Below are 121,896 nucleotides of genomic sequence, written 5' to 3'. Positions count from 1 at the left end.
CCTGAACATACTTCTGAAGTGAAAAAATATCGTTAACCGGGGGTCCAATGTACTGTTCACTTATATGTTTCACTGTAAACACCTGGTCCACACACCCCCTACCTTTCCTAAAGCCTCCTTGTTCATCTGCTATCCTATTCTCAGTCTTACTTTTAATTCTTTCAATAATAACTCTACCATACACTTTACCAGGTATACTCAACAGACTTATCCCCCTATAATTTTTGCACTCTCTTTTGTCCCCTTTGCCTTTATACAAAGGAACTATGCATGCTCTCTGCCAATCCCTAGGTACCTTACCCTCTTCCATACATTTATTAAATAATTGCACCAACCACTCCAAAACTATATCCCCACCTGCTTTTAACATTTCTATCTTTATCCCATCAATCCCGGCTGCCTTACCCCCTTTCATTTTACCTACTGCCTCACGAACTTCCCCCACACTCACAACTGGCTCTTCCTCACTCCTACAAGATGTTATTCCTCCTTGTCCTATACACGAAATCACAGCTTCCCTATCTTCATCAACATTTAACAATTCCTCAAAATATTCCCTCCATGTTCCCAATACCTCTAACTCTCCATTTAATAACTCTCCTCTCCTATTTTTAACTGACAAATCCATTTGTTCTCTAGGCTTTCTTAACTTGTTAATCTCACTCCAAAACTTTTTCTTATTTTCAACAAAATTTGTTGATAACATCTCACCCACTCTCTCATTTGCTCTCTTTTTACATTGCTTCACCACTCTCTTAACCTCTCTCTTTTTCTCCATATACTCTTCCCTCCTTGCATCACCTTGCATCACATTATGTAAAAAAGTGTCCTTTTCGTTTAAATTATTTTTTTTCTTTTTTCAAAATATTCGGAGCACTGGGGGAGAGAACGTAGATCTACCTATGGACAGTTAAGGGATTAATTTCTGACCACTTTATTGGGTAGCTGAAATAATTAAACGAAAGAACTATGAGTTTGGTCGACTGGAACAATGGAATGGGACAAAAATAGGTTGCAAAGTGAGTGAAATCGCCGATGCGTAAATATCACGGTTGAGTCAAGTGTATTCTAACCTAACCACTTTGTAATCTGGCAAAATCACTAATTCAGCACCTTACAGGTCCTGATGATGCCGGATTAGTGATGGTCAACCTGTGGCAATAATCCAAAACATTTATTAAATGCATTCACTGAAAAGAAAATCTGCAGATTGAAAAAATGTGGCAGATTGAAATACAGTGGAACCTCAAAAATCGAACTGCTCCCAACACGACCAGTTATGTAAATGTATTTTTGTAAGTGCTATTATAAGTGTATTTTTGAGGGTCTGAAATGGACTAATCTAATTTACATTATTCCTGATGGGAATAAATTCATTCGGTAAAGGCACTCGAACAGCCCTCTGGACCGAAGAAAGTTCAATATTTGAGGTTCCACTGTACAGTACAACTAAATATAAAACAATCAAGGAGAAATATTAAAACAAACACAGACATTTTAAATGGAATATGAAGGGAAAGAACAAAATACACAACAAACTTTTCTCTAAAATCGTCTCTGTGTGCTGAAGAAGTCTTTAGGTTTTGGCGTGTTTTGGTCTGCTTAAGGTCAGCAAATGGCGATACTCCAGGTGGATTGGACAAGTTTAGTTCTGGCCAAACAGTTAACTCTTTGAAGAGTGGCTTGTATTTCCTGAAAAATAAAGAGTATTCAATTAAAAACAAAGTGTATCTCAAAAAAAATTAATAAACATCAATGATTATTCTGAAAATGAATATAATACAGCATCTCCTCATTTAGCAACGTACTCGTTTACCAACAACTCGGACTTACGAAGGGCTCTCTGACAGTATGCATACCTAAATAATGAATATTAGAGCTAATTTCTTCTATTCTGTTTATTACAATATATCTCACACTAATGTTTACACATTTAAAAATATACCAGAAATGTTATAAATAGTACAAAGGTGACATTAAAACAAAATCGAAGATGGTTGACACAAACCCACCACCATTATAGTACAGGTCTCCCTCAACATTCACGTTTTCAGCTTTTGCGGGCTTCACACATTCGCGAATTCCCAAACGCCAAATTCCCAGCCACCAAATTCCCAGCCGCCAAATCATATTCAAGTTTCCCGCCACCTGCGAGTCCCTACTACCCTCCCACCGACCCCCCCAACTGGCAGCCAGCCCTCCCACCACTCAGTGTGGTGAGTGTTTTGTTTGTTCATTATTTGCTATTAAACTGCAGTATAAATAATGTAAACCCATCCATGACTGCATATTGGAATGGCTATTCGGACAGGTATTAGACGGTGACATGTGTTTACTCCTGAACACAGCAAAGAATCAAACATTTCTGCTACTGCTAATAATAACAAATAGTAATAATAATAATAATAATAATAATAATAATAATACGATATAATTGAAGAAGGAAATTGTACAAAAATACGAGGGAGTGGTTGACACATCGTCAGTGTGGCTTTGTTTATGCTGGAGTGAGCATTAGTCTCCCTGCTCTTCTAAACATTTCACAATAATTCATTGTGTTTGGTACTTGTAGATTGAGTGCGACTGGAGTGGTAGAGGCAGTGGTTGAGGCAGCTGTTGAGGCAGCGATTGAGGCAGCTGTTGAGGCAGCGATTGAGGCAGCTGTTGAGGCAGCGATTGTGGCAGTGGGCGAGGCAGCTGTTGAGGCAGCGACTGAGGCAGTGGTTGAGGCAGCTATTGAGGCAGTGGGTGAGGCAGCTGTTGAGGCAGCTGTTGAGGCAGCTGTTGAGGCAGCGATTGAGGCAGCTGTTGAGGCAGCTGTTGAGGCAGCTGTTGAGGCAGCGATTGAGGCAGCAGTTGAGGCAGCTGTTGAGGCAGCTGTTGAGGCAGCTATTGAGGCAGCTATTGAGGCAGCTGTTGAGGCAGCGATTGAGGCAACGATTGAGGCAGCGAATGAGGCAGCGATTGAGGCAGTGGGTGAGGCAGCTGTTGAGGAAGCGATTGAGGCAGCTGTTGAGGCAGCTGTTGAGGTAGCTGTTGAGGCAGTGGGTGAGGCAGCTGGTGAGGAAGCGATTGAGGCAGTGGCATTTAATAACATACATGTTATTAATAATAATAATACATGTTATTAATATGTACTATTATTATTTATAACACATATGTTATTAAATACCACTGCCTCAACCGCTGAATTATTGTGAAATGTTTAGAAGAGCAGGGAGACTAACGCTCACTCCAGCATAAACAAAGCCACACTGACGATGTGTCAACCACTCCCTCGTATTTTTGTACAATTTCCTTCTTCAATTATATCGTATTATTATTATTATTATTATTATTATTATTATTATTACTATTGTTATTATTAGCAGTAGCAGAAAGTTTGATTCTTTGCTGTGTTCAAGACTAAACACATGATGTCACTGTCCAATACCTGTCCGAATAGCCATTCCAATATGCAGTCATGAATGGGTTTACATTATTTATACTGTAGTTTAATAGAAAATAATGAACAAACAAAACACTCACCACACTGAGTGGTGGGAGGGCTGGCTGCCAGTTGCAGGGGTCGGAGGGAGGGTAGTAGGGACCCGCAGTGGTTGGGGAAGTGGTGGAGGCATTGGTGGAGTCTGTGGTATTTAATAACATACATGTTATTAAAGCATAACATGTATATATTTAGTACAATTTACGACGTTTTCATGTATTTTATGATTGTTCATGGTTCAACAAGTTAAGGAGGCAGTATTGTATTATATTTCCCTACAATATATTGGGGCACCAAACATTCACGGTTTTTCAACATTCGCGAGGCTCTTGATCCCCTAACCCTCGCGAATGTTGCGGGAGACCTGTATTCTCCTCACTTAGCGACGAATTTGTTTACCGATGTGGTCTTAGGAACAGAACTCTGTCATTAAGTGAGGAGAGGATGTACAGTGGATCCCCGCCATTCGGCGGCCTGACTTTCATGAAATCCAACTTTCGGCAACTTTTTTCACCAAAATTTAGCGTCGCGGTTCGTGATAGGCATTGTGATTCGACGACCGTCCCGTGTGCGTCCACCGTCAGCATGCACACAAAGCCAGTCTCCCACACCATTGTTTACCAGCGAGTGACCATCACCCCATGGGTTCATACGATAAATTTCATAATAATCCATGTTTTTTTTGTGCTTCCAACTGCTAAATAAGCCACCATGGGCCCAAAGAAAGCTCCTAGTGCCAGCCCTTTGGTAAAGAAGGTGAGAAACACGATAGAATTCAAGAAAAAATTCATAGCAAAGTACCAAAGTAGAGGAGGAAGAGAGAGGGGAGAATGTGCCTTCTTCAGTGATTCTACGATACGTATGATACTAAAGTAGCAGGTATCGATAAAGACTATAGCTCCAGCCAGTGATAAAGTGTAGAATTAATAGTGTATCAAGAAAGTTAAGCAAGCAATAGAAAAATGACATGAGAGTAACTCTCCAATGTTGTTGGAGTATAGGGCCAATGAACATAGGCTGCCCTGCTATCTTCCACCATCCTAAACCTCTGCCACCATCTCCATCAAACTTACTAATTAAACTAACATCTCCAAGGTAAGTGCAAATATTTCTTATTTATAAGTGTCAATAGTGGTGGTGGGTTCTGCTGCTGCCTCCACCACCACTAATATGTAAGGCTTCTCTCAGCAGCCCTTATAAACCCAACAGCAACACTTCGCCACTTACTCCTCATATACATTATGACATATTTTATTCATTCTAGAGTATATATCATGTTTCTATGTTATTAACCCTTTCAGGGTTTTTGACGTACTAGTACGGCTTACGCACCAAGGTTTTTGACATACTAGTACGCCTAAATTCTAGCGCACTCAAATCTAGTGAGAGAAAGCTGGTAGGCCTACATGTGAAAGAATGGGTCTATGTTGTTAGTGTGCGCAGTATTAAAAAAAAATCCTGCAGCACACAGTGTGTAATGAGAAAAAAAAAACTTTGACCGTGTTTTTGGATTAAAACAGCGACTGTGCACTGCATTTTCGTATGGTATTTATTGTTGTATTCTAGTTTTCCTGGTCTCATTTTATAGAATGGAAGACATATTACAGAAATTGAGATGATTTTGACTGGTTTTACAATGAAAAGTACCTTGAAATTGAGCTCAAAGTAGCAGAAATGTTTGATTTTTACCTAAGTTCAAAAGTAAACAAATGCTACGTGTCCAATACACGTCAACTGGCGAATCCAATATTCTTTCACAAGTGTGCTGATATTATTTATACCATTTCTACACTAATGCAGTAGTCTGCATAACAGTAAATCTTCTATTTTTTGTGAGAATAAAAATTCAAAGTGGAAAGCAAAAGAATGTAAGAGGGGCATGGGGACGTGACTAATGAACAGAGGAAATGTTATTTTAGTATACCAGGAATGTCTTTCTTGTTTATTCTGGACCCTATTCAGAAAATGGCATCTTTTGAAATTTGTGTGAAATTGGCAAAATTGCTAAATTCTGACCACTTTATTGGATAGTTGAAATCGGTAAATGGGTGGTTTCTTGTACTCATTCGATAGAAAAAATGGAGTTCTAGAGAAATAGTTATGATTTTTGTCGACCAGTACACTGGAATTGGCCGAAAATAGGGCTCAAAGTGGACAAAATCGCTAATGCGTAAACATCATCGAGACTGCTAACTTCGCGAGAGCATAATTCCATCAAATTTCATACTTTTGGTGTCATTATGATTGGGAAAATATTCTCTAACTTTTCATAAGAAATTTTTTTTTTTTTTTTAAATTTGGCTACCCTGAGAACAAGTCTCAGAGAGGGCCTGGTGACCCTGAAAGGGTTAATATTGTTTATTAAGTGATATTAGATGAATTGTGATAGATAAATAAGCCGTAGAGTTGATATTAACATCATATTGAAGCATAATAAACTCGCCTCCTACCTGTCTGCCATACACCAACAAGAGTCTTCAATAAAGGTTTAGTATGATGTTAAATGCTCATTTACCCATTTTATTAGTGCTTTATATTTATTTGTCGTTGTTTTCTGTATGCAAATCTATATTTAATCTTTTAAAAAATTATTTTTTGTTAATACTTTTGGGTGTCCGAAACAGATTAATTAGATTTCCATTATTCCTTATGGGGAAAATAGATTCGCCAATCGTGAATTTCACCAGTTGGTAGACTCTCTGGAACAGATTAATCATGAAACTCGGGAGGGGGGGGGGGCACTGTAATTATAATTGAGTATTTGAGCACTGTGTTCATTTTTGGATCAGGGGAAAGCAGAACAGGTATCAGTGACATTTTGAAGGAGGTACTTTTCTGTACTTCACATAAATTAATTAATACAGTGGAACCTTGGCTTACGAACTTAATCTGCTCCGTGACCTTGCTGGTATCCTGATTTGTTCGTAAGCTGAGTCAATTTCCTTCATTTAAATTAAGTGAAATGCAATTAATCCGTTCCAGCCTCTCAGGAGGCATGATAAAATAGCGCCATGTTCAACTCTACAGCTTATTTATCTATCATAATTCATCTAATATGAGATAATAAACATGATATATACACAGAAACATGATATATACTCTAGAATGAATAAAATAAGCCATAATATGGCAAGTGATGGCGATGCCGGCAGCATCTGCCATTTACTCTCCCACTGTAGTATCTTCCTAGTCCATAACCCCACACCAAGCTTGTGTTTATCTATGATTAGTGGTGAGGTTGCCACATATGTAACCACAGGTGTGGTCCAGACAGATGTATATACAATGGACCCAAGGGTAAGAACATCATCGGATAACAAAAAAATCGGATAGCAACACGTTTTTGCATCAAAATATTGGCTTGGTTACCGAAAAAGAACTCGGTCAAGGACAGTCGTCCCAAACGTGTCAGCGCGGCATGAATGGCTCGGACACTCCATGTACAGCCAGTGTGCCATTGTTTACAAGAAAGGGAGGACGATTCCACTCATACGTGCGATATATTTTGTATTATTCCATTGCTTTTAGTGCTTGTAACTGCTAGGTAAGCCACCATGGGCCCAAAGAAAGCTTCTAGTGCCAGCTCTGTGGTAAAGAAGGTGAGAAACACAATAGAATTCAAGAAAAACTTGTAGCAAAGTACCAAAGTGGAGGAGGAAGAGAGAGGGGAGATAATGTGCCTTCTTCACTGATTCAGTGATTCTACAATATGTACAATACTAAAGTGACCGTCAATATGGCTTCAGGAAAGGTTACTCTGCTGCTGATCTGTTGTTAAACCTCTCCACTAAGTGGCACCAGTCACTGGATGAATCCAAAGTCAGCTGTGTGGTAGCACTGGACATTGCTGGTGCTTTCAACCGGGTGTGGCACCAGGGACTCTTAGCAAAACTGCAAGCTCTGGGAATTGCAGGCTCTACGCTATGTCTCCTCAGTGATTACCTTCGTGGTAGATCTCTAAGGGTAGTTCTCAATGGAACAGAATCACCAAGACATCCTGGGGCAAGTGTTCCACAAGGAAGCATTCTGAACCATTGTTATGGAATGTCTACTTCAATGACCTTCTTCATCTCATCCCAGAATCCCATGCATATGCAGACGACTGTAAACTGACATTCACTTATCCAAGAGAAGAAATGCCAACTGCTCTAAGCTACATCAATCACCAGCTAAGAGCTATATCAGCTTGGGGAAATAGATGGCAAGCAACATTTGCACCTGAAAAAACACAAATGATGATCTCTAGGCATCATGGTGGTAATGATAGTGCAGTAGTAAGGATGAATGGGAGGGTATTGGCACCAGGGGAAAAAGCTGATATCCTTGGGGTGAAATCTGACTCCAAACTGACCATGAAAAACCACATTGCAAATCTTGCAAACAAGGCAGCCAGGAAGCTTACAGCACTTCGCCGTATCTCGCATCTGCTTGAGAGCAGGGGCTGCAAAATTTTGTACGAGGCACAAGTATGCTCATACCTTGAGCATCCTCCACTTTCTTGGTTCGCCTGCCCCCCTTCTCATCTGCAACCGCTTGACAGAGTAGAGAACAGAGCAAGACGTCTCATCTCTCGCCTGGACCAATCTTGGATAGATCTGTCATTTCACCAGAGCCTTCAACACAGGAGGGATGTGGGTGGCCTTACTGTTATGTACAAGGCCAATATTGTCGAAGTACCATACTTGGATCCACTTCGAGGACAACGTGAAGCAAGCTTCTATACCACAAGATGGGCAGAAAGCAGCAACTTCACTCTGGCTGTACCCTTCTCCAGAACATCACCTCATTTATCCCCAGGATGACTCGAGTTTGGAACACATTCGTACAGCAATATGATGTCAACGAAATAAAATAAGTTGATAAGATGAAAATGCTGGCCCACAGATGGCTCCAACTTCATCCTGTTCCCTACTTGTATGTTTCATAACAATAAAAATGCTTTCCAATGAGCTAATGTAGGTAACAGCTTTTAGCTTGTCAATAAAGTTAGGAATCCTTAGCCTGTAAATAGCTTGTCTTGGCAGGGAGTGACTTCCAGGACTCTGAACTGTGCTTGGAGAAAATTGTGGCCAGAATGTGTCCAAGAGAAGGATTTTGAAGGGTTTCAGGCTGACCCTGAGGACCCTACACCTATTGTGGAATCTACTGGAGAATCATTGGAGAACTCCATGGGGTTGAATGTGAGTGGCCAGGATGTGAAAGAGTTGGTGGAGGACCACAGGGAAGAGCAAACCACTGAAGAGCTGCAACACCTTCAACTGGAACAGCAACAGACCGCAGCTGAGGATATTGCTTCAGAGGAGGAAGAGAGGGGGAAGAATGTGCCTTATTCAGCGATTAAGGACATTTGTGCAAAATAGAGTGAGGTGCAACGTTCTGCGAAGAATTATCACCCTAACATTGTTTAATGACAATGTCTTGTCCCATTTGAAGCAAATCTTACAGAGATGCCAGAAACAGAGCTCTCTGGACAGATTTTCTGTGTAACATGGGTGCAGTGATTCTCAAGCTGGTCCTAGTGGCAGTAAAAGACAAAGAAGGGAAGAAACCCCAGAGAGAGCTTTGATACCTGAAGTCCTTATGGAGTGGGATTCCCCTTCTAAACAATAAACTCTCCTCCCTCTCCCCTCCTCGCCTTCTTCCATATGCTAACAAGAGTCTTCAATAAAGGTATGTAATGTTCATTTATTATTAAATCTAATGCTTTATATTTATTTCTCATTGTGTTCTGTATGTAAAACTGTAGTTATTCTTTAAAAAAAATGTATTTTTTGTTAATATTTTTAGGTGTCTGGAATGGATTAATTGGATTTACATTACTTCTTATGGGAAATATTACTTCAGTTTTAGGCCATTTTGGATTTAGGCCACCCTTCTGGAACGGATTAATTACGAAAACCGGTGGTCCACTGTAATTACACATCTGAAGGGGTTTACACTATACCCTCTGGAGGCTGCGAAAAGATTTATGTTGGTGAAACAGCAAGAAACCTCGACACCTGCCTCAATTAACACATTTATGCCTGTAGGAACGATAACTTGAACAATGTCTGCATACAACACCGGAATTCCACCAATCATCTCATGAAATTCGGGGATGCCAATTAGTGATCAAAGAAACTAATTTCTGCAGACGCAAGTGCCTTGAATCATCACTAATCACCGTTTCCAATACAATTAAACAAAACAAAGGCAGCTTCACCATCTCTGAAGTCTTAGCAAGAATCCTCCTGAAAACAGTAAACCCTGCCATCACATAGTCTTCCCTGTTAATACTACACAAGCACATTACAAAGGATGAACACTGAAACAGGCCTTCTCTAATTCAACCTCTAATAGAAATATTTGTCTAACTTATTTTTATGCTACCCAAGTAATACCTTTAATATTCTTTTACTCATGTGCAAATTAATTGTATTACTACTACTACAACTTATATTACTACTACTATTACCACTGGTATTACACCTCACTCTAAGCCTATATATACCCTCTGTGTCCATATATTGTTTGTAACGGCTTGACAAAGCTCCTGGAGAGCAAAACGTTGCCACAATAAAAATGTCATATTAGTTGCACTTGTGTCCTTTTATTTTACATATTATCGGTAATTCTACCAACATTATTACAACTTTGACAGCAACCTGAAATTCAACACCCATATCCAACACATAACAAAAAACTATCTAAAACACTTGGCATCCTCTCAAAGATACATTACTATGTACCACAAACAGCACTACTTACACTATACTATTCTCTGATCTACCCCTATTTCACCCATGCTATTTGTGCCTGGGGTTCCACAACGACAAATCACCTAACGCCAATAATAACCCAACAAAAAGCAGCAGTGCAAATAATCACACAATCCACTGCTAAACAACCTCATTTAAATTGACATGGTATTAATCCGTTCCAGCGGAATTCCTGCTCCAAGGAGGCAAGAGAAAATACTTCAATATGATGCTAATAATAACTACGTTTATTTATATATCACAATTAATCTAATTTCACCATCACTCAAGGAATGCACAACAGGTGCATCATTGTCAGTGTTCAGCACTTCTTTGATGCCAGCTTCCTGTAACTCCTTTAGCACACAGTCAAGATGAGTAAATATAATTGTCAACGCTTATTGCTTGGGTACGTTTATTCTGTTAGTGGGTTGGATCTGTGAAGGACCTGCCTAGTATGGGCCAATAGGCCTACTGCAGTGTTCCTCCTTTCTAATGTTATTATGTACCCACAACACCAATCGTACCCATCCCCTTCCACTCATATATTTGTCCAATCTCTTTTTAAAGCTACCCAAGGTTCTATCAAAGCTAAAACCAAGGTAGGGGTTGGATTTGAGTGGGACTTGCAAGTGAGTAAATAGGATTTTTAAAGCTTATTGCTTGGGTAGCATTTATTCTGTTAGTAGGCTGGATTTGTGAAGGACCTGCCAAGTATGGGCCAACAGGCCTGCTACAGTGTTCGTCCTTTCTTATTTTCTTATGTTGATGAGTGGAACAATCTGCCTAGTACGGTTATTGAGGCTCAAACCTTGGGTAGCTTCAAATTTGTGCTGGATAATTACATGAGAGAGAGGGGTTGGATGTGAGTGGGACTTGCACATGAGTAAATAGAATTATCAAAGCTTATTTCTTGGGTAGCATTGAAAATTGAGTTGGGCAAATATTCTGTTAGTGAGATGTATTGTGAAGGACCTGCCTAGTGTAATATCATTAGTACGTATGTATTATATCTAGGTAGTAGGATGGTAGACAGCAACCGCCCAGGAAGGTACTACCGTCCTGCCAAGTGAGTGTAAAACGAAAGCCTGTAATTTTTACATGATGATAGGAGTGCTGGTGTCCATTTTTCTGTCTCATAAACATGCAAGGTTTCAGGTAGGTCTTGCTACTTCTACTTACACTTAGGTCACACTACACATACATGTACAAGCATATAGTATATACACACCCATCTGGGTTTTCTTCTATTTTCTTACTAGTTCTTGTTCTTGTTTATTTCCTCTTATCTCCATGGGGAAGTGGAACAGAATTCTTCCTCCGTAAACTATGCGTGCTGTACGAGGCGACTAAAATGTCAGGAGCAAGGGGCTAGTAACCTCTTCTCCTGTATAAATTACTAAATTTAAAAAGAGAAGCTCTCATTTTTCTTTTTGGGCCTCCCTGCTTCGGTGGAATACGGCTGGTTTGTTGACAGAAAGATGTATGTATGTATTATAATAATAATAATTATTATTATTATTAATTTAGGAAAGTGGGGCACAGATCCAATTCCCTTCATCAAGAGACTCTCACCAAGGAACCTCCCTTGAGGGAGAAGTTTGCATCCTGAAATTTCGTTTGTATCCAGAAGCAAAAAATCGATCGAGTGACTGTTCGTATCTTGAAAAATTTGCATAGTGGGGCATTTGTAAGCCGAAGTTCCACTGTACTTCTGTGCAACCTACATTTACAGAACAATTAATTCTAATATAAATGCCATCCTGATGCACTTTCTTGACAGTTACACTAGGACCCATAGGCACAATAATAGGCACAAAAATCTCTATGACATTCCCCATGTCAGGCTAAATCTTTTCAAAAACTTAATGTACATAAAAGGGTCCAAAATCTGGAAAACTGTGCCAGAAATCTCCAGAACCACTGGCTCAGCTAGCATTTTTAAAACTACAGTTAGAAAACACCTTATCTCCTTAATCTATCCCAGCCCATCATAAAATACATACGTAAAACTATACATGCATTTGCTCAATATCATGAACACAGGTAAAACATTATAATCAATTTATACTTTTTTTTTTTTTTTCAACAAGTCGGTCGTCTCCCACCGAGGCAGGGTGACCCAAAAAAAAAAGAAAATCCCCAAAAAGAAAATACTTTCATCATCATTCAACACTTTCACCACACTCACACATTATCACTGCTTTTGCAGAGGTGCTCAGAATACAACAGCTTAGAAGCATATACGTATAAAGATACACAACATATCCCTCCAAACTGCCAACATCCCAAACCCCTCCTTTAAAGTGCAGGCATTGTACTTCCCATTTCCAGGACTCAAGTCCGACTATATGAAAATAACCGGTTTCCCTGAATCCCTTCACTAAATATTACCCTGCCCACACTCCAACAGATCGTCAGGTCCCAAGTATCATTCGTCTCCATTCACTCCTATCTAACACGCTCATGCACGCTTGCTGGAAGTCCAAGCCCCTCGCCCACAAAACCTCCTTTACCCCCTCTTTCCAACCCTTTCGAGGACGATCCCTACCCCTCTTTCCTTCCCCTATAGATTTATATGCTTTCCATGTCATTCTACTTTGATCCATTCTCTCTAAATGACCAAACCACCTCAACAACCCCTCTTCTGCCCTCTGACTAATGCTTTTATTAACTCCACACCTTCTCCTAATTTCCACACTCCGAATTTTCTGCATAATATTTACACCACACATTGCCCTTAGACAGGACATCTCCACTGCCTCCAACCGTCTCCTCGCTGCTGCATTTACCACCCAAGCTTCACATCCATATAAGAGTGTTGGTACTACTATACTTTCATACATTCCCTTCTTTGCCTCCATAGATAACGTTTTTTGACTCCACATATACCTCAACGCACCACTCACCTTTTTTCCCTCATCAATTCTATGATTAACCTCATCCTTCATAAATCCATCCGCCGACACGTCAACTCCCAAGTATCTGAAAACATTCACTTCTTCCATACTCCTCCTCCCCAATTTGATATCCAATTTTTCTTTATCTAAATCATTTGATACCCTCATCACCTTACTCTTTTCTATGTTCACTTTCAACTTTCTACCTTTACACACATTCTCAAACTCATCCACTAACCTTTGCAATTTTTCTTTAGAATCTCCCATAAGCACAGTATCATCAGCAAAAAGTAACTGTGTCAATTCCCATTTTGAATTTGATTCCCCATAATTTAATCCCACCCCTCTCCCGAACACCCTAGCATTTACTTCTTTTACAACCCCATCTATAAATATATTAAACAACCATGGTGACATTACACATCCCTGTCTAAGACCTACTTTTACCGGGAAGTATTCTCCCTCTCTTCTACACACCCTAACCTGAGCCTCACTATCCTCATAAAAGCTCTTTACAGCATTTAGTAACTTACCACCTATTCCATATACTTGCAACATCTGCCACATTGCTTCTCTATCCACTCTATCATATGCCTTTTCTAAATCCATAAATGCAATAAAAACTTCCCTACCTTTATCTAAATACTGTTCACATATATGCTTCAATGTAAATACTTGATCTACACATCCCCTACCCACTCTGAAGCCTCCTTGCTCATCCGCAATTCTACATTCTGTCTTACCTCTAATTCTTTCAATTATAACCCTACCGTATACTTTTCCTGGTATACTCAGTAAACTTATTCCTCTATAATTTTTACAATCTCTTTTGTCCCCTTTCCCTTTATATAAAGGGACTATACATGCTCTCCGCCAATCCCTAGGTACCTTCCCCTCTTTCATACATTTATTAAACAAAAGTACCAACCACTCCAACACTATATCCCCCCCTGCTTTTAACATTTCTGTCATGATCCCATCAGTTCCAGCTGCTTTACCCCCTTTCATTCTACGTAATGCCTCACGTACCTCCACCACACTTACATTCTGCTCTTCTTCACTCCTAAAAGATGGTATACCTCCCTGGCCAGTGCATGAAATTACCGCCTCCCTTTCTTCCTTAACATTTAAAAGTTCCTCAAAATATTCTCGCCATCTACCTAATACCTCCCTCTCCCCATCTACTAACTCCCCTACTCTGTTTTTAACTGAAAAATCCATACTTTCCCTAGGCTTTCTTAACTTGTTTAAATCACTCCAAAATTTTTTCTTATTTTCATTAAAATTTCTTGACAGTGCCTCTCCCACTCTTTCATCTGCTCTCCTTTTGCACTCTCTCACCACTCTCTTCACCTTTCTTTTACTCTCCATATACTCTGCTCTTCTTATAACACTTCTGCTTTGTAAAAACCTCTCGTAAGCTACCTTTTTCTCTTTTATCACACCCTTTACTTCATCATTCCACCAATCACTCCTCTTTCCTCCTGCCCCCACCCTCCTATAACCACAAACTTCTGCCCCACATTCTAATACTGCATTTTTAAAACTATTCCAACCCTCTTCAACCCCCCCACTACTCATCTTTGCACTAGCCCACCTTTCTGCCAATAGTCGCTTATATCTCGCCCGAACTTCCTCCTCCCTTAGTTTATACACTTTCACCTCCCTCTTACTTGTTGTTGCCACCTTCCTCTTTTCCCATCTACCTCTTACTCTAACTGTAGCTACAACTAAATAATGATCCGATATATCAGTTGCCCCTCTATAAACATGTACATCCTGGAGCCTACCCATCAACCTTTTATCCACCAATACATAATCTAACAAACTACTTTCATTACGTGCTACATCATACCTTGTATATTTATTTATCCTCTTTTTCATAAAATATGTATTACTTATTACCAAATTTCTTTCTACACATAGCTCAATTAAAGGCTCCCCATTTACATTTACCCCTGGCACCCCAAATTTACCTACTATTATTTTTTTTATTATCACACTGGCCGATTCCCACCAAGGCAGGGTGGCCCGAAAAAGAAAAACTTTCACCATCATTCGCTCCATCACTGTCTTGCCAGAAGGGTGCTTTACACTACAGTTTTTAAACTGCAACATTAACACCCCTCCTTCAGAGTGCAGGCACTGTACTTCCCATCTCCAGGACTCAAGTCCGGCCTGCCGGTTTCCCTGAATCCCTTCATAAATGTTACTTTGCTCACACTCCAACAGCACGTCAAGTATTAAAAACCATTTGTCTCCATTCACTCCTATCAAACACGCTCACGCATGCCTGCTGGAAGTCCAAGCCCCTCGCACACAAAACCTCCTTTACCCCCCCCCTCCAACCCTTCCTAGGCCGACCCCTACCCCGCCTTCCTTCCACTACAGACTGATACACTCTTGAAGTCATTCTGTTTCGCTCCATTCTCTCTACATGTCCGAACCACCTCAACAACCCTTCCTCAGCCCTCTGGACAACAGTTTTGGTAATCCCGCACCTCCTCCTAACTTCCAAACTACGAATTCTCTGCATTATATTCACACCACACATTGCCCTCAGACATGACATCTCCACTGCCTCCAGCCTTCTCCTCGCTGCAACATTCATCACCCACGCTTCACACCCATATAAGAGCGTTGGTAAAACTATACTCTCATACATTCCCCTCTTTGCCTCCAAGGACAAAGTTCTTTGTCTCCACAGACTCCTAAGTGCACCACTCACTCTTTTTCCCTCATCAATTCTATGATTCACCTCATCTTTCATAGACCCATCCGCTGACACGTCCACTCCCAAATATCTGAATACGTTCACCTCCTCCATACTCTCTCCCTCCAATCTGATATTCAATCTTTCATCACCTAATCTTTTTGTTATCCTCATAACCTTACTCTTTCCTGTATTCACCTTTAATTTTCTTCTTTTGCACACCCTACCAAATTCATCCACCAATCTCTGCAGCTTCTCTTCAGAATCTCCCAAGAGCACAGTGTCATCAGCAAAGAGCAGCTGTGACAACTCCCACTTTGTGTGTGATTCTTTATCTTTTAACTCCACGCCTCTTGCCAAGACCCTCGCATTTACTTCTCTTACAACCCCATCTATAAATATATTAAACAACCACGGTGACATCACACATCCTTGTCTAAGGCCTACTTTTACTGGGAAAAAATTTCCCTCTTTCCTACATACTCTAACTTGAGCCTCACTATCCTCGTAAAAACTCTTCACTGCTTTCAGTAACCTACCTCCTACACCATACACTTGCAACATCTGCCACATTGCCCCCCTATCCACCCTGTCATATGCCTTTTCCAAATCCATAAATGCCACAAAGACCTCTTTAGCCTTATCTAAATACTGTTCACTTATATGTTTCACTGTAAACACCTGGTCCACACACCCCCTACCTTTCCTAAAGCCTCCTTGTTCATCTGCTATCCTATTCTCCGTCTTACTCTTAATTCTTTCAATTATAACTCTACCTACTACTTACCTACTACTCCCTCCATAACATTTTTACCCACTTTAGCATTGAAATCCCCAACCACCATTACTCTCACACTTGATTCAAAACTCCCCATGCATTCACTCAACATTTCCCAGAATCTCTCTCTCTCCTCTACACTTCTCTCTTCTCCAGGTGCATACACGCTTACTATAACCCACTTTTCACATCCAATCTTTATTTTACTCCACATAATCCTTGAATTTATACATTTATAGTCCCTCTTTTCCTGCCATAGCTTACCCTTAAACATTATTGCTACTCCTTCTTTAGCTCTAACTCTATTTGAAACCCCTGACCTAATCCCATTTATTCCTCTCCATTGAAACTCTCCCACCCCCTTCAGCTTTGTTTCACTTAAAGCCAGGACATCCAGTTTCTTCTCATTCATAACATCCACAATCATCTCTTTCTTATCATTTGCACAACATCCACGCACATTCAGACTTCCCACTTTGACAATTTTCTTCTTCTTATTTAATTTATACTTACTTTTAATATTTGTAATCCTCTCAAATGTTAATCATTCCATTGTATCCACCTTAGGTTAATAATCAAAACTGTAATTCTTCTCTACCAAACTTTTTAAAGTCATATAGCATGAACTATTAGAAGATTCAATTCTCTAGTAGTCATTGTAACTCACCTAAGGACCATATGTACAAAATTACTGCACGGTTATTCTCTTATTAATCTTCAGTTAGTCTTAAGTTTGCCAGAAATGCTCTGCATATAAAAGGGCTTTTGTCATGTACACCCAACTGTTATACTCCTTTGTACATACATGTATCATGCTGAAATAAAATTATTATTATTATTATTATTATTATTATTATTATTATTATTATTATTACTGTCCACCACCTAGTCTTGGGACCAGTGTTACTCAGTTTAGCATTATGTCCTCTATAGGGAAGACATAACACACTTTATCTGCAGTTCCAAGACCGCACATTTCCATATTTGAAAATATACAGTGGACCCCTGACCAACAAAGGCATCGTCTAACGATAAATTCGACTAATGAAGCGTTTGAGCATAAAAATTGTGGCCCGACCAACGATGAAAAACTCGACCAACATGATTCGTCATGAACGCGTCCATGTGTCCGGTCTGGCCTGAGCGCGCCTTAGCTGCCCAGTGCAGTCGCATCCACGCATACATTCAGTACATTTTGTATTATTCCAGTGTTTTTAGTGCTTGTAACTGCAAAATAAGCCACCTTGGGCCCCAAGAAAGCTTCTAGGGCCAACCCTGTGGTAAACAGGGTGAGAATTACAATTGAAATGAAGAAGGAGATCATCACAAAGTATGAAACTAGAGTGCGTGTCTCCGAGCTGGCCAGGTTGTATAACAAACCCCAATCAACCATCGCTACTATCTTGGCCAACATAAAGGCAATCAAGGGAGCTGTTGTTGCGAAAGTTGCAAGTATACTTTTGAAACACAGATCGCAAGTACTCGAAGATGTTGAAAGGCTGCTATTGGTGTGGATAAATGAAAAACAGATATCAGGAGACAGCATCTCTCAAGCGATCATATGTGAAAAGGCATGACGATTTAATTAAAAAAAAATGAGTGCAACTAGTTGTAATGTGAGTGAATTTAAGGCCAGCAATGGTTGGTTTGAGATATTTACCCCTTTCAGGGTCCACAGGCCCTCTCAAGAGACTTGTTCTCAGGGTCTCCCAAATTTAAAAAAATATATATATATTTTTTTTTTCTTATGAAAATACAGTGGACCCCCGCATACCGGACGCCTTGCATAACGGACAATCCGCATACCGGACGCTTTGATCACTAAAATTTTGCCTCGCATACCGCCCAAAAACCCGCTCAGCGCCCTTCGTCCGAGACGCGTCCAATGTGCGGCCTGAGCCACGCTCACATGTTCCGCCGGTGGCATTGTTTACCAGCCAGCCTCTGCGGTAACATCCAAGCATACAATCGGAACATTTCGTATTATTACAGTGTTTTTGGTGATTTTTTTCTGGAAAATAAGTGACCATGGGCCCCAAGAAAGCTTCTAGTGCCAACCCTACAGCAATAAGGGTGAGAATTACTATGGAGATGAAGAAAAAGATCATTGATAAGTATGAAAGTGGAGTGCGTGTCTCCGAGCTGGCCAGGTTGTATAATAAACCCCAATCAACCATCGCTACTATTGGTGGTACAGCTGCTGCTGCTGCTGTACCACCGTCAGCTGCTGCTGCACTGTCAGCTGCTGCTGCACTGTCAGCTGCTGCTGCACTGTCAGCTGCTGCTGCTGTACCACCGTCAGCTGCTCCTGCTGCTGTAGTACCGTCTGCTGCTGCTGTAGCATCGTCTGCTGCTGCTGTAGCATCGTCTGCTGCTGCTGTAGCATCGTCTGCTGCTGCTGTAGCATCGTCTGCTGCTGCTGTAGCATCGTCTGTTGCTGCTGTAGCATCGTCTGTTGCTGCTGTACCACCGTCAGCTGCTGCTGCTGCTGTAGCATCGTCTGCTGCTGCTGCTGTAGCATCGTCTGCTGCTGCTGTAACATCATCAGTTGCTGCTGTAGCATCGTCTGCTGCTGCTGTAGCATCGTCTGTTGCTGCTGTAGCATCGTCTGTTGCTGCTGTACCACCGTCAGCTGCTGCTGCTGCTGTAGCATCGTCTGCTGCTGCTGTAACATCATCAGTTGCTGCTGTAGCATCGTCTGCTGCTGCTGTAGCATCGTCTGTTGCTGCTGTAGCATCGTCTGTTGCTGCTGTACCACCGTCAGCTGCTGCTGCTGCTGTAGCATCATCTGCTGCTGCTGTAACATCGTCAGTTGCTGCTGTAGCATCGTCTGCTGCTGCTGTAGCATCGTCTGTTGCTGCTGTAGCATCGTCTGTTGCTGCTGTACCACCGTCAGCTGCTGCTGCTGCTGTAGCATCGTCTGCTGCTGCTGTAACATCGTCAGTTGCTGCTGTAGCATCGTCTGCTGCTGCTGTAGCATCGTCTGTTGCTGCTGTACCACCGTCAGCTGCTGCTGCTGCTGTAGCACCGTTGTTGGTGTGGCTTATTGAGAATACCAAGAAACAATTAACCCCAGAGGATTTGCCACCCAGGATAACTCAAAAAAGTCAGTGCGTCATCGAAGACTGTCTAACTTATTTCCATTGGGGTCCTTAATCTTGTCTCCCAGGATGCAACCCACACCAGTCGACTAAGACCCAGGTGAACAGGGAAAATGCCTGGAACTAGTGCTCATATTGGTGAATTTAGAGCCAGCAAAGGTTGGTTTGAGAGATTTAAGAATCGTAGTGACATACACAGTGTGATAAGGCCTGTTCTGAAAGAAAATACCAAACAGGACCTACAGTACTCAGGAGGAAAAGGCACTCCCAGGACACAGTGTCTCATCAGTCATTGCTGCATCTTCAATAAAGGTAAGTGTCATTTATTCTTCATTTAGTAGAGTAGTACATGCACAATATATATTGTGCATGTACTACTCTACTATTGTGCATGTATCCTTCTCTTTGTGTGTAGGAAAATGTATATTTCATGTGGTAAAAATTTTTTTTTCATACTTTTGGGTGTCTTGCACGGATTAATTTGATTTCCATTATTTCTTATGGGGAAAATTCATTCGCATACCGAACATTTCGCATAACAGCCAGCCCTCTTGCACGGATTAAGGTCGCTATGCGGGGGTCCACTGTATAGAGAATCTTTTCCCAATCATAATGACACCAAAAGTATGAAATATGATGGAAAACTTACGGAATTATACTCTCACGAAGTTAGCGGTCTCGACGATGTTTACACATCGGCAATTTTGCCCAATTTGAGCCCTATTTTTGCCCAATTCCAATGTACTAGTCGAAATAAATCATAACTTTTTCGCTAGAACTCCATTTTTTCTATCGAATGAGTACAAGAAACCACCAATTTACCGATTTCAACTATCCAATACAGTGGTCAGAATTTAGCAATTTTGCCAATTTAACACAAATTTCAAAAGATGCCAATTTCCAAATAGGGTCCAGAATAAACAAGAAAGACATTCCTGGCACTAAAATAACATTTCCTCTGTTCATTAGTCACGTCCCCAGGCCCCTCTCACATTTCTTTTGCTTTCCACTTTGAATTTTTATTCACACAAAAAATAGAAGATTTACTGTTATGCAGACTACTGCATTAGTGTAGAAATGGTATAAATAATATCGGTGCACTTGTGAAAGAATATAAGACTCACCAGTTGATGTGTATTGGACGCTTAGCATGATTTGTTTACTTTTAAACTTTGGTAAAAATTGAACATTTCTGCTACTTTGAGCTCAATTTCAAGGTACTTTTCATTGTAAAACCAGTCAAAATCATTTCAATTTCTGTAATATGTCTTCCATTCTATACAATGAGACCAGGAAAACTAGAATACAACAATAAATACCATACAAAAATATAGTGCAAAGTGCCTGTTTTAATCCAAAAACACGGTCAAAGTTTTTTTTATCTCATTAAGCACTGTGTGCTGCAGGATTTTTTTTTTATACTGCGCACACTGACCACATAGACCCATTCTTTCATATGTGGGCCTACCAGCTTTCTCTCACTAGATTTGAAGGTGCTAGAATTCATAAGTACTAGTACGTCATGGACCCTGGTGTGTAATCCGTACTAGTATGGCGGAAACCCTGAAAGGGTTAAGAATCGTAGTGGCATACATAGTGTGATAAGGCATGTTGAGGCTGCCTTACCTCCCCTCCTCCCATCCCATCACTCATCACCACATCCTCAATAAAGGTAAGTGTCATTTATTCATTACACAATATACATATGTATACTACATGTATTGTGCATCTATCCTTCTGTTTGTGTGTAGGAAAATGTATATTTTATGTGGTAAAAATATTTTTTTTTCCCTACTTTTGGGTGTCTTGAACAGATTAATTTGATTTTCATTATTTCTTATGGGGAAAATTAACCCTTTGACTGTTTTGGTCGTATATATACGTCTTACGAGCCACCAAGTTTGACGTATATGTACTTAAAAATTCTAGCGGCTTCAAATCAAGCAGGAGAAACCTGGTAGGCCCACATGTGAGAGAATGGGCCTGTGTGGTCAGTGTGAACTGTATAAAAAAAGTCCTGCAGCACGCAGTGCATAATGAGAAAAAAAAACTCCAACCGTTTTTTTGGATTAAAACGCCAATTTGTGGTGTATTTTCGTATAGTATTTATGGTTATGTTCTCGTTTTCTTAGTCTCATTTGATGGAATGGAAAACATATTATAGAAATAGAGGTGATTTTGATTGGTTTTACTATGAAAAGAACCTTGAAATGGAGCTCAAATTAAGGGAAATGTTTGAGTTTTGCCGATGTTCAAAAATAAACAAATGATGTCATTGTCCAATAAATGTCCAACTAGCTATTCTAATATCCAGTCACAAATGGGTTGACATTATTTATGCACTTATTACAATATTGCAGTAGTCTGCGTAACAGTAAATCTTCTATTTTTTGTTTGAATAAAAATTCAAAATAGAAAGCAAGAGTAACATCAGAGGGGCCTGGAGACATGACTGATGAACAAAGAAAATGTTATTTTAGAGCCAGGAATGTCTGCATTGTTCATTTTGGACCCTATTTTGAAATTGGCAGATTTTTTAATTTTCATGTAATTGGCCAAATTGCAAATTTCTGACCACATTACTGGGTAGTTGAAATTGGTAAATGGGTAGTTTCTTGTACTCAATCGATAGAACAAATGGAGTTCTAAAGAAATAGCTATGAGTTTGGTCAACTGGAACAATGGAATTAGCCGAAAATAGGGCTCAAAGTGGGCGAAATTGCCGATTTGTAAATATCGCCGAGGTCACTAAATTCACGAGGTATACAGTTATGCAATATTGTAATAACTGTATAAATAATATCAACACATTCACAAAATCATATTAGACCCACCAGATGGATGCATATTGGAAGTGATATGATTTGTTTACTCTTGAACATTAGCAATAATTGAACATTTCTGCCACTCTGAGCTCAATTTCAAGCTATTTTCAGTCCTTAAACCAATCAAAATCAACCCTATTACTGTAATATATCTTCCATTCTATCAAAAGAAAACAAGAAACTGAGAATACAACAATAAAAACAACCATACTAAAATTTCGTTCTTTTGGTGTCATTACCATCATAATTTTTTTTTTCAAAAATTTTTCAACACCAGGAGACACCTCAGGATTTGGGGTTTTGACAGTCAAGGGGTTAATTCAACTAACGATAATTTTGTCTAACGATGAGCTCTCTGGAACGGATTAATATCGTTGGTTGAGGGTCCACTGTACTGATTTCTGTGCACTTTATAGGGTAGTTGAAATAGTTTAATGGTGATTTGTTTTGTATTCAGTTGATAGAACAGAGAGGATACTAGTGAAATAGCTAAGAATTTGGTCAAATGGAGGAATGGAATTAACTTAAAATAGGACTCAAATTCAGTGAAATCAGCTATGTGTAAACTGCACTGAGAACACTTAAATTTGCAGCTGCGTAATTCCAAAGTTTTCCACCAAATTTCATACTTTTGGTGTTAATACCTTCAGAATAAGATTCTCTACCATTTCAGAAGAATTTTTTTTAAAGTAGATAATAAGAGCAATTCTAGGTAGTAGGCTGGTAGACAGCAACCGCCCAGGGAGGTACTACCGTCCTGCCAAGTGAGTGTAAAACAAAAGCCTGTAATTGTTTTACATGATGGTAGGATTGCTGGTGTCCATTTTTCTGTCTCATAAACATGCAAGGTTTCAGGTACATCTTGCTACTTCTACTTACACTTAGGTCACACTACACATACATGCACAAGCATATACACACCCCTCTGGGTTTTCTTCTATTTTCTTACTAGTTCTTGTTCTTGTTTATTTCCTCTTACCTCCTTTGATATACCTTTGAAGAATTTCGAGAGTATACCTACTCTCTGAGCCTGGCCATGGGCCAGGCTTGTCTGGTGCTTGCCTGGTCAACCAGGCTGTTGCTGCTGGAGGCCAGCTGCCCCACATATCCATCACAGCCTGGTTGATCTTGCACCTGGTGAAGATACTTGTCTAGTTTCCTCTTGAAGGTTTCAACACTTGCTCCAGCAGTTTCTGATATCTTCTGGTAAGATGTTGAAAAGTCTGGGACCCCGGATGTTGATACAGTGTTCCCTTATTGTCCCCACCGCACCTCTGCTCCTCACTGGGTTTATTTTACACTTCCTCCCATATCTCTCACTCCAGTATGTTGTTATGGCAGTGTGCAGATTTGGGACCAAGCCTTCGAGTACCTTCCAGGTACATGTATATATTATCATGTACCTCTCTCTCCTCCGCTCCAATGAGTACATGTTCAAGACTTGCAGGCGTTCCCAGTAGTTTAGGTGCTTTACTGGCTCAATGTGAGCCGTAAACGATCTCTGTATTTGTTCCAGCTCCGATATTTCTCCTGTCCTGAACGGGGCCGTCAGCACTGAGCAATATTCTAAGTGAGGGAGCACTAGCGATTTGAAGAGTGTCACCATCGGCATTATTTCCCTTGTTTTGAAAGTTCTCAATACCCACCCAGTCATTTTCCTGGCTGTCGTGATCTTTGTCTTGTTATGGTCTTTAACCCTTTCAGGGTCCAAGGCCAAAATCTGAAGTGGTGCCCCAGTGTCCAAGAATTTAAAAAAAAAATTTGTTATTTTTTCTTATGAAATGGTAGAGAATCTTTTTGTGAAGGTAATAAAACAAAAAGTACGAAATTTGATGGAAAATTGACGAAATTATGCTCTCGTGAATTTTGATGTGTCAGCGATATTTACGAATTGGCGATTTTGCCAACTTTGACTCCCATTTCAGGCCAATTACATTATTCCAGTCAGCCAAATTCTTAGCTACTTCACTAGTATTACTTCTATTCTATCGATTGAGCACAAAAAATCGCCAAGTCAACTGTTTCAACTACAAAATAAAGTAATCGGAAATTGGTAATTTGGCCAATTTAACACAAAGTTCAAAATATTCCAATTTCAAAATAGGGTCCAGAATAAACAATGTAGGTATTCCTGGCACTAAACTAACATTTCCTCTGTTAATTAGTTATGCTTTGAGGCTTTACAAATAAATTCTATTTTGATTTTTTGTTCACATAATGAATTTTTATTCACACCAAAAAATAGAAGATTTACTGTTATGCAATTTTGTAATAATTGTATAAATATCATCACCACATTTGTGAATGTATATTAGACCCACCAGCTGGCGTGTATTAGACGTGTGAGGTCGTTTGTTTACTCTTGAACATCGGCAAAAATTTAACATTTCTGCTACTTTGAGCTCAGTTTCAAGCCATTTCCAGTGCTAAAACCAATCAAAATCATCTCTATTTCTGTAATATGTCTTCCATTCTATCAAATGAGACCAAGAAATCGCAAATACAACTATAAAATACATACGAAAAAACACTGCAAAGTTGCTGTTTTAATCGAAAATCAGGGTCTCAGTTTTTTTTTCTCTCATTATACACAGTGTGCTGCAGGATTTGTTTTATGTGGTGCACACATACCACATAGATGTATTCTCTCATATCTAGGCCCAAATTTACCACTCACAGTTTATCAGAGTGAGCTGAGCTCATGGCAGAGATCTACGGTTTGGACCCTGAACGTAAAGCCGTAGATCTACGGGACGGACCCTGAAAGGGTTAAAAGAAAGGTCGGCTGACATAACTATTACTAGGTCTTTTACGTGTTCCTTATGTTCTATTTGGTGACCCTCTTGAGTTTTGTATATAGTGCTCCTTTTGAGTTCTTCATTCTTTCCATACCAAGCAGCTAAAACTTATCACCATTGAATGTCATGTTTTCCACTGCCCACTGGAAAACCCTGTTTATGTCTTCCTTTACTTTTTCAGTGTCCTCTACCGTACTGACTTTCATGCTTATTTTAGCGTCATCTGCAAATGATGATACAAAAGTGTGCCGGGTATTTTTGTCTATGTCTGCTATGAGGATGAGGAACAGCAGAGGTGCCAGGACAGTGCCTTGGGGCACTGAGCTTTTGACCTCGCTGATGCTGGATCTTGCCCTGTTCACTACTACTTTTTGTGTTGTGTGTGTCAGGAAACCGAAAATCCACCTGCCTACCTTCCCCGTAATGCCCATGGCCTTCATTTTGTGCGCTATCACTCCATGATCGCATTTGTCAAACGTCTTTGCAAAATCTGTGTAAATCACATCTGCGTTTTGGTCGTCTTCCAGTGCCTCCGTAATTCTGTCAAAATGGTTCAGCAGCTGTGACAGATATGATCGTCCTGCTCTAAAACCATGCTGGTTTGGGTTATGTTGGTTGTGCTGGTCCATGAAATTTGTAACCTGCCGTCTCTGATCAGTTCCTTGTTGCTTGTGAATATCAAATCCAGGGTATTTTCATTCATAGTGGGATCAATTACCTGTTGGTTTAAAGAGTACTTTTCACAAAGCCTCATTAGTTCCCTGGTATGTACCTTTTGAGCAAGGGTGCTTCCCGGGGATATTTCTGGTATAACATTACATTGTGCCATCTTCCATTTTACACGAGGGAGATTAAAATCTCCAAGGAGTAAAATATTTGGTGTAGGACTTTCTAGCCTATCCAGATAGCTATATATCTTACTTAACTGATCTGTGAATTCCTCAGTAGTTGCCAATGGTGGTTTGTATACTAGGATAATTACCAAATTCCTATTTTCAACTTTAATGCCTAGAATTTCTACTATATCATTCGTAGAATTCAGCACTTCTATGCAACAGAAAGTATCCTTTACATAGATTCCTACTCCTCCCTGTGACCTACTGATTCTATCACATCTATACATGTTGTAGTTTGCTATCTTTATCTCTCCGTCCAAAACATCCCTTGTATGTGTTTCTGTAAATGCTCCAAATATGGCATTCGCTTCTGTTAGGAGTCCACTGACATAACTAACTTTGTCATTTTTATTTGATTTCAAACCCTGTATATTTGTAAATATGAAGCAGGAATTACCAAGTGGGATGTTTTGTCTCCCTTTGTGTTTCATTAGTACCACTGGTGGTGTACTACCTGGTGTACACGCCCCTGGTTTCTCCAGTACTGGCTTCGCGTTTGTTTGCTTATTCGGCCTTGATGAGCTGATGCCTGGTTTGGTACGCCCCATTTTACTGCCCACCTGTCCTCTCTGTACCATTCCCCCTGTTTGTCTCTTCCTTTGTTTTGATCTTTTCTCTTTTTGTCTAAAAAAGAATGCCATTCAATTTCCCTTTTTCTGCTAACTCTGTAGCGCCGCATTCCTTTTACATGATGGTCTGGGCAGCTCAGGTCATAACATTCTCTGGACTGCATTGAAGCTTTACACATTACTGGATGGAAGTACCTGCACTCTTTGTTGAATCGACACTTTCCCTTCCTCAACATGTTCGCACATTTTCTGGTGTGTTTATTCCAACAATCTCTGCCATATAGGGACATACCTTTAGCATAGTAACTGCAAATGTTCTGACTACCTATATTTATTGATTCTGTGTTGTTCCTAAGTTCTGCCACCTGATCTGAGTTCTCTTGTTCACTTTCTTCTAGGCTAATTTCTTACCTTTGCTCGTTTTCGTTTGTTCCTGTTCTAGTTTTCTCATCCTCCCTTCCCCTTTCCGCTATGTTATGTATCCGTGTTTCCTTCTTTTTCGACTTGCTCTGTGACGTTTTCTACTCTTACTCTTACTTTCACTCCTTGGTTTTCACCTCTATTTGCATTTTCCTCCTTTTCTTGTTCCTTTTCCCTTGTTTTCCACTCTTTGTATAACTCTGGAAAGCTCCTTAGAAACTTCCTTAAGCTTTCTAGGTTTTCACTTTTCAGTACCTCTCTTATGCTTAACCAGCTGTCCCTTTCACTGGGGCAAATCCAGAAATGACTTTCTTGTTTTTGGTCATTTGTCATGGTTGCATGAAGCTTTGTACATGATATATGTGATGTTTTACAGCATATTTCACAATCAATACCCCTTATGTTTCTCCCAAGATTTTTTCACATATACAACAGCCTTTATTCCTGGCCATGATTACATTTAAACAGGTGTATGTGGTGGATGGTGTATTTATTTTGTGCGGCTGGTGGTGGGGTGGCTGGTAGGTGGGGTGGGCTGGGTGGTGGGTATCCTTGGGGAGAGGGTAGGGACAATAGGAGGAGGGGGCTGTGTGGTGGGGTGGTAAGCTGGGAGATAGGGGTCTGTGGAAAGAGGGTGAGGGTGTGAGGAGGGGGGCCAGGGGTGGGATTGTTGGTTGGGTTGTGTAGGATCCAGGGAATGGGGTTAGGGCACGAGGCGGGGACTGGGAGGTGGGGTGCGGGTGGCACTTGCGCACTTGTTCCCATAAAATTATACCATAGTTTTACACTACACTCGGGATTAAAAGGATCAACTCTTATTCATAAGTTCAGTTTATTATATCACTGCCTATTTATATCCTTTTTTCTTCGTTATAACACTTGTATGATAGTTTGCACTTCACTGTCACCTCTGACAATTTTTTTTTTTTCGCAGGTGATGGTCGACCCATGAATATATTCCGTATATTATGCACTATATTCACTATATTCCTAGTCTATTCGTTATATGTGGTAACTTGAACCTTCGTGTATCACTTGTCACATGTCAACACCAGGACACACAGATTGCCCCACCACTGCCACACTTCACAATTGTTTTTTTATTTTATTTCCTTTTATTTTATCATTGGTATTTTGTCACTGTGTTGTACACTGGTTATCTCAAGGATATACAATATATTTGTTCAAGGTACACTTTTCTTTTCACTGCACTACACTGGGATCGTTATATTGTTCATACGGCACTAGGCCTACAGTAACTTTCCCCTGCACTTCCACAGCAGTAAAGCTTAGTAGAGGTAACGGGGAAAACCCGTCACACAGTAGACTTATGCCTTTTCATTGATTGTATGCTTAATTTATGTATACTGTGATTCCCTGCACCTCGCTGCTATCATCACTCGTTTTATTACTTATGACTGTAGTAAACACTCCTCCATTATTTCCACTTCTCTGGACCTCCGGCAATAGTTCGCTAGTGCCAATTGCTTGTAAATATTCCCATAAGCTGCACCATATATTTTACGCTATACTGAGGATAATTTAGATTACTCATATCTACAATTTATTTCACTGTGTAACTGCACATATATATACATGACACTCGCCATATTACTTATAGATAGTTCAATATCTGTTTGTTTATTTCCACTTGTGTAGACATCTGGCAATAGTTCGTTAGTGCTGGTCAGGCTTATTTCCAGAGTAACCATTGTTCTAACCGGCACTCTCCATGTGACACTGTAATCCATATTTTTCTATTTGGTGTTCACTGATATTCCTTTTATGTTGGTTCAAAGGAGTATATCACTTTATGGTTGCACTCGCTTATTTCCCACCCTCTGTTCCCACTTGGAACTATCAGGAAAAGCAATTTTTGACGGAGCTCGATCGCGCGTGACTTCCCCTCACTCCCCCCTCCATGAGAAACAGAATTCTTCCTCCGTAAGCCATGCGTGTTGTAAGAGGCAACTAAAATGTCAGGAGCAAGGAGCTAGTAACCCCTTCTCCTGTATATATTACTAAATGTAAAAGGAAAGACTTTCGTTTTTCCTTTTGGGCCACCCTGCCTCGGTGGGATATGGCCGGTGTGTTGAAAGAAAGAAGAATAAGAGCAATATTAATTTCAGAGGTCTGGATGGTGAAAGGGTCAAAAAGAAAAATTAAAGCAAAAGTTCACATGGCCACTTTAATTTTTCATGTCAAAATGACATTAGATAGGAACCAACCAAATGATACAAGACATAGTAAATGGGTTAATTAGAGTAATATCAAAATGTTAACACTCAACATACCCTTGGCAGGAAGCCACTCTCTTGACATGTTCTCAATCCACTGGATGTCCTGTGGCCTGCAAAAGCAGAAACAAGGCACTCTATACCTGTGATGACCAACTTAAATATTTGTGCTGTTAAAGCCTGGCCTCCCAAGTTTTCCCTGTTCCTCCAGTGTACTTTTTATCATAATCCTTACAAATAATCGAATAATGCATGCTGTACACACCCTGTGGGGTACTTAGGTAAGTTCTTTATCAGTGTATGCTTCACGGTGTTATTAAAAGCCAATTACACTGAATGGTTTCTAAGATCAAGAGAGATGAATGAAATTTTCACTGAGAGTCAATGCCAATATACTCTTATATGTTTCATTCCTGGTTATTTCCCCAACATTGGGTCACTGTATGCACAGTAGAAGGGTTGAGCAATGAGGCTCTCTCTTTTGAAGGTGGAGGTGCTTGCCTGAATAGAATCAAGCAACTCTGCTTTGCCTTTCATGGCAGGGATACTTCCACATCTATTAAATTTACTTCCTTAAGAGTGTGAAGGAAACCTGTCCAAATCTCTACTGGGATTCCACCAATTGCAGTGTTTTGGTAGTTGGTGGACCAACTGAAGGGGATTTCATAACAGAAATATTACTGGTGCTCTCAGTCTAAATAAACAGTTTTGCTAGGCCTAGTTCAAGCCATTCTTGGATGACACCCCTGTATTTGTGCACCTGTAAAGATAATCATGATATCTGAGAAAATTCTCAGTGAGTTTGTGGAGATACTAGGACTTAGTGACATATTTTTCTGTTTAAATCATTCACCAGGTGTTAACCCTTTTACTATCCAGAGCCTCAATTTGAAACTTGTCCACACTGTCAAAAGATTTTCAAAATATTTCTTTAGTTATTTTTCCTTATGAAATGGTAGAGAATCTTTTTCTAAAGGTAATAAAACAAGAAGTATGAAATTTGATGAAAAATTTACGAAATTATGCTTTCGTGAATTTTGCTGTGTCAGTGATATTTATGCACTGGCAATTTTGCCTACTTTCAGTCCTATTTTAGGCCCATTACATCTTTCCAGTCAACCAAATTCTTAGCTACTTTGCTAGTATGTCTTTCATTTTATCGACTGAACACAAGAAATCGCCCAATGAACTATTTCAACTACCCAATAGTGATCAGAAATTGGTAATTTGGTCAATTTCAAACAAATTTCAAAATAGGGTTCAGAATAAACAATGCAGGCATTCCTGACACTAAAATATAATTTTCTCTGTTCAATAGTTACATTCCCAGGATTTACACATGAATGCCATTTTCATTTTTTATTTACACAAAAAATAGAAGACTTACAGTTATGCAATATTGTAATAACTGTATAAATACTATCAACACATTCGTGAAATCATATTACACCCACCAGATGGATGAATGGAAGCGACATGATTTGTTTACTCTTGAACATTAGCATTAACTGAACATTTCTGCCATTCTGAGCTCAATTTCAAGCTATTTTTAGTCCTTAAAACAATCAAAATCATCCCTATTTCTGTAATGTATCTTCCATTCTGGGAGTGGATGTGTTAGCGGATGGGTCTATGAAAGATGAGGTGAATCATAGAATTGATGAGGGGAAAAGGGTGAGTGGTGCACTTACGAGTGTCTGGAGACAAAGAACTTTGTCCTAGGAGGCAAAGAGGGAAATGTATGAGAGTATACTTTTACCAACGCTCTTATATGGGTGTGAAGCATGGGTGATGAATGTTGCAGCGAGGAGAAGGCTGGAAGCAGTGGAGATGTCATGTCTGAGGGCACTGTGTGGTGTGAATATAATGCAGAGAATTCGTAGTTTGGAAGTTAGGAGGAGGTGCGGGATTACCAAAACTGTTGTCCAGAGGGCTGAGGAAGGGTTGTTGAGGTGGTTTGGACATGTAGAGAGAATGGAGCAAAACAGAATGACTTCAAGAGTGTATCAGTCTGTAGTGGAAGGAAGGCGGGGTAGGGGTCGGCCTAGGAAAGGTTGGAGGAAGGGGGTAAAGGAGGTTTTGTGTGCGAGGGGCTTGGACTTCCAGCAGGCATGCGTGAGCGTGTTTGATAGGAGTGAATGGAGACAAATGGTTTTTAATACTTGACGTGCTGTTGGAGTGTGAGCAAAGTAACATTTATGAAGGGGCTCAGGGAAACCGGCAGGCCGGACTTGAGTCCTGGAGATGGGAAGTACAGTGCCTGCACTCTGAAGGAGGGGTGTTAATGTTGCAGTTTAAAAACTGAAGTGTAAAGCACCCTTCTGGCAAGACAGTGATGGATTGAATGATGGTGAAAGTTTTTCTTTTTCGGGCCACCCTGCCCTGGTGGGAATCGGCCAGTGTGATAATAATAAAAAAATAATCTTCCATTCTATCAAAAGAGAACAAGAAACTGAGAATACAACAATAAAAACAACCATACTAAAATACACCACAGAGTCACTGTTTTAAACCAAAAGATATGATTGCAGTTTTTTCTCATTATGCACTGCCTGCGGCAGGATTTTTTTTATATGGTGCACACTTACCACATACACCCATTCACTCAAATCTTGGACCAAATATACCACTCACAGCTTATCTTAGTGAGCTGAACTCGTGGCATTGTACTACGGGACTGACACTAGCTTCAAAGCCATGATACAATGGGACTGACACTGAAAGTGTTGTTGTTTGAGGGTTGAGACCCCCAATCTTTTACTCACTCTCAGGGTTGAAAAAAAAAATTCCTTATGATATGACAGAGAATCTTTTTCCAAAGGTAATGAAACAAAAAATACGAAATTTGATGGAAAACTTACAGAATTACACTCTTGCAAAGCTAGTGATCTCAGCAATATTTACGCATCGGTGATTTTGCCCACTTTGAGCCCTATTTTAGGCAAATTCCACTGTTCCAGTTGACCAAACTCATAGCTATTTCACTAGAACTCCTTTTATTCTATTGACTGAGTACAAGAAACCACCCATTCACCTATTTCAACTACCTAATAAAGTGATCTGAAATTACTGATTTGGCCAATTTCACACACAATTCAAAACTTAGATCTATGTTTTTTCAACATTTGAAAGTATGTAAAAAAATGTAGATCATCTTTTTTTTTTATATTTGAAAGCATGTAAAAGAAACTTTGATCTATTTTTTATATATATATATTTGAAAGTATGTAAAAAAACGTAGATCTACTTTTGGAGCACTACACATGTTTGAACAGTTTAAGGGTTAATCTTAAACATCAGCAAAAATCGAACATTTCCACTACTTTGAGCTCAATTTCAAGCTACTTTTAGTCTTTAACCCTTTCAGGGTTTCAGCCGTGCTAGTATGGCTTACGCGCCAGTGTCCATGACGTACTAGTACGCATAAATTCTAGCGCCTTCAAATCTAGTGAGAGAAAGCTGGTAAGCCTACATATGAAAGAATGGGTCTACGTGGTCAGTGTGCGCACTACAGAAAAAATCCTACAACACACAGTGCGTAATGAGAAAAAAAAAACTTTGACCGTGTTTTTGGATTAAAACAGTGACTTTGCACTATATTTTCGTATGGTATTTATTGCTGTATTCTAGTTTTCCTGGTCTCATTGTATAGAATGGAAGACATATTACAAAAATTGAGATGATTCTGACTGGTTTTACAATGAAAAGTACCTTGAAATTGAGCTCAAAGTAGCAGAAATATGGCTCAAAGTGGGCAAAATCGCCGATGCGTAAACATCGTCGAGACCGCTTACTTCGCGAGAGCATAATTCCGTACGTTTTCCATCAAATTTCATACTTTTGGTGTCATTATGATCGGGAAAAAATTCTCTATCTTTTCATAAGAAAAAATATTTTTTTTTTTTTTTTTGAAATTTGGGGGACCCTGAGAACAAGTCTCTGAGAGGGCCTGTAGACCCTCAAAGGGTTAAACCAAAGAAAATCATCATTTTTTTTTTCAGCAAACCGGCCATATCCCACCAAGAAAAACGAAAGTTTCTCTTTTTAAATTTAGTACAGTGGTCCCTCGATAATCGTAAGGCTCGATAGATGTAATTTTTGTAAATCGTAACGTTATTTTCATTAAAACATTGGCTCGTGAATCGTCGTTTGACTCGCAAATAGTCATTCATCTGGGACACGTACACACAGCCCTGAGTCACCTCACACTCCATTCCCAGCCAATGTGCCATTGTTTATCAGTGAGTGAGGATGATCCCACGAGTTCATATGATACATTTCATAATATTCCATTCGTTTTAGTGCTTGCAACTGCTAAATAAGTCACCATTGCTCCAAAGAAAGCTTCTAGTACCAGCCCTTTGGTAAAGAATGTGAGAAACACATATAATTTAAGAAAAAGTTTGTAGAAAAATACAAAGGTGGTGGTGGTAGAGTGGAAGCAGTTGTGATAGTGGTAGAGGGTGGTACTGATGGTGGTAGAGGGTGGTAGTGATGGGGGTAGAGGGTGTTAGCAGTAGTGATGGTAGTAGAGGGTGCTAGCAGTTGTGATAGTGGTAGAGGGTGCTAGCAGTTGTGATAGTGGTAAAGGGTGCTAGCAGTTGTGATAGTGGTAGAGGGTGGTAGCGATGGTGGTAGAGGATGCTAGCAGTTGTGATAGTGGTAGCGATGGTGGAAGAGGGTGCCAGCAGTTGTGATAGTGGTAGACGGTGGTAGAGATGGTGGTAGAGGGTGGTAGTGATGGTGGTAGAGGGTGCTAGCAGTTGTGATAGTGGTAGGCAGTGGTAGAAGGTAGTAGTGATGGTGGTAGAGGGTGCTAGCAGTTGTGATAGTGGTAGGCAGTGGTAGAAGGTAGTAGTGATGGTGGTAGCAGTTGTGATAGTGGTAGGTGGTAGTGATGGTGGTAGAGGGTGGTAGTGGTTATGATGGTGGTAGAGGGTGGTAGTGGTTATGATGGTGGTAGAGGGTGGTAGTGGTTATGATGGTGGTAGTGGTTATGATGGTGGTAGAGGGTGGTAGTGGTTGTGATGGTGGTAGAGGGTGCCTTCTTCAGTGATTCAGCGATTCTACCAACTCCTCCAATGTTGTTGGAATTACATAGGGCTACAGAAAACACCGCCGCCTCAGCTGCTGCTTCACCACCATTATGGACGGCTTACTCTCAGTGGCCCTTATACACCCAACAACAACACAACACCTCTCGTGACACACATAGTGACTTATTTTATTCATTCTAGAGTATATTCCATGTTTCTATGTTATTAATATTGTTTATTATGTCTTATTAGTTGAACTGTGATAGATAAATAAGCTGGAGAGTTGATATTAGTGTCATATTCTCCAAAAATAAACTCATCTCCCCTCCCACTGCCATACACCAACTAAAGTTCAATAAAAGGTAAGTGTGATGTTAAATGTTTATTTATACATTTTATTAGTGCTTTACATTTATTTGGCATTCTTTTCTGCATTTTTTTTTTTCAACAAGTTGGCCGTCTCCCACCGAGGCAGGGTGACCCAAAAAGAAAGAAAATCCCCAAAAAGAAAATACTTTCATCATCATTCAACACGTTCACCTCACTCTCACATAATCACTGTTTTTGCATGTAAATCTATATTTAAGCTAGGGAAGTGATCCCTGAAGTGACCTAGAGTCCTTATGGAGGGGGATTCCCCTTCTAAACAATAACCTCTCTTCCCTCTCTCCTCCTGCCTGTCTTCCATTCATCAACAACAGCCTTCAATAAAGGTAACTGTCATGTTGAATGTTCATTCTTTTGTGCATGTAAATCTATCTTTAAGGTAAAAAAAAAAATTGTTGTTGATACTTCTGGGTGTCTGGAACGAATTAATTGGATTTACATTATTTCTTATGGGGAAAATGGATTCGAAAATCGTCAATTTCGATAACAGTCACATTTCCAGGAACAGATTAATTACAAAATGCGAGGGACCACTGTAATTTATACAGGAGAAGGCATTTTAGTTGCCTCTTACAACACGTATAGCTTACGGAGGAAGAATTCTGTTCCACTTCCCCATGGAGGCAAGAGGAAATAAACAAGAACAATAACTAGAAAGAAAATAGAAGAAAACCCAGAGGGGTGTATATATATATGCTTGTACATGTATGTGTAGTGTGACCTAAGTGTAAGTAGAAGTAGCAAGACGTACCTGAAATCTTGCATGTTTATGAGACAGAAAAAAGGACACCAGCAATCCTACCATCATGTAAAACAATTACAGGCTTTCATTTTACACTCACTTGGCAGGACGGTAGTACCTCCCTGGGCGGTTGCTGTCTACCAACTTATTACTTAGGTATTACTATTATTATTATCATTATTATTATTATATAAATAATTTGTAATTTATATTCACACAAAAATATAAGATTTACTGTGATGTCATTTGTTTACATTGAAACAGCCAAGCAATGGACCATTTCTCCTAGGTTGAGCTCTATTTCAAGGTACTTTTTGTCATGAAAGCAATCAAAATCATATCTACATATTTCTGTAATATATCTTCTATTCTATCAAATGAGACCAAAAAAAACGAGAATACAACCATAAAAACCATTCGAAATTACCACTAAGGGGTGGCTAATTGCTGAGAAATGAACTCCATTATTTATGCTTAGATTTCTTTCATTTTTGGTGTATGTTAAGAAGCATCTTTCCATCATACATTGCCCAAGTTTCAATAAGATAGTCCAACAAACAACTGAGATACAATTCCCGAGATCAAGAGCAAGAGCCCCTCACCAGTGTCAAGGAACCTGCCTTGAGGTCTGCTCGCTTGTGGAAATTTTGCTTGCTTATGGAAGCAAAAAATCGACCCATCGACTGCTCATATTTGGAAAAACTCGCATGTGGACACGCTCGCAAGCAGAGGTTCCACTGTATAACCAGGAAAGATTGTTCCTGATTTATAGCATCCCAATAACTGAATCAGACCTAATAAAACCTAAAACAGACTGTGGGTTATAGGTGGGCTTTGCCCATCCTCTGGAATATCGGCAAAAATTGAATATTTCTACTACTTTGAGCTCAATTTCAAGCTACTTCCAGTCTTGAATCCAATCAAAATCATCTCTATTTTAGTAATATGTCTTCAATTCTATCAAATGATACCAAGAAAATAAGAATAGAACCATAAAAAAACAAACCACAAAGTCACTATTTTAAACCATACACAGTTTTTTTATATGGTGCACACTCACCACACAGACCCATTCTCTCATATGTAGGCCAACCAGCCATCTCTTGCTAAATTTGAAGACTTTAAAATTTACACGTAATATTATAGCACGGACCCTGAGCTCAAAGCTATGATATTATGGCAAGGACCCCAAAAGGGTTAAACAATCTATATTTTTTATCTACATAAACTTTTTCCCAATTCTATTACATGGCACTTATTACATTAAATTCCATTATCCATCTTTCACTATAATTCATCAATCTGTTCAGATCTTCCTGAAGGAATAGTCATTTTTATTTCTTATCTTAAGAAGTAAGCAAGGAGAAAGGCTAAGTGCAACAGTCCACTTAGGCTTAAGGCACTGGTAGTGCAAACATTATGCAACAAATAATGGATGAGGGTAAACCACAAAGAATGCCTGTTGCACGCCTTCAGCCACAACTCCTGGCTTCAAAGAACCTCAAGTACTTCTTCCGCCTTAAAATTAACTAATCCTCTTTGGTTGGTGCAACAGTCACCAATGATTTGCAATTAGCGAGTGAGGGAAGAATCATGCAATTATTCCTCTTGCATTCATCTGGAAGCAAATTTGATAAATGAGTAAATATCCTTAGAAGAGTTGCTGAGTTCTTAGTCAGGCAAGTGTCAAAGGTTATAGCATCCCCAAGCACGGGTATCTCAAATCCTGCCACAGCAGGATATCAGGGGTATTACTAGGGATGTAGCAAATGTCAGGGGTGTTACTAGGGATGTAGCAAATGTCAGGGGTATTACTAGGGATGTCACAAATGTCAGGGGTATTACTAGGGATGTAGCAAATGTCAAGAGGTGTTACTAGGGATGTAGAAAATGTCAGAGGTATTACAAGGAATGTAGCAAATGTACCAAATGAGTCACAGGAATATTTAAATATTTCTTAAAGATGTGAGTGGTAAAGTGGAATGAACTGAAAAATGACATAGTGGAAGCAGACTCCATACAAATGTTCAAAAAATAGATATGACAATGCTACTTCATATCAGTCAAAAACTACATCTGTAATTACCTACTTAAGCAGGTAATTAAGATGTGAGGAATGAATCCTACCACAACAAGGAAATGGGCAGCCAAAAATCAAAACACACTAAATATTTGGACAGTGGAGAATACAGAGGACTGAAGAAAAATGTGTGACTGTGACATTCAAGATGTGGATGGATTATGTAACAGAGCCAAATCAATCACCTAGACAAATTTCTCAAATTCAACATTTTGTGTAAATTTACTAACCTACTAAAGGATTCAGTTTTGATGAATGGAGTTCTTAAACGCTGAACCTTAGCTAAGGATGAGGATGAGGAACCTTTTGAGGTTATGCTGCTAGGAGTCTTCTGTGGTTTGTATCGGTCGTTTTCTTTTAGTACAGACAGCCACTTTAAAAGTTTAGCCAATGGCCAAACAGGAACATTCCACAACCGTGCGTTTTCAAGTACGTCACTTGTGCCTTGGCGCCGCACACAGGCACGTTCCAAGAGCACTTCAGCTCTAGTCCTCTGCAAAATATAAAATAAATGTGGTATTCATACACAAAACTGAAATGTGGATACTATTTAATAAATGGAGGGACATCTGAGCTGCTGTATCTGCATGCCTTTGGCAAGACAGTGATAGAGTGAATGATTGTAAATGTTTCTATTTTGGGTCACCGTGCCTCGGTGGGAGACAGTGTGTTAACCCTTTCAGGGTTGGTCCTGTATATGTAAGGCTTCATAGCCAGTGTCGGTCCCATATTTATACGCCAAAATTCTAGCATCTTCAGATCTGGTGGAAAAAAGCTGGTAGGCCTACATATGAAAGAATGGGTCTGCGTGGTCAGTGTGCGCAGTATAAAAAAATCCTGCAGCACGCAGTGCATAATGAGAAAAACAACACTCCGACCGTGTTTTTGGTTTAAAACAGCAACTTTGCAGTGTATTTTCATATGGTATTTATGGTTGTATTCTTGTTTTCTTGGCCTCGTTTGACAGAATGGAAGATATATTACAGAAATAGAGATGATTTTGATTGGTTTCACAATGAAAAGTACCTTGAAACTGCGCTCAAAGTAGTGGAAATGTTCGATTTTTGCCGATGTTCAAAAGTAAACAAATCACGCTACACGTCCAATACATGTCAATTGGCGAGTCTAATACAGCCTCTCCTCACTTAGCAATGTACTCGTTTACCGACGCCTCGGACTTACGACGGGCTCTCTGACAAGTATGCATGCCTAAATAATATACATGAAGAGATGATTTCCTCTATTCTGTTCATTACAATACAGGTCTCCCCCAATATTTGCAAGGGTTAGGGGATCAAGAACCTCGCAAATGTTGAAAAATCATGAATGTTTGGTACCCCAATATACTGAAGGGAAATGTGCTGATATTATTTATACAATTATAACAATATTGCATAATAATAAATCTTCTATTTTTGGTGTGAATAAAAAATCAAAATGGAAGTCATTTGTAAAGTCTGGAAACGTAACTTATGTATTAAGCAGAAGAAATGTTATTTTAGTGCCAGGAATGCCTGCACTGTTTATTCTGGACCCTATTTTGAACTTTGTGTGAAATTGGCCAAATTACCAATTTCTTATCACTTTATTGGATAGTTGAAATAGTTGATTGTGTGGTTTCTTGTGCTCAATCGATAAAATAGAAGTAATACTAGCAACATAGCTAAGAATTTTGTGAACTGGGACAATGTAACTGGCCTAAAATAGGAGTCACAGTGGGCAAAATTGCCGATGCATAAATATCACTGACACAGCAAAATTCGTGATAGTGAAATTTCTTCAATTTTCCATCAGATTTCGTACTTTTTGTTTTATTACCTTCAGAAAATATATTCTCTACCATTTCATAAGAAAAAAATAAAATTTTTTTTGAAAATTCTTGGACCCTGTGGACAAGTTTCAGATCGGTGGTCTGGACCTTGAAAGAGTTAAGAGATACTGCGAGCTTTACAATGCCCATCCGTCAAATATTAGAGTCCTAATGATCATCAAAAGTAAACTTAAAATTTTCCTTAAAATCAACAGTGTTAAGTCACAGTGGAGTGTCAGAATGACTAATCATGAAACCTAGTGATCCTTGAAACTATTAAAAGGTAGACAAAAGGTAGGCAGACTCACGGTGGGTCACTGGCAGGGAGTGTAACCAAGCACAATGTATCCCAGAGAGCACCAAGCTCAACTTCAGCAAACAGCATATACAAGACAACAAAAAAATTATATTAAAACCATAAATAAAACTTTAAATAAAATTTTAAAAAGATAAAGTTAAAATTAAACTTTAACTCTTTCACTGTTGGTGTTGTATTAGTATGGATTACAAGCCAGTGTTGGTGCCGTATTAATCCGCCAAAATTCTAGTGGCTTCAAATCTAGCAGGAGCAAGCTGGTAGACCTACATTTGAGAGAATGGGTCTGTGTGGTCAGTGTGCAAAGTATAAAAAAAAAAAAAATCCTGCAGAACACAGTGCATGAGGAAAAAAAAAACTCAGACCGTGTTTTTGGTTTAAAATGCCGACTTTGAGGTGAATTTTTGTAGGGTATTAAGGTTGTATTCTCATTTTCTTTGTCTCACTTAATAGAATGGAACACATGTTACAGAAATAAAGATGATTTTGATTGGTTTCACAATGAAAATGACCTTGAAATTGAGCTCAAATTAGTGGAAATGTCTGATTTTTGCCAATGTTCAAGAGTAAACAAATGACATCACCATCCAATACATGTCCAACTGGTCAGCCTAATATGCAGTCACAAATGGGTTGACATTATTTATACAATTATTACAATAATACAGTAGTATGCATAACAGTAAATCTTCTATTTTTTATGTGAATAAAAATTCAAAATGGAAAGCAAGAATAATATAAGAGGGGCTTGGAGATATGACTAATGAACAGATAAAATGTTATTTTAGTGCCAGGAATGTCTGCATTGTTTATTCTGGACCCTATTTTGAAACTGGCATCTTTTGAAATTTGTGTGAAATTGGCCAAATTGCCAATTTCTGACCACTTTATTGGGTAGTTGAAATCGGTAAATGGGCAGTTTCTTGTACTCAGTCAATAGAATAAATGGAGTTCTAGTGAAACAGCTATGAGTTTGGTCAATTGGAACAATGGAATTGGCTGAAAATAGGGCTCAAAGTCGGCAAAATCGCCGATGTGTATATATCGCCAAGACTGCTAACTTCGTGAGAGCACAATTCCGTAAGTTTCCATCAAATTTCATACTTTTGGTGTCATTACCATTGGGAAAAGATTCTCTACCATTTCATAAGAAATTTTTTTTTTTTTTTAAATTCTTCGACACTGAGACCAAGTTTGTGAGCAGGGGTCTCGACAGTGAAAGGGTTAAGAGTAGCTGCAGTGGACCATTATTAACCTCGACTTCTTTTTTTTGTATTGGACCTTCATTAATGGGTTAAATCTTATTGACTTCTTTTATTTTAGAGTATGTTTTGGAATAGATGGGGAAGGTGGTTACCCAAGTATTTTTTACAAGGACTGCACAGTGTGATACAGAATTCCAACTTGCTACAGAAAAATGCTGATTCAGGATCATAAGTCTACACCTGTTTTGCATGCTGGCAAATGAGATGAAGAAATAAAACTGTGTTTTTATGTGACTCTTTAGAGTCAAGTACAAAAACATGGTAAATGCTATGGTATATTTTGTTAACAAGTTAATGGCAAAGGGAGGCAACAAAATATAAGGTAAACACTCTTCACTTCTAAAGTTTACTATCTTTAAAGTATAAAAAAAAAAACTGAGGAAGGACATAAAAAGGTGTTAAACACCCAATGAGGGGGTGCAAAATGAGAGCAAAGGCAGGTACATGCAAGTCTATCTCTTGCTTAGAGTAATCAATAGTTTTGAGATAAATAAGATGAAAAAGTCTTACTGGCAAAGGTATAGTATATAATCAACAGTTAAGAATGATAGTAATGAGATGTTAGATGGGTATTTGGAAGTACTGGAAAGATGGAAAACATATTTTAAACTGTTAAACACTGATGATGAAAGGAAGGCTATGATTTAATGCTAAGAGAGGGAGGAAGAGGATCTGTCAAGAGTAAAGTCCAAAGTGAGTGCTTGGAAAAGAAGAACTATTTTAGCAGATATACAAGTTGTATGAATTAATACACGCAATATCTCTGATACTTACAACACGTTTTTTGCCTGAATCTTCTCTTGGAGAGTCAATGTTATTTAGTGGTGAGTCATGTGAGGTTGAGGGGAGTGAAGACAGAGGCTGATGTGGTGTGAGGGGAGAGGCAATTTGTACACCACTGGGTGATGGCTGCTGTTCACCGCTGGAGCCACCCGCTGATTGATTTCCACGGGAACTTATTACATAGTTTACTTCCCGGCTCAAGAACTCTTCAACTATCTGTTCATAAGTAAACACATTCAATTAAAAGATATTAAGACTACCAAGAAAAAATAAGAATACATTTTAAATATTTTATGATAAATTTTGTACAGAACATTACTTAACTCTCCCTCCTTTCATTAACCATTTTTCAACCAGTAAGTAGTTTTTCAAACTAGTAGTAATTCTAGACTTGGGAGCAGTTGTTTCACAATCGTTCACAACTGCTCGTAAGTAGCATAAGCAGGAATAATGATGTTTGGACTAGCTTTCAAAAATTCATAAACTATCAAAGATATGGCAAAAGTCAAAAGAGTAAAAAGATTTTAGAACAGGCCAAGCACCTTCAAAACCCACTGTTATTTTGATAACCAAAAAAAATAGGGTTAAATTATTGGGAATGTCTCCAACAACTTGTATTATACTCTCTGGAGTGAAGAAGAGAGATACTTGATATTATATACACCTGGAAGATATTGTAAGACCAGGTGGCAAATTCACGCATAAGCATAACAAATTACTAGAGTGAAAGATATAGGAGGAAATGTAAAATAAATCCAGAAGAAAGAATGGGTGCCATGAGCACATAAAGAGAATACTGTCAATATTTGTAGCCCAAGATTATTTAACCTGCTACCAGCAAATGTCAGAAATATTGCCAGAAACAAAAAAAAGGTCTTCAAGATGAAACCGGATCATTAGCTCCACAAAGTGCCAAATTAACTAGGCTCTGATAACTACGTGGGCCAGTGGGCTGGAAAGGTAGATAAGGCTTTTAAACCAGTCACAGGCATGTCACAGGTAGAACTATTCTTCCCACAATGCCTATATGCTATGCACACAAAAATAAATTAACAATGAACTGTGAACAGCAGTGCCCATGTAAATGCAGCTTACTCTTCACACATGTATGCAAGTGGGGTTAGAGTGGGCTATTACTATCTAAAATGGTGACTGCATTAGAGCTGATGACACTACACACATCTAAGAAAATGGTATAAACCCCTATGTCTATAATGATTATAGATGTAGAGGTTTATAATTTACACAGTAATTTTCATGAACATCCACATTAAATAATTGTCTAACATGCCATTTATTACTCGGTGAACAAAGGTAATAGCTGTAAAAAGGCAAGCCCGTGTCTTGCCTCAAATGTTTTTGCTGCTGGTAGCAATGTTGATGCAGTCAGCAAAGTTGCTGTTGGTCCTGGCAGTTGTGATGTTACTCACAATGCTGATCTATAAAACATGCTACAATATTGTTGTTTAGAAGCATAATACAATTGCTCTATTCAGACAGTCAGCTAACTGGAGTCTCACTAACGTTCCTCCTGTCTGCTGTGGTTTATACTGAGATTAGAAAGGACAATAATAATACAGTACAGTTGTTCCTACAAATATATCAAACTAATGTGGTTAATTCTTGTCATTATTTCATGAGAAATAATGACAAGAATAAAAAGAAGAGAGTTTAGCGAGAGAAAGCAATTATGCCAAAAATAAACTGGACAATCAAATCTCTGCACTAGCTGCCAATCAGTAAAAAAGCTGGATAATCAAAACCTGCAAATAAAGAAACCTGCAAATTTATTGAGACAATCATATTCCCCCCAAAATTTGGTTAAAATTGTTTGAAGAGTAAGTAGGTGGCAGGAGGCCATGGTATTTGTGAAACATGAAGGCAACACTTAAAATGACAGCCCCACCTGCCGTTCGATGGAAAATTTGAAAATCTGGAATCATGGGAGCACTCTGCCATGTGTTCCAATGAGTCTCTTTGGTATTATTAGATATTTTACTACACTTTCAAGGCCATACTTTAATGAAAATGCAGTGCAAATATGCTTCTTTTGGGCACCCATTGCTATGAAAAATCTGAAACAATAAAAATTAGAATAGAATACAAAACACAATCAAACCACTTAACTGAGCAAAAAAGAAATTCAAAGACCTTTAGGTAATTATGTCAGATCATTTAAGGGATAACATCACAGGTGCAAGGAAAATAACAGCCTAAATAACCAGAACATTTAAGATGACACTACAAAATACTCCAACTGAAAAGCAGGGATGCAATAAGTAAATTTAAAAATAACGAAGCACCTACCTCTCAAGGTGGTTTGTGATTATAGTAGCAGCCCCCTCAGCTCACAATTGATGGACTAGGGTTCAATCCCAGCAAGAGTGGAAATGTTGGGCATATTTTCTTATACCCATTGCTCCTGTTCACCTAACATTAAATACGTACCTGGTTGATAGCTAACTGTTGTGAGTCACAACCTAGGGAGGGAGTTAACATATTTACCTATGACAGTTCTAGGCTTTGAAATGAGCTCAAGCTCATTATTCAACATTTATTTAACTATGTAAAAGAAAAAATGCAGAATTGCCAATAAAACCCAAATGGTCCATATAGGTTCCTTGAAGTAGTTCCTCATTAGAAGGCTTGTAGTTCCTATGTTGAATTACATGTGTCATGCAACAATACCCTGACTAAACATGAAGTCTATTAATACTTTTTCAACATAACCTGGTTGAAAAAGTGTGGTATATTTTTGATGAGCATACTGTATTTATCATTTAGAATGGAGTTAATTTAGGAGAAAATAACTAAAAAGCTGTACACACAAAGGATAGCAACTGATAATTCTGCTGTAACTACTCATTGCTTTGCCTTTAGCAGTTTTTTACTTGCCTTTGGTGTATTGATACAAGTGTTGAAAATGATCATCATTGAAAATATAATGTGAAAAGTACAGAAATTATATGAGTAAAGGGACACTCGTGACACTGCCATGATAAATGAGTCACGATATTTGAATCATGATAAATGTTTATGTATGGAATTCGTAGGTCTATCACAGTATACACAGCTTCCTCTAATAAATGTTCAGGACATTTATTAGAGGAAACGTTTCGCCATGAGTGGCTTTTTCAGTAGTGTTGGCAGCCGACGCCTGTTGTACGTTTGCACAGGTATTGAACAGTCACATCAACCCTTCCTCACACATTTTTACATCAACAAGTAATGACAATTATAATGTAAAGAACAGAAAGACTGACTATTTTTGAGTTTTAACAAATTACAAAGCTTTAAAAAAAATAGTCTGCCATTTCTACAACCAAGTTAATTGACAGTCAACTGTGTACATATGGCCTCACATCTCCAATGAAAATGTAATTTCATTAACTCTTAACCCTTTGATGGTCCATCATAAAGTTCTACAGCTCTGAAGTTGTCGTACTACGTCATGAGCTCAGCTCACTCAAATAGGCTGTGAGTGGTAAATTTGGGCCTAGATATGAGAGAATGCATCTATGTGGTAAGTGTGCACCATATAAAACATATCCTGCAGCATACAGTGCTGCGGGGTAGGGGTCAGCCTAGGAAAGGTTGGAGGGAGGGGGTAAAGGAGGTTTTGTGTGCGAGGGGCTTGGACTTCCAGCAGGCATGCGTGAGCATGTTTGATAGAAGTGAATGGAGACAAATGGTTTTTAATACTTGACGTGCTGTTGGAGTGTGAGCAAAGTAACATTTATGAAGGGATTCAGAGAAACCGGCAGGCCGGACTTGAGTCCTGGAGATGGGAAGTACAGTGCCTGCACTCTGAAGGAGGGGTGTTAATGTTGCAGTTTAAAAACTGTAGTGTAAAGCACCCTTCTGGCAAGACAGTGATGGAGTGAATGATGGTGAAAGTTTTTTTTTTCAGGCCACCCTGCCTTGGTGGGAATCGGCCAGTGTGTTAATAATAAAGAAAAAATTTAGTGCATGAGAAAAAAAAACTGATCATGTTTTTGGATTAAAACTGCGACTTTGCGATGTATTTTTGAATGATTTTTAGGGTTGTATTCGCAGTTTCTTGGTCTCTGACAGAATGAAAGATATATTACAGAAATAGAGATGATTTTGATTGGTTTTAGTACTGAAAATAGTTTGAAATTGAGCTCAAATTAGCAGAAATGTTCGATTTTTGCCAATGTTCAAGAGTAAACAAATCACATGATGCATCAAATACATGCCAGCTGGTGGGTCTAATATGAGTTCACGAATGCGCTGATATTATTTATACAATTATTACAATATTGCATAACAGTAAATCTTATACTTTTTGGTATGAATAAAAATTCTTAATTTAAATAACAAATCAAAATGGAATTCATCTGTAAAGCCTGGAAACATAACTAATAAACATAGGAAATGTTATTTTAATGCCAGGAATGCCTGCATTGTTTATTCTGGACCCTATTTTGAAATTGGAATATTTTGAACTTTGTGTGAAATTGGCCAAATTCCATTCCATCACTGTCTTGCCAGAGACATGCCAACCCTACAGTTCAAAAACTGCAACATATCTCTACCCATCCTGCTGAGCATAGGCAGTGTACTTCCCACCTCCAGGATTTAGGTCCAACTAACCAGTTTCCCTGAATCCCTTCATAAATGTTACTTTGCTCACACTTCAACAGCACATCAAGTCCCATTTGCCTCCACTAGCTCCTATCTAACATGCTCACACATACTTGCTGGAAGTCTAAGCCCCTCACACACAAAACCTCCTTTATCCCCTCCCTTCAACCTTTCCTAGAACGACCCCTACCCCACCTTCCTTCCACTACGGATTTATATGCCTTCCAAGTCATTCATTTCGTTCCATCCTTTCTAAATATCTGAACCACTTAAACAACCCCTCCTCAGCCCTCTGGATAATACTCTTAGAAACCCTGCACCTCCTTCTAATTTCCAAGCTGCGGATACTCTGCATAATATACACACCACACATTTCCCTCAGACACGACTTCTCAAATGCCTTCAGCCTTCTCCTTGTTGCAACATTCACCACCAATGCTTCACACCCATATAAGAGCATTGGTACCACTATACTCTCATACATTCCCCACTTTGCTTCCATGGATAAGGTCCTTTGTCTCCAAAGATTCCTCAGTGCACCACTCACCTTTTTCCCATCATCAGTTCTATGATTCACCTTGTCTTTCATAGACCCATCTGCTGACAAGTCCACTGTGATTATCACTCTGTCAGACACTGCAACACAATGGCATCTTGGTACTTTTTCAAGTGAGAATTGTTTGATCTGAGAGGGACATGACCTCCCAGTGGCTACATTCTCACTACTACTACTCTGCACCTCTCCTTCCGACAGTATTTAAGTCTCAACACTGTCGCTTGATCTTCAGTTAGTTCCAGAATTGGGAACAGAACTTCTCCAGGCTGAGGGACTGATAGCCTCAAATCTACGACTTCAAGGGTGATGGACTGATTACATCGTCTTCACATTTCTACTGCTCCTGCCTACTTTCTGTACTTGACTGAAGAAGCCTACTGTGTAGGCGAAGCGTTTCAGAATAATGTTGCCTATGTGTCTTATCTACTGACAAGTTCACTCTTAGATATCTGAATACATTCACTTCCTCCAAACTCCCTCCCAATTGTTGGGAATCCAAGTGGTTTGCAATCCTGCCTCGTAGAACTCTTACAAAGATTTTTATGATATGGAGCATTAGAGCTATTGGTCTATAGTTCTTAGCTATTGCTTTGCTGCCACCTTTATGGAGTGGGGCTATATCTATTGATTTTAGTGATTGTGGAATCTCACTTGTGTCTATGCTCCTTCTCCATAGCATACTAAGGGCCCGCGAGAGGGGTTTCTTGCAGTTCTTAATGAACACAGAGTTCCACGAGTCTGGGCCTGCGACTGAGTGCATGGGCATGTTATCAATGGCTTTCTCAAAGTCTAGTGGAGCTAGGGTTATGTCAGAAATCTGGTATACATTAACACCCCTCCTTCATAGGGGTGTTAATGTTGCAGTTTTATAACTACAGTGGAACCTCTACTTACGAGTTTAATCCATTCCATGACCTTGCTCGCAACTGGATTTGCTCGTTTGCAGAGTCAATTTTCCTCATTTAAATTAACTGAAATAGAATTAATTCGTTCCAGTGGAATTCCAGGCACGAGAAAATACTTTAATAATTTCCCTAATATCAACTCTACAGCTTATTTATCTATCACAATTCATGTAATATGACATAATAAACAATATTAATAACATAGAAACATGATACATATATATAATAGAATGAATAAAATACGTGTCATTAGGTATGTGGCTAGTGGTGGTGACAGCAGCCATTGCTGTTGGGGTTTATAGGGCCACCACAGTGGCCATTCCTGCTACTGACTACATGTGTAGAGAACCTAGGATAACCCAAAAAAGTCAGAGTGACTTATAAGCACTACACTCTTAATGCTACACTTTGCCACTGCTGCTTCATGTTGTCTGCCACTGCTGTTTCATGTTGTCTGCCACTGCTACCTCACGATGCCTACCACTGATGTCGCCAAAGAATCGAACATTTCTGCTATTTTGAGCTTAATTTCAAGATACTTTTCATCGTGAAACCAATTAAAATCATATTTATTTTTGTAGTATATCTTCCATTCTACCACACGAGACCAAATAAAACGAGAATACAGCCACAAAAACCATACAAAAATAAACCGCTAAAGGGAGGCTAATGGCTGAGAAGTGAACTCTTGTTATTTATGGTCCAATTTCTTTCATTTTTGGTGTACGTTAAGAAGCATCTTTTCATCATACATTGCCAAAGTTTCAATAAGATAGTCCAACAAACAACTGAGATCCAATTCCCTAGATCAAGAGCAAGAGCCCCCTCACCAGTGTCAATTAACCCTTTCAGGGTCCACAGGCCCTCTCAGAGACTTGTTGTCAGGGTCCCCCAAATTTCAAAAAAAAAAAAACAAAAAAAAAAAAATTTCTTATGAAAAGATAGAGAATCTTTTCCTGATCATAATGACACCAAAAGAATGAAATTCGATGGAAAACTTACGGAATTATGCTCTTACAAAGTTAGCAGTGTCGACAATGTTTATGCATCGGCGATTTTGCCCAATTTGAGCCCTATTTTCAGCCAATTCCAGTGTACTAGTCAACAAAAATCATACCCGTTTTGCTAGAACTCCATTTTTTCTATCGAATGAGTACAAGAAACCACCCATTTACAGATTTCAACTATCCAATACAGTGATCAGAATTTAGCAATTTTGCCAATTTCACCCAAATTTCAAAAGATGCCAATTTCCAAATAGGGTCCAGAATAAACAAGAAAGACATTCCTGGCACTAAAATAACATTTCCTCTGTTCATTAGTCACATTCCCATGCCCCTCTTACATTCTTTTGCTTTCCATTTTGAATTTTTATTCTCACAAAAAATAGAAGATTTACTGTTATGCAGACTACTGCATTAGTGTAGAAATGGTATAAATAATATCGGCGCACATGTGAAAGAATATTAGACTCACCAGTTGACGTGTATTGGATGCATAGCATGATTTGTTTACTTTTGAACTTTGGTAAAAATCGAACATTTCTGCTACTTTGAGTTCAATTTCAAGGTACTTTTCTTTGTAAAACCAGTCAAAATCATCTCAATTTCTGTAATATGTCTTCCATTCTATACAATGAGACCAGGAAAACTAGAATACAACAATAAATACCATACGAAAATACAGTGCAAAGTCGCTGTTTTAATCCAAAAACACTGTCAAAGCTTTTTTTTTCTCATTACGCACTGTTTGCTGCAGGATTTTTTTTATACTGCACATGCTGACCACATAGACCCATTCTTTCATATGTAGGCCTACCAGCTTTCTCTCACTAGATTTGAAGGCGCTAGAATTTATGAGTACAGTGGACCCCCCGCATAGCGACTTTAATCCGTGCAAGAGGGCTCATTGTTATGCGAAATGATCGGTATGCGAATGAATTTTCCCCATAAGAAATAATGGAAATCAAATTAATCCGTGCAAGACACCCAAAAGTATGAAAAAAAAAAATTTTACCACATGAAATGTTAATTTTAATACACACAAACTGAAAAAGGCATGCACAATTACATGACACTTACTTTTATTGAAGATCTGGTGATGATTGATGGGATGGGAGGAGGGGAGAGAGTGTGTTAGTGTTTAGAAGGGAAATCCCCTTCCATTAAGACTTGAGGTGTCGAGTCCTTTTCTGGGGTTACTTCCCTTCTTTTAATGCCACTAGGACCAGCTTCAGAGTCACTGGACTTCTTTCGCACAACATATCTGTCCATAGTGGCCTGTACCTCTCGTTCCTTTATGACTTCCCTAAAGTGTTTCACAACATTGTCAGTGTACAGGTTGCCAACACGGCTTGCAATAGCTGTGTGAGGGTGATTTTCATCCATGAAGGTTTGCACTTCAAGCCACTTTGCACGGATTTCCTTAATCTTTGTAGTAGGCAACTTCTTCAATTTCTCTCTCCCCTCCTCTGAACCAGTTTCCTCAGGTCTGGCCTCTTGCTGTTGAAGTTAATCTATCAGCTCATCAGTGGTTAGTTCTTCATTGTCCTCCTCCACCAATTCTTCCACATCCTCCCCACTAACCTCCAACCCCAAGGACTTTCCCAATGCCACAATGGATTCCTCAACTGGCATAATCCTCTCAGGGTTAGCCTCAAACCCTTCAAAATCCCTTTTGTCTACACATTCTGGCCACAGTTTCTTCCAAGCAGAGTTCAAGGTCTTCTTAGTCACTCCCTCCCAAGCCTTACCTACAAGGTTTACACAATTGAGGATATTAAAGTGCTCTCTCCAAAACTCTCTAAGAGTCAGTTGAGTTTCTGAGGTCACTACAAAGCACCTTTCAAACAGAGCTTTTGTGTACAGTTTTTTGAAGTTTGCAATAACCTGCTGGTCCATGGGCTGCAGGAGAGGAGTGGTATTAGGAGGCAAAAACTTCACCTTAATGAATTTCATGTCCCCATAAAGTCGCTCTGCCACGTCTGTAGGATGACCAGGGGCATTGTCTAACACCAGGAGGCACTTAAGTTCTAATTTCTTTTCAGTTAGGTAATCTTTCACATTGGGGGCAAATGCATGGTGTAACCAGTCATAGAAAAAGGCCCTAGTGACCCATGCCTTACTGTTTGCCCTCCACAGCACACACAAATTCTCCTTGAGGACATTCTTTTGCCTGAACGGTCTGGGAGTTTCAGAGTGATACACTAATAAAGGCTTCACTTTGCAATCACCAGTAGCATTGGAACACATCAACAAAGTAAGCCTGTCTTTCATAGGCTTATGTCCTGGGAGTGCCTTTTCCTCCTGAGTAATGTAGGTCCTGCTTGGCATTTTCTTCCAAAACAGGCCTGTTTCATCACAATTAAACACTTGTTCAGGTTTCAGTCCTTCACTGTCTATGTACTCCTTGAATTCCTGCACATATTTTTCAGCTGCTTTGTGGTCCGAACTGGCAGCCTCACCATGCCTTACCACACTATGTATGCCACTACGCTTCTTAAATCTCTCAAACCAACCTTTGCTGGCCTTAAATTCACTCACATCATCACTAGTTGCAGGCATTTTTTTAATTAAATCCTCATGCAACTTCCTAGCCTTTTCGCTTATGATCGCTTGAGAGACGCTATCTCCTGCTAGCTGTTTTTCATTTATCCACACCAATAAGAGTCTCTCAACATCTTCCATCACTTGCGATCTCTGTTTCGAAAACACAGTTAAACCTTTGGCAAGAACAGCTTCCTTGATTGCCTTTCTGTTGCCCACAATAGTAGCAATGGTTGATTTGGGTTTCTTGTACAACCTGGCCAGGTCGGCGACACGCACTCCACTTTCATACTTATCAATGATCTCTTTCTTCATCTCTATAGTAATTCTCACCCTTATTGCTGTAGGGTTGGCACTAGAAGCTTTCTTGGGGCCCATGGTCACTTATTTTGCAGATAAAATCACCAAAAACACTGTAATAATACGAAATGTTCCGATTGTATGCTTGGATGTTACCGCGGAGGCTGGCTGGTAAACAATGCCACCGGCGGCACATGTGAGGCTGGCTAAGGGCGCACATTGGACGCGTCTCGGACGAAGAGCAGTGAGCGGGTTTTTGAGCGGTACGCGAGGCAAAATTTTTGCGATAAAAGCGAGCGGTATGCGGATTGAACGTTATGTGATGCCAATGGTATGCGGGGGTCCACTGTACTAATACGTCAAGGACCCTGGCACGTAAGCCGTACTAGTACAGCCGAAACCCTGAAAGGGTTAACCTCCCTTGAGGCCTGCTCGCATCTGGAAATTTTGATCGCGTCTGAAAGCAAAAAAAATCGACCGAGCAGCTGCTCGTATCTGGAAAAACTCACACGTGAATGCACACGTAAGTAGAGGTTCCACTGTATAGTGTAAGCACATCTCTAGCAAGACAGTGATGGAGTAAATGATGGTGAAAGTTTTCTTTTTCGAGCCACCCTACCTTTGTGAAAAATGGCCGATGTGATAATAATAAAAAAAAATGATAGGGTTTTGAGGCTCATTCATGAAAAAATTATTTGGATTGTCGATCTTTAGATTGATTAGTGGCTTGCTAAACACAGTCATATTGAGATTTCAGTATCTCATTCATTTCTTTGTTGTCATCTGTGTAAGTTCCACCGTGCCTCAGCAGGGGCCCTATACTAAATGTGGTTTTTTTGCCTCGTTTTTGGCATATGAAAAAAATACAGTGGTACTTCGGGATATGAACATTATTATTTCTGTTACATTTGTAGTCTTAAGCAGTAAAAACAACATAATACATCGCAACAATGAACTACAATTACATATTCACTTTTATTTTTGTAAGATGTGGAGGCCTAAAAAAAGTTTTGGGTTTTTTGGGGCTCCCAGGAACGTAAGTTTTTCAGTTCAACTAACACGGTTTTACCTAACATGGCATTTTCAGGAATGTAACTACCATCTTAAATGACGGTCTACTGTACATGTAAGGAGCCGAGAAAAAATAATGAACCTGCCAAATGTTACATTTGAGGAAACTGCCTGCAAGCTTTTGCAACAACATTTCAGAGATTAACCCTTTGACTGTCGCAAGCCCCTTTCTGAAACTGTCATTCTATGTCGAAAAATTTTTGGAAAAAAAAAAAATTTTTTCCTATGAAATGATAGAGAATCTTTTCCTGGTGGGAACGACACCAAAAGTACGAAATTTGATCGAAAACTTATGGAATTACGCTCCCGCGAATCTAGCGATCTTGGTGATATATACGCATCGGCGATTTCGCCAAATTTGAGCCCTATTTTCGGCAATTTCATTGTTCCAGTTGACCAAACTCATAGCTATTTCTTTAGAACTTCATTTTTTCTATCAATTGAGTACAAGAAACTGCCCATTTACCGATTTCAACTACCCAATAAAGTGGTCAGAAATTGGCAATTTGGCCAATTTCACCCAAATTAAAAAAGATGCCAATTTCAAAATAAGGTCAAGAATAAAGAATGCAGATATTCTTGGCACTAAAATAAAATATCCTCTGTTCATTAGTCACATCTCTAGGCCCCTCTTATATTATTCTTCCTTTCTATTTTTATTTTTTATTCACAAAAAAAAAAACAGATGATATACTGTTATGCAGACTATTGCATAATTGTAAAAATGGTATAACTAATATCAGTGCACTAGTGAAAGAATATTAGACTCTCCAGTTGACATGTATTGGATGTGTGGTGTGATTTGCTTACTCTTGAACATTGGTAGAAATGGAACATTTTTGCTACTTTGAGCTCAATTTCAAGGTCATTTTCATCGTGATACTAATCAAAATCATATCTATTTCTGTAACATGTTTTCCATTCTATCAATTGAGACCACGAAAACAAGAATACAACCATAAATACAATACGAAAATACACCTCAAAGTCAGTGTTTTAATCCAAAAACACAGTCGTAGTTTTTTTTTCTCATTATGCACTACGTGCCACAGGATTTTTTGTATACAGTGCGCACTGACCACACAGACCCATTCTCTCATATGTGGACCTACCAGCTTTCTCCTGCTTGATTTGAAGCCTCAAGAATTATCGAGTATATATGTCCTAAACACTGGCTCACAAGATGTATATATATGGCCAAAACAGTCAAAGGGTTAACCATACAATTTTGATCAAAATGGTCTCATTTTACAGCAACTTTAAAGAGCTTTAAGATGGTACGGTGGGTTTTCTTGGAGTCAAGTCACTGCATACGGGAATAACTACGTGGTCAAACATCCCTTTATAATCAACGGAAAAATGCAGGGTAAAAGTGATGAAATCACCAATCTGAGTGATGTACATGATATTTGAAAGAATGTTGAACATTTTGGTACAGTAAACACAATTTTTGTTCACTGGCGACTTCGTCAGTTTTCTTTATAACACCTCATATGTGAAACGAAACTACTCTTAGATTTAAGTAATAAATATAAATAATGATGTCTGTATAAACCATGTACACATGTAAACAAACTAGAGGAAACAATGGGAAAAAGCAATTAAAGAAATGTAAAGCACAAATCTTCCATGAACACTAAAATTTATATACATATATTGTATTCCAAGTTTAATTAGCATTACATTTCTCAAAAAAAAAAAAATTAATAATACCAAACATGTACAATATATTAATACACTAGTCATAGTTTGATCTTACTTTTGATTGCAATTGAAACTGTTAAGAAACTAAGAAACCAATAATAAGAATGTTTGATATATTAAGAATAAGATACAGGGACTCACCCCTCCAAGGTTTCGTATGTCTGCTCTGATGTTGGCAATATTTCTGTAACCTTTCACATCCAAGTAAAATGTCTTGTTTAACAGTGGTTTGTACGGTAGTCTGCTACTGGCTTTGTCCCCTAAGAAGGAATAAAAATATGATCTTGTTTTAAAATACAAATTCCATTGCAAAACAAACATGAGGAATGATGGATACAATGTACAACATGAAACATACAAGAAAATTTTGGTACAGTAATACATAGCCATACACTCTTGGAATGTGAGCAAGATAATATTCATGAGAAGGATTCAGGGAAACCAGTTAGACTTAAATCTTGGAGGTGGGAGGTAGAGTGCCTGCACTCGGAAGGAGAGCCAGGGATACTGCAGTTTGGAGGGGCATCTGAACTGTAGTTTCAGCACGCCTCTGGCAAGACAGTGATGGAGTGACTGTTAGTGAAAGTTTATCTCCTTTCTTGGGTCACCCTATCTCAGTGGGAGATGGTTGGTGTCTTAAAAAAAAAATCCATTAACTAATTAATACAGTGGACCCCCGCTTAACGATCACCTCCAAATGCGACCAATTATGTAAGTGTATTTATGTAAGTGCGTTTGTACGTGTATGTTTGGGGGTCTGAAATGGACTAATCTACTTCACAATATTCCTTATGGGAAAAAATTCGTCAGTACTGGCACCTGAACATACTACAGGAATGAAAAAAGTTCGTTAACCGGGGGTCCACTGTACTTATGTTTTAGGAAGAAATTACATTAGGAGCTCCTCCTCTGCACCTCGCCTTGAAATAGATGACATTTTTGTAATGGATACTAAAATTCAATACACTGAGCTCGCATCTGTTGATAAGGAATACTTAAATTTGTTTCAGTAACTTAATAATGTTGATAAAATAAATAATACACTAAACTCTCAATAAAACAGACTAATTGAGGAACTGTCCGAGTGTTCACTAACCATATCAGTAGCTGTCACATAGATCAACGTTACTGATACCAGGGTCCCTCGTTTAGATCAATGTTTTGAGCATATCGCCCTCAGATAAGCTGAGAGTGGTAAATTTTAACCTACATTAAAGAGAATGCACATAATAAAAGTAATCCAGCCTCACGTAGTGCATGATAGGAAAAGCAAAACTCTGACCATGTGTTTGGTTTTAATTAAATTAGCAACTTTAAGGAGTTTTCTAGGATGGTTTTTATGGTTCTACTGACTGTTTCTTTGTATCATTTGCCAGAATGGAAGATGTACCACTGAAATAGACCAGAAGTACAGTAGATTGAAACTGTCTCCAAGTAGTGGAAATATTTGATTTTTGCCAATTTTCCTGAGAGCAGGGAAGGGCCTACCCACACTCCTTGGTCTGTTTTATGGGTTTTTAATAGATATGATTTAATTACTGGGTAACCATAAACCATGACCAATCACTCCTGATTATATTCTATTATCCGAGAAATAGGGTAAATCTTCAATTTTTTATATGATGAATTCAAAATGGAAAGTAAGTGTAATATAAGAGATGCCTGGGAACATGATTAACCCTCTGAGGGTTCGTCCTGTAGTTCTATGGCTTTGAAGTCAGGGTCCAAGCCATAGTTCTATGCCATGAGCTCAGTTCACTCAGATAAGCTGTGAGCAGTAAACTTGGACCTAGATATGAGAGACTGGATCTATGTGGTAAGTGTGCACCATATAAAGAAATAGAGATGATTCTGACTGGTTTTATTTCTGAAAATAGCTTGAAATTGAGCTCAAAGTGGCGGAAATGTTCGATTTTTGCCGAAGTTCAAGAGCAAACAAATGACATCATGCATCCAATACACGTTAACTGGTGGGTCTAATATACGTTCAAGAATGTGCTGATATTATTTACACAATTATTATAATATTGCATAACAGTAAATCTTCTATTTTTTGGTGAATGAAAATTGATTATGCATAAAAAATCAAAATGGAATTCATCTGTAAAGTCTGAAAATTTAACTAACAAACAGAGAAAAATGTTATTTTTGTGCCAGGAATGCCTGCACTGTTTATTCTGGACCCTATTTTGAAATCAGAATTTTTTGAACTCTGTGCAAAATTGGACAAATTACCAATTTCTAATCACTTTGCTGGGTAGTTGAAATACTTGACTGGGCAGTTTCTTGTGCTTAATCGATAAAATAGAAGGCATACTACTGAAATAGCTAAGAATTTGGCTGCCTGGAATAAAGTAATTGGCCTAAAACAGGAGTCAAATTTGGCAAATTTGCCGGTGAAAATATCATTGACACAGCAAAATTGATGATAGCGTAATTTCTTTATTTTCCATGAAATTTTGTACTTTTCATTTTATTATCTCAGAAAAGGATTCTCTACCATTTCATGAGAATAACAAAAATTTTTTTTAACATTCTTGGACCCTGTGGACAAGTTTGAGATTGGAGGATCTGGACCCTGAAAGAGTTAACCCTTCCAGGGTCCGTCCCGTAGATCTACGACTTTGAACCCAGGGTCCAAGCCGTAGATCTACGCCACGAGCTCAGCTCACTCAGATAACCTGTGAGTGGTAAATTTGGGCCTAGAGATGAGAGTACATCTATGTGGCAAGTGTCATTTAGCACAGTAGTTACGTTCCTGAAAATGCCATGTTAGGTAAAAATTGTATGAAATGAACTGAAGACCTTGTGGGAAAAATAGGGTTACGTTCCTGGGAGCCCACAAAAAGCCAAACAGCTTTTTTTAGGTCTCCACATCTTACAAAAATAAAAGTGAATATGTAGTTTTAGTTCATTGTTGTGATGTATTATATTGTTTTTACTGCTTAAGACTACAAATGTAACAGAAGTAATAGTATTTCTTACCTTAAATTGTGGGTGCTGGTGTTTGTGGATGATTGTGAAGAGTGTGGAGAGTTATGTTGTGGTCCTACTGGGCTGAGGTGGATGGTAGAGGTTCTGGTACTAAAGTTAATGGTTGTACTGGAGTGTCTAACTTTAAGTCAGTCAGTCAAGTCACTCAGTAAGTCAGCAAACTCATTCAGTCACTCATAAGTCAGTCAAATCATTCAGTAAGTCATTCATTAAGTCAGTCAAGTTACTCAGTAAGTCAGTCAAGTCACTCAGTAAGTCAGTCAAGTCACTCAGTAAATCAGTCAAGTCACTCACTAAGCCAGTCAAGTCATCCAGTAAGTCAATCAAGACATTTAGTAAGTCACTCGAGTCAGTAAGTCACTCGAGTCAGTAAGTCACTCAGCAAATCAGTCAAGTCATTCAATAAGTCAGTCAAGACATTCAGTAAGTCACTCGAGTCAGTAAGTCACTCAGCAAATCAGTCAAGTCACTCCATAAGTCAGTCAAGTCATTCAGTAAGTCAGTCAAGTCATTCAGTAAGTCTGTCAAGTCACTCAGTAAGTCAGTCAGTTCAATCAGTCTGTCATTCAGTAAGTCACACAAACTCACATTAACCTCTTTTCTGTGTACAAAGTAACATTTCATTACCCCTACAGGTTATCTTGCCTAATATCACTGTTTCTTTGTTAATTTTAAGACTTGAGTGCTTATACCTCTTCATGCCACTTTCAGCAACACTGGTATGGCTACTGGGTGTCATGATTGCTTGGCAGATACAAGATATAGTAATTAAAATATCATAACACAATTCACAAACACAGCTGCCTTGTAGCAGAGAAAGACTGGACTGGACTGGACACGTATGAATTATGAATGCTGGGATGGTGGGGTGGTGTCAGGGAGTGGTAGGGGATGGCAGGAGGGCTCCCCAACTGCTCCACAACAAGGCAGCCGCTTGAGCAAAAGAGAATTATTTTTTCCTTCTCTCAAACTGAACTGTGTTAAATTAATTGTACGATGTGTTACATAAAATTGTGCCACAATTCTTCAATCGTGCAATACCCAAATTGTGCCAAATAAACTCGTGCTAAATGACAGTCTACTGTACTAGTACATATATGTATTTATCTGTGTTGTAAGTAAAACTATAATTATTCTTTAAAAAATGTACTTTTTGTGAATATTTTTGTGGGTCTGGAACAGATAAATTTTGTTTACATTATTTCTTTTGGGAAATACTGCTTCGCCTTTCGGCCATTTCGAGTTTAGGCCTAGCTCCTGGAACGGATTATGGCCGAAACTTGGGGTTCCACAGTAGGTCTATGACTTCCTAGATATTCCAGGAAGTGCATGCATACCAAATTGGGATTTTTTTTTTTTTTTTGAGAAAATCACACTTTTTCCAGTCTTTGAATAGGATAAGAGTGATCTTCTACAGTTACCCTTCAGGCACATGGTGCATAATGTTTTCTGTAATGGTCGTGGTCACTTTTCTTTTATCCCTCCCCACCCTCCACCCTTCAATACCTCTATACGTATAATGTCAGTTTTTATTAATTTGGGTGTCTTTATCAAATAATAATATATAATAATAGCTTATTAAGACATGATACATAGTTGTACAAGGTATTATAGCAGTTGGGTGTACATGTCAAAAGCCCCTTGTATGCAGAGCATTATGGGCAGGCTTAAAATTAACTTAAGATTAATGAAAAGTTAAAGTAAACGATTTACAATATCAAGTACAACTGAGTATTTTACACAATGAAATTTGAACATTTCAATTTTGAAGCATTATAGTTTTACAATTTTGAAACATTACAATGAATAATATAACAAAATGATCAATTTACTCTATGTAGTCGTACAATTTATTAATCAGATCTAATCAAATCAAATCAATCTGTAGTGCAGTAACAGTTCATATGGTCATTAGATGAGTCACAGTGCATTCAAGAGAATGGTTTATTCTACTAGGTAATGCTATAATAACACAGTTTGGTAAGGTTTCTCTAATTATACAACTGGGTTATACATTTATGAAATATAAGTTATTCAATAATTGTATCGGATTAGATATGAGAATTTATTGATCTATGAGTACTGTTTTTATTTATGGGGTCATAAGGCTAGAGGAGTTACACATTGAGGAATGTTATTTTGAGGCATTAGAAAGTGATTTGTTAACTATGTAGGTAAAGTTAATTTAAGTACTGTGTATTTAGCTTTGGGTGAGTAGGTGGTGTTTTAGAAGAGTCTTGAACTGATATACAGACAGCATTGCTTTGGTAAGCACTGGTAATGAATTCCATATTTTTGGGCCTTTTATGTGCATTGAGTTTTTACATAGTGCGAGATGGACACGGGGAACATCAAAGAGTGATCTGTGTCTTGTGCTATGGTCGTGTGTTCTGTTAAGGATGGTAAGGAGAAGTTTGAGGGGATGGTTTATATCTGAGTTTAGTGTTCTATGTATGTAGTAGGCACAATAATAAGTATGGATGTTTTGTACAGTGAATAAGTTTAGACTTTTGAATATTGGTGGAGTGGGAATTTTTTATCATTCTGACTGCAGCCTTTTGCTGAGTAATTAATGGTCTGACATGATTTATTGTTGTTGAGCCCCATGAACAGATTCTATAGGTAAGATAGGGGTAAATAAGTGAGTGATACAGGGCAAGGAGAGCTGATTGTGGAACATAGTACCGTATCTTTGATAGTATGCCTACGGTCTTGGAGGCTTTCTTGGAAATCTGTTGTACATGTGTCTGAAAATTGAGGCTATTATCAAGGTAGATTCCTAAGAATTTTCCCTCTGAGTTTTGCTTCTACGTTATTTGTTATATCTAATCTTATTCTGGAATAAATATGATAGGTAGATAAACCTTTATTGACAGTAATAGTATAATTACATAATATTTTATAGTGCCAAGAAGCAAACCTCTACATGCATCATGAGCAATCATGAGTTACTTAGACACTGCTCACTTCTCCCTCTGCTATAGCTCTGCTCACTTTGTAACGATGCCAAATGGTGAAATAAATAAAATAAAAATGAAACTCCAACTTGATAACTTTATTTTAATTTGCAGAACTCGTATATTACAGAAAACAATAAAAAAGGAAAATACACATACAACGAGTTAAGTTTACAGAAAAATAGTTTAAGAATCTGGCAACACTTTGGTATACGTATCATCTTTGTACCATGTTTCTACAAAGATTTATAATCATTTTACAAAAATTAATTTTATGACACAGCGAGTAATATACAGTGGAACCTCTGCTTACGAATGCCCCACCATGGAAGTTTCTCAGGATACAAGCCATCGCTCGGTCGATTTTTGCTCCTGCATACGAGTCAAAATTCAGGTTGCGGGCTTCCCACTCTTCCCACCCTTGATGCTGGTGAGGGGCTCTTGATCTAGGAAATTGGATCTGTCCTCCAGTTCTCTAAATTATTACTACTACTAATAATAATAATAATAATAATAATTATATAATAATAATAAGCGAGTATCAGAACATCGCCATCAGGTGGCACAGCCAACGCCACAATATCAGACGAGCTGTGCAATGTGTTTGTCACCGTGGAAGCATTTCTCATGCTATTATTGCCAAATTTCTTTTTTCTAACCATGAGTCCTAAGAAAGTAAGAGCAAAGGACAGTGCTGAGAAGAAAAAGAGGATGATATCCATGGAATTACAGCATGAAATCACAGATAAACAAGTGAGGTGCGCAGTGGCAGAAGGAGCTAGTAGCAAGTAGCCTATCTTCCACTCTCTACCTCCACCAGCATAAGTACACTTTATAAAACCACTATTTCTTTACATTCTCTATTATGTTTTTACACAATATTTCTTGCTTATGAAACCGTTTTATGAAACTAGTGCAGTTAGCATCACAAACACTCCATTTTTTCTTATAGAAGCATGGGAAGATATAGGCAGCGGGAGAGGGAATGGATGCCGCCACCACCACTCGCCATATTATGGCCTACGTATTTTATTCATTGTAGAGTAAATATCATGTTTCTATGTTAATTATATTGTTTATTATGCTATATTAAATGAATTGTGATACGTAAATTAATAAGCCGAACAGTTGATTGTAGTGTCATATTGAAGTATTTTTGTCCTGCCTCCCGAGAGCAGGAATTCCGCTGGAACAGATTAATGACATTTCAATTAATTTAAACAAGGAAAATTGACTCAACATACGAGCAGATCGGGTTATGAGCTAGGTCACAGAATGGATTAAGCTCGTAAGGAGAGGTTTCACTGTACGTACATCTGAACATGTAGTGAATTTTCAGAATTTTTTTCTGATTTTTTCATTTTTTTTTTTAATTTTTCTGTCTAATACATTAAATTCACCATCTAACATCGTTATAAAGTGGGAAGAGTTATAGGAGAGAGGGAGAGGCCAGGAGAAGGAGTATTCAGTTTCTGACGAGTCATCATGGACGTCGGATACTAGCCGTGGCACTAATTAAATGTGTAATTACACTAATACAGTGGAACCTAGGTTTATGAATGCCCCATGCGAATTTTTCAGGATACAAACCGTCATTCGGTCGATTTTTTGCTTCTGGATATGAAGGAAATTTCAGGATGTGAACTTTCCCCTCAAGGGAGGTTCCCTAAATAAATAAATAAATTAAATATTTCTTTGTAAAGGGTACAATGTGTGTTTACATATCATAATATAACTGGAGCAAAGAAAGCCACTATCATGCCAAGGCATTTCGGGCAGAGTTAACCTAATACTTATAGACTACTAAGTCTAGACAGGTGAAAAGTGTACTATTAGTGGTTACCAATGTTTTGCTGATGGTGATGCCAACTACTGGCAGCCTTTTGAAGTTTCTCATTACTGTTATTATTATTATTATTATTATTATTATTATTATTGCTATAATTATTATTAGTAATAGCATGTATGTGGTGATGGGCTCTTGATTTAGTGAACTGGATCTGTGATCCAGTTCCCTAAATTAATAATAATAAATTATGGGGAATTAAATACAAAATGGGAAGTGACACAGTTACTTTTTGCTGATGATACTGTGCTTATGGGAGATTCTAAAGAAAAATTGCAAAGGTTAGTGGATGAATTTGGGAGTGTGTGTAAAGGTAGAAAGTGGAAAGTGAACATAGAAAAGAGTAAGGTGATGAGAGTACCAAATGATTTATATAAAGAAAAATTGGATATCAAATTGGGAAGGAGGAGTATGGAAGAAGTGAATGTTTTCAGATATTTGGGAGTTGACGTGTCAGCGAATGGATTTATGAAGGATGAGGTTAATCATAGAATTGATGAAGGAAAAAACGTGAGTGGTGCATTGAGGTATATGTGGAGGCAAAAAATGTTATCTATGGAGGCAAAGAAGTGAATGTATGAAAGAATAATAGTACCAACACTCTTATATGGGTGTAAAGCTTGGGTTGTAAATGCTGCAGCAAGGAGGCGGTTGGAGGCAGTGGAGATGTCCTGTCTAAGGGCAATGTGTGGTGTAATTATTATGCAGAAAATTTGGAGTATGGAAATTAGGAGAAGGTGTGGAGCTAATAAAAGTATTAGTCAGAGGGCTGAAGAGGGTTTGTTGAGGTGGTTTGGTCATTTAGAGAGAATGGATCAAAGTAGAATGACATGGAGAGCTTATAAATCTGTAGGGGAAGGAAGGCGGGGTAGGGGAAGGAAGGTGGGGTAGGGGTCGTCCTCAAAAAGGTTGGAGGGAGGGGGTAAAAGTGGTGTTGTGGGCGAGGGGTTTGGACTTCCAGCAAGCGTGCGTGAGCGTGTTAGATAGGAGTGAATTGAGACAAATGATATTTGGGACCTGACGAGCTGTTGGAGTGTGAGCAGGGTAATATTTAGTCAAGGGATTCAGGGAAACTGGTTATTTTATATAACTGGACTTGAGTCCTGGAAGTGGGAAGTACAATGCCTGCACTCTAAAGGAGGGGTTTGGGATATTGGCAGTTTGGAGGGATATATTGTGTATTTTTATACATATACGTATACTTCTAAACTGTTGTATTCTGGGCACCTCTGCAAAAACAGTAATTATGTGTGAGTGAGGTGAAAGTGTTGAATGACGATGTAGGTATTTTCTTTTTGGGTCACCCTGCCTTGGTGGGAGACGGCCGACTTGTTGAAAAAAAAAATAATAATTATTATTATTATTATTATTATTATTATTATTATTATTATTAACCCTTTGACTGTTTCGGTCATATATATGTCTTACGAGCCACCAGGTTTGATGTACATATACTCAAATTCTAATGGTTTCAAATCAAGCAGGGGAAAGCTGGTAGGCCCACATGTGAGAAAATGGGTCTGTGTGGTCAGTGTGCACCATATAAAAAAAATCCTGGAGCACGCAGTGCATAATGAGAAAAAAAACTGACCCTTGTTTTTAATTAAAACATCGACTTTGTGGGGTATTTTCGTATGGTATTTTTGGTTGTATTCTCGTTTTCTTGGTCTCATTTGATAGAATGGAAAACATATAGAGGTGACTTTGATTGGTTTTACTATGAAAAGAACCTTGAAATGGAGCTCAAAATAAGGGAAATGTTTGATTTTTGCCAATGTTCAAAAGTAAACAAATGATGTCGTTGTCCAATAAATATCCAACTAGCCATTCTAATATGCAGTCCTGAATGGGTTGACATTATTTATACAATTTAGGGATGTAACGGATGTGAAAATTTAGATATGGCAGATGCGGATGTGTATTCAGATGTCTTACTTATTTTGCGGATGCGGATGCAAATGCAGATATCTGCTTACAGTACAATTTGGATGCAGATTGCGGATGTCACATCTTGACATCCCCCGGATTCGGATGCGGATGCGGATTTTGCAGGATAGTTATAGAACACCATTTTTTTTTTACCGTATGACAAATACTCTTGTTGAGTGAGGGACTGAACACATCGATTCCAGGCTGAGGGACTGATTACCTGAAACTCCTCTCCTTATGCCTTCCTGCTTTGTATTGGACTGATGAAGCCACTGTGTGGCAATATGTTTCTTCAATAAAGATTCCCATATGTTGCATAAGTGTCTCAATTCTTCAAGCTGTCAGTTTCCAAACCATTTATCACACTGTAATAATGTTGGTAGAATTACCGACAATATGTAAAGTTTAGAAAGACACGTAAGCAAACACTACGACATATTTCTTAGAAAACGTTTCGGTCCTGGGACCTTGATCACTTCTAACATTGATAAATTAGACACATGTGCAACTCTTGGGTATCTTTATTAAGGAAACGTATCGCCACACAGTGGCTTCATCAGTCCATACACAGGAGAAGCTTGAAGAACAGGAGGAGAATGAGGTAATCAGTCCCTCAACCTTGAGTTGATGTGGTCAGTCCATCAATCTTGAGTAGAATATGTTTTTTTTTTTTTTTTTTTCAACAAGTCGGTCGTCTCCCACTGAGGCAGGGTGACCCAAAAAAGAAAGAAAATCCCCAAAAAGAAAATACATTCATCATCATTCAACACTTTCACCACACTCACACATTATCACTGCTTTTGCAGAGGTGCTCAGAATACAACAGTTTAGACGCATATACGTATAAAGATACACAACATATCCCTCCAAACTGCCAATATCCCAAACCACTCCTTTAAAGTGCAGGCATTGTACTTCCCATTTCCAGGACTCAAGTCCGTCTATATGAAAATAACCGGTTTCCCTGAATCCCTTCACTAAATATTACCCTGCTCACACTCCAACAGATCGTCAGGTCCCAAGTATCATTTGTCTCCATTCACTCCTATCTAACACGCTCATGCACGCTTGCTGGAAGTCCAAGCCCCTCGCCCACAAAACCTCCTTTACCCCCTCTTTCCAACCCTTTCGAGGACGACCCCTACCCCTCTTTCCTTCCCCTATAGATTTATATGCTTTCCATGTCATTCTACTTTGATCCATTCTCTCTAAATGACCAAACCACCTCAACAACCCCTCTTCTGCCCTCTGACTAATGCTTTTATTAACTCCACACCTTCTCCTAATTTCCACACTCCGAATTTTCTGCATAATATTTACACCACACATTGCCCTTAGACAGGACATCTCCACTGCCTCCAACTGTCTCCTCGCTGCTGCATTTACCACCCAAGCTTCACATCCATATAAGAGTGTTGGTACTACTATACTTTCATACATTCCCTTCTTTTGTATTCCCCTTTATTAATACCCATCTTCCACTTATACACTTTGATCATGTCTCCCCTCATTCTTCGTCTAACAAGTGAATGTAATTTAAGAGTCTTCAATGGTGGTGACCTGTACTTAACTCAGTGGTGACCTGTACTTAACTCTGTGAACATAAGAACATAAGAAAGGAGGAACATTGCAGCAGGCCTGTTGGCCCATACTAGGGAGGTCCTTTACAATTCATCCCTCTAACAAAACATTTGCCCAACCCAATTTTCAATGCTATCCAAGAAATAAGCTCTGATGTGCAAGTCCCACTCAAATCCAACCCCTATCACTCATGTATTTATCCAACCTAAATTTGAAACTACCCAAAGTCCTAGCATCAATAACCCAACTAGGTAGACTGTTCCACTCATCAACTACCCTATTTCCAAACCAATACTTTCCTATGTTCTTTCTAAATCTAAACTTGTCTAATTTAAATCCATTACTGCGGGTTCTCTCTTGGAGAGACATCCTCAAGACCTTATTAATATCCCCTTTATTAATACCCATCTTCCACTTATACACTTCGATCATGTCTCCCCTCATTCTTCGTCTAACAAGTGAATGTAATTTAAGAGTCTTCAATCCTTCTTCATAAGGAAGATTTCTAATGCTATGTATTAATTTAGTCATTCTACGCTGAATGTTTTCTAACGAATTTATGTCCATTCTGTAATATGGAGACCAGAATTGAGCTTCATAATCTAGGTGAGGCCTTACTAATGATGTATAAAGCTGCAGTATGACCTCTGGACTTCTGCTGCTTACACTTCTTGATATAAATCCCAGTAATCTATTTGCTTATTACATACGCTTAGGCATTGCTGTCTTGGTTTAAGGTTGCTGCTCACCATAACCCCCAAGTCCTTTTCGCAATCTGTATGGCTAAGTTCTACATTATTTAACTTATAAGTGCTAGGGTTATGGACACTCCCGAGCTTCAGAACCTTGCATTTATCTACACTGAACTGCATCTGCCACTTTTCTGACCAAGAATAGAGTTTGTTTAAATCCTCCTGAAGTTCCCTACCTATCTTTGTGTCATTGGCGAATTTGCTCATATCACTAGTAATTCCCTCATCAAGATCATTGAAATATATTATTCAAATTCAAATTCCAAGTTTATTCTATATAAGGATTACAATGCTGAGTTTACAGAATTTGGTTATTGTGTGGTTTACATGTAGTAAAATAATAATTACAGTGTGTACCACTAGAACACCTAGCATGGCTAGGCATTTCAGGCAGACTTAGATTAAATCTTAAGTTTAAAATATTACAAAATTATGAGGTAAGTTGGTATTAAGGCTAAGTGACTAAATACAGTGGACCCCCGCATAACGATCACCTCCGAATGCGACCAATTATGTAAGTGTATTTATGTACGTGCATTTGTACGTGTATGTTTGGGGGTCTGAAATGGACTAATCTACTTCACAATATTCCTTATGGGAACAAATTCGGTCAGTACTGGCACCTGAACATACTTCTGGAGTGAAAAAATATCGTTAACCGGGGGTCCACTGTACTAGTTTGTGAGTTTAGCAATGTGAATGCTTTTGTTTTGGCACTATACATAGTTTCAGTATCGGAGTATCACAGGCCCAATACCGATCCCTGTGGAACGCCACTTGTTACAGATCCCCACTCGGATTTAACCCCATTTATGGACTCTCTCTGCTTCCTGTCTGCGAGCCATGACTCGATCCACGAGAGCACTCTTCCCCCAATGCCATGAGCTGCCACTTTCTTTAACAATCTTTGGTGCGGAACTCTATCAAAAGCCTTACTAAAATCTAAGTAAATAATATCAAATTCTTTATCGTGGTCAACAGCCTCAAAAGCTTCACTGAAGAAAGTTAATAAATTAGTTAGACAAGACCGGCCTCTTGTGAATCCATGCTGAGTATCATTAATCAAGCTATGCTTATCAAGATGGCTTCTTATAATCTCGGCTATAATTGACTCTAGTAATTTGCCTGCAATTGAGGTAAGGCTTATTGGGTGGTAATTTGACAGTAACAACTTGTCCCCTGTTTTAAAAATAGGAATTACATTAGCCATCTTCCACATATCAGACACTACACCTGTTTGAAAAGATAAATTAAAAATATTAGTTAATGGTTCACAGAGTTCCATTTTGCATTCCTTAACCCTTTCAGGGTCTGTCCCGTAGATCTACGGCTTTATGTTCAGGGTCCAAACCGTAGATCTTCGTCATGAGCTCAGCTCACTCTGATAAACTGTGAGTGGTAAATTTGGGCCTAGATATGAGAGAATACATCTGTGTGGTATGTGTGCACCACATAAAACAAATCCTGCAGCACACTGTGTATAATGAGAGGAAAAAAACTGAGACCGTGATTTTCGATTAAAACAGCGACTTTGCAGTGTTTTTTCGTATGTTTTTTATAGTTGTATTTGTGATTTCTTGGTCTCATTTGATAGAATGGAAGACATATTACAGAAATAGAGATAATTTTGATTGGTTTTAGCACTGGAAATGGCTTGAAACTGAGCTCAAAGTGGCGGAAATGTTAAATTTTTGCAGATGTTCAAGAGTAAACAAACGACCTCACATGTCTAATACACGCCAGCTGGTGGGTCTAATATACATTCATAAATGTGGTGATGATATTTATACAATTATTACAATATTGCATAACAGTAAATCTTCTATTTTTTGGTGTGAATAAAAATTCATTATGTGAATAAAAAATCAAAATGGAATTTATTTGTAAAGCCTCAAAACGTAACTAATGAACAGAGGAAATGTTAGTTTAGTGCCAGGAATACCTACATTGTTTATTCTGGATCCTATTTTGAAATTGGAATATTTTGAACTTTGTGTTAAATTGGCCAAATTACAAATTCTGGTCACTTTATTTTGTAGTTGAAACAGTTGACTTGGCGATTTCTTGTGCTCAATCAATAGAATAGAAGTAATCCTAGTGAAATAGCTAAGAATTTGGTCGACTGGAATAATGTAATTGGCCTAAAATGGGAGTCAAAGTCGGCAAAATCGCCGATTCGTAAATATCGCTGACACATCAAAATTCATGAGAGCATAATTTCGTCAATTTCCCATCAAATTTCGTACTTTTTGTTTTATTACATTCACAAAAAGATTCTCTACCATTTCATAAGAAAAAAATAAAAATTTTTTTTTTTGAAAATTCTTGGACACTGGGGCACCACTTCAGATTTTGGCCTTGGACCCTGAAAGGATTAAGAACCCTTGAAAAAACCTCATCAGGACCCGGCGACTTATTTTGCTTCAGTCGGTCTATCTGCTTCACAACCATTTCACTAGTGACTGTGACGTTACATAATTTATCTTCTTCTGGCCCACTATAAAAATTAATTACTACTGGAATATTGTTAGCGTCTTCCTGTGTAAAAGCCGAGAGAAAATAATTATTTAAAATCAAGCACATTTCATTCTCTGCCAGTAAGATGCCCATAGTTAATTTTAAGGGGACCTATTTTATCTCTAACTTTTGTTCTATAGACCTGGAAAAAACTTTTTGGGTGTTTTAGAATCCCTAGCAACTTAAATTTCATAGTCCCTTTTAGCTTTTCTTATCCCCTTTTTAATGTCCCTCTTAATGTCAATATACTGATTCATAAGATGACCCTCACCTCTTTTGATACGCCTATAAATTCCTTTCTTATGCCCTAGTAGATATTTCAGCCTATTATTCATCCATTTTGGGTCATTTCTCTTTGATCTAATTTCTTTATACGGGATAAACGTTCTTTGAGCAGCATGTATAGTGTTCAGAAAACTGTCATATTGATAGCTCTCTTCGTTACCCCAGTCAACAGATAAGTGTTCTCTAAGCCTATCGTAATCTGCTAAGCGAAAATCTGGGACTGTTACCAAGTTATCCCTACTATCGTACTTCCATTCAATGCTAAATGTAATTGACTTGTGGTCGCTAGCACCGAGTTCCTCTGAAATTTCTAAATTATTAACAAGGGATTCATTGTTTGCCAGAACTAAGTCAAGCATGTTATTACCCCTTGTAGGTTCTGTCACAAACTGCTTCAAAAAACAATCCTGAACTACTTCTAAGAAGTCGTTTGATTCTAAATTCCCAGTCAAGAAATTCCAATCAATATGACTAAAGTTAAAGTCTCCTAGAATTACTACATTATCATGCCTTGTGGCCCTAACAATTTCCTCCCATAGTAGTCTCCCCTGGTCCCTATCTAAGTTTGGGGGATGGTATATCACACCTAAAATAAATTTTTCATGCCCCTCTGAAAATTCTATCCAAACAGACTCTGTATGTGTTACTTCAGACTTAATACCCGTTTTTATGCAACAGTTCAAGCGATCTCGGACATACAATGCCACCCCACCCCCCTTCCCGATACTTCTCTCTACTTGGAACAATTTAAAACCCTGAATGTGACATTCTGCAGGCATGTCCCGATTTTTCATATTGTACCACGTCTCAGTTAAGGCAAATACATCAATGCTACCTGCACTAGCAACTAGTCTTATCTCGTCCATCTTATTCCTAGCACTACGACTATTTGTGTAATATATATTTAAGGACCCTCCTTTCTCTTTACCCTTCCTACTCCTTTCTGTTATTCTGCTGAACCTATTACTGTCCTTGTCAATTAGTGCCATGGGCTTTCCAATATCCACCTCATTTTGCCTATTACTAGTTCTCCTAGTACTCGTATTACTACACTGGGACTTCACTGTTTTCCCGCCAAAACCCATACCACTAACTATTCCTAGTTTAAAGACCTAACAGCTCCCTCCACTGCGTTGGCCAGTGCTCCCACCCCACACCTAGATAAGTGAACCCCATCCCTGGCATACATATCATTTCTGCCATAGAAGAGGTCCCAGTTGTCAATGAATGTTACTGCATTTTCCTTACAGTATTTGTCCAGCCAGCAATTGACACCAATTGCTCTGGACAACCATTCATTTCCAACTCCTCTCCTTGGCAAAATACCACATACGACAGGGTTCCCACCCTTCCTCCTAATTATCTCTATTGCTGACCTATACCTGCTAATCAGGTCCTCACTCCTACGTCTGCCAACATCGTTGCCTCCAGCACTGAGACAGATAATAGGATTGCTCCCATTATCTCTTATGATGTCATCCAGACGGCTAACAATATCCTTCATCCCAGCCACAGGAAAACACACACACTGCCTCCTACTCCTATCCTTCAAGCAGAATGCCCTATCCATGTACCTAATCTGGCTATCCCCAACAACAACAATGTTTTTACCTTCCTTGGCGATGTCCGCCGTGATGTTCCCAGTAGTCGACTCACATTCGTTAGGTAGCACTACACCTTCACTTGTGGAATTCATTAAGATGTTCTCAATGGTTTTCGTTGGGGTTTCTAGGGATGTCTCACTCACGTCAGCCAATGCTTCCTTGGTGCTCGTTGTGACATTCCCAGTAGAACACCCACATTCGTCAGGTAGCACCGAAAATGGGTTGGAAGTTTCCACAGTAGTCTTCTGGGTCCTCATTGTTTCTGCCTCTCCAACAGTCTTCTTGATCCTCAGCTTGGTTCCATGTTGCCCGGCCACTGATCAAGCTCCCCTCTTAACCTGGGGACTCACAACAGGAGGATTACTTCGAATCCTCTTGTTCTCCTCCATTAATCGCCGTATCTCCTGCTTAGCAATCCTAAGCTCTTCTTTCAGCTGCTGGTAAAGTTGCTCAAGAGAGGGCATCCTGGTTCTTGTGTGCTCCCCGTGGACTGAACCAAGATGCCCTCCATCGAGCAACTTTACCAGCAGCTTAAGGAAGAATTGAGGGTAGCGAAGATGGAGATACGGCGATTGAGGAAAACAAGAGGATTCGTAGTAGTCTCTCCTGTTTCGAGTCCTCAGGTCAAGAAGGGAATGTGGCCAGTGGCTGGACAGCATGGGACGAAGCTGATGATCAAGAAGATGAATGGAAAGGTAGAAACGATGAAGAAGAGACTCCTGTGGACACTGTTGTGGAAACATCTAATGCTTTCTCCGTGCTACCCGACGAATGTGAGTCGACTACTGGGATCGTCGCGACGAACGACACCAAGCAAGGTAAGAATATTGTTGTTGTTGGGGATAGCCAGGTTAGATACATGGATAGGGCATTCTGCTTGAAGGACAGGAGTAGGAGACAGAGGGTTTGCTTTCCTGGGACTGGGATAGGGGATATTGATAGCAGTCTGGATGACATCGTGAGAGGTAATGGGAGCAATCCAATTATGTCTCAGTGCTGGAGGCAACGATGTTGGCAGACGTAGGAGTGAGGACCTGATTAGCAGGTATAGGTCAGCAATAGAGATAATTAGGAGGAAGGGTGGGAAACCTGTCATATGTGGTATTTTGCCAAGGAGAGGAGTTGGAAACGAATGGTTGTCCAGGGCAATTGGTGTCAATTGCTGGCTGGACAAATACTGTAAGGAAAATGCGGTAACATTCATTGACAACTGGGACCTCTTCTATGGCAGAAATAACATGTATGCCAGGGATGGGGTTCACTTATCTAGGTCTGGGGTGGGGGCACTGGCAACTGCAGTGGAGGGAGCTGTTAGGACTTTAAATTAGAAATAGGTAGTGGTATGGGTTTTCGCGGAAAATCAATGAATTCTGAGTGTAGCAATAGTGTGAGTTTTAAGGAAATCAGTTATAGGCAGAATGAGGAAGAGTTATTGATGAACATTGGAAAGCCAATGGCATTAGGTGATAAGGAGAGTAACAGGCATAGTGGAGGAACAGAAATCAGCAGGAAGAAAAAAGAGAAGGGAGGGTCTTTAACCCTTAAACGGTCCAAACGTATATATACGTTCACTCGCGTAGCGCCCCAACTTTTTTGAGGAAAAAAACAATCTTTTCTTTTAAAAGGAAAAAAGAGCATATGGTACCCAGGCATCCCCAATTATTTTAGTATGGCACACAGTGAGTGCGCACACCCATTCTCTCATGTCTAGGTGACTCAGGCTTAATGTGGCAATATTGAATGAATGACAAAGAAAACGTATATATACGTTTGGGGCGCTACGCATGTGGACGTATATATACGTTTGGACCGTTTAAGGGTTAAATATATATTACACAAATAGTCGTAGTGCTAGGAATAAGATGGATGAGTTGAGACTAGTTGCTAGTGCAGGTAACATTGATGCACTTGCCTTAACCCTTTGAGGGTTTTCGTCGTACTAGTACGTTTTACGCGTAGGGGTTTTTGACGTACTAGTACGCATAAATTCTAGCGGCCTCAAATCTAGTGGGAGAAAGCTGGTAGGCCTTCATATGAAAGAATGGGTCTATGTGGTCAGTGTGCACAGTCTAAAAAAAATCCTGCAGCACACAGTGCATAATGAGAAAAAAAAAACTTTGACCATTTTTTTGGAATAAATCAGCAACTTTGCAGTGTATTTTCGTATGGTATTTATTGTTGTATTCTAGTTTTCTTGGTCTCATTTTATAGAATGGGAGACATATTACTGAAATTGAGATGATTTTGACTGGTTTTACAATGAAAGGTGCCTTGAAATTGAGCTCAAAGTAGCAGAAATGTTCGATTTTTACCAAACTTCAAAAGTAAACAAATCGTGCCAAGCGTGCAATACACGTCAACTGGTGAGTCTAATATTCTTTCACAAGTGCACCAATAATATTTATACCATTTTTTACACTAATGCAGTAGTCTGCATAACAGTAAATCTTATATTTTTTGTGAGAATAAAAATTCAAAATGGAAAGCAAAAGAATATAAGAGGGGCCTTGAGACGTGACTAATGACTAGAGGAAATGTCATTTTAGTGCCAGGAATGTCTTTCTTGTTTATTCTGGACCCTATTCGGAAATTGGCATCTTTTGAAATTTGTGTGAAATTGGCAAAATTGCTAAATTCTGACCACTGTACTGGATAGTTGAATTTCATAAATGGGTGGTTTCTTGCACCCATTCGATAGAAAAAATGGAGTTCTAGCGAAATATTCATGTTTTTTGTCGACTAGTACAGCGAAATTGGCCGAAAATGGGGCTCAAAGTGGGCAAAATCGCCGATGCGTAAACATCGCCGAGACCGCTAACTTTGCGAGAGCATAATTTTGTAAGTTTTCTATCAAATTTCAAACTTTTGGTGTCTTTATGATCGGGAAAAGATTCTCTATCTTTTCATAAGAGAAAATAATTTTTTTTTTTTAAATTTGGCCGACCCTGAGAACGAGTTTCGGAGAGGGCCTGTCGACCCTCAAAGGGTTAACTGAGACGGGGTTCAATACGAAAAATCGGGACATGCCTGCTGAATGTCACATACAGGGTTTTAAATTGTTCCAAGTAGACAGAATTATCGGGAAGGGGGGTGGGGTGGCACTGTATGTCCGAGATCGCTTGAACTGTTGCATAAAAACAGGTATCAAGTCTGAAACCCATACTGAGTCTGTTTGGATAGAATTTTCAGAGGGACATGAAAAATTTATTTTAGGTGTAATATACCATCCCCCAAACTTAGATAGGGACCAAGGGAGACTACTATGGGAGGAAATTGTTAAGGCCACAAGGCAAGAACACGTAGTAATTCTAGGAGGCTTTAACTTTAGTCACATTGATTGGAATTTCTTGACTGGGAATTTAGAATCAAACAACTTCTTAGTAGTAGTTCAGGATTGTTTTTTGAAGCAGTTTGTGACAGAGCCTACAAGGGGAAATAACCTGCTTGACTTAGTTCTGGCAAACAATGAATCCCTTGTTAATAATTTAGAAATTTCAGAGGAACTGAGTGTTAGCACCACAAATCAATTACATTTAGCATTGAATGGAAGTATGATAGTAGGGATAACTCAGTAACAGTTCCAGATTTTCGCTTAGCAGATTACGATGGGCTAAGAGAACACTTATCATCTGTTGACTGGGGTAACGAAGAGAGCTATCGATATTACAGTTTTCTGAACACTATACATGCTGCCCAAAGAACATTTATCCCGTATAAAGAAATTAGATCAAGCAGAAATGATCCAAAATGGATGAATAATAGGCTCAAATATCTTTTAGGGCAGAAGAAAGTTTATAGGCGTATCAAAAGAGGCGAGAGTCATCTTATGAATCAATATATTGACATTAAGAGGGACGTTAAAAAGGGGATAAGAAAAGTTAAACGGGACTATGAAATTGAAGTTGCTAGGGATTCGAAAACTAACCCAAAAAGTTTTTTCCAGGTGTATAGAACAAAAGTTAGAGATAAGATAGGTCCCCTTAAAAATAACTATGGACATCTTACTGACAAAGAGAATGAAATGTGCTCAATTTTAAATAATTATTTTCTCTCAGTTTTTACACAGGAAGACACTAACAATATCCCAGTAATTAATTTTTATAGTGGGCCTGAAGAAGATAAATTATGTAACCTCACAGTCACTAGTGAAATGGTTATCAAACAAATAGATCGACTGAAGCAAAATAAGTCGCCGGGACCTGATGAGCTTTTTTCAAGGGTTCTTAAGGAATGCAAAATGGAACTCTGTGAACCAGTAACTAATATTTTTAATTTATCTCTTCAAACAGGTATAGTGTCTGATATGTGAAAGATGGCTAATGTAATTCCTATTTTTAAATCAGGGGATAAGTCATTACCATCAAATTACCACCCAATAAGCCTGACCTCAATTGTAGGCAAATTGCTAGAGTTAATTATAGCTGAGATTATAAGAGGCCATCTGGATAAGCATAATCTGTTTAATGATACTCAGCTTGGATTCACGAGAGGTCGTTCTTGTCTAACTAATTTATTAACTTTCTTCAAATTCAAATTCAAAGTTTATTCTATATAAGGATTACAATGCTGAGTTTAGAGAATTTGGTTATTGTGTGGTTTACATGTAGTAAAATACTAATTACAGAGGGTGCCACTAGAACAACTAGCATGGCTAGGCATTTCGGGCAGATTTAGATTAATTCTTAACTTTAAAATATTACAAATTATGAGGTAAGTTGGTATTATGGCTAAGTGACTAAATACTAGTTTGTGAGTTCAGCAATGTGAATGCTTTTGTTGGCACAATACATAGTTTCAGTATTGGAGTATCACAGGCCAACTTATGACTAGTTAGGATTCATTATTTTAAGATTGAGATTGATATTTCTGTTAATGGTCAAATGGGTGAGTGAGTGTAAGTGTGAACCACCAGGTTGTATTTGTGCAATTAGTTGACGGGGTGTATCAGGGAGATAAGATGTTTTCTAATGGTAGTTTTGAAGGTGATGAATGTGTCTGCAGTTCTAGAGTTTTCAGGTAGGGTGTTCCAGATTTTAGGGCCTTTGACATACATTGAATCTTTGTAAAGGTTTAGTCGGACACGGGGAATGTCATAGAGATGTTTGTGTCTGGTGTTATGCCTGTGGGTTCTGTCACAACTATCAAGAAAGCATTTTAGGTCAAGGTTAATATTGGAATTTAAGGTCCTGTAGATGTAGATTGCACAGTAGTAAGTGTGGATGTACTGAACAGGGAGTAAGTTTAGATCTATGAAGAGTGGGGGGATGTGTTGCCAGGGATGGAATTTAGTGATTATTCTTACTGCGGCTTTTTGTTGGGTTATTATTGGCTTTAGGTGTGTTGCTGCAGTTGATCCCCAAGCACAAATAGCATAGGTGAGGTATGGATAAATAAGTGAGTGGTATAGTGTGAGAAGGGCAGTTTGCGGCACGTAGTATTGTATCTTGGAGAGGATCCCAACTGTTTTGGATACTTTTTTGGTTATGTGTTGGATATGGGTGCTGAAATTCAGGTTGTTGTCGAGGTATAGGCCAAGGAATTTGCCCTCATTATGTCTGGCAATTAGTGTTGTCGATCTTAATGTTAATTTGCGCAACTCCTCCTCTGCTACCAAACATAATATAGTAGGTTTTGTCAGTGTTAGGCATAAGTTTATTGGCTGTCATCCAAGTCGATATTTTGATCAGCTCCTCGTTAACAATGGTGTTGAGGGTGGCAAGATTAGGGTGAGAGATGACGTAAGTCGTGTCGTCAGCAAAGATGGTGTTGAGGGTGGCTGGGGTTCAGAGACTGTTTGGGATACATTTGGAAGATCATTGATGTATATGAGGAAGAGCAGGGGACCAAGGACACTTCCCTGTGGAACTCCAGTATCAAGTGGCTGTGTTGTTGATGCTGTGTCTTTAATGGTGACATACTGATACCTATTAGTAAGGCAAGATTTGAAATATGCAAGCGCATGGCCTCTTATACCATAATGGTCAAGTTTGTGGAGTAGGATGCTGTGGTCTACTGTGTCAAATGCTTTTCTTAGGTCAATAAAAATTCCTAGTGGATATTCCTTATTTTCCAATGCTGTGTAAAGCAGATCTAGCATTTTTATAATTGCATCATTAGTGCTTTTATTTTTCCTGAATCCAAATTGGCAGGGGTTGAGTATGTTTTGTGCCATTATAAATGAATATAGTACTATCTCCTATGCACGAGTTTCTGAAAGATTTTGGATAGCAATGGTAAGTTTGATATTGGCCTATAGTTGTTTAAATCTGTAAGGTCACCACCTTTATGTATTGGTGTAACCCTTGCTGTCTTGAGTAGTTTGGGAAGGTGCTAGTTTCTAGTGACTTGTTAAAAAGTAATGAAATAGCATGCGAAAGGACATGGGCCGCTCGCTTGTACAATAATGGTGGGACATGAGACAGATTCCCCAGAGTTATTTTTAAGTGACTTTATAATCTCGGTGACTTCCATGGGCTCAGTTGGTACAAGATAGAAGGAATTTGGAAAATTCCCATCTAGGTAGCCCCCGGCATGGGCATTGGTACGTGGGATTTTATTGGCGAGATTAGATCCTATGTTTGAGAAGAAGTCGTTTATCTTGTCCGATGTGTCAATGGGATGCAGTGGTGTTTCATTAGGTTTAGTTAGGACAATATTCTTGTTTTTTTTTTCAGTTTATGGGTCCCTAGAATCTGAGAGAGTGTTTTCCAGGTCTTTTTTATATCTCATGTGTCAGTGAATCTGCTGGAGCACTATAGTTGTTTGGCTTTCTTTATTACTTTGGTGAGACCTGATGAATAGTGTTTAAGAATATCTTTGTGTATTTAGCCCTGTCTACATTGCTTTTCATACTGGTGTTTCTTATCAATGGATTTCAGAATGGTGGTGGTTAGCCATGGGCAACCAAGCCGTTTGTTTGTGATCTGTTTCATTTTTATAGTCTAAGTAATTTGTTAAGAAAAATGTCTATCCAGTCATCAATACCATTGGCCTTGGAGAATTCTGCAGGCCAGTCAACAGTCTCTAGGTCTGCTGTGAAATTCCTTATTGAGGCCTCATCATGGAGTCTAAATGAAACTTTGTTGTATTCAAGTGGTGGTTTACTAATGTTTATCAAGAGGAAGGTAGGGTAGTGGTCTGTAATGCTATCTGTGATTATCTCTGATTTAAGGGGGGCTAGTATATTGGTCCATATGTGGTCTATTATGGTTGCACTTGTCTCAGTGAGCCTGGTTGGTTTAGTTATTGTTGGTATGAGAAGTGTGTTTTTCATATTGTTGATGAAATCAGTTACAGGCTGATCATCTAGTAGGCCAAGGTTGATATTGAAGTCTCCAGCTAAGAGAAGGTGGTGCTTATTCATTTGTCTGTTTGTTATTAGTGCCTTTAATTTCTCACTGAAATTTGGGATGTTTGTGTGGGGTATCCGGTAAATGGCACCGATTGTTATAGGAGTCTTAAGGTTTTTTACAGTAAAATTAGCAAAAATGCATTCCCCATATTCATCACTAAAGCAAGTGGTGCTAATACAAGATAATTGGTTAGAGTAATAGATTGTAATACCACCCCCAACTTGGTATGGTCTGCAGTTGTGGATTGCTGTGTATCCTGTTAGAAGGTAGATATCTATTGTGTCCTGCTTAAGCCAGGTCTCAGTAAGAATAATGCAGGAGAAGGGTGTTTCTAGTGACTCAAGGAGTGCCAGGAGGTCATCATAGTGTTTGCTTAAGGACCTGATGTTGTAGTTAAGTACTGATAGACTTTTAGCATTGTTTAGGATAGTGCTGGCTTGTGATGCTGTGTAATAAAGGCAGTTACTTTCCAATAGGTTTTGAGTGAGTGTCAGATTATGGAGGTTTAGATCAGGGTCAACGTGATCAATCATCTTCTAGGTTTAAATTATGGTTATTTATATCCTAAGTTGTGAGTTGAGTTCTAGTACTGATATCTGTAGTGGTGGGAAGTTTGGACAAGTATATAGCTAAAGCATTTTGGTCATATAGAGTATAGTCACTAATACACATAATGAAGTTGATGTTGTCTATGTGTTGTGCTGGAATGAGCTAAAGTACAACTAGGTATAAACTAATAATATAAAAATACAAATTAAAAATAGCACGAGACTCTCACTTGTAATTGCACTAAGGTCTAATATAATGACTTTGGTATAGTCTATGTATTGAGCTAGAATGAGTAAAGCTTTTGAGGCTGTTGATCACGATATAGAATTTGATATTATTTACTTAGATTTTAGTAAGGCTTTTGATAGAGTTCCGCACCAAAGACTGTTGAAGAATGCGGCAGCTCATGGCATTCAGGGAAAAGTGCTCTCATGGATCGAGTCATGGCTCACAGACAGGAAGAAGTGTCCATAAATGGGGTTAAATCCGAGTGGGGGTCTGTAACAAGTGGCGTACTACAGGGATCAGTCTTAGGCCCATTGTTGTTTATAATATATACCAATGACCTTGATGAGGGTATTACTAGTGATATGAGCAAATTCGCCGATGACACAAAGATAGGTAGGATAATTGATTCAAACGTAGATGTTAGGGAACTTCAGGAGGATTTAGACAATCTGTATTCTTGGTCAGAAAAGTGGCAGATGCAGTTGAATGTAGATAAATGCAAGGTTCTGAAGCTCAGGAGTGTCCATAACCCTAGCACTTATAAGTTAAATAATGTAGAGCTTAGCCATACAGATTGCGAAAAGGACTTGGGGGTTATGGTGAGCAGCAACCTTAAACCAAGACAGCAGCGCCTAAGCGTACATAATAAGGCAAATACATTATTGGGATTTATATGAAGAAGTGTAAGCAACAGAAGTCCAGAGGTTATACTGCAGCTTTATACATCATTAGTAAGGCCTCACCTAGATTATGCAGCTCAATTCTGGTCTCCATATTACAGAATGGACATAAATTCGTTAGAAAACATTCAGCGTAGAATGACTAAATTAATACACAGCATTAGAAATCTTCCTTATGAAGAAAGATTGAAGACTCTTAAATTACATTCACTTGTTAGACGAAGAATGAGGGGAGACATGATCGAAGTGTGTAAGTGGAAGATGGGTATTAATAAAGGGGATATTAATAAGGTCTTGATTATGTCTCTCCAAGAGAGAACCCGCAGTAATGGGTTTAAATTAGACAAGTTTAGATTTAGAAAGGACATAGGAAAGTATTGGTTTGGAAATAGGGTAGTTGATGGGTGGAACAGTCTACCTAGTCAGGTTACTGAGGCTAGGACTTTGGGTAGTTTAAAATTTAGGTTGGATAAATATATGAGTGAGAGGGGTTGGATTTGAGTGGGACTTGCAAATGAGTGGATCGAGTTATCAGAGCTTATTTCTTGGGTAGCATTGAAAATTGGGTTGGGCAAATGTTTTGTTAGAGGGATGGATTGTAAAGAACCTGCTTAGTATGGGCCAACAGGCCTGCTGCAGTGTTCCTCCTTTCTTATGTTATGTTTTAATCTTTCTTCATAAGGAAGATGTTTATCAAACGTTATTTACATCCCCATATTAATTCTTGTTTTCCATTCATACTCCTCCACAGTGTGACTGACTTTGTGTAAGTCTCACACACACAGTGGAACTTACACATGGACTGTTTCAGTTGGATAAATACAAACTGCAATAATGGATTCAAATTAGATAAGTTTAGATTTAGAAAGGATATAGGAATGTATTGGTTTAGTAACAGGGCAGTTGATGAGTGGAACGGTCTACCTAGAAGGGTTATTAAAATTACCTAAATCTGTAACTACCTTGGGTAGTTTCAAATTTAGGTTGGATAAGCACATGAGGGAGAGGGGTTGGATTTGAGCGGGAGTAAAAGGAATTGTCTAGGCTTATTGCTTAGGTAGCGTTTATTCTATTAGTGGGTTGGATTTGTGAAAGACCTGCCTAGTATGGGGCAACAGACCTACTGTTGGGAAATAAACATGCAAGCTCTGTTATTTAGGTTATAATATCCGCCACATCCTCTTTGTTTGGCGCGGATGCGGATGCAAATGCGGATATATATTGAATCGTGATTGCGGACGCGGATAGCTCATTTAGGGAAAAATAAGGATGCGGATGCAAGAAACTGTGCGGATGTTCCGCAGATGCGGATACGGATATCCGATACATCCCTAATACAATTATTACAATACTACAGTAGTCTGCATAAAAGTAAATCTTCTATTTTTTGCTTGAATAAAAATTCAAAATAGAAAGCAAGAGTAATATCAGAGGGGCCTGGAGACATGACTGATGAACAAAGATGATGCTATTTTAGAGCCAGGAATGTCTGCATTGTTCATTCTGGACCCTATTTTGAAATTGGCATATTTTTTAATTTGCATGTAATTGGCCAAATTGCAAATTTCTGACCACTTTATTGGGTAGTTGAAATCAGTAAATGTGAGGTTTCTTGTACTCAATCGATAGAACAAATGGAGTTCTAAAGAAATAGTTATGAGTTTGGTCGACTGGAACAATGGAATTAGCCGAAAATTGGGCTCAAAGTTGGGGAAATTGTTGATTCATTAATATCGCTGAGGTTGCTAACTTCGCGAGAGCGTAATTCCGTAAGTTTTCCTTCAAACTTCATACCTTTGGTGCCATTACCATCAGGAAAAGATTCTCTATCATTTCACAAGAATTTTTTTTTTAATTTTTGCGACATCAGGAGACACCTCAGGATTTGGGGTTGTGACAGTCAAGGGGTTAATAAAAATAATAATTATTATTATTATAATACATATGTATTGATGATAATAATTATAATACATACGTATTAATAATATTAATAATAATAATAATATGTCATTTTTAGACATTTCTCCTAATTTTTTTCACATTTTTGTGCCAAATGCTTCAAAATACAAATTGGTAACCCTCTGGGTGGCTGAAGGTACTTCTAGACCACAGCTATCGCAGTGCGAACCAAGGGTTAATAGGAAGAGGTATGTCGCTCCGAGTGACTGCAGCAGACCCTTGGGATGCGTGATTTTGTCTTATACATGTATTGTACAAATTTCTTACAAAATGCCTCACCCAAAGAGGCAGTATTTGTGTACAATCAGCAAGAAGCGATTAGAAACAATGAAAAAAAAGCTAGAGAAACAAAGAAGGCAGCAACATAGAGTGAGGCAGCTGGCCCCCACCACCACCACCACTGGCCGCTGCCACCACCACCACCACCACCACTGTGGCCAGTGATCATGTCTTCATCTATATATACATCTGTCTTGACAACACCTGTGGCTACATATGTGACAACCTCACCACTAATCATAGATAAACACAAGCTAGGTGTGGGGTGATGGACTGGGAAGATACTAGAATGGGAGAGTAAATGGCGGATGCTTTCTGCCGCTGCTGGCGTCGCCATCACTTGCCATATTATGGCCTATTTTATTCATTCTAGTGTGTACAGTGGACCCTCACCTAACGATATTAATTGGTACCCAAGAACGAATATCGTTAGGCGAGTTTTTTAGCGTTAGCCAAGGCAAAATGTTAGCGTTAAAATGTATCGTTAGGCGAATTTAGCGTTATGCAATGCGTTTGTTAGGCGAGGGTCCACTGTATCATGTTTCTATGTAATTAACCCTTTGAGGGTCGACAGGCCCTCTCTGAAACTCTCGTTCTCAGGGTCGGCCAAATTTAAAAAAAAAAAAAATTATTTTCTCTTATGAAAAGATAGAGAATCTTTTCCTGATCATAAAGACACCAAAAGTTTGAAATTTGATAGAAAACTTACGGAATTATGCTCTCGCAAATTTAGCGGTCTCAGCGATGTTTACGCATCGGCGATTTTGCCCACTTTGAGCCCCATTTTCGGCCAATTTCACTGTACTAGTCGACAAAAAACATGAATATTTCGCTAGAACTCCATTTTTTCTATCAAATGGGTGCACGAAACCACCCATTTATGAAATTCAACTATCCAGTACAGTGGTCAGAATTTAGCAATTTTGCCAATTTCACACAAATTTCAAAAGATGCCAATTTCCGAATAGGGTCCAGAATAAACAAGAAAGACATTCCTGGCACTAAAATGACATTTCCTCTAGTCATTAGTCACGTCTCAAGGCCCCTCTTATATTCTTTTGCTTTCCACTTTGAATTTTTATTCTCACAAAAAATTTACTGTTATGATTTACTGTTATGCAGACTACCGCATTAGTGTAAAAAATGGTATAAATATTATTGGTGCACTTGTGAAAGAATATTAGACTCACCAGTTGACGTGTATTGCACGCTTGGCACGATTTGTTTACTTTTGAAGTTTGGTAAAAATCGAACATTTCTGCTACTTTGAGCTCAATTTCAAGGCACCTTTCATTGTAAAACCAGTCAAAATCATCTCAATTTCTGTAATATGTCTTCCATTCTATAAAATGAGACCAAGAAAACTAGAATACAACAATAAATACCATACGAAAATACACTGCAAAGTCGCTGATTTATTCCAAAAAAATGGTCAAAGTTTTTTTTTTCTCAATATGCACTGTGTGCTGCAGGATTTTTTTTAGACTGTGCACACTGACCACATAGACCCATTCTTTCATATGAAGGCCTACCAGCTTTCTCCCACTAGATTTGAGGCCGCTAGAATTTATGCGTACTAGTACGTCAAAAACCCCTACTCGTAAGACGTACTAGTACGACCAAAACCCTCAAAGGGTTAATACTGTTTATGTTATATTAGATGAATTGTGATAGATAACTAAGCCGTATAGTTGATATTAGCATTATTTTGTCACGCCTCCCGAGAGGCTGGAACGGATTACAGTGGACCCCTGCATAACGATTACCTCCGAATGCGACCAATTATGTAAGTGTATTTATGTAAGTGCGTTTGTACGTGTATGTTTGGGGGTCTGAAATGGACTAATCTACTTCACAATATTTCTTATGGGAACAAATTCGGTCAGTACTGGCACCTGAACATACTTCAAGAGTGAAAAAATATCGTTAACCAGGGGTCCACTGTAATTGCATTTCAATTAATTAAATGAGGAAAATTGACTCAGCATACGAACAAATCAAGATACGAACAAGGTCACGGAACAGATTAAATTCCTAAGCTGAGATTCCACTGTATTAGTAATAAAGGTTATCTATCACATTTATTCCAAACTGATATCAGAAATACGATAAATACCCTAGAACTGTAATAAAGATGCCGAAATGAATAATACATGCCATATTATGTGAGGTGGGTAGGAGGTGGAGGCTTCTCTCGTCTGTAACTCTGATCTATAATGAAAGAAAACAGTGTTTACATCAGGGCAAACACTCCTAGATCACTCTTATCATAAGAAAAAATGCAAAAAATAGCACAATTTTTTCCAGATTTTTTATTGAGTCCTATGCTATGCTCTCTGTCTCATGGCATCTTAAGAAAAGATAAAACTCAGTGAACAGGGTACAGTGGATCCTCAGTTAACCCTTTCAGGGTCCAGAGGCCAAATTTCGAAGTGTGAACCAGTGTCCAAGAATTTAAAAAAATACAGTGGACCCCCGCCTTACGATCAGCTCCCAACTTGAACAATTATGCAAGTGTATTTTTGTAAGTGCTTTTGTACGTGTATTTTTGGGGGTCTGAAACGGACTAATCTAATTTACAATATTCCTTATGGGAACAAATTCGTTCGGTAACGGCACACGAACAGACTTCTGGAATGAATTAATATCGTAAGTCGGGGTCCACTGTAATTTTCTTATTTTTTTCTTATGAAATGGTAGAGAATCTTTTTCTGAAGGTAATAAAACAAAAAGTATGAAATTTGATGGAAAACTGGCGAAATTGTGCTCTTGCAAATTTTGATGTGTCAGCAATATTTACGCATCGGCAATTTTGCTGACTGTGAGTCCCATTTTAGGCCAATTACATTATTCCAGTCAACCAAACTCATAAGCTATTTCACTAGTATGACTTCTAACGATTGAGCACAAGAAATTGCCAAGTCAACTGTTTCAACTACAAAATAAAGTGATCGGAAATTGGTAATTTGGCCAATTTAATGCAAAGTTCAAAATATTCCAATTTCAAAATAGGGTCCAGAATAAACAATGCAGTCATTCCTGGCACTAAACTAACATTTCCTCTGTTCATTAGTTACTTTTTCAGGCTTTACAAATGAATTCCACTTTGATGTTTTATTCACATGTTGAATTTTTATTCAAACCAAAAAACAGATTTACTGCTATGTAATATTGTAATAATTGTATAAATAATATCACCACATCTGTGAACATATATTAGACCCACCAGCTGGCGTGTATTAGATGTGTGAGGTCATTTGTTTACTCTTGAACATCGGCAAAAATTTACGCTACTTTGAGCTCGGTTTCAAGCCATTTCCAGTACTAAAACCAATCAAATCCACCTCTATTTCTGTAATGTATCTTCCAGTCTATCAAATGAAACCAAGAAATCGCAAATACAAGTATAAAAAACACACGAAAAAACACTCCAAAGTCGCTGTTTTAATCGAAAATTACGGTCTCAGTTTTTTCTCTCATTATGCACTGTGTGCTGCAGGATTTGTTTTATGTGGTGCACACATACCACATACAGTGGACCCCCGCATAACGATGGCATCACATAGCGATTATTTCGCATACCGCTTACTTTAATTGCAAAAATTTTGCCTCACATACCGCTTAAAAACCCGCTTACCGATTTTCGTCCGAGACGCGCTCACATGTTCCGCCGGTGGCATTGTTTACCAGCCAGCCTCCGCGGTAACATCCAAGCATACAATCGGAATATTTCGTATTATTACAGTGTTTTCGGTGCTTTTTCTGGAAAATAAGTGACCATGGGCCCCAAGAAAGCTTCTAGTGCCAACCCTACAGCAATAAGGGTGAGAATTACAATAGAGATGAAGAAAAAGATCATTGATAAGTATGAAAGTGGAGTGCATGTCTCCGAGCTGGCCAGGTTGTATAATAAACCCCAATCAACCATCGCTACTATTGGTGGTACAGCTGCTGCTGCTGCTGCACTGTCAGCTGCTGCTGCTGCTGCACTGTCAGCTGCTGCTGCTGCTGTAGCACCGTTGTTGGTGTGGCTTATTGAGAATACCAAGAAACAATTAACCCCAGAGGATTTGCCACCCAGGATAACCCAAAAAAGTCAGTGTCATCGAAGACTGTCTAACTTATTTCCATTGGGGTCCTTAATCTTGTCTCCCAGGATGCAACCCACACAAGTCGACTAACACCCAGGTGAACAGGGAAAAATGCCTGGAACTAGTGCTCATATTGGTGAATTTAAAGCCAGCAAAGGTTGGTTTGAGAGATTTAAGAATCGTAGTGGCATACACAGTGTGATAAGGCCTGTTCTGGAAGAAAATGCCAAACAGGACCTACAGTACTCAGGAGGAAAAGGCACTCCCAGGACACAGTGTCTCATCAGTCATTGCTGCATCTTCAATAAAGGTAAGTGTCATTTATTCTTCATTTAGAAGACTAGTACATGCACAATATATACTGTGCATGTACTACTCTACTATTGTGCATGTATCCTTCTCTTTGTGTGTGGGAAAATGTATATTTCATGTGGTAAATTTTTTTTTTTCATACTTTTGGGTGTCTTGCACGGATTAATTTGATTTCCATTATTTCTTATGGGGAAAATTCATTCACATAGCGATTATTTCGCATAACAATTACCCCTCTTGCACGGATTAAAATCGTTAACCGGGGGTCCACTGTATATGTATTCTCTCATATCTACGCCCAAATTTACCACTCACAGCTTATCAGAGTGAGCTGAACTCATGGCGCAGATCAACGGTTCAGACCCTCAATGTAAAGTCGTAGATCTACGGCATGGACCCTGAAAGGGTTAATGATGCCATCAGATAGCAATAAAATCGGATACCGATGCATTTTTGCGTAAAAATATTGGCTCGGCTAACGATGAAAAACTCAGTTAACCCCTTGACTGTCGCAACCCCCAATCCTGAGGTGTCGCAAAATTTCAAAAAAAAAAAAAAAAAAAAAAAAAATTATTTTTTCTTATGAAATGATTAGAGAATCTTTTCCCGATTGTAATGACACCAAAAAAACGAAATTTGATGGAAAACTGACGGAATTACGCTCTTGCAAAGTTAGCGACCTTGGCGATATTCACAAATTGGCGATTTCGCCCACTTTGAGCCCTATTTTCGGCTAATTCCATTGTTCCAGTCGACCAAACTCATAGCTATTTCTTTAGAACTCCATTTTTTTCTATCAACTGAGTACAAGAAACTGCCCATTTACCAATATCAACTACCCAATAATGTGGTCAGAAATTTGCAATTTGGCCAATTACATGAAAATTAAAACATATGACAATTTCAAAATAAGGTCCAGAATGAACAATGCAGACATTCCTGGCTCTAAAATAACATTTTGTTTGTTCATCAGTCATGTCTCCAGGCCCCTCTGATATTACTCGTGCTTTCTATTTTGAATTTTTATTCAAACAAAAAATAGAAGATTTACTATTATGCAGACTACTCCAATAGTGTAATAATTGTATAAATAACATCAACCCATTCATGACTGCATATTAGAGTGGCTAGTTGGACATTTATTGGACAATGATGTCATTTGTTTACTTTTGAACATCGGCAAAAATCAAACATTTCCCCTACTTTGAACTCCATTTCCAGGTTCTTTTTATAGTAAAATCAATCAAAATCATCTCTTTTTCTATAATATGTTTTCCATTCTATCAAATGAGACAAAGAAAACGAGAATACAACCATAACCCTTTCAGGGTCCGTCCCGTAGATCTACGGCTTTATGGTGAGTGTCCAAACCGTAGATCTACGCCATGAGCTCAGCTCACTCTGATAAACTGTGAGTGGTACATTTGGGCCTAGATATGAGAGAATACATCTATGTGGTATGTGTGCACCACATAAAACAGATCCTGCAGCACGCTGTGTATAATGAGAGAAAAAAACTGAAATCATGATTTTTCGATTAAAACAGCAACTTTGCAGTGTTTTTTCGTATGTTTTTTATAGGTGTATTTGCGATTTCTTGGTCTCATTTGATAGAATGGAAGACATATTACAGAAATAGAAATGATTTTGATTGGTTTTAGCACTGGAAATGGCTTGAAACTGAGCTCAAAGTAGCGGAAATGTTAAATTTTTGCCGATATTCAAGAGTAAACAAACGACCTCACACGTCTAATACACATCAGCTGGTGGGTCTAATATACATTCACAAATATGGTGATGATATTTATACAATTATTACAGTATTGCATAACAGTAAATCTTCTATTTTTTGGTGTGAATAAAAATTCATTATGTGAATAAAAAATCAAAATGGACTTTATTTGTAAAGCCTCAAAACATAACTAATGAACAGAGGAAATGTTAGTTTAGTGCCAGGAATGCCTACATTGTTTATTCTGGATCCTATTTTGAAATTGGAATATTTTGAACTTTGTGTTAAATTGGCCAAATTAACAATTTCCGATCACTTTATTTTGTAGTTGAAACAGTTGACTTGGCGATTTCTTGTACTCAATCGATAGAATAGAAGTAATACTAGTGAAATAGCTAAGAATTTGGTTGATTGGAATAATGTAATTGGCCTAAAATGGGAGTCAAAGTCAGCAAAATCGCCGATTCGTAAATATCGCTGACACATCAAAATTCGCGAGAGCATAATTTCGTCAATTTTCCACCAAATTTCGTACTTTTTGTTTTATTACCTTCACAAAAAGATTCTCTACGATTTCATAAGAAAAAATAACAAATTTTTTTTTTGAAAATTCTTGGACACTGGTGCGTGACTCCAGATTTGGGCCTTGGACCCTGAAAGGGTTAAATACTATACGAAAATAGACCACAAAGTCGACATTTTAATTAAAAAAAATGGTCGGAGTTTTTTTTTTTTCTCATTATGCACTGCTTGCTCCAGGATTTTTTTTATGTGGTGCACACTGACCACACAGACCCATTCTCTCACATGTGGGCCTACCAGCTTTCTCGTTCTTGATTTGAAGCCGCTAGAATTTATGAGTACACGTCAAACACGGTACCTCTTAAGACGTATATATACGGCCGTGACAGTCAAAGGGTTAAGTGGTAAAATACTATGGACGTTGACAGAGTTAGCAGGTTCGAGTCCTGCTGTAGACGTAGACACAATGTTTGTAAATAATTTCACCTGTTTGCGAATTGTTAAGCATTTCAAATCTCTTTCGTTGTCCACTGCATGTGGCGGGATTCGATGAAATAACTTTCAAAACGAGCTTGGTGCCTGGGGGTATGGGGTAACATCGCTTAGCTTCGGCTAAGCGCCCATACTTATCTTGGGTCTAGCTCAGTGGTAAAGTACTGTGGACTCTGATACAGAGTTAGCAGGTTAGAGTCCTGCTGTGGACGAAGAGACAATGTTTATAGATATACATACAGAAAAAATGACAAATAAATATAAAGCATTAATAAAATGGATAAATGAACATTTAACATCACACTTACCTTTAGTGACTCTTGTTGGTGTATGGAAGAAAAGTAGGAGGAAAGAGGAAGGCGAGTTTATTATGCTTCAATATGACGCTAATTTCATCTTTATGGCTTATTTATCTATCCCAATTCATCTAATTTGACATAATAAACAATATTAATAACAAAGTAGCATGATATATACTCTAGAATGAATAAAATATGTCATAATGTATGTGAGGAATAAGTGGTGGTGGAGGTGGCAGCAGAACCCACCACCATTATTCACACTTCAACAATGCATTTAATTTATAAATAAGAAATATTTACAGTTTATAAATAAGAAATATTTACATTTTAATTTATAAATAAGTAAGTTTATTCAGGTATACACAAATACAGTTACGTACATAGATTATCAAACATAGTAGCACGTTCAAAGAACCTAGGATAACCCCCAAAAATCAGAGTGACTTACGTATTGCCATTGGGGTCCTTTTATATTTACACTTATACGTGTATTTACTTTTATACTTACACTTTTATATTTACACTTACCTTAGAGGAGATGTTAGTTTAATTAGTTAGTTTGATGGAGGAGATGCTGGCAGAGGTTTAGGGTGGTGGAAGATAGCATGGCGGTGTTATGTTCCTTGACCCGATACACATTCAACAACATTGGAGAGTTACTTTCATGTCATTTTTCTATCGCTTACTAGCTTAACTTACTTGCTACACTGTTAATTCTACACTTTATTGCTGGCTGGCACTATAGCCTTTACCGATACCTGCTGCTTTAGTATCGTACATATCTTAGAATCACTGAATAACTGCAGAAGGCACATTCTCCCCTCTCTCTTCCTACTCCACTTTGGTACTTTGCTACGAGTTTTTTCTTGAATTCTTTTGTGCTTCTTTACCCCAGGGATGGCACTAGAAGCTTTCTTTAGGCTCAGAGTGGCTTATTTAGCAGTTACAAGCACTAAAAGCAATGGAATAATACAAAATATTTCACAAGTATGCGTGGAATTGTCCTCCCTGGCTTGTAAACAATGGGCTCAAGCTGCGCGGACACGTTCGAGACGAATGTCCTTAACCGAGTTCTTGGGTGTTTGCCGAGCCAATATTTTGATGCAAAAACGTGCCGCTATCCTATTTTGGCATTAGCCGATGCTGCCATTACCCAAGGGTCCACTGCACAATACGTGTCAGTATGTTTTAAACTCTAATCCGTACCTACTCTCTGCCTTTTTGCTTAATACTTATATTGGGCTGAAGAATCATCTCTTGCCAATGTCCAGCAACAGTCTGCAAGTATTCTTGTGCCCCCATTTGCCCTGGTACCATTTTTCCATGGTTGAAATATCTTGGTGAAACCTTTCACCATGTTTGTCACTAACTGCCCCACAGTTTGCTGGAAAAATGTCTAAATGTGAGTCCAAAAAGTGGATTTTAAGTGACATGTTACATCCCATGTTCTTGTAAGCCTTGATGAGGTTTTCTACCAATTCTTCATAGTTGCCTTCCTTTCTGTTTCTGAGAAATCTTTTCTCCACTAACTTGAATGCTTCCCAAGCAGCTTTCTCCTCCCCATGAAGGTCTGATTCAGTCACCATCTTTAAGAAGCTTACGAATCTGAGGATCATTGAAGACTCCCTCTCTTATCTTAGCGTTGCTCAGTGAGGGGAATTTTGATGTTAAATACTTGAATCACTGACCAGATTTGTCCATAGCTTTTGCAAAGTTTTTCACGAGCCCCAGTTTTTGTGTAATGGTGGTAGCAAAATTTTTTTTGGTTCAAAATTTTGTTTGGATATTGAACATTTTTTATCCCAGGCTCCAATGATTGACGAGGTGGCTTGTCTCTCCTGATGTAGTAGGAACCTCTTGCATGGCTGTCCCATTCACATAGAAAGCAGAAGTACTTGTTTAAAAGGTGTTGGACTAAAAAAAGTCACCCACCTTTTATCTCAAAATATAAACTTGCACAGCACAACCACCTTCTATGACTGCTGGAACAATAATGATGGGCAGTGAGACTGTGTGGTAAAAAACACACTGCTGCAAGCCTGTTGTAACCCGTTGTGACACACAGGTGTATACTGAAAAGTAGAGCTAACAAACAATTTCAACCATGATATTCATTATCAGTGACTTACAATTAGGTAGAAATTGCTACTCTGGTCTAGGAAGCATTTTGATTGTTGAACAGTGTTATCAAACCTCTTTCTACACACCGTTCAATGAAAGACCCCCCATTTTCATTAACCCCTGGCATCCCAAACTTACCTACTACTCCCTCCACAAGTTTTATCCACTTTAGCATTTAGGTCCCCATCCACAAGTACTCTCTCACTTGGTTCAAAACTCCCCTCCCACTCACTCATCTCCCAAAATCTCTCAATCTCTCTCTCTCTCTTCTCCAGGCACATAAGCACTTAATATAACCCACTTTTCACATCCAACCCTTATTTCACTCCACATAATCCTTTAATTTATATATTTATATTCCTTCTTTTCCTGTCATAACTGATCCTTCAACATTATTGATACTCCTTCCTTAGCACTTACTCTATTTGAATTATTATTATTATTATTATTATTATGGCATCTTCAAAACTAGTGAGACACTCTTAGAGATTTTAATGTGTACCTGCATGCCAGCACAGTGTGTAAGTTTATTTAGGTACAGTACACAAGTATAATTATCATAGTAAATATAAAATACACAATAACTTTAAAACATATAATTGAGATTCATGGAGCTCATAGAGGATGTAAACAGACTGGTGGGCAAACATCATAATAGCAAATCAGGGAAGGAGCTGTATGAACGAATCTGGGTCATAATTTGAAATGTCCATATTAACAAATAGCTATAAAGCGAAGCATTGTAAAGAGGGGGCCCTCCTGTATCAGTATCGGCAAAAATTTTGACATCACATCCCAATGACCTACCCAATGTCTCCTGGGAACTTAAACCAATCCTGTTTGAGGTTGACAAATTTTGTCATCTCAAACAGAGTTGCCAACTTAGCACTTTTCATGCTAGATTTAGCATGTTTCAACATTTTCAGCATGAGATTTTTCTAAACTGCAAGGACATACTTTTTAGCATTTTTTAAGTTAATTTAACGTGGAATCTAGTATGCTTTGCAATATAATTTTGTTAGAAACCTAGCTAAGTATATATGTAATAAACAAAAAAAATATACAAACTAAGCTTAAAAATGAGTCTCACTAGGCAGCTTTCAGAAGTTCCGATTAGACAGGTCCAGATCACGTTCAGTCGTGACTCACCTGACATGAGTAATAAGTGTCCTGGGCTGTGAACATATAACTGTGACACTGTGTGGAACATCCATCACACCAGTTCAGCTTTTGCTTAGACCTTCATTTGAGTTATCTGTTACCCTTACTATTATTAATTTATTTGCTCTGACTATTCATTATGAGCAAGAAATATATACTGTCAGTGACTTGAGATACCAAAAATGGCTAAGGAAAGTAGAGGATGATGATACATATTGTTTTTTAAGTACAGTGTACCCTCGCCCAACGAAGGCATCGTTTAACGATAAATTCGTCCAATGAAGCATTTGAGCATAAAAATTTTGGCCCGACCAACGATGAAAAACTCGACCAACACAATTCATCCCGAACCTGTCCGTCCAGCCTGAGTACCTCAGCTGCCCTGCCGTCATTATTTACAAGCCAGGGTGGACGGCTCCATGCACATTCGATAAATTTTGTATTATTCCATTGTTTTTAGTGCTTGTAACTGCTAAATAAGCCACCATGGGCCCAAAGAAAGCTTCTAGTGCCAACCCTGTAGTAAAAAGGGTGAGAAATACTATCAAAATACTATCGTACCACAGTTAGCTGCTGCTGCACCACCGTCAGCTGCTGCTGCACCACAGTCAGCTGTTGCCACACCACATTCAGCTGCTGCTGCACCACTGGCAGCTGCTGCTGCACCACCGTCAGCTGCTGCTGCACCACCGTCAGCTGCTGCTGCACCACCGTCAGCTGCTGCTGCACCACCGTCAGCTGCTGCTGCACCACCGTCAGCTGCTGCTGCGCCACCGTCAGCTGTTGCTTCACCACCATCAGCTGTTGCTTCACCACCGTCAGCTGCTGCTGTACCACAGTCAGCTGCTGCTGCACCACAGTCAGCTGTTGCTACACCACAGCCAGCTGTTGCTGCACCACCGTCAGCTGCACCACCGTCAGCTGCTGCTCCACCACCATCAGCTGTACTCGTGCTCATACTGGTGAATTTAAGGCCAGCAAAGGTTGGTTTGAGAGATTTAAGAATTGTAGTGGCATACACAGTGTGATAAGGCATGGTGAAGCTGAAAAATTCCAACACCAACAAGTGTTCAATTGTGACGAAACAGGCCTGTTTTGGAAGAAAATGCCAAACAGGACCTACATTACTCAGGAGGAAAAGGCACTCCCAGGACATCAGCTAGTGGGGATTGCAAAGTGAAGCTATTTCTATTCTATTTGATTCGCAGGTATGGTATCCCGGCCCGTGTCTCTTACATTTTGGTGACCCGGCATTGCCTCCCCGGGTAGGGAAAAGCCTTTACTTATGTATCACTCTGAAAATCCCAGTGTTCAAGAAAAAGTGTCTCATCACTCATCAATACTCTTCAATAAAGGTAAGTGTCATTTTAACATTTATTTATGTAGTTACTGTGCATGTCTCATTGTTCTTTGTAGGGAAATGCATATTTCATGAAAAAAAAAATATAATACTTTTGGCTGTTTGGAACGGATTAATTGGATTTCCATTACAGTGGACCCCCGATATTCGATGGGATCGGTATTCGATAAATCCGGTATTCGATGCATTTTAACGCAAAAATTTTGCCTCGGTATCCGATACGATTCGTACGAGATGTGTCCACGTGTGGCCTGAACTGCCCTGTGTGTGCCAGTGTTTACAAGCCAGCCAGTGTGCGTGCATCTAAGGATACATTCGGTACATTCCATATTATCACTGTTTTTGGTGCTTGTTTCTGCAAAATAAGTCACCATGGGCCCCAAGAAAGCTTCTAGTGCCAACCCTGTGGTAAAAAGGGTGAGAATTAGTATGGAAATTAAGAAAGATTTTGAAGGGTTTGGGGCTAACCCTGAGAAGCCTATGCCAGTTGTGGAATCCATTGTGCCTCCTTCAAAAATTAACGAAATGTGTGCACAGTGGGTTGAACTGCAAACCTTTATGGATGAAAATCACCCTAACACAGCTATTGCAAGCCATGCTGGTGACTATTACAATGACAATGTTGTGGCCCATTTTAGACAAATCATAAAGGAACGGGAGGTACAGAGCTCTATGGACAGATTTGTTGTGCAACAGAGGTCCAGTGACTCTCGAGCTGGTCCCAGTGGCATTAGAAGAAGGGAAGTAACCCCGGAAAAGGACTTGCTACCTCAAGTCCTAATGGAAGGGGATTCCCCTTCTAAACACTAACACCATCCACACTCTCCCCTCCTCCCATCCCATCAATCATCACCAGATCCTCAATAAAGGTAGTGTCATGTAACTGTGCATGTCTTCTTCAGTTTGTGTGTATTAAAATTAATATTTCATGTGGTAAAAAAAAATTTTTTTTCATACTTTTGGGTGTCTTGCACGGATTAATTTGATTTCCATTATTTCTTATGGGGAAAATTGATTCGCTTTTCGATATTTTCGGTATTCGACGAGCTCTCAGGAACGGGTTAATATCGAATACTGGGGGTCCACTGTATTTCTTATGGGAAAATTAATTCGACGAACGATAAATTCACCTCAAGCTCTCTGGAACGGATTAATATCGTTGGCCAAGGGTCCACTGTACTGCAAATGTTTAATTACAGCAAAATTGAAGGACACAAAAATAGTGCCAAGCACAAGAAAACTGAAGAACATTCAGTACACAAAGACAAACAAGGCTTCAATCTAAAAGACAGAGGGAAACATGTCTTTGTTATTGCTGAACACTGTTCATTACAAATACATAACTGACCACTTAAGTGAACTCTACAAAGAACATTTTGCTAACAAAATGTAGTGCAGGTGTATCCAATGTACAGTGGTACCTCAAGATGCGAATTTATTTCATTCCAGAAGGCTGTTCGAGTGCCACTACCGAATGAATTTGTTCCCATAAGGAATAATGTAAATTAGATTAATCCATTTCAGAACCCCAAAAATACACTTACAAAAGCACTTACATAAATACACTTACATAATTGTTCGAGTTTTGAGCTGTTCGTAACCCGAGGTACCACTGTACTTGCACCATATCCGAGTGATAATTCAAAAGCTGATATTGAAAATAGTAAATTCAGCTTATTAATAGACGGTGGGAATGATATTTCTGTAACTAAACTATTAGGTATTATTCAGAAAGAAACAAATAACAGTTAATTATTAAGACCTTGTTGAAATGTGCGACTGCAATGTTAGATGTAAAATGCGAGGCTTTAAAGGAATCCTTGAAAAGTAATGACTCGAGTTACAATAACTTATTGCTCTAGGCACTGATAATGCTTCTGTTATGACCAGTATCAACAATGGAGTGTATGAAAAGTTGAAATCTAAAGTTTAGCGTCAAGAGTTTGAGGGGTGTTTTGACTATTATATACACACTGATTGGAGGGAGAGAGTATGGAGGAGGTGAATGTATTCAGATATTTGGGAGTGGACGTGTCAGCAGATGGGTCTATGAAAGATGAGGTGAATCATAGAATTGAGGGGAAAAGGGTGAGTGGTGCACTTAGGAGTCTGTGGAGACAAAGAACTTTGTCCTTGGAGGCAAAGAGGGGAATGTATTAGAGTATAGTTTTACCAACTCTCCTATATGGGTGTGAAGCATGGGTGATGAATGTTGCAGCGAGGAGAAGGCTGGAGGCAGTGGAGATGTCATGTCTGAGGGCAATGTGTGGTGTGAATATAATGCAGAGAATTCGTAGTTTGGAAGTTAGGAAGAGGTGCGGGATTACCAAAACTGTTGTCCAGAGGGCTGAGGAAGGGTTCTTGAGGTGGTTCGGACATGTAGAGAGAATGGAGCGAAACAGAGTGACTTCAAGAGTGTATCAGTCTGTAGTGGAAGGAAGGCGGGATAGGGGTCGGCCTAGCAAAGGTTGGAGGGAGGGGTTAAAGGAGGTTTTGTGTGCGAGGGGCTTGGACTTACAGCAGGCATGCGTGAGCGTGTTTGATAGGAGTGAATGGAGACAAATGGTTTTTAATACTTGACGTGCTGTTGGAGTGTGAGCAAAGTAACATTTATGAAGGAGTTCAGGGAAACCGGCAGGCCGGACTTGAGTCCTGGAGATGGGAAGTACAGTGCCTGCACTCTGAAGGAGGGGTGTTAATGTTGCAGTTTAAAAACTGTAGTGTAAAGCACCCTTCTGGCAAGACAGTGATGGAGTGAATGATGGTGAAAGTTTTTCTTTTTCGGGCCACCCTGCCTTGGTGGGAATCGGCCAGTATGATAATAAAATAAAAAATAAAATACACACTGAGAAGGCATGGTAAACCGTAAATACTGCTATGATTTCAAACTACCAAATGAAGTCATGTGAAAAATAGGCTTTATGCATATCAACCTTCTCAACAATCACAACAAGAAACATCTACACATGCTGAGGAAGAGATGGTTGATTGGGATTTAGCAGATCCAGAATAATTGCCTCTATACTGGCGAGTGAGAGCAATGCATAGTGTGTTGTTTTTGCAAAGAATAATGTTAGCACATTTTTCAGCCCCAAATAAAGAAAATTAGTGTGTTTTTAGTGCTTTTTAAGGCAACAGTCTAGCTCTATTTGAAAATTTCATTTGGCAACCCTGATCTGAAATCCAGATCCAATTTTCACAATACAGTTAACTGCGACCTCGTAAGGATATCTATCTACTTAGATGACAACTAACACATTCGGACTCAATAAAGGTAAGACCTTCTACAATGTCCTTGGGAATAAAGCTAAAAATATTAAATTGAAACAATGAAAGGTAAAATGACAGAAAAATTAGGTATACACCTTGACAGCAAACTAAAATTCAACTCGCATCCAGCACATACCTAAGAAAATTTCTAAAACTGGATATTCTTTAAAAAATATGCTATGTTAGGTATCCCAAACAACATTACTCACTCTGTACTACTCTCTAATCTGTCATTACCATGCTTACAGATGATGTAAATGATGACCTACAACAACAAACCACCCAAAATGCAACAGTAACCCACCAAATTTTTTTTTATTAGAATGATCACTTAATCAGTTTCCAGATAACACAAACAACCACTATTCGATTAAATGTATTTATTATACAAAACATCTAAATTTACTAATAAGCATAAACTGTGCATATGTATACAATGTATATACAGGATTCAATACAAAGATTAACCCAGTTTTTGCAACAGAATGCACAGGCATAATATACGAATCAAATTTCAGACGTGTTCAACTCAGGAAGAAACTATGCAAATAAACAGTTAAAAAATGCAAAACTGTCAGAAGATTCTAAATGTTCCTTATCTTCCAAATGCCTCAAAAACGTTTAAAAAATTTAACTTTACGTAAATTTACGTAGATCGATTATAAATGTTAAATACCTGTAGTATTCTAACACAGCCTGCTTATCCAGAGTTCAATCATCATTAAGAAAAGATTTGTTTTGATTTTTAACCAGAAGGATTAACCACCTAGGATAATCCAATAGTCAGTGTATCATCAGGGACTATGTCTTATTTCCACTGGGGTCCCTAAATCTTGTCCCCCCCCCCAAGATGTGACCCACAACAATCAGCTGAACAGGAACAGGTGTAAAGAAACATGCCCATCATTTCCACCTATGCCAGGGATTGAACTACAGACACTCATTATGCGAGATGAGCGCACTCCCAACTGAGCCACTGGACACTGGACGTCACACACCTATCATCACCTCTAAATTTATAACTTCCCATCCCAAATAATTATAGCGTACAGTATTAGTACTAAAACTGTCAATAGATTTATACAGTATAAGCTATATCCTCCTTCTACATACATGTATTAACATTACTGTTTTAAAATACAGATTTCTTAAAATTAGGGATGTGTAAAAGTAACGGTATAGGCTAATTTTGATGGTACGTATTATAATAATAATAATATCTTTATTTCTACAAGTACATGTACAAGGTATACAGGCCTAGCTGACATCAATGACATAATGCTAAACAGAAAGCCACTTCTTATGCAGAGCATTTCAGACAAATTAGGCTCGCCCCAGGATGTGACCCAGACCAGTCGACAAACACACAGGTACCCATTTCACTGATGGAGAACACAGACAAGCAGTGTAAGGAAACATGCCCAATGTTTCTACCCTCACTGTGTGAAGTGAGAGCTTTAGCCACCAGCCCATGAAGCACCATATTGGTATCAACTAATAAAATTTGTATTATCCCAGCCAACTTAGAATGATCACTAGACTACATTTAATAATCTTATCTTCAGACAATTTAGTGATCGTATATTAAACAGAGCATTCAAAGAGTCCTACTTAAACTATATATACAATGCCAAGTAGGTTGTAAGTTGTATTTTTACTCTGCCAAAAATGTTCTGAATACCCAGGTACTTTCAAAAATGTGTGAAATGTCATTTAATTTTTAACATGTACAATTTGAGAATATAATTGTTCAGTTTGTCGACTCTTAATTGAATTACAGAATTTACCACTAATGTATAGTTACAAGAATTATGTGCCTATTGGAATCGCTGTAAAAAATCTTTAGGATATCCACACATGAGTGGAAAAACATTTGTTTACATTTATGGTTACAAGTAACCATATAAACCTTATCTCACTTAACACAGAACTATTTTTTTTACTAAGGTTCAATGCATTTAATTTTTTATACAGTACTGTATGCAAACTACTATATATAACATAGTGTAACCCAAAAACCAGTTTGTTTTACTTTAGTGATTATTGTGCATGTATATTGCTTGACACCAATATTTTATGAACAGTGCAGGTTATTTATGAATTTTATCTATTGGCCGTTGTAAAAAAATGGAGAGAACATTTTTCAACTAGATAATGAAATATGGCAGCCAACATATCCCCCCCCCCCCAATACTGAAACACAAAGCAAAGAACATTCCATTACTTCCCTTTCTTTCCTTGGATCAAATCTGACCACATTGCATTTCTCAGGAAATGATTTAGCATGTCCCCCAATAATATAATAGTAAATACCATTAGATATTACACAGAATTACAGTAATAATACTGTACATACATACATACATACATACATAACATACATTACATACATACATTACATACATACATACATATACATACATACATATACATACATACATATACATACATACATACATTACATACATAGACATACATACATACATACATTTTCAGAGGATAAAATAAACTATGAGCAAGATTTAATGTTGACTCAAAATCAACATATCATAGCATAAGAGAAGCTTCAGTGTTGCATCATGTAGGTGTTTCTACAGACTGCTACACTGGCTGCAATAAGCTCATGGTGATTATTATTGATATAATAGTGATGTTATTAAAATTTAACCAAATCCAACAAATCAAAGAGAATTCATTCTAATTGGGGTTGTGTACACTCGTGGTATTGCATGGAGACTAGGGGGTTAGAGGTTGCCTCTCATACAGGCAGGAAGTAGGTGGGAGAGCCTCAACTTGTGCACCTAACCTGTCTAGGGGTCAGAGGTTGCCAGGGTGCCTCTCATACAGGGGGTGGGTGGGAAAGCATCAACATGTGCACCTAACCTAATTAGGGATTGCAGAGTTTGCCAGGGTGCCTCCCACACAAGCAAGGGGTGGGTGGGGAAGTCTGAACACTGTTAAATAGGGCAACATGTACCCTTAACCTGACCAGGGGTTGCAGGTGACCAGGGCTCCTCCCAAATAAGCAGGGTGAGTGATCCTCAATGTTGGTAGTTGCACAGGGCAACATGTACCCTTAATCTGACTAGGGTGTAGGTGGCCAGGGTGCCTCAAATGTAAGCAGGGGGGGGGGAGTGGGTAAGGGAGCCTCAATACTGGTAGTTACATAGAGCAACATGTGCCAATAGGTTGACTAGGGGTTGCAGATGACCCGGGTACCTGGCACCCTGACATGGAGTGGGTGGGGGGGAGCGTCAACACCGGTGGTGTTAGAGGGTGCAACATGTGCAACATCTGCCCCTAACTAGAGGAGGGAAGTGAGAGTGCCAGGGTGCCTCCCCTCAGGTGGAGACCAGCAGTCTACCTCACCGTACACCTTGAGGGAAAGATGACCTGTTAAACCCTGGAGTGAGAGAAGGGCGCAGGTATTGATCAGAGAGCGTTGGTTGTGAGGGAGAGCGAGGCGGGTGTTGGCTGGCTACCCTCCGCCGCTATCACCACCATCCTCACCAACACCACCTCCACCAACTTCTAACATCAACCACAACTATTTACATCAATGATACGCACTATATTTACCTTTACGGTCACTTTTATGTCCTGTAGTCACTCTACCCTTTATCTGCCTCTTTTTAGAGGGAGAAACCATCGTCCGCAGACCAATACAAATTTGTGTTGCTTCACAATCATTGAACCAAGAGGGCCGCGGTTGTTAGGCTTACTGCTGCCCTTTCCCTATTATCACCGTTTATACACTTTCTTCTTCTTTTTCCTCGTTCATTATCAACTTCCACGTCACTTCCGCATCACTCATGCCTAACTCTGAGTCTGAATAACACTTGTAAACTTAAAAAAAAAGGAATAATATGAAAGCAAGGAGTGTGCTTCCTGCACACCACTATTGGTTACAGCTACAAACATCATCACTGCCATCTGTTGGTAAACAGCCGAGACTCCATTTGAAAGTTACGCTGCTGCACTTACACTCTTACAAGTATTTTCCTCAACAAATGTTCCTTGTCTATGTCCAGGTGAGCAATTCAAATATTACTACACAATGTAAAATAATAATCAGATAGAGTTGCGGTCGAAATGAGGTGGATTAGAGGGAGTGAGGTAGTTAGTGTTGGATGGGTAGTTGAGAGGAGGAGGAGGTGGAGGAGTGTGCTAGAGAGAGACACAGAGTGTTGTACCAGAGGCTGTGGGGACTGCACGCTTCACTCCTCACTCGCATTTTTTTTTCTCTTTTCTCTTCCAACTTATTGCATTTTTGTTTTTATATTGCACGAATTTCCGTATATAGAGACATTAGGGAGTTCTTAAACAAGATTAGCCCTTGATACAGGCGAGGGTTTATTGTTCAGAGGTGTTCGCCATAGTATCTTGAATGGTTTCCGCTGCATTATCACAATGAACATATTTGAGCCTGACAGCAAAGGCAAGTCAATGGCTTCCTGAGGTTGCAGGGGTTCTGAAACAGGACACCCCAGCAGCTCTCCAAGGGTAGAGGAGCTCACCATGGCTTTCTCTAGTGTGTGTGGTTCACTGCACTTACTGCGTGTCCACTGTACCAATATAACCTCTCCACTAAAATATTTCCGTAGCTTTATTCTCTAGTCAACATTTCACCTTTGAGGATGTAATACTCTTCAATAAGTACTGTATGCCCCCCAGGGTTCTGTTGACCTTCAAACACGCCCTCTCTCGGTGTAGAAAACTATAATATTTACTGAATCGCAATCCAAAAATATCTGCATTATAATATTTAAAGGTTTATTAAATTGTTTCTACTCGGGAAAAATAAGGAAAATGCGCGCCAAAAAGGCCGACCTCTGCCTTATGCTGACTTCTCAATATATTTTTCTTAAAGTTTTGTTCACATATATAGTTTCTGAAGTCTGCAGTATATATGATAGAATATCTCATTATATGTGACGTTCTTGCATTTTACTAATATTTACCAGTGACTTGATAAAAGGCTGTTATCAGCAACAACACTGTTTTTCTCAATACTTTACGTCCAACGAAACATTACTGAACACGACGAACTATTTCTACATCGTACTGCTGGAAGCGATTTAAGGAACTTGGTCTATATTCTTAACTCTTTATGAATTATTATACCAAAGAAAAGCTTTTATGTATTTTGTTTCACATGATATTACGTTTTATATATTAAAATTACTGGTATATATATTACATATGTTGCAAGAAGGTTAGTTAGCCAGGTCAGGTTGTTGTGGCCTGAACCTCCCTATTGTAGTTGTAACTTAATATCAGCAAGGGAAAAGGTTGAGTGAATTCCTTTGAAAACTGTTGTAATAATGTAACAACTTTATTTCAGGAATTATATATAATATTCGATAACTCGCCTCATCTTGATAAGTGGAACTTCATAGTAAACGTGTCTGGTGGTACACTTGTTAGTGCTCGGTTCACTACATCCTTCAAGAGAGGTGTTTGCATGCTGGTCAAGAGCTCTTGATCCAAGGAATGGGAACTACCCTTCACTTTCCTTGATTGCCTCCCGTTCACCTGGAGCTCCATGATCCCCGTGGGTCACTACCAGAGAGACGTGGGGTCGAACCCCAGACGAGGAGAAAGGTAGGTAGGGGCAGGCAGGTCTAAACCTATTGCCCCTGTTACCTAGCTGTAAATATGTATCTGGGCGCTAGTAGACTGTTGTGAACATCATGGGGGAGGACTTACCAGGAAATAAGCCATATTGACTGGGTTACCAACCCTCAGGAATTAATAGTGCCAATAGTGTTCTACTAAGCCAGGCTTATTGTTTACTAAGAGACCTCTCAGTCGGCTTTAACATTAAGTTTCTATATTTTATTTTAAATGCTTCTCCAGTACATCAAAATAATTAATTCCTACACGGGGAAATATTGTAACATAAACAAAGTAGTCTATAGAACGCTTATATGCTCAGAGTTTTGAGAAATAAGTAAAATTCATTTTAGAGATGTTCCGTCACTGGTGTAGCGATGCCGCCGTAGGGGAGAATCTTACTTAACTGTTTTTGTTTCTTTTCGTTGTTATTTGCTTTGGAGATTGACTTCTAATTATCGATATAAGATATAATTATACTATCAGTAGTCCTTTACTGTATATGCATAATATAGTGATTTTTCCTCCATTCAGCACAGAATTACCAAATGAAATGGGAATATAGAGGTGGGGGGATGGTGTGGGTGGTGTTATTATGCAAGCTGTGCGAGAGACCTCATAGGCCCAGCAGCAGCAGCAGCAGCACTGCTGCCCAGCACAGCACCCAGGCACGCCTGTGTGCTGTGCTGGGGTGGTGGCTAGCCGCCTGGGACTACCCTCATGGCAGCCTTTGTTCACCATGGTAGGCGAGGCGCTGTACATCTGCCTGACACACCAGGTGCTACACAGCCTACCACCAGGACCTGAGGTCTTCCCTTGGAAAGACCACCACTACACACACCTACCACGAGTGTCACCTGCGTGAATTCTATAAACTGTGCCCCTTGTTAACAGGAAAATGTTTTTAGCAATGTGTAGCAAGAGTTAAGAGAGTTTCAAGTGAGTGCTGGGATGTTATATAACTGGCAGTGTGGGAAGTGTAAAGCTGCCACCCTCACTCAGTGGACCATGTTGCCAACCTCGCTACCACTCCTCCCTCCCTCAACACCACCTTTCCGCTTTTAATACTATTATAAAATCTACGCCAGAACAGCTAGAATGAAACGTTTCACTTTAAATTAGTGAGATATACTGTGACTTGTGAAATAAAGAAGATTCAATACGTTTTTTTATGAGGCTGATATGTTGTAATGGGCATAACAATGTGGAACCCAGAGTGTGCCAAGATACACTTGATTGGTTAACGCATGAGGGAGGTTTCTTGACGCCGGTGAGGGGCTCTTGATGCAAGAAATAGGACCTATCCTTCTCTTCCTTGGATCGACCCTGATTGTTGCCCATTGCACAAGGCCGTACAACCCTGCGGGTTCGACTTTTCTCTACGATAATCTCTGGTTGAATTAGCCGAGGCTTATGTTGTTTTCACTATTACATTAGTACTTGGAAAAAACGAAATATGTTTACCATTAGCAGGAGTAGGTATATCTTCCAAGTACTACTGTGATATATAAGACATTTTACAAAATCTGTTCAGTAGTAGATTGTTCGGCTCTGGTTTCATCCTTGTGTCTCGCAGATTTCTCTATGGTGAGCGCTCCGGGGGTCAATGCCCCTGCCACCCAGTCCATGACCAGGCCTCTCGGTGGATCAGGGCCTGACCAACATGGTTGTTACTGCTGGCAGTACGCAGTCCAACATACGAACCACAACTTGGCTGGTCAAGAACTGACTTTAGCAACCTATCCGGTTCCGTTTTGAAGACAGCGTAAAATGAGAGGCTGTGAGGTGTGTGATGTACTGGAATGTTGTCACACCCGCTGCCCATGATCACTTAGCAGCACATAGGTACCTAAGTGTTAGCCAACCTTTGTTGATCGCATCCTAGGAAAGAACAGGAAGGACTCCAAATTAGGCCAGTGTCCCACGATGCGACCCACACCAGTCGACTAACACCCAGGTACCCATTTTACTGATGGGGAACATAGACAGCAGGTGGAAAGAAACACGCCCAATGTTTTTACTCCGGCTGGGAATCGAACCCAGGCTATCGCCGTGTGAAGCGAGAGTGTTAGCCACCAGTGCCTTTCATGGGGTTAATAACTTTTCGCTGCTAGTAGCCCAAATAATGTTTTTTTTTCCTTTCTCAGAGATATGTTTAGCTTACATAGCACACTCATCACAAATTTTATTATTAAAATTAGTTGCACCGCACTGTTCGGTTACCCAGATCTACAAGAGTTTTCAGTTCATAGCGTATCAGTCACAACACGGCTTTTTAAAAAGCAATAAATTGTTCTTCTCATGGGAAGTAACTTGATGACGGTGAGGGGAACTCTTGATCCAAGAAAATGGGTGTATCTTTTCCTTGGATCAAACATAACTGCGTCCCCTTCTCCATGCCCTGATATAGCCCTTCTCTACAATGGTTAATAAGCAAGTTTATTCAGGTATAAACTAGGATAACCCAAAAAAAAGTCAGTGACTTATTTCCGTTGGGGTCCTTTTAATACCTTATTATTACACTATAACGGAGATAATATTTTATTATTATACTATGAAGGAGATATACTAGGAATAAGGTAAAATGAGTTATTTATATTTACATGTGTGTTAGCTAAAAAAAATCATTCTCCTCCCTTTCTGTCATTACATTCATTAGGTACCTTTTGGCTCTCTTCTTGAACTGGCTCATGCTATGACTGGTTTTGACATGTGCAGGCAGTCTGTTCCATTCCTTTATTGCTGTACAATATAAGGTGTTTGAAGCCTGGCCACTGGCTGTGGGTACTACAAAGTTTGGCTCCCATCCTTGACAAAATTTGCAGCAAGATATTCTGGACACTGAGCAATTTTACAATGTTGATTTAACTTCAGTTGTTTTACTCTGTCTTCAGCATTCAGCATATCCAATTGTTGTAATTCATCCTGGCCTACATGTCTTCTTGGACCCAGGTCCAGGCTGAATCTTACCATTTTGTTCTGGGTGATTTGCAGTTTACCTGGAGAGAGTTCCGGGGGTCAACACCCCCGCGGCCCGGTCTGTGACCAGGCCTCATGGTGGATCAGGGCCTGATCAACCAGGCTGTTACTGCTGGCTGCATGCAATCCAATGTACGAGCCACAGCCTGGCTGGTCAGGTACCGACTTTAGGTGCTTGTCCAGTGCCTGCTTGAAGACAGCCAGGGGTCTTTTGGTAATCCCCCTTATGTATGCTGGGAGGCAGTTGAACAGTCTCGGGCCCCTGACACTTATTATATTGTCTCTTAACGTGCTAGTGACACCTCTGTTTTTCATTGGGGGATGTTGCATTGTCTGCCGAGTCTTTTGCTTTCGTAGTGAGTGATTTTCGTGTGCAAGTTTGGTACTAGTCCCTCTAGGATTTTCCAGGTGTATATAATGTATCTCTCCCGCCTGCGTTCCAGGGAATACAGGTTCAGGAACTTCAAGCACTCCCAGTAATTGAGGTGTTTCATCTCCGTTATGCGCGCCGTGAAGGTTCTCTGTACATTTTCTAGGTCAGCAATTTCACCTGCCTTGAAAGGTGCTGTTAGTGTGCAGCAATATTCCAGCCTAGATAGAACAAGCGACCTGAAGAGTGTCATCATGGGCTTGGCATCCCTAGTTTTGAAGGGTTATCTTTCATTTTTTTTTCAAGGCAGAGCACCATGAAGAGCAAGCGTAGTCCATATGACGTGAGCAGTCATAAAGGTCTCTTCACGAAATTCAATTTCAACAACAAAAACATACAATAGGATCAATTAAACCATGTTGTAAATGAAACAAGCTGGGAAGATATCCTAAACAACACGGATCCGAACATTTGCCTTGAAGAAATGAATTCTGTGGTTCTTGAGATCTGCTCAAGACACATTCCATTATGAAAAACAAAGAGAAGATGTAAACTAGGAGAGAGTTGTTCCCTATACAAACGAAGGCGAAGAGTCAGCTGCTGAGTGGGGCCAATATATCTGAAATACGAAGGGAGGCAGTAGTCAATGAAATTGCAAATATGGAACTTAAGCTGAAGGAATCTTACAGGAGACAAGAATCACTGGAAGAACTAAAAGCCATAAAGGAAATTTAAAAAAAAAATACTTCTTCTCTTATGCCAAATCTAAGGGAAAAACAACATCCAGTATTGGGCCCTTGCTAAGGCAGGATGGGACATACACAGATGGTAGCCAGTGTTCAGTGAGCCACTGCCCAGACTAAGGGTCGACACTCCAAATGAATTCTTTATGAACGAAATCCACAATTTAGTCATCCCAAAAATCTCGGATATTATTCTAATTCCACAAGACTTTGAAGAGGCAATTAATGACCTGCCCACGCACTCTGTCCCAGGCCCAGACTCGTGGAACTCTGTGTTCATCAAGAACTGCAAGAAGCCCCTATTGCGTGCCTTCAGCATTCTATGGAGAGGGAGCATGGACACAGGGGTCATCCTACACACACTAAAAACAACAGACATAGCCCCACTCCACAAAGGTGGCAGTAAAGCAATTGCAAAGAACCACAGATCGATAGCACTAACATCCCATATCATAAAATTCTTTGAGAGGGTTCTAAGAAGCAAGATCGCCAACCACCTAGATACCCATCAGTTACACAACCCAGGGCAACAAGGGTTTAGAGCAGGTCGCTCCTGCCTGTCCCAGCTACTGGACCACTATGACAAGGTCCTGGATGCTGTAGAGGATAAACAAAATACAGATGTAGTATACAGTGACTTTGTAAAAGCTTTTGACAAGTGTGACCATGATGTAATAGCACACAAAATGCATGATCAAGGAATAATGGGAAAAGTAGGTAGATCAATCTACAACTTCCTGACAAATAAAACACAAAAAGTAATAGTAAACAGAGTAAAGTCCCAGGCAGCCACGGTAAAAAGCTCTGTTCCACAAGGCACAGTACTCGCTCCCATTCTATTCATCCTCATTTCTGACATAGATGTAAGCCATAGCTCCGTATCTTCCTTTGCAGATGACACCCGAATTACCACGGCAGTGACCTCCATCGAAGACACCGTGAGACTCCAAGTGGACATCAACCAAATCTTCCAATGGGCCACTCAAAATAATATGAAGTTCAACAAGAAATTTCAACCACTCAGATATGGGAAACTTGAAGAAATTAAAAATGTATCAGGGTATACAACAAATTCTAACCATTCAATAGAGCGGAAAAGTAATATAGAGAATAAACTTTGAATTTGAATTTGAATTGAATTTGATCTCGCCTTCAAAGACCACAACAATGTATCTACCTCATCCGCTAGGAAAATGATAGGATGGATAATGAGAACTTTCAAAACTAGGGATGCCAAGCTCATGATGATTCTCTTCAAATCGCTTGTTCTCTCTAGGCTGGAATACTGCTGTACACTAACGGCCCCCTTCAAGGCTGGCGACATTGCAGACCTGGAGAGTGTGCAAAGAACTTTCACGGCACACATAAGTACGATAAGGCACCTAAACTACTGGGAACGCTTGAAGGTTCTTGATCTGTATTCCCTCGAACGCAGGCGAGAGAGATACATGATATTATACACTTGGAAGGTCCTGGAGGGATTGGTACCAAACTTGCACACGAAAATCACTCCCTATGAAAGCAAAAGACTCAGCAGGAGATGCAACATTCCCCCTATGAAAAGCAGGGGCGCCACGGGTACACTGAGAGACAACACAGTAAGTGTCCGGGGCCCAAGACTGTTCAATTGCCTCCCAGTATACATAAAGGGGATTGCCAATAGACACTTGGCTGTCTTCAAGAAGGCACTGGACAGGCACCTAAAGTCAGTACCTGACCAACCGGGCTGTGGTTCGTACGTCAGCTTGCGTGCGGCCAGCAGTAGCAGCCTGGTTGATCAGACCCTGTTCCACCATGAGGCCTGGTCTGAGACCGGGCCGCAGGGGCGTTGACCCCCGAAACCCTCTGCAGGTAAACTCCAGGTACTCCAGGTATAAGGGCTAGACATAGGGTCCTGCGAACCTCAGTTGGTAGACACTGTGCTTGTCAGTAGAGGAACTAAAGTCTAGCATTCGCTTTCTTTACTACACTATTCCCTATCAGTTCTTCTGACATGCATGGGTCAAAGGGGATTACCAGATATTTTACTGAGAAAACTGAAGTGATGGGTTCCTCATTACACCGAACATTAAAATTATTTACCCTTCTCAGTTCATGTTTCGTGCCAAAGAGTATGGCTTCCGTTTTCCCAAGGTGTAACGGAAGTATGTTATAGTAAATAAGTAAGTTTATTCAGGTATACACAAATGCAGTTACCATAGATTATCATACATAGCAGCATATGTGTAGAGAACCTGGGATAACCCAAAAATGTCAGACAGAGTGACTTATTTCCATTGGGGTCCTTTTACCTTATTATTATAATATAAAGGTTATAATATTTTCTTATTATTCTATAATGAAGATAACATCTTATTATCATACTAAAAAGACTATCTACTACACGAGGGTCATTAAGACTATCTACAATACGAGGGTCATTACTAGGAATAAGGTAAAAATTTACACGTATGTTAGCTAAAAAATAGAAAATCATTCCCCTCCCTTTCTGTAACTACATTCATCAGACACCTTTTGGCACTCTTCTGGAACTGGTTCATGCTATGACTGGCTTTGACATGTGCAGGTAGTCTGTTCCATTCCTTTATTGCTGTACAATAAAAGGTGTTTGTAGCCTGGCCACTGACTGTGGGTACTACAAAGTTGTGCTCTCTCCCCCTAGTACTATGATTGCTTTCGTTCCCAACCTTGACAAAATTGACAGCAAGATATTCTGGACACTGTTTGTGAGCAATTTTATAAACTTGATTTAACTTCAATTGTTTTACTCTGTCTTCAATATTCAGCATATCCAATTGTTGTAATTCATCCTGGCCTACATGTTCTCTTGGACTCAGGTCCAGGATGAATCTTACCATTTTGTTCTGGGTGATTTGTAGTCTATCTCATTTTTTTTTTGTCAAGGCAGAGTACCATGAAGTGCAAGCGTGGTTCATATGACATTGTATAAGGGCTAGACATAGGGTCCTACGAGCCTCAGTTGGTAGACACTGTGCTTGTCTGTAGAGGAACTTCAGTCTGTCATTCGCTTTCCTTACTACACTGTTCCCTATCAGTTCTCCTAACATGCATGGGTCAAAGGGGATTCCCAGATATTTTACTGAGGAAACTGAAGTGATGGGTTCCTCATTACACCGGACATTAAAATTATTTACCCTTCTCAGTTTTTGTTTCGTATAACGATAGTTTGATGTCTACTAACCATTTGCTGCAGGACTCCAGTTCTAATGTTACCACATTAGCTATATCTTGTGGGCCTTTTCCTGACACTAACAGAGCACTGTCATCCGCATACAGTAGGAGTTTGCAATTGACACTGATGGGCATATCATTTACACTGGAAGACAAGCTCAGTAGCTCAGTCAAGCACTTAAATTACTGGGAGTGCTTGACGTCCCTAGGACTGTACTCATAGAGCATAGGCGAGAAAGATACATGGTAATCTACACTTAAAAGATACTGTAGGGATTGGTCCCAAATCTGCAAAAGAAATAGACATCTAGGTGAGTACCAATAGGAAGCGCATCTGTCTCGCACTCAGCAGGCAGAAGATCAAGCCACCACCACGTCTTTCGCTGATTGATCCACGTGGGTTCGCTTTTTTTTTTCAAACCAAAATAACTACAGATGAACGGAAGAGGACTGGCAGATGTTGCAAAATACCTCTAGTTAAAGACAGGAGAGCGATGAATATGTTAAGAGAGAAAATTCAGTAAGCGTAACGGGACCACTACTCTTCAACACCCTCCCTTCATGCATAAGGGAAATTACCAACAAATCTCTGGCTGTTTTCAAGAGGGAGCTCAAGTTCCTCAGATCAGCTTCTGATCAGCCAGGCTGTGGTGTACTCACCTAATTGTGGTTGCAGGGGTCGAGACTCAGCTCCTGGCCCCGCCACTTCACTGACCGCTACTGGGTCCTCCCTCTTCCTGCTCCATGAGCTTTATCATACCTCGTCTTAAAACTATGTATGGTTCCTGCCTCCACTACATCGCTTGCCAGACTATTCCACTTCCTAAAAACTCTGTGGCTGAAGAAATACTTCCTAACATCGTATGCTGGGCTATGGGTAGCAGGCACGAACAGCCTGATTGGTCAAGCCAGCAACCAAAAGGCCTGATGTTGTGGAATATCTGGCAGTAATTAACTAATTTCACAAAATCGTTATTCCTCGTAAGTCCTGATAGGGGAGGGGGGGGGTGAAGCGGTGTGAATAAAATTCTCCAGTAAAGGACGTATCTCTCCGCCCTCTCAGCTCCCCTCAGCCCTCTGAGGTACTTAGCCCTCCCAGAAGGGGCTAGTGGACTCCTCCTTCCTTGCAAACAGTTTCATTAACCCACATGTATGTACCACAGTGTCACGAGGCATGCACTCCTCTCCTTGCTAGAGTTCTTGTTGCAACTACACAGTGAGAGTTAAATGAGAGTAATTACTCTTTTTCCTTTTACAGGAATTAAGGGAAACCCTGCACCCACTTTATCTACAAGTTGGGACTATTAGGAATTCTAGTCTGTAACTAGTTAACAAGAAACCTACTTCTTGTATTGAATACTGTTGCAATGTGTAGCAAGGAAGAGATATAAAGCTGAGTTCAGCATATCCTTTGTGGGGATGATGAGGAGAAGGGCGATGAGGACAATGGGCCTCAGATTGCTTCAAGGAATAGATGGCATGTGTGTGCCATGAGGGTGTTGCCTCTATCATTAAAAGACAAAGGGACAGTAGTGACAATTGTGTGCTCTTAACTCTTGTTTACTCTGACATTATCAGGAAACCAAGAAAGTTAGGCTAGTTCCCTTTTACGAGTCAGGAATTTCACGGTAGAACTATTCATATAGTGTTTATTGCATCTCTGTGTTCTCCTTGCTGTGGATAATACCACGAAATTATGAACAAATGATGGTACTGAATGGTGAAGTGCAACCGGTATTGCAAGTGATTTCAACAAACATTCCCAGACATAGTTGCGAACATTAGTGCAACATTCCCCTAGACACTCAAGCCTTCAGTCAAGTCACCGATATTGGGCTTAAGTGGCGCTGTCAATGCCATATGCTGTTAGCAGATAAGTACCAATTGCTATATGTTGTTCCATGCTGAAAAATGTACTTATCTAACCAGTTCTCCACAAGTGGCCTGAGAAAGAGTGTAGTGGACAGGAGAAACCTGTGACTCATAAGAACATAACATAATAATGGAGCACTGCAGCAGGCCTACTGGCCCATGTGAGGCATGTCCAAATCCCCTACTGGCCTAAGCCACTGGTCCAAGCTAGTCAGGTCCAAGTCACATCCACTTGAGAAGGAAGGAACACTGCATCAGACACATTAGTACAAGCTAGTCAGGCCCAACTCACACCCACTCGTGTATTTATCTAACCTGTTTTTAAAACTACACAAGGTTTTAGCTTCAGTGATGCTACTCAGGAGTTTGTTCCACTCATCTACAACTCTGTTATCAAACCAGTGCTTTTCTATATCCTTTCTTCCTGAGTTTCTTGTCTCCTGTAAGATTCCTTAAGCTTAAGTTCGATATTTGCTATTTCTCTGGCCAGTGCCTCTTCGTATATCAGATATACTGGCCCCTTTCATAAGCTCAGTGATTCCTCACCTTCACCTGTATAGTGGGCATCTCTCTTTTTAGTTTACATTTTTCTTATTTTTTCTTAAAGGAATGTGCCTTGAGCACACCTCAAGTGCCACAGAGTTAATTCTTTTTAGGCAAATGTTCGGATCTATGTTGATTAGACTATCTTCCCAGCATGTTTCATTTAGGACATGGTTGATTTGATCCCACTGTATGTTTTTTGTTACTGAAGTTGAATTTGGTGAAGGCACCCTCATAACTGATCTCCTTATGCTGGTCAGAAGCCCTGCACATACATATCTGTACTTCTGTTATGTTATGATCTGAGTGTATTGTCTTTGATACTATTACATTTCATATTAGATCATCATTATTAGTGAAGATGAGGTCAAGTGTATTTTCTAGTCTTCTATCAGTTTAAAGTCCTGGAAAAGTTAGCAATGGCCCCCTCAATCGAATTGGTTAATGCTACCACCCCTGCCCCAGAGAGATGTACCCCATCCCCTGCATACATATCATATTTGCCATAGAAAATGTCCCAGTTATCAATAAATGGGATTACAAGTTCCTTGCAGTACCTGTCTACCTGGAGTCTACCTGGAGGGTATTCTGGGGATCATTGCCCCCGCGGCCCGGTCCACGACCAGGCCCCCCAGTGGATCAGGGCCTGATCAACCAAGCTGTTACTGCTGGCCTGGTGGCTAAAGCTCCCGCTTCACACACGGAGGGCCCGGGTTCGATTCCCGGCGGGTGGAAACATTTCGACACGTTTCCTTACACCTGTTGTCCTGTTCACCTAGCAGCAAATAGGTACCTGGGTGTTAGTCGACTGGTGTGGGTCGCATCCTGGGGGACAAGATTAAGGACCCCAATGGAAATAAGTTAGACAGTCCTCGATGACGCACTGACTTTCGTGGGTTATCCTGGGTGGCTAACCCTCCGGGGTTAAAAATCCGAACGAAATCTTATCTTATCTTATCTTATAGTCCAATGTACGAACCACAGCCCAGCTGATCTGGCACCGACTTTAAGTATCTCTTCAGCTCCCTCTTGAAGGCAGCCAGGGGCCTATTGGTAATTCCCCTCATGATTGGTGAGAGACTGTTGAACAGTCTTGGGCCCCGGACACTTATGGTGTTTTCTCTTAGTGTACCAATGGCGCCCCTACTTTTCATTGAGGGTATTTTGTATCACCTGCCCAGTCTTTTACTTTTGTAGGGAGTGATTTCTGTGTGCAGATTCGAGACCATTCCTTCTAGGATTTTCCAAGTGTAGATTATAATATATCCGACCCTTGGAGTTAATGCAAAATGAAGCTCTCAGAATTATTCTTGGCTGTCCCAGATCTACAAAAGTTCTTAACATGAAGGAGCTTGGTATTTCTAGTATCAGTGATAGGATTGTTGAAATTAACACTGTACTCGGTATTAGAATGTTGAGAAACGAACCAGACACTGTCACAGTGAATCTTACCAAGTGTCTAGAGGTAAATACACACAGATCTAAATGGATTGTGAAAACGTGCAATTGCATTAAGTTTTATAACCTGCATGAACTGTATCACTGTAGGCAACAAGAGCATTTCACCCCTCCATGGAAGTTGTGTTCATTTAATATCACATACCTACAAGTCCCTCCCAAGAAGCTCATTGCTAGTAATCCCTTCCTTAAATCTCTTGTTAGAGCAACTGCTCAAGAAGAAATTTCTCACCTAGCTGGTAGTAACAAGTTATCACAAGTTATATACACTGATGGATCTAAACAGGAGTCTTCTGGCAGGGCTGCATCTGCTCTTGTTGCCACCTCCCTAGTTAAGAACGATAATAAATTTGTTGAGTTAGGCATAAGAATTAACAACTGGGCGTCTACACTGCAAACTGAATTGTTTGCAATCCTAATGGCGCTAAAGCTAACCTATGACACTGAGCTTGACTCTATCATCATTACTGATTCTATGTCATCATTGAAGGCTCTTGGCTCATATAATGACTCCAACAACATGCTCATTGGGGAAGCCAGGTATAGATACTCAAAAATTAGGGACAAAGGAATTAATGTACAATTGCTATGGATCCCATCACACATTGGATTACTCCTTCATGATAAAGTTGATGTGTTAGCCAAGAAGAGTATCCAGAAGGAGAATGTAGAATATAACTTTGGTATAACTGTGTCTAGCATTAGGAATAATATTAGGAGAGAAGTAAATAATGAAAATGATTGTTATAGGAATGCAGTTATTAGCCTGAGTAGATCTATAACCCACTATGATAACATGAACGTAGATAAGTATGTTTATGGAGCAACTTGCAATGTGAACAGACTGACTGATGTTGTAGTGGCCAGGCTTAGGCTTGGTTACAAGTACTTCTGGCAGTTTGGGAGACACACAGATGATGATCAAACTAAATGTAAATTATGTGATCAGGCATATGGTCACTCTCTTGAACACTATGTGCTTAATTGTCCACTTATTGAGGAATACAGAGACAGACAGTATAATAACCTATGTGACATGTCAAGATATCTTATTAATGAAAATAAGATACCAGATATACTAAGCAAATTTCCTAAATTTGCTTGTAACAGATAAGTGAACTATAGATATGTAGATATAAATCCATATGTATTCCTGTTAACCATTTGGGGCCTAGTTCCTAGGCCTTTTGTGTATCCATATGCTCTCGCGTTACCGTCCACAGGATGGATATGGGTGCACAATAAACTAGCCACTTCGGTGGCAAAATCTAATCTCGCCTGCATTCCAGCGAGTACAAGTCAAGTGCTTCCAAGCGTTCCCAGTAGTCGAGATGTTTGATGGAACTTATATGTGCAGTAAAGGTTCTCTGTACACTCTCTAGATCTGCAATTTCACCTGATTTGAATGGAGATGTTAATGTACAGCAGTATTCCAGCCTAGAGAGAACAAGTAATTCGAAAAGAATCATCATTGGGTTGGCATCTCTTGTTTTGAACGTTCTCATTATCCATCTTATCATTTTTTTTTTTTGCAGTTGTGATCGTGGCACTGTTGTAATCCTTGAAAGCGAGATCCTCAGACATTACCATTTCCAGGTCCCTCATATTATTTTTCTGCTCTGTTGTATGATCAGAGTTTGTAGTATACTCTCTTCTAGTTATTATCTCCTCCAGTTTTCCATAATGGAGTAGTTGGAATTTGTTCTCATTAAACATCATAATGCTTTCCATTGCCCATTGGAAAATTTGGTTTATATCCTTTTGGAGGTTAACCGTATCCTCAATACATGACAGTCTCATGCCGATCCTAGTATTGTCTGCAAAGGATGACATGGTGCTGTGGATTACATTTCTGTCTATGTCTGATATGAGGATGAGGAACAGGATGGGGGCGAGTACTATGCCTTGTGGAACAGAGCTTTTCACTATTACCTGGAGTTTACCTGGAGAGAGTTCTGGGGGTCAACGCCCCCGCGGCCCGGTCTGTGACCAGGCCTCCTGGTGGATTAGAGCCTGATCAACAAGGCTGTTACTGCTGGCTGCATGCAAACCAACGTACGAGCCACAGCCCGGCTGGTCAGGTACCGACTTTAGGTGCTTGTCCAGTGCCAGCTTGAAGACTGCCAGAGGTCTATTTGTAATCCCCCTTATGTATGCTGGGAGGCAGTTGAACAGTCTCGGGCCCCTGACACTTATTGTATGGTCTCTTAGCATGCTAGTGACTCCCCTGCTTTTCATTGGGGGGATGATGCATCGTCTGCCAAGTCTTTTGCTTTTGTAGTGAGTGATTTTCGTGTGCAAGTTCAGTACTAGTCCTGTTATTGCTGTTCTTGCTGCTGAACAGCGGTTTAGTGCCGACGAAGGTAGCGTAGGTAGCAATGATACGGCCGTGGACTAGTTTGGCTTTAATTGAGTAGGAGTGAGTACACAACGGGCAGTGTGAGGGAGTGACCGTAAGCCAGTCCGTGGAGGGGGAGCACCTGTGTCTGTCAAGTCGGTCGGCCTAGGAGTGAGAGCCGGTGGGCTCAGCCTCCCACTGACGTGGGTGAGCCTACAGAGGGCAGCACCTAAAATGCCGCGAAATATGAACTAGTCAGAGCAGACGGCTAGGCTGTGTGTTCTGACAGTACAGGCTGTCTACATTTGCTCGGCCACGCACCTCATGTCGTCCCGATGCGACAATACTGGTGGGCCCGTAGGTATAAAGGAATTACGTACACTAGCTACCCCAGAGAGGGACTGGCTTTCGCTCACTAGTAAATCAAAAATGGACATAAAAATGCAACAGGCAAAAAAAAAACTCTCCCAACCAGGGGAAGAGAAAACTGGTTTGCCCGCGCTGTTTCATCGAGGAGAGAGTCCGGAGACGTCAGCACTGGAACTAAAATCTTCTATATACAGGTTATCCGCAGGGCTGAACATCAGTTGACCACTCGTCTACGAACGTTGTTGCACCCTCACATCTGCAAACAATGACTGACAGTAGCATTTCCTAAGGTGTGACATGTGACTCAGAGGGCAGCACTGCCCTGACCGTAATACAGGCTCTCTTTTTTTTTTATATAAAAACACTGGGTGCACATACCTACAATAATACTACATCCATGGAATTTATTACACTCTGGGTACCCTTCTAAAAGTATTTACATAATTACATGATGTCCACCCTGACTCCATTATCGACTAGCTATACAATGTGTGTGCATTTATACCCATTTCTGCAAGCAAACAATTAGCATAACTAGCGTAGGAGTCGGACAAGTCAGTAGGTACGTCAGTGTCACAGAAATGTACTGTTGTCCTGGGTCGCAGGCCATAAGTATGGAACCTTACTGGGCCGTCTTCCGTACCAGCAGTAGTGGGAGAAGGGATAGATGGGTTGTCCCTAGCATTAGTCTGATTGTGGCATTGCAACGCACGCGCCTCCAGCTCTGCTTCAGCCTGCATATGGTCCACATACTTCATGTGATCAAGGTGGGCTTCCTTGATAGTTCCCATAGCAATCTCCCTCACCTCGAACTTATTGCCACGGAGCTGTCGTAGGACATGGTAAGGACCCACAAACTTTGGGACAAGTTTGTGCATACCTGGGGTCTGCACTGGGTTGAGCAACATAACTTTGCAACCTGGTTCCACTTTGCTTTCCTTGGTGCGGGCATTGCGCTCAGACATGACCCTATCAGTAGCTTTCATAAGGTTCTCTCGTACCCGCTGGAAGACAAGCTGTGTTGTCCTCATCTTTACTACACTGGGGTTATCAGTATCGTAAGTAGGTCTAGGTGGAGCAAACAGAATTTCATATGGTAAGCGCTTGTCATAGCCATACAAAGCAAAATGAGGTGTCTCACCGATCGAGCTGTTGAGGGAGGAATTTAATGTACACTGAACATCTGGGATAGCCTCATCCCATGTAGTACAACTTGGGTTAACGGTTACTCTGAGCACCTCCAGGACTTTGCGATTTGTACGTTCAGCAAGACCATTACTCGCAGGGTGGCATGGAGCTACTGGCGCTTGGTGAATGTTGAATCTGGAGCAAAGATCCTTCATTATGCCATTTATAAACTCAGACCCATTGTCTGACAGAAGGACACGTGGGCAAGTATGACGAAGAACAACATGCTCACGGAAAGCACTAGCGACCGTTTCAGCAGTTTTATCAGGAATGGGTACTAATTCACTGTACCGTGTCAAGTTATCTACGATTACAAGCAGGTGCTTATTTCCCTTCTCTGAGGTCGAGAAGTTCGTCAACAGGTCGACAGAAGTTCTCTCCCAGGGCTCCTTTGTAATGGGATACTTTAGAATGGGGTTAGGACCTGTAATGGTACCCTTGTGCTGTAGGCAAACAACACACTGGTGTACATGCTTGGCAATGTCCGCTGCCATTTTAGGCCAGAAATATTTCATTCGTGCCTGTTTGATACTGCGGTCCTTCCCGGGGTGCGCTACACCTGGGACATTGTGGATCAACCTAAGAGTAGCTGGTATCATGGACTCTGGTATCACCAGTTGGTATATGGTTCTGCCGGGGTCCACCAGCTGTGCAACACGGCACAGTACTCCTTGGTTGACCACCAAATCCTTCAGTGGAACGGGAGACTTGACCTGTAAGTCGACGTCCTCCTTGGTCAGGAAACGAAGGACTGGAGACCACACAGGGTCCTGTCGTTGGGCTCTCTCGAGATCCTCAACAGAGAACGAATTGCCGACACTCACGAATGCTATATGCCTCGACAGGGCATCAGCTACAACATTTTGCTTTCCTGGGACTTAGCAAATTTCAGGGTTGTAGTCATTGAACGTGAGCGACCACCGAGCATGCTTTCCTGAGAGGTTCTTATTCGCAAAAAGGGCCAATAAGGGTAAGTGATCTGTGTAAATCTTGATAGGATAATGATAGATATCCCGAAAATGACTCAAGGCCCATACAATGGCTAAAGCTTCTAGCTCTGTCACTGAATAATTGACTTCCGCTTTAGTAAGAACACGGCTAGCATAGGCAATAGGCTGTTGCTTACCATTAGATTCCTGTGACAAGACTGCACCGATGCCAACTTTGCTGGCATCAGTCGTCAAGGTAAATGCCTTGGTGAAATCAGGGAATCTAAGGGTTGGGGCTGATGTTAACTTGTTCTTAAGAATGACAAAAGCTCGTTCCCGATCACACGTCCACTCAAAAGGGGCATCCTTCTTGAGTAAGCATGTCAGGGGTGCAGCAATGGTGGAGAAACCTGCAATAAAGGTGCGGTAGAAACCCGCCAGGCCTATGAAGGACTGGACTGCATCCGCCGTCATGGGTCTGGGGAATTTCTGCACGGCCGAGATTTTAGACTCGTCCGTCTTTATGCCATTCTGAGTCACTACGTGACCCAGAAATTTTATTTCCTTCCGGAGGAAATGACATTTGGAGAACTTTACCTTAAGGTTTGCCTGAGCTAGCCTGTCCAATACCCTGTCAAGTTTCTCAAGATGTGACGGGACATCTTGCGACATGACTTTGAGATCATCCAGGTAGACCATGAGCGTGCCACCTAGGAGGGTACGGAAAATTGTCGTCATCAAACGACTAAATGTGATTGGGCTTCCGCGCAAGCCAAAGGGCATCCTCCTGAACTGGTAATGCCCAGTTGGCGTAGAGAAAGCTGTCAACTCTCTGCTCTCATCATCGAGGGGGATCTGCCAGAACCCTTGAAGAAGATCAAGAGTTGAAAAGACCTTATTATCGCCGATGTTCTGCAACAGGTCGTTCAGAACTGGCAATGGGAAGCGGTCTGGGATGGTACATGCATTCAGTTTCCTGTAATCGATAACAGGGCACCAGGTTCCGTCCTTCTTGGGGACCAGAATAAGGGGAGCATTCCACGGGGAACTGTACACCCTGCTAACACCAGTTAACTTTTGCCCTATTCTTGAATTTAATAATTTGCATTTTTATTAATTTTATTTTGTGTGCAATATAGCATTCTTTGATACAGTGTATTTTTTTTTCTGTGAGTTTTGGCACAATCCCATTCTCTGATATCTTTGCTGTGTCAACTTCCCTTTGTGCAAGTGAATTACTTTTTTTTTTTTTTGCATTCTAATTTGCAACTGCTAGCACCTGCAATATTTTTAAACTGTGCTTGCAGCACAGTTTAGTGTTGTGTAGTACCTGATTTATTTTAATTTTTGTGCAGTTTTTGCTACCAGTGTTTACAGTTCAATTCCTTTTCATAAATTTTGTTGCCAGACTCCTGGTGAAATTATTGACCATCCTTAGCTTCATTTTGTGCACTTCCCTATAGTTCATTCACTTGCATACATCTCTTATTTTGTGTTTCAGAGTGTACCACTATTTCTTTTTTTTGTTGTTGTTTTGCTCAAATTATTTCCATCACTAAGCAGTTTACCTAGTACTGTGGTGCTGTGTGTCTACAGTCCCTCTAGGATTTTCCAGGTGTATATAATCATGTATCTCTCCCACCTGCATTCCAGGGAATACAGGTTCAGGAACCTCAAGCGCTCCCAGTAATTGAGGTGTTTTATCTCCGTTATGCGTGCTGTGAAGGTTCTCTGTACATTTTCTAGGTCAGCAATTTCACCTGCCATGAACGGTGCTGTTAATGTGCAGCAATATTCCAGCCTAGATAGAACAAGTGACCTAAAGAGTGTCATCATGAGCTTGGCATCCCTAGTTTTGAAGGTTCTCATTATCCATCCTGTCATTTTTCTAGCAGCTGGGATTGATACAATGTTATGGTCCTTGAAGGTGAGATCCTTCAACATGATCACTCCCAGGTCTTTGACGTTGGTGTTTCGCTCTATTTTGTGGCCAGAATTTGTTTTGTACTCTGATGAAGATTTAATTTCCTCGTGTTTACCATGTCTGAGTAATTGAAATTTCTCATCGTTGAACTTCATATTGTTTTCTGCAGCCCACTGAAAGATTTGGTTGATGTCCGCCTGGAGCCTTGCAGTGTCTGCAATGGAAGATACTGTCATGCAGATTCGGGTGTCATCTGCAAAGGAAGACACGGTGCTGTGGCTGACATCCTTGTCTATGTCAGATATGAGGATGAGAAACAAGATGGGAGCGAGTACTGTGCCTTGTGGAACAAAGCTTTTCACCATAGCCGCCTCAGACTTTACTCTGTTGACTACTACTCTTTGTGTTCTGTTTGTGAGGAAATTATAGATCCATCGACCAACTTTTCCTGTTATTCCTTTAGCACCCATTTTGTGCGCTATTACGCCATGGTCACACTTGTCGAAGGCTTTTGCAAAGTCTGTATATATTACATCTGCATTCTTTTTGTCTTCTAGTGCATCTAGGACCTTGTCGTAGTGATCCAATAGTTGAGACAGACAGGAACGACCTGTTCTAAACCCATGTTGCCCTGGGTTGTGTAATTGATGGGTTTCTAGATGGGTGGCGATCTTGCTTCTTAGGACCCTTTCAACGATTTTTATGATATGGGATGTTAGTGCTATCGGTCTGTAGTTCTTTGCTATTGCTTTACTGCCACCTTTGTGGAGTGGCAGCTTTTGATTTAACTCTGTTGACCACTACTCTTTATTTTTTATTTTTATTTTTATTTATTTTATTTGGACATGATACATAGTTGTACAAGGAATTATTGTAGTTGGGTGTACATGCCAAAAGCCCCTTGTATGCAGAGCATTATAGGCAGGCTTAA

At 39.6% G+C, this 121,896-nt stretch overlaps 1 protein-coding gene across 1 annotated transcript; it reads right to left on the bottom strand.

The window, feature by feature from the left end:
• Positions 1 to 1,539: 1,539 nt before the first annotated feature.
• Positions 1,540 to 101,388, bottom strand: LOC128697293 (DBF4-CDC7 kinase regulatory subunit chiffon). Its single transcript, XM_053788955.2, has 6 exons — positions 101,024 to 101,388; positions 54,711 to 54,829; positions 41,872 to 42,096; positions 37,937 to 38,199; positions 29,519 to 29,574; positions 1,540 to 1,692 (listed from the first exon to the last, which is right to left on the bottom strand). The coding sequence occupies exons 1-6, from the start codon at positions 101,091 to 101,093 to the stop codon at positions 1,664 to 1,666; spliced, it is 762 nt and encodes a 253-aa protein (XP_053644930.1). The 5' UTR covers positions 101,094 to 101,388; the 3' UTR covers positions 1,540 to 1,663.
• Positions 101,389 to 121,896: the final 20,508 nt, after the last annotated feature.

This window comes from Cherax quadricarinatus, chromosome 2, assembly GCF_038502225.1.
Source record: "Cherax quadricarinatus isolate ZL_2023a chromosome 2, ASM3850222v1, whole genome shotgun sequence".
NCBI classification, from domain to species: Eukaryota; Metazoa; Arthropoda; class Malacostraca; order Decapoda; family Parastacidae; genus Cherax; species Cherax quadricarinatus.
Note: the sequence above shows the minus strand (reverse complement) of the source record. Positions and strands in the feature narration are given on the sequence as shown.

What these genes read in the sequence shown, in the direction of transcription:
- LOC128697293 (XM_053788955.2), bottom strand. Translation starts at nt 101,093, where the DNA reads ATGGTTTCTCCCTCTAAAAAGAGGCAGATAAAGGGTAGAGTGACTACA. An exon ending in ACATAAAAGTGACCGTAAAG is followed by an intron (nt 54,830 to 101,023) that starts GTAAATATAGTG and finishes ATTCCTTCTTAG; the next exon opens with GGGACAAAGCCAGTAGCAGA. An exon ending in ACATACGAAACCTTGGAGGG is followed by an intron (nt 42,097 to 54,710) that starts GTGAGTCCCTGT and finishes ACTTATGAACAG; the next exon opens with ATAGTTGAAGAGTTCTTGAG.